At 41.8% G+C, this 105,841-nt stretch overlaps 8 protein-coding genes across 16 annotated transcripts; 4 read left to right on the forward strand and 4 right to left on the reverse strand.

Annotated features, from left to right (window-relative positions):
* Positions 1-17,003: 17,003 nt before the first annotated feature.
* SNX21 (sorting nexin family member 21) lies at positions 17,004-23,803 on the forward strand. 2 transcript variants are annotated; one of them, XM_051979938.1, is made up of 4 exons: positions 17,005-18,407; positions 19,181-19,478; positions 19,922-20,079; positions 22,654-23,803. In XM_051979938.1, the coding sequence occupies exons 2-4, from the start codon at positions 19,187-19,189 to the stop codon at positions 23,326-23,328; spliced, it is 1,125 nt and encodes a 374-aa protein (XP_051835898.1). In that variant the 5' UTR covers positions 17,005-18,407; positions 19,181-19,186; the 3' UTR covers positions 23,329-23,803. The 2 variants fall into 2 exon arrangements, with proteins under 2 accessions (XP_051835899.1, XP_051835898.1); XM_051979939.1 differs by having other exon boundaries at positions 17,004-19,478.
* ACOT8 (acyl-CoA thioesterase 8) lies at positions 23,798-29,245 on the reverse strand. The gene is made up of 6 exons (XM_051979937.1): positions 28,878-29,245; positions 27,543-27,679; positions 26,587-26,812; positions 25,400-25,548; positions 24,878-25,072; positions 23,798-24,034 (listed from the first exon to the last, which is right to left on the reverse strand). Exons 1-6 carry the CDS (start codon positions 29,228-29,230, stop codon positions 23,916-23,918), a joined length of 1,179 nt encoding a protein of 392 aa, XP_051835897.1. The 5' UTR covers positions 29,231-29,245; the 3' UTR covers positions 23,798-23,915.
* An 8-nt stretch (positions 29,246-29,253) lies between these two features.
* ZSWIM3 (zinc finger SWIM-type containing 3) lies at positions 29,254-51,928 on the forward strand. Of its 2 annotated transcripts, XM_051979926.1 has the most exons (3): positions 29,687-29,777; positions 40,185-40,305; positions 49,427-51,928. In XM_051979926.1, exon 3 carries the CDS (start codon positions 49,431-49,433, stop codon positions 51,417-51,419), a length of 1,989 nt encoding a protein of 662 aa, XP_051835886.1. In that variant the 5' UTR covers positions 29,687-29,777; positions 40,185-40,305; positions 49,427-49,430; the 3' UTR covers positions 51,420-51,928. The 2 variants fall into 2 exon arrangements, with proteins under 2 accessions (XP_051835885.1, XP_051835886.1); XM_051979925.1 differs by lacking the exon at positions 40,185-40,305 and having other exon boundaries at positions 29,254-29,777.
* ZSWIM1 (zinc finger SWIM-type containing 1) lies at positions 29,687-63,441 on the forward strand. Of its 2 annotated transcripts, none has more exons than XM_051979936.1 (2): positions 29,687-29,777; positions 61,331-63,441. In XM_051979936.1, exon 2 carries the CDS (start codon positions 61,415-61,417, stop codon positions 62,795-62,797), a length of 1,383 nt encoding a protein of 460 aa, XP_051835896.1. In that variant the 5' UTR covers positions 29,687-29,777; positions 61,331-61,414; the 3' UTR covers positions 62,798-63,441. The 2 variants fall into 2 exon arrangements, with proteins under 2 accessions (XP_051835896.1, XP_051835895.1); XM_051979935.1 differs by lacking the exon at positions 29,687-29,777 and adding an exon at positions 59,357-61,004.
* A 264-nt stretch (positions 63,442-63,705) lies between these two features.
* Positions 63,706-65,766, reverse strand: SPATA25 (spermatogenesis associated 25). Its single transcript, XM_051979942.1, has 2 exons — positions 64,820-65,766; positions 63,706-64,378 (listed from the first exon to the last, which is right to left on the reverse strand). Exons 1-2 carry the CDS (start codon positions 64,872-64,874, stop codon positions 63,735-63,737), a joined length of 699 nt encoding a protein of 232 aa, XP_051835902.1. The 5' UTR covers positions 64,875-65,766; the 3' UTR covers positions 63,706-63,734.
* Positions 65,767-65,854: 88 nt separating this feature from the next.
* NEURL2 (neuralized E3 ubiquitin protein ligase 2) lies at positions 65,855-68,506 on the reverse strand. Of its 2 annotated transcripts, none has more exons than XM_051979941.1 (2): positions 67,457-68,506; positions 65,855-66,133 (listed from the first exon to the last, which is right to left on the reverse strand). In XM_051979941.1, the coding sequence occupies exons 1-2, from the start codon at positions 68,188-68,190 to the stop codon at positions 66,079-66,081; spliced, it is 789 nt and encodes a 262-aa protein (XP_051835901.1). In that variant the 5' UTR covers positions 68,191-68,506; the 3' UTR covers positions 65,855-66,078. The 2 variants fall into 2 exon arrangements, with proteins under 2 accessions (XP_051835901.1, XP_051835900.1); XM_051979940.1 differs by having other exon boundaries at positions 67,461-68,493.
* Positions 68,507-68,553: 47 nt separating this feature from the next.
* On the forward strand, positions 68,554-73,779 carry CTSA (cathepsin A). Its single transcript, XM_051979934.1, has 15 exons — positions 68,554-68,651; positions 68,822-68,997; positions 69,196-69,307; positions 69,506-69,556; positions 69,654-69,740; positions 69,851-70,006; positions 70,281-70,372; positions 71,126-71,210; positions 71,489-71,580; positions 71,680-71,758; positions 71,995-72,134; positions 72,405-72,480; positions 72,611-72,700; positions 72,885-72,986; positions 73,285-73,779. Exons 2-15 carry the CDS (start codon positions 68,822-68,824, stop codon positions 73,366-73,368), a joined length of 1,422 nt encoding a protein of 473 aa, XP_051835894.1. The 5' UTR covers positions 68,554-68,651; the 3' UTR covers positions 73,369-73,779.
* Positions 73,780-73,781: 2 nt separating this feature from the next.
* PLTP (phospholipid transfer protein) lies at positions 73,782-93,814 on the reverse strand. Of its 5 annotated transcripts, none has more exons than XM_051979928.1 (18): positions 93,796-93,814; positions 87,938-87,998; positions 86,940-87,049; positions 86,743-86,854; positions 86,419-86,518; positions 83,723-83,851; positions 83,299-83,454; positions 82,404-82,467; positions 82,176-82,239; positions 78,922-79,013; positions 78,617-78,793; positions 78,014-78,073; positions 75,171-75,335; positions 75,019-75,086; positions 74,894-74,936; positions 74,733-74,796; positions 74,141-74,217; positions 73,782-74,054 (listed from the first exon to the last, which is right to left on the reverse strand). In XM_051979928.1, exons 4-18 carry the CDS (start codon positions 86,840-86,842, stop codon positions 73,926-73,928), a joined length of 1,488 nt encoding a protein of 495 aa, XP_051835888.1. In that variant the 5' UTR covers positions 86,843-86,854; positions 86,940-87,049; positions 87,938-87,998; positions 93,796-93,814; the 3' UTR covers positions 73,782-73,925. The 5 variants fall into 5 exon arrangements, with proteins under 5 accessions (XP_051835888.1, XP_051835892.1, XP_051835889.1 ...); XM_051979932.1 differs by having other exon boundaries at positions 86,940-87,029; positions 93,796-93,813; XM_051979929.1 differs by lacking the exon at positions 93,796-93,814 and adding an exon at positions 88,378-88,396.
* Positions 93,815-105,841: the final 12,027 nt, after the last annotated feature.

Here is a 105,841-nt window from a genome sequence, read left to right on the forward strand (position 1 = left end):
TGACCAAACCGTTATTTTGCTGTACAAAAAGAATTGGACTCTGAAATATTGTACAATTAGTCTGTTAAGGAAATCCAAAATGCAAAACCTGCAAATTCTTTTAAGAAACCTCACAATACCAATCTGTGACCCCCAACTTTTCAGGATCCCCTCTCAATCTCAACATTGGGAACTAAGGAGGCTGATGGAAATGGAAGGCAGGGTCATTTGATGGTATGTCAACAAATATAAAATTAATAAATACAAATATACAAAATAACCAAATAAGAAAATTTGGGAGCTAAGGCACTAAATCTTAGGGGGATCAGGAAATGCTTCATGAAAACACTGATGCTTGAGGTCAGGAGGGAAAAGAACATCTCTATTTATGAGGTAAATTAGAGGAAAGATAATCAAGTAGTAGACTAAAGCAATGAGAATAAAATGGTAGCCGTGTAAATAGAGAAGGAATTGCATGAGAAATATTATGAAGGGGGAAATGGCAAGGTTTGACGATTGATGAATATATGACGTAGATATGAAGCTGAGTAATTGAAAGATAGTGGCTACTTCAACAAAAATAGGGAAATTTGGAAAAGGGGAGAGTTTAGGGGAAAAGATAATGAGTTCACTTTAAACATATTGAATTTAAGATATCTACCAAGTATCCAATTTGAAATGATCAACAGGCAACTGGTGATATGAGACGAAAGCTCAGGGGAGAGAATGGGATTGAACATATAGATTTGGGTATTATTTGCATAAAGTTGATTATTAAGCCTATGGAATATAGAGAGATTGCCCAGATCAAGAGTCCAGAGTGAGAGAGTAAAGTAGCACCTTGGGGAACAGCCATAGGTAGGAGGTAGTGTGAGAACATTCAGGGTTCTTACTAGCCACTGCACAACCAGTGGGTAAAGGATATATGCATCTCACAACTTTAGAGATGATTTATAGTCTTTACTCTTGAGCAACAAAACTAAGAATAACTGATGAGATGAGAAAATGATGAGAAAATGTTACAAAACAGTTTTGGCAGGAAAAAGATACTTATTAGTATACTCCAATCGTTACAAAAGAAAGAATGTGTTCTTATGACAAAGCCATTTACTCTAGATCAAAAAAAAAAACTTTGGATGGTAGGGTAGATGGAGCAGTGAGAGCACTGAGTCTGGACTTGGGAAGATAGGAGTTCAAATCTGGCCTCTGATATGTGTTACCTGTGTGACCCTGAGCAAGTCACTTAGTCCCTATAATATACATCAGTTGCTCATCTATAAAATGAGGACACCTTAGAGATAGAAATAGCAAACAAGTCCAGTATTTTTGTCAAAAAGCAAAACAAAAAAATCCATATAATTCCAACAGACTTGTGAAGGAAAGTGTCATTCACATCCAGCGAGAACTATGGAGACTAAATGTGGATCAAAGGATAGTATTTTCAACATTTCTTTTTATTGTTTATTTGTTTGCTTTTTTTCCCCCTTTTGATCTGATTTTTTTCTTGGTACAGCATGACAAATATGGAAATATGTTTAGAATATGTTTAGAAGAATTGTACATGTTTAACCCTATAAGATTGCTTGCTATCTTGGGGGTAGGGGAATGGAGAGGAGACGAAGAAAAATTTGGAGCACAAAGGTTTTGCAAAGAATGTTAAAAAAAAAAACAAAAAAAGTATCTTTGCAAGTATTTGGAAAAATAAAATACTATTGAAATAAATTAAAAAAAAAAAAAAACTTCATGGACTTTGTCCATAGGGTCATACAGAGTCTGATACCACTGAACAGCAACAGAGAAAACTTTATTTTCTTTATTAGTCATTTAGTAAGTTCATATTTATTAAGTTCCTACTAGGTAGGAGCTGAGTCTCCTCTGGCTTTCATTGATTGATCAATAAAAAATTCCAGGCCAAGCCCACTTTGTTTTGTCTTTGTTTTGTCCCAATAGCCTCACTGTTTCTGTTTTGGTCAGAAAATCTGAAAATCTTCCTTTGCCAGAATGAATTTTTTTGACTAGATAAAAAAAAGCCATTCTTTGCCTCATTTCTTTCTTATCTAGCTTTAGTTACTGATTGAGTGTTGCTTCAGTCAAACTAAGAGCTGTTAAAGACCTTAAGTTTAAAAAGGCCAAAGTCTCCTACTGCATCTATGGCTGTCTCTGTAATCCTAATCTATATCTGGCCATTGGACCCAGCTGTCTCTGGAGGGAAAAGTAAGGCTGGTGACCTTGGTCAGCCCTCCTTCACTTAAATCCAACCCACTTCAAGTCATGACATCATCTCCCTGATTATCATGGTCCTCCTAAAGAACAAAGGACAAACAACTACTACTATACTTTATTAGACTTGGGGTGAGTTCCTGGAATTATTCAAAATCCTATCAATTTTCTTTTGAAATCATAAAATTAATGAGAGAATGGAGCAGCTAGATAGAGCAGAAGATAGGGCAGGGGCCCTAAGGTCAGAAGAATCTGTGTTCAAAATCAGCCTCAGACACTGAACCTAGAGAGCCACTTAATCCTGATTGCCTCTCCAAAAAATAAAGGAATGGGGGAAGAAATGTAAGGAAGGAGATATTCAGTATCTGCCAAAGAAGCATCCTGCAGAAAGGAAGAAAAATGAATAGCAGCAAATAAAGGATAAAATTGAGTTAGCTAATCCCCAAAATCTACTTTCAATAGAGGTGTGATGTCAACAATGGCCCAGAAAAGGAGACTTATAGAAACGAACCAAAATGAGTTCTGTCACAAAAAGCCAAAATAGCCCTAAGGAATCAAGTACACATGAGTTCAGGTCCTGCTTCAGAGACTGTGAAGCTGAGGCAGTTAATGATTCTTACTAACCACCTTAATTTGCTCAAGTTCCCCTACCATCCAGAAGAGGTCACACTGACCTGGGAATCAGAAGCAGGAGACAAACTGAGCATTCCATAAACTGGAGCACTTTAGGAATTCCTTGCACTATTTGCATGTTGACCCTTGAACTCCCCCTACTATGCCACAGAACTCAGAATGACTCATGTGGACTCCCAGCCCAAGAGCCAAACCTGACACTGTCAAAATATGCCTTCTGAAAAAATAGCCCAGCCCAAAGATAACCTGATAAGATTATTATGCGCAGCCTCAGATCTGTATTTTTGTCTTGATAATCTTATCACACCACCATGATTATACCTGTCCTTTGTTATTTTTGTTTTATAACCCCTGCTCTGAGCTCAACACTATGTTCCCATGCATATATGTCCACCTTCTTGGGAGGAATAAAGCCATGATATAACCCAAATCTGTCTTTCTTGGACTGTTTTAATATTTGTATTTTCCTCAGCTACATGTAAAACAATTTTTAAATATTTGTTTTTAAATTTTTTAAATTCCATATTCTCCTCTCTTCCTTCCTATATCCTTTCCCATTGAGAAGACCCATGTGAAATTGTGCAAAATATTTTCATAAAAGTCATGTTATAAAAGAAAACATAGATTTCCAATCTCTCCGCCCCCCCCCAAAAAAAAAAAAAAAAAAAAAAGTATGCTTCAGTCTGTATTCAGATACAATCAATTCTTTCTCTGGGTATGGAATTTTATCATAATTCCTTTAGTTGTCTTAGATCATTTGCTAAGAATAGCAAAATTAGGCTAAAATCTGAAAAAAAAGGTTGACAATATTTACTTGCTTTACAAGTTTCTCTGAACCCTCATTTCCTCACCTGTAAAATGAGAGGTTTTGATTCCGTTGGCTTCTAAGATTTCTTCCTGCTAAAGCTAAGATCTTATCATGGTGTCTTCAAGAGCAATAGGGAAATCTGGAGGTCACTTTATGACCCATAGATAAATCTTGACCTCTCTGAATCTCAGTTTCCTCATCTGTAAAATAAACATATTTCTCTACCTCTTCTCTGTGACCCTCGGCAAAGTCAACAAAAGCCTACTTTTCCAGCCTTGTCTCATGTTATCTTCCACATATTCCAACTTTTATAGAACTTTCTTCCCCACCCCAACTTCCATTCCTTTTCTCCAAAAGCACACATTTTCCCCTTGAGCCTTTGATTTTTATTTGACACAGAATCCTTAATCTTTAAAAGCCAACTTAAATACCACCTCTTTTATGAATCCTTTTCTTATCCCCCCCAAATAATAAAGATTTTCTCTGGACCTTTCATAATACTGTTTTCCATTTTTGTATTAAAACTTTACTTAACAGATAATATATCTTAATTGTCTCTGTTGTTTCTATCCTATTACTTGTGTGAAATAATTCTTAAAAAACTTTAGTTTCTGTAGAAATGCAAAGAAATAACATTTCTCAGCTCTAAAAAGCTCTTTATGGATTCTTTGGAAAAGACCCTAGGAAAGTTGAGTAGTAGGTCTAGAATAAGTCAGATTTTCTCAGACAACTTAGCTTCCCACCCAAGAAAGAACCCATCTTTCCTCATAGGAAAAGGATTTAGATAGACAGCTGGGAAACGGTCCCTTTTATTCCAAATAAAGGAAGTGACCAACTCTAGAATATGAGTCTGAACTATATTTTTACATATTGTGAATTTTTCCTTGTTGCCAAAAATGAATCTGGGATTGAGAGCATGTCTCAAGACATGTGTCAATTTAGTCATCTTTCTGTCTCCAAACTAGAAATGTTTTGTAATGCCAAAGAAACTAAGCAAGACAGAGATTAGACCCCAATTCAATAGTTTATTAAATGGAGAGAGAAACTGGACCAGATGGATCTTGGTCCCAGGGCTGGACAAGACTATCATCTCAAAGAATCCAGCCCCGAGTATTGGGACAGCAAGCTTTTTTATAGAATAACAAGAACAATGACATAATGGGGGAGGTACCTAGGTGGGGATAACCTAATGGTGGGGGAGGCCCCTAGGATAACACAATGAAGGGAGGTTACTGATATTCTAATGACATCTAAAATAGATAAACCTTTATCCTGTCAAACCTTAAGAAGGAATGTCTATAACCTAAAGATATAAAACCTTTATCTCATCAAACATTAAGAGGGAAAGGTTATAACCTGAGGCAGAATAACTAAATAGGACAATTGGGGAATAGACCAAATAAAAATCAAAATAAAGATCTGATCTGTTTCTCCACTCCTGTTACCCCAGGTCCTTAATTAGTATTTCAGCATACTTAAAAGGACCTTGCAAGGACTTATGGCAAGGTCAAGTCTCTCCCTGATAACCCCAGAGTTAATCAGCAATACACAAAGTTCCTTATCTGACTTTCAATTGTCATATCCTCTGCAGTTAGGGAGCATATGGACAGCTGTGGTCATTTGTACATGACTTGGCTTCTGCTTAACCCTAAATTCGCCCCACATTGGGCGCCAAATGTGATGACCGCGTATTTTAAAATCAGCCGGAGTCAGGAATTCAGGTTAAGGGAAAATCTTCAATCTTTATTCTTTTTGAGGTGAAGGGGGGATTGCGATAGCAATGTGAGCAGTTGCTACAAGAAGCCAGTCAGCAATCCCTCCCTGCTTCTTCCTGCCCCTCAGCCTCCACCCACTAAAATCATCATTTTCTATACAATACGTCAGGACTTGCATAAAGAGTGGGCGGGGTCCATTAATATTAATATATTAATAGAGTATGGTCCAATTATTATTTAGCCTCATGTGCTTGGGACCTCAGTGCATCAACTCAAGCTTCAGCCCATTACATCTCCTGCTTTCTTTTGTTGTAGAACACAGGTGGTCACACCATCCCTGACTCCTCAGAGAGGTCAGAGCCCCCAAGGGGAGGTGATCACATCCTCCCTGACATCTCAGGAAGGGAGTTGAAAAGCACCAAAGGGAAGTGGGGGTTGCTAGCGGGTTTCTGGGCTGAGAGTCTAATTATGCACAAACCCATCAGCATGGGAGGTATTACACAAGCACATAGCAATAACACAGAGGCTATTAGTGATGACCCTCCCCTCGGTCAGTGCAGGCTCGATGTGGTGTAACAAACATGAATTGTACATGCAAGTAGTGGTATAACAAACAATATAAATCAACATGGTGCTGTAAAAGATTGCCAAAAGTCCTAGAAGGAGGGTATGTAAAAACAGCAGTCACACATACGCCTTCTTTAGCAGCCAAGAGATAGTCCCAAACCAATCTATTGTCCATTGCTTCACATGTCAGGGAATCCAATGATTCCAGAAGATTTTGAAATCGTGTAACAGTCTTATCATTTCTCAGAAAATCCAATGATTCCTGAGGGTTTTCAAGTCCTACATCAATCTTATCATGTCTCAGAGAATCCAATGATTCCTGAGGGTTTTCAAGTCCTACAACAATCTTATCATGTCTCAGAGAATCCAATGATTCCTGAGGGTTTTCAAGTCCAACAATTTTCGACAGTTGTGCTGCCCATTCAGAGGGGCAACCCGCTCCAGGGGAGAAGGGTGAGGCTAGGAGTAGCTCCACTTGTCCCTGCCCAGAGGAACAGACAGGGCTGAAGAAAGGATCAGATTTCTGAGCAGATGATGAACAGTTAGACCACGGTAGGCAAACCCCAAGTTTTTAGAGGCCCGAAATCAACTACAAGGTCCTTTTAAGTAGGCTGAAATACTAATTAAGGATCTGGGGTAACAGGAGTGGAGAAACAGATCAGAGAGACTGCCAGTTCCAAGACAGGTATCAATTTCTCATTGTTTCTAAAAAATAATCCCCAAAACTGAGTCTGCCAGGGCAATTCCAACAGAATAAGGGATTTCAAAGTTAAAGCACAACTAGCAAATCATAGTCTAGTAAATTTAAGCAAGGAGTAAAGGACTTCCAACTAAATCTGAACTAGTAAGATAGGGGATAGGGCAGAAGTGCCTAAGAAAATATACCAGTTTCCCCAATTTCCTATTTCTTCCTCCCTTTTTTTTTCTTTTGGAAAGAAATTATCAAATAACCACCCCAAATATAAATCATATACATATGCATATACATAACAGACTAAAAGTCCCTCAAACATAACAGCAATAGTTACACAAGTTTAACAATTTCCATCCCAAGTGTTAAACACACAGTAATACAGTTACAATTCTAACAAGTCAACCACTTTCCCACTCCCCCATATCAGTCGGAATTACATCAGGAAAGGGGGCGATGGTTCTCAAAAACTGCTTCCTGCTGAAAATGGGCAGAAGATGCTCAGTCCAGGGAGGGGGATGGGTGTATGTAATGTGGCGTGCTGACAATCAAAGCTTGATGTAGGTCCCAGAAATAAGTCACTATATCTGTAATTTGAACAAATCTAGAAATAAAAACAAATCTACCAAAATGTGGTGTTTTTCTTATTTAAAATAATAATGGTTCTCACTGGGAGCAGGGCTCTCGGGGAGGTTTTCTGGAAGCAGCCTTAGTTTCAGTTAAAAGTAATAATCACCCAAATGCAGCCAGGTGCTAAAAGTTCAGATCTTTTATTGCTTCCTCCAAAATAGCCCGGTTAGCTTAGAGGCCTATCTTTCCGCTTGGTTCCAAGAGCTCTTGAAGAAGCTTTGTCCTTTGCCTCTCCTTTCTTCAGCCTCCCGCCAGCACCAAGGTAAAAGTTGTAATGAATCTTTCTTTCCTCTGAGAGAGGGCTTCTGACTGAACTCACTTGACGTCTGAGATAGAAAGACTGGTCCATAAGAACTGATACAAGATGTGGTCTCTCATTAGTTATAAACCTTAAAATATCCAGTCACCATATTTAGGTTATCCAGATAACCTTGAATATCCAGACACAATATCTAGTAACTAATAGATGACTAGACTAAATATTTATTTGCTCAAGTATTTAGGATATAATGATTACAGATAATCAGATTGGAAACAAGGTATGACATAATTGAATTAACAATTTCTTATTGACCATTGCTCAGGAGGAAAAAATGCAGTGACATATTAACTACAAACCCAAGAAATTTTACCTCCAGTAACAAATCCTAAACAGATATTTACCATAATCTTATCAGTTTGCTGCTTTTAGCCAAGAACCAGGTAGCTATGACTTGATTAAGAAATGTCTGGAACAGTTTAGAGGGAGGGGAGAGAAGAGGATTCCATGGAACTGCCCTTCTCCCCACTCTACCTCCAAAGAGACAGGGTTGGGAGGCAGGGAGGAAAGTCGAACTAAACTTCACTCCAGGCTAACTAGATACTCCAATAGCTGAAGAAACAGCAGTGGGGGGAGAGGGAGGAGGGTGTTAAATCTTTACAAAAGATCCCTACCTCACCCAACATTTAAAGTAGCAGAAATCAGTGCTGGGGTGAATTCCATGGAGCCCACATGTCCAGCAGAGCTGAATTTAAAGCATATTTTACAATGTTATAATATAGGTAACAAACAGCTTTAAATTCCCAGTAATATAAAACTGCTTTTCCTATCTCATTTCAAATAATGAAACAACATAGTTTCTTTCCCTCCTTCTGGCCCCATGATGCCATTATTCCCAATGGACTCTTCCTAAGCTCCAACTTGACCAAAGTTGAAGCTTTCAGAAAAGTCAGATCCTTTTTGCTACATACTTTACCTAATTAGAGGCACATGACCCCTTTCAGGCAAGTTAACAGAGCTTCTGTAACAAGTTATTGTTCTTTTAAGACCTTATACTTGAAGATAACTAATTCTAGCCTGCATAGACAACAGTAAAATTTATTTCCCAAATTTAGAATCATCTTTAAATTCCTAATCAAATGTTTTCTCCAGCTGGAGTTCAATATTGAAATAACCAATTCCCAAATTTGATCATTGTTCTTAAATTAGCAGAACAGACAAACAAATTACAGTTTTTTCTCCCATAATCCAAATGGAGCCTTTTTTTTTTAACCTTAAGTCACAAAACAGGCAATAACATACAAGACATACAGAACACTGATCACACTTAGACTGCACAATTACAACATTCAGTAGGATACTAACATTAAAACATTAAAACCATTAAAACATAAAAAACAAAACAAAACAAAAAAACCATTAAAACATAAAACATTAAATGGCATCTTAAAATTCCCAGTCTTTGTAGACAGCCTCCTGAGCATGCAAAAGCGTAATTCTGAGCCTTCTACAGTTAAAAGGTTGTGACGGGAGGGGTATTGCTCTAACACAGGACGACCAAATCAAGGAAACCAAGTCCCATTTTCAAATGTATACACTCCCCACTCGATGGAAGAAGGGAGAGGAAAGGCCAGAGCGAGGGTGGGGGAGGAAGAGATGCCATCTTACCTGGGACGATGCATGCTGAATGGTGAGGGCTCCTCAGGCAGTTCCACGTTGGAACTTGAGGGTGGTATAGTTCACCTAAGCCCCCAAATCTTGCTGGGAGAGCAAGACCTGAAGGAGAGACCACTTACCCCTGTCCAGGGAGTAGCAGCCATGGGCAGACATATCTTTAAACTCACCCCAATTCAGTGACCTTTCTTCTTGTGCTAGAGCCTGACCATTAGAAACTCCATTGCATTTAACAGTGGAGTGGGAGAAGGGCTCAAACACAGCTCCTCTTTTCTCCAGTTATCTCCCCAGAACAGATCAAAGAGAGCGCTAGCTTGGGACCCTCGAGAAGGGTGGGGTCACCAGAACAGCCATGTGTCTCCTTGGTCTGTGTGTGTGGGGGGGGAGAGGGAGCATTAAAGGAAGTTTCCTCAAGCAAAGCATCTGCTCAAGGAAAGATTTTATAAAGAAACAAGCAAAATGATGTCAGGGACACCCCAATAGTGACAGCTATGTCCAGTTAGACACTAATAAACCAAGCCAAATGGTACCCCAAAAAAGGATACCCCAATAGTGACAACCATATCTGGTTAGACACTAATCAACCACGCCAAATGGCACCCCAAAAAGGACACCCCAATAGTGACAGCCACATCCAGTTAGACACTAATAAACCAAGCCAGATGGTACCCCCAAAAATGATACCCCAATAGTGACGACCACATCTGGTTAGACACTAATCAACCAAGCCACATGGTACCCCAAAAAGGACACCCCAATAGTGACAACTACATCCAATTAGATACTAATCAAGAATCAAGCAACGGCATCTCAAGGACACCCCAACAGTGACAACCACTTCTGGTTATTCACAGACAAGGCTAAGCCAATGGTGTCTTTAAAAGACACCCAGATTTATACTCTGGAATGCCCAGTGTTGTGCCAATTGGCACACAGAACCAGTTGTGTCTTAGGAGACACTCAGGTAGTGCCAACCGCTTGCAGTTCAACACTGCTTCTTAGAATTTATTCTGAGAACCCAGGTGTTAGCACAAGCAAGTATATTCTAATATCCTGAGAATCCAGGTGCTAACACTTACTCTCTCCTGGCCAAATCGAAAGTATCCACTGTCAGGTGTGGCCCCAGCTGGTGAAGTGTTCTCTTCCTGGAGCTTCTGGAGGAATCCAGAGGACTGGCCTTTTCCAAGAAAGAGAAAACCCAGATCCCCAACTGTTTCCAGGCCCAAAGTGGAGATTTGAAATGTCTCTAACCCTTCTCAGTTCCCAATATCTCGCTGGGGAAGCTCCAAAATGTAATGTCAAAGAAACTGAGCAAGACAGAGATTAGAGACCAATTCAATAGTTTATTAAATGGAGAGAGATATTGGGACCAGATGGATTTTTTTTTTTTGCTGAGACAATTGGGGTTAAGTGACTTGTCCAAGGTCACACAGCTAGGCAGTGTTAAGTGTCTAAGGTCAGATTTGAACTCAGATGCTCCTGATTTCAGGGTTGGTGCTCTATCCACTGAGCCACCTAGCTGCCCCTGGACCAGATGGATCTTAATCCCAAGGCTGGACGAGACTATCTATCATCTCAAAGAATCCAGCCCCAAATAGAGGGATAGCAAGATTTTTTATAGGATAACAAGAACAGTGATATAATGGGGGAGGTACCTAGGGGGGATAACCTAATGGTGGGGGAGGCCCCTAGGATGACACAATGGAGGGAGGTCACTGATATTCTAATGACACCTAAAATAGACAAACCTTTATCCTGTCAAACCTTAAGAAGGAATGTCTATAACCTAAAGATATAAAACCTTTATCTCATCAAACATTAAGAGGGAAAGGTTATAACCTGAGGCAGAATATCAAACTAGGAGAATTGGGGAAACTAGGTCAGGACATCAAAATGGAACTTTGGACAACAGTTTGACTATTAATATTAAATAAAATTGTTTCTGACTGAAGAGCTTTTTTTTTTAATTTTAATTTTTATTATTATTATTTTTTTAATTTTATTTTATTTAATAATAACTTTGTATTGACAGAATCCATGCCAGGATAATTTTTACACGACATTATCCCTTGCAATCACTTATGTTTCGTTTTTTCCCCTCCCTCCCTCCTCCCCCCCCAAAATGGCAAGCATTCCTATATATGTTAAATATGTTGCAGCATATCCTAGATACAATACATATTTGCTTGACTGAAGAGCTTAAAATCATAATAGAGTGTGTGTATTAATAGTTTTTTTTCCTATTAAATATAGTAAACTCCAAGAGGGTAGGAATGGCCTTATTTAAATTTGACACTCTCTGATAATCCAGCCTTACATGGAGGACACTGTATGAAATTGTTGAATAAATGAATGAATAAAGTGAAAAACGATTGTTCAACTGAAGGAAATAAGGGTTTCGAGAGGCAAAGTCATACAATTTTCTAACTTCTGTTTAGGGAGCTTTCCACTACATGCTAGACAATGCAACATCTATTTGCTGATACTGTCTAAAGCAACAGGGAGTCTACTAAGTATTTATGGAAAAAAAGAAAAAAAGGTTAAAACTTACGAAGAACTAACTTCCTAGGGGCTAATTAAAACCTTATAGCTAATGTACTGAATAGTCGGGAAAGCATTTATTAAATAGCTACTATGTGCCAGGCACTGTGCTAAGTCCAGACTGACCCTCTAATTTCTGTGCCACATAGTTAGCTGCCCTAGGAGACTGGGAGGACAGTGTAGGAGGGGGAACGTTTAGGGGAAAGGTGGAGGGTTGGGATGAAAAATTAGTTCAATTTTGATAATGCTGAAATTAAGATGTCTAGAGGTTATCCAGCTTGAAATGTCTGCTAGGCACTTGTAGATGAAAGACTGGAATTCAGTGGAGAGGTTAAAACTGTATAAATAGACTTGTATTAAGATCAAGTTAAATAATATAGAAGGAAGAGAGAAAGCCCAGTAGAGAGCACTGTGGGACATCTGTCGTTAGTAGACCAGATTCAAGACCTGGAGGAAGATCCAGCAAAGAGGATTTAACCAGGAAACTTCAGAAATGCTGGAGAATATTTAAGAGTACTGTTTTGAAAAGAGGAAAAAAGAAATGATGGGGAAGAAAGAGTATTAAAACCTTCAGAGTCAAGGATAAGGAAAGGCCATTGGATAAAGCAACTTTAGAGATAGCAGTTTGACTTGAATGGTGAGATTGGAAGCCAGACTGAAGAGAAGGAAAGGAAAGAAAGTTACAAGTACTTATTGCACATGACTTTCTCAAGGAGTTTAGCTATAAAAGGCAGGAGAAATATGGAACTGTAATTAGCAGGGGATAAAAAGATCAGTGAAGGTTTTGAGGAAAGGGAAGAAATGCACATGTTTCTAGATAGTAGGAATGTAGCTAGGGCATGGAGAAAAATTAAGATAAGTGAGAGTGGAAATGTCAGAGGGAACAATCTGTTGCTGGAGATAGAGTGAATGCATTAAACACATGGAGGGGGTTAACCTTGACAAAAAGAAGGGCTACCTCATCATGTGAGACAGGAAAAGGAGAGACAGAAAGAATCTGAAAAATATGAAATCGGTACTGTATGAGAATGTATTCTGATGGAAGTGGATTTCTTCGACAAAGAGATCTAACTCAGTTTCTGTTGGAATCTTTACAAACTGTTAGAGTTGATAGAGACAATAATTATCTACTTTAGCATGGTTCAGTATCACTGATCTGATCTTACAAAGAGATGTTTTGGGCCAGAACCTGAAACAAGGTACTAAATAGAACTAATTAATACAATGCTTGTGTTTACACCTTTACTCATTGGAATTCACAAGTATGGGAGATTCACAAAGTTAACTGTGTAACTTTGTGAATTCATACCTCCCTTGAAGCTCTTAGGGCCAGAGAGCACTCTGGGAAGAAACCCATAATCCCTCTCTCTTGTATCCCACAATTCCTCTCTCTCACAAATAAGAAACAGACAGAGGCTCTCTCGGACAGAATGGAGCTGAATTTAGATTGAGAAGGGAGCGTCAAGTGAGTTCAGCCAGAAGCCCTCTCTGAATGAGGAGTTTTACTTTGTAACATTGACTGGGGTCAGAGAGGAGCACTCTGGGAGACTGAGAGCCAGAAGTCCTCTCTCAGAGGCAAGACAGATTCATTACAACTTTTACCTTGTTGCTGGCTGTAGGCAGAGGCAGAAGCAAAGGACAAAGCTGCAAGAGCTCCTCGGAGGCAAGACAGATTCACCTTGATGTTGGCTGGGCTGAAGGACAAACCTTTGGATTTGGAGACATTCGGAGGGAGCTCTTAGAACCAAGCAGAGAGATAGGCCTCTAAGCTAACTGGGCTATATTGGAGACAATAAAAGATCTGAACTTTTATCACCTGGCTGCGTTTGGAGTAATTATTGATCTGAACTGATACTAAGGCTGCCTCCAGAAAATCTCCTCGAGAAACCTGCTCTCTCCCAGACAGAACTATTATATTTTAAAGGACAAGAATACCACAAGTTTCAATTGATCAAGGATGGACAGAAACAGCTACACCCAAAGAAAGAACACTGGGAAATGAATATAAACTGCTTGCATTTTTGTTTTTCTTCACGGGTTATTTATACCTTCTGAATCCAATTCTTCCTGTGCAACAAGAGAACTGTTCGGTTCTGCACATATATATTGTATCTAGGATATACTGTAACCTATTCAACATGTAAAGGACTGCTTGCCATCTGAGGGAGGGGAAAAATCGGAACAGAAGTGAGTGTAAGGGATAATATTGTAAAAAATTACCCTGGCATGGGTTCTGTCAATAAAAAGTTATTTTAAAAAAATAATATTATGAAATTGGAAGGGGAGAAAGCTCTCTGTAAAGGCCTCAATTTTTTTTCTTTTCTGAACAATATGGGTCAAGGTTCTTATCAGGAAGAACATTAGGAGAAGGAATCAATTGAGGCCTAAAAAGGGGTGAAAAGATTTGGAAGGGATACTGTAATAAATGGGATTGTGAGGCAATTAATAATAGCTGAAGTGGTTTAAAAAAAAAAGAGGAGTGGTAATATGAAATAGATTTGGGAGAACATAATTTAAAGAATTTTATAAAAATAGTACAATAGAAATTAGGTTCGTGACATGGAACAATCATGACAAGACATCCATCAAAGATAACAGAAATTTTGCTATCTTCATGAATGGGCTCAAGCAAATAGAACACAGTCATAAATGAATGAGCAATTTATTTATGGCAAGGATATAACCTTTAGTAACTTTGGGGAACAGGCATGGGTGGGGCAGGATATAAGGAGTAACAAAGATTATGGAATTGAGACTATTTTAAAGATGGTCAGGGAAACCTTTTTGTCAAAGCTATCACAAAGGTTGCAGTGACTATCTAGAAAAATACTAACTAGACAGTCTCTGAGAGGATGATCAGATTATCAGCCTCACTTCTTTGAGAATGGAAGCTGAATTGTTGGTGGAGTTGTGAACGAATCCAGCCATTCTGGAGAGCAATCTGGAATTATGCCCAAAAAGTTATCAAACTGTGCATACCCTTTGATCCAGCAGTGTTTCTATTGGGCTTATACCCCAAAGAGATACTAAAAAAGGGAAAGGGACCTGTATGTGCCAAAATGTTTGTAGCAGCCCTGTTTGTAGTGGCTAGAAACTGGAAAATGAATGGATGCCCATCAATTGGAGAATGGCTGGGTAAATTGTGGTATATGAATGTTATGGAATATTATTGCTCTGTAAGGAATGACCAGCAGGATGAATACAGAGAGGCTTGGAGAGACCTACATGGACTGATGCTAAGTGAGATGAGCAGAACCAGGAGATCATTATACACTTCGACAACGATATTGTATGAGGATGTATTCTGATGGAAGTGGATTTCTATGACAAAGAGACCTAACTGAGTTTCATTGGATAAATGATGGACAGAAACAGCTACACCCAAAGAAGGAATACTGGGAAATGAATGTGAACTATTTGATTTTTGGTTTTCTTCCCGAGTTATTTTTACCTTCTGAATCCAATTCTCCCTGTGCAGCAGGAGAACTGTTCGGTTCTGCAAATATGTATTGTATCTAGGATATACTGCAACATATTTAACATATATAGGACTGCTTGCCATCTTGGGGGGGGGGGAGGAGGAGGGAGGGAGGGGAAAAAACGAAACATAAGTGATTGCAAGGGATAATGCTGTGTAAAAATTATCCTGGCATGGATTCTGTCAATACAAAGTTATTATTAAATAAAATTAAAAAAAAAAAAAGAGAATGGAAGCTGAATGAGAGCTTGATTAATCGTTTCTGCCTCTCATCATTTTATCTAAACTGGACAGCCTGGGAAACTGACTTGATCATAGTTGACAAAGGAGCAGAATCGTATTTGCATGACAGCTAATTAGCATTTACATAGTACCTAAAATGTTTCAGGCACTGTGCTAAGAATTTTACAATCACTATCTCATTTAATCCTCACAACAATCCTAGGAGATAAGTGCTATTATTATCATCTCCATTTTACAATTGAGGAAACTGAGGCAAACAGAGGTTAAATAGCTTCCCTAAAGTCACATAGTTGGAAAGTGAGGCTAGATTTGAATTTAATTAGGGCCTGCAACATAGAAAATACTTAATAAATGTTTTCTGATTGTTTGATTGTCAAAACTCATTCAGCTCATTCTGCCTCAGTGTGATTCTGGGGGGAAAGCTCTGGTTTAGAAGTTAGGTCTGCTGGATTCTAGCCTGAGCTTTGTTACTAACTTGCTGTGACTTCAGTTTGGGTCTGTGGAAAATGAATGGGATGAAATGATCTGATTTCTCAATTCTCTTTCAGTTCTGATTCTAAGATTGCAACTATGTGCTTTTGTCCCCATTAGACAGGGAAACAGATTCAGAGATAAAGCAAACGAATTAGAAACTGAGCAGAGTCTTACGAAAAGATCTCCTGGCTCTCAGCCTATTGTTTTTTCCACTAGACCACAATTCACTGACACAGCATAACTGGTTTCCGGGGTATTCTTATCCAAATTGTGTATTTGATTGCCCCCTTCTAGTCCCAGCAGTATAATGTGCTCTGGAGAATAGACTTGAAAGCCCGAAAGGGTGGAACAAAGAGGGTCAAAGACTTGTCTTTAACTCCTTATCAAATGCTATTTCCTTTAGTTTAAAGCTGCCCAGAGAAAAAATAGGTTTTCTGAGGTCACAGGTCTCCAGAGATTTCTCCAATACTGTCCTATCTGATGGATGTTCCATAAAATTGGGAGATAATGGAAATGGAACTATAACTAGAGGGGGAAGTCCCCTTTCTGATGATGCTTCCAACTAACATCCTTCCTCCAGATCAGATAGGACCCTCCCTAGGCTGAGATTGCCAGGGAGAAAGTCAGAAATTTAGAGGGAAGCTTGTGTTCTGGCTGTCAAGGACTAGAAACATTATTCAGTCAAGTCATTTCATAATTCACTCTCTACTCCCACAGGGACCAGAAATCATGCCCTGAAGAGTTTTTTTTAACCCTTTCAGCTCTAGAACTTCTGCCCAGAAGCTTCAGCGGTCCCCTTTGGTGAAGTTTCACCTGGCCCACTATTAAAGGAAGGCTTTATACCCCAATTGCTTCTTGTTGGTGGTGTGCCTCTTCCATCAATTCTGAATTCAATTGTTCTTGGAAGAAGTAAATCATTTAATTCTTCTATGGCCCCCACTCATGACTCAAACTGACCCTTCCTAATCACCACTTTTCCCAGGATAGAATTAAAACTCTTTGAGGACTTGGATTGTCTTTGCTTTTGTATTTTGCATTAGTGCTTAGTAAAGGTTTGGCATATATTAAATGCTTAACAAATGCCTTAACAAATGTTCTTTTTTTCAGAAATTCATAGAATGTCAAAACTGAAAAGGGACTTGGGGGAAAAAAAAAAGCATCACAGCTGGAAGAAAAAGACTCCAGAAGCCACCCAATATAAACTTAAATTTTATAAGGAAAGAAAATAAAGATCAGACATTTAGACAATGACTTCACCAAAATAAAAAAACAAAACAAAATAAAAAACTAAGTGACAGAACAAGGCTGGAACCTGAGGCTTCTGTCTTTTAAAGTCTTGTAGACACTCATCATGTCTTTTGAAGTTTCTACCCTTGTGGGGGATTAGGTTTACTCATAAGAGGTTTTGAAATAATAGCCAAGAAAATGCTATAAAAGAATTAAAACAAAGCAAAACAAGCAAACTACTTAACATCCATGTGAGGGATTATTGGATTTTTACTTTGTTAGAAACAGCTTCAGAGAGACTGTTCTTCAGTCTCTGGAAACTGGAAACCTCTTCAAATATTTCCAATGAAACTGATTTTCTTGTTCTTCACACGATACAGTCCATGTCCTCTCAGTGTCTTTTTTATATAAGTTATACCTCTTGTCTGGGATGTTTTTCTCATCTCTACCTCATCGACTCCCTAGTTTTCTTCAAAACCAAGCGCGAAATGATGCTTTTCTCGATTCTCGTCCCTCCGTCCCCAATTACTTTTGTTCACACTTTGTATTTATTCTAACACGAATGTTCATGTCTGCCCCCCAAAATGTAAGCTCCATGAGGCCAGACAAATTCATTTTGTCTTTGGATCACCAGCACTTAGTGTAAAGTCCGTGCTTAATAAAAGTTAATGATTGGGACTCCCAGGAGAGAGGGACAGGTACTTGAGTGTTGTCTCCGAGGTGGATTCCCCGATGAGTGCCCATCCCGAAGAGACAGATGCAGGTCAGTCTAAGTAGATGGATCCCAAATTCCAAGAGACCGAGATTTTGGACTTGGCTTTTCACACCTATCATAGGTTCAGGATTCCAGGATTTACACTGCAAGACCCCACATTCGCAAACTCCTCATTATAACCGTTTCCCCGTCTACACTAGAGAGGCCCAGGCCCAGGGAGTCCGGTGTCTGACGGGGCCAGTGGTTTTCGCTCCCGGGCTTCCAAGGCCAGTAAGCCCGGAGCAGGCGGAGTCGGGGGCGGGGCCGTGGCAGGAAGAGACCGGAGGGAGCCGCGGAGCCCAGCCGGGAGGCCATCCAGTCGCTCGGGCTTCGGTGAGCAGCTGTGGGCCGGGCCGGGCCGGGCCGACCCGAGTCGAGCCGAGCCGGACCGGGCCACCGGGCTGGGAAGGAGGCCGCCTGCCTTCGGATCCCTGACCTCAACCACCCTCGACTGCCGGACAGACTGTCGGGTTGAGAGCACTGCAGCCTGCAGCCCTATTCCCAGACTCTCGGGGTGAGAGACGCTCCCAGGTCGGACGCCTGGGACCCATCATTACCTCGGGCTCCCGGGGAGGGGCGGGGCGGGTGGCCGCATCGGCTGCCCCTATAGCTCCACCGCCTTACCCGGGCTGGGACGCCTGCTCGCCTCTCCCTCGCTCTGCAAGCGTCTCCTTCCAGTTTGGGGGAGCACTTCACCCTTTCTTCTAACTAGGCTGCATCCTGCCTCCCACCCCCACCCAGATGAGCTGGGCGAGACTCCGGACTATTTCCTTTCTCCCCATCCTTTTCTCCCCCCGCATGGGGATATCCTCAGCTTCCAAATCGAACAGACCACGGTCCCTTCCTTTCAGCTGGCTGTATCTGCCCCGCCTACCCTTTCACACCCTCAGCCCTCTGTCACCTCTACCCACCTACCCACCCAAAGTAGAGATCGCCTCCGGCCAGACTGAGGTTTCCCCCTATTTTTCCTCCAGAGCCAGGCTGGGCCCTTGGACCATCCTCCCCACCCTATTCCCGCCCTCAGCTTGAGTCACTTTCTCCGCCTCCCCTTTAAAACATTCCTTACTCCCCCTCCCCAGTTCTGACAGACCCCGACTCCCTTCACTCTGGTAGAGCTTCCCTCCCCGCCTTCTCAATCGATTGCCCTTCATTCGTTTCCTTCAGAGAAGCCCTTGCCCTCTCCAATTCTCTGTCTTCAGTTTAAGGCCTCTCCTGGGCGGCCAGTCTCCTCCCCCAACCCCATATTTCCCCAGCCCCAACCTTGCGCCCCCGATTGCTTTCTCTCAGGGTACCATGGCCTCTCGTCTTCTGCATCGCTTGCGGCACGCCCTGGCCCTAACCGGAGAGGGCCCGGGAGAGCCGGCCCCTGGCGCGGAGGCCGAGGAATTCCCGGAGAGTTCCGAGCTCGAGGAGGATGATACGGAGGGCTTATCCACTCGCCTCAGTGGCACCTTGAGCTTCACCAGTACCGAAGATGATGAGGACGAAGAGGAAGACGAAGAAAATGCAGATCCTCTAGGATCAGGGGCCGCCCTGGGACGAAGACTTAAGAATCCTGGAGAGGAAGGCGCTGGGGAGGACGGAGGCAAGCCCTGGGAAATGAGGTGGGAGGGCAGTCTTTAGCCCCTTAAACCTGACTTTTATTCCCAGATTAGATGAGCATATAAAATCATTCAGTTAAATGTCCTAGGGTTTCAAATAATAATTTTAAAGCTTTCGGAAAAGAATCAGTTCTGTATTTGGTCCTGGGCCCACACTCAACACAATCTTTTTTCACATCATAGGTTTTAGGAATGAATCTTCTAGATTGAGTAATCTGCATCTTTTCTGTTTTCAGAACTCTACCTCGGGGTTCTAACCTAATCAGTTGGTTGCAAGATTTAGAGCGGGTAGGGGCCTCAGAAACCATTTAGCCTAACTACCTCATTATACTGAAAAGGAATCACAGGCTTAGAAGGGGCAAGTGATTTGACTAACTGCACAAAGCTAGCCAGATAAAAGCTGTGATCGGACCCTATCCCTAAACAGATCGGAATCCCTCATCAGATGGTCCCCGGAGCAGTAACCTTTTGACAAGGCAACTACAGGACTTCTGGAAAAAGTCAAAAAGTAACCTGGTGCCCCAGCGGCTGCTCTTTGAAGTGACCAGTGCCAATGTCATCAATGAGCCACCCTCCAAGTACGTGGTGAGTGAGGCCCACCCTCCACTGGCTGGGTCCTGCTCTCTCCGGCCTAGGTCCTCAAAGTTCTGGGGAGTGAAGTGGTGGCTGTGCCCCAATAAGTCTCTGCCCCCCACTCCCTCCAATTGAGTATGACATTTAGGAGACTGGAAGGCCAGAATCTCCCCACAGCCATTCCAAGGGACCTTGCTCAAGCTTGTGAAAAGTGGTCTAGATGGGAGTAATACTGTAGAAGAAAGGAAAAGGATTCAGGCTGTGAAGCTGAAGAGAAATGGAATGTATCAAGGACATGCCATAAACAGTTTAACAAATGCTTTTAGTTTAACTGAAGCAACTAAGGAAGAAGGGTGATAGCTGCCACTGGTAGAGGGACTAAGCCTGAGGAGCCACTAGAAACTGCTCTGTAGGAAGGAGGAGGGGCTGAAGAGAAGAGATGTAAGTGAGTGAAACTTGACATGGAACTGAGAAACTGCTCATGAAGGGAGCTAATCCTATCTTAGTAGTCCTGGAACTTGCCAGCTCTACTTACACACAAACACACACCCACCCCTCTGGCAGCAATGATGCCATGGGGACCTCCTCCCACCTCTCCAGGTTCCCTCCCTTCCCTTCTGTTGTTGTAAACTACAGAACTCCCACCTGGAGACCTTCCAGAGCACCAGGCTTTTTCGATTTTGGATCAGTAAGAATAAGCAAGTCCAATGTAGATAAAGAACTGGCCTCAGATCTGTAGTATAGAAAGGCTCTGGGATGTAGCTGAATCAAGGAAGAGCTGAGGGACTGGAAGAATAAAAAAAGTTTCCTTTGCAGCAGGGAGAAGTCTTTTGATAGTTCCAGTGCTGGACCTGAGAATCTGAATGCTAGGACTAGTCATATAACCCTGGCCAAGTCCTAACTTCTAGGTTCCCTCATCTATAAAATGGGTTATAGATATTTCTTAGGGCTATTGTGAAGCAAATAAGCCTTCAAATTCTATTTAGATTTTTATTAAGAGTTGCTTCCTCTATCAAATGGCAATAGCATGTAAGTATAGGCATTATGTTGGCTCATTTGACTCTTGAGTCAGGTATTATCTCCATAAGTGAGGTTAAGTGACTTGTCAGAAGTCATGCAGCTAATGAATGACAGAATTTGAACTCAAATCTTGTGACTCAATCCCCCTGTTCTATCTACTACTGTGCCACTTAGCTGCCTCACTAGAATGAAAGACTCAGGCCATCTAAATCCAAACTACTTGAACAGGAAAACTCTTTTAATGTCTTCCCAAAATGGTCATTCACTTGTGATCTCAACTGTCCCATGATTTACTGGCCTCCAAGAGACAATTTAATATCTCCTGAAGCAGCCTATTCCCATTTTTTTGATAGCTCTATTGTTAGGGAACTTTGCTTTCTATGATGAGCGCCTTGCCTATGGTCATCCAGCTAGTAAATATCAGACCTTAGATTTAAGCCATTGTACAATATATGTGAAATTTATATTATATAAAGCATAAAAGTGGATCCCAGGTGCCATGTTGACTATGACCGGAATCATGCTGTTGGCTGTCTGTTTATCAGAGTGAGGAAGGGAAGAAGGCTGTAATAAGCAGTTAAGCACCTGCTATGTCACAGGCACTAGGTCTAAACCTTTATAAATATTATCTCATTGAATCCTCTCAATATTCCTGGAAGATAGATAATTATCATCCCCTTTTTGCAGCAAGGGGATGTTAAAATGACTTTTCCAAGATCACTTAGGTACCGAGTGAGACTGAATCTGAACCTAAGTTTTCCTGACTACAAGCCCAGGGCTCTGTCTACTGTGCTACCAGTTGCCTAGGTGCAACTTCCATTGGTAGAAGGCAAATTTTATGGTATAAGGAAATCTGAATTTGTTTTCTATCCATTATTAAACTATTATTATACTATTAAAAATGAAAAGGCCAGGAGGTCTAGAGAGGAGTGACTTAAGAGTTAAGAGTGGAGCCAGAGCCCCGATTCTGACACTTATTAGCAATAGGACCCAGGGCAAAGTGATTTCCTCTGCCTGTGTTCCAGCTTCCCCATCTTAAAGTGAAGAGCCTGGACAAGATCAAGTATTCTAATGCTTTTGGGTCACAGACATACTCCCCCTTTGGCAGTCTGATAATCTGTGATCATCTTAAGAAATGTTTTTAAATCCATAAAATTACAACTATCAGGATTCCTTTAAAACAAATTGATTGCTTCCTTGACATTCTGGACTCTAGGGTTAGGAACTCTGGATTAGATGGAGTTCCTTCTAGCTTCAAAGACCTATTCTGCAGTGCTAAGAAATTGGGCTTGAGAGGGGGTGAGCACCATGAGCTGCCAGCTCTGAATCCCATCTCTGTCTCTTTCTCTCTGTGCTGCTATGTGACCCTGGGCAATTCAGAGGAGCCTCAGGTAAGGTGGGTCTGCAGGTCTCCTTGGTTGGGCCCCTCTCTGGGGTCCAACTCTCTGGGGTGGTAAAGGAGATGTAATGATAAAGTTGAAAGTAAGGGAGGTGGGCAAAGGGAATCTGGTTGGATAGAGACACTTTCCAGACAAACTGCCTTTGGTTCCCCCTTTACGTCTACAGCTCTACACCATCGCCCTGATAGGCCCTGGACCCCAGGAACACACGCCAGCTCAGATTTCTCGGCGCTACTCTGACTTTGAACGACTACACCGGCAACTTCGGCAGCAGTTTCGTGGTCCTATGGCTGCAGTTTCTTTTCCCCGAAAACGCCTACGGAGGAATTTTACTGCTGAGACTATTGCTCGGCGTAGCCGGGCCTTTGAACAATTTCTGGGGCACCTACAGGCTGTGCCTGAGCTTCGTCAGGCACCTGATCTCCAGGACTTCTTCATTCTACCTGAGCTTCGACAGGCACAGAGACTCACCTGCACTGGTCTCTACCAGGAGGCCTTGAGGCTTTGGACCAATGCCTGGCGCCTCCAGACTCAACTGGGCACTACAGGAGGGACCCATCGGACACTACTGACTCTGGTAGGCTTGGCTGTGTGCCACCAAGAGCTGGAACAACCCAGCGAAGCAAGGCTGAACTGTGAGCAGGCTCTGCAGATGCTGGGGACTAGTGATTCTCATCCCCTGCTGGGACCTTTTCTTGAGGCTCATGTTCGCCTCTCCTGGAGGCTTGGCATTGACAAGCGCCAGTCAGAGGCCCAGCTCCAGGCCCTACAAGAAGCTGGTCTCACCCCTACTCCACCCCCCAGCCTCAAGGAACTGCTTATCAGGGAGGCCCTGGACTAAAAGAGCTTTCCATCCTGACAGGGATGTTAGTGGGAGAAGGTAGGAGAACAAAGGCTGACAGGAATCCAATAAAGGGTGGTAGGAACTAGAAAGATCATCGAATTCAAAAGAGATTTTAGAGATTCCCTAGAATAACCTCTCTGGATCTGCTTGCTTCTCTCTAAAATGGTCATATAACTTGCCCACGCTCACAGCAGTAGCAGATCTTGAGACCCTCATTTCTTTTCTGCCCTTTTCCCCATTTTGCTGTGCCCTTGACTAGCCTGTGCTATGGTCAGGCTTACCTGCAGGTGGCAGTAATGGAAAAGGAGCAAGTCTAGCCTGTTTCTCTAGCTGCAATGGACTCCTCCCCAGGTAAAGTTCATATCTCTGTTCTACCCTTTCCCATATGACTGAGGGACAGTCTCCTCAAAAGGCCAAGAGTAGTGGAGCAATTGCTCTAGCCCGGGGGAATAAAAAGGCTGAAACCTCCAAATGGTACCTATCTTTATTATGTGCAAAGAATGGAAGGGGCACAGCCCCTGCCCACAGTTCTTGGTAGAACAGAATACAGGGATAGATCCGAGAAGTCTAGGGGCAGCTTCTTTCTACAGCTTACTCTCCAGCTCCTGCTGCTTCAGCCGGATCACACCCTCCTGGGCACATGTTACAGCCAGGACCCCATCTCGTCGCCACAGACGCCCATGAACCAGTCCTCGAGAGCCACCTGTGGGTTGGCAAGGAAAGTGAGCACCTGGCTTGTATAGCCTTTAAAAACCTCACTACTCTCCCTATCAATAATGCCAATTCGCCACTCTTGGAAAGACTGGGGAAAGAGTACATTATCCCACGGGTGGGTTTGGAGGCTAGAGATGGCAACAAATGGGCCCAAGGTTCCCCGAATAGTAAAAGTAGCTGCCATTTATGTAGTGCTTTTATATAATCTTTTTTATCCTCAACAGTCCTGTATGATATTAAAGGCCTATCAATATACAGGTATTGTTGTCCAGGTTTTCAAATGAGGAAACTTTTTACTCAGAGATGGGGCCAGCGCCTAGTTCTTCCAGGTCAGAGCTCTTTCTACCACATGACATTCTTTCTCAATAATCCACTATAGACCTGAAATCCAGCAATATCTCTCAAAGTATTTCCAGCTTGCACCACCTCTCTTGTGTAAGCAGTTTTATGAGGCCTACATTTGATGCAGTGGAAAAAGCCTGTGTTTGTTATTAACTACTGGCATAATCTTGGATAAGTCACTTCTTTATGATCCTTGGTTTCCTCAAGTTTAAAATGAGAAGATTGAAAACTAGATGAATCCCAAAGGCTGTTTCCAGCTCTGGATCTTGTGATTTCCTGTTTCTTCATCTGGAGATATCCATGCCACTTCCAAATGAGACAATAGCATTAGATAAAGATGAGGTAACACTGCTGGAATTCTAAAAGTGCTTTTCCCCTACTTGATCAGAGCCACCCTGCTACCCTGTCATTTTTCCAAATGATCTTAATAGTCATGGTAGTTGTTTGTGAACCAGCCCTCCCACCATCTTTCCCTTTCTTCTGAACTCACCAGCCCAGGGGCTTTCACACTCATACAGCATCCAGTGGTCAGCTCGGAAGGGGGCGTGGAACCACATGGAGTGATCAAGGGAGACCATGAACCGGACCTGATGGCGATGCTGGTGGGGAAGCATGGCAGTGCCCAGAAAGGCATAGTCGGAGATGTAGGCAGCCACACAGCAATGCATCTTCATGTCTCCTTCCCCTGAAATGGTACCTACTGTTAGCTAGTGAGTCCACAGAAGCCTCAGGTTCACAGAGGAATGTAGGAGAGGAAAGAGCAGCTGCTAAGCCATGGCATAGTGCAATAGAGAGGCAGAAGACCTGGATCTGAAATAGGTTCTTCTATTTACTCATGTTAACCTCCTTTTTTGTACTTTCTGGGTCTCGTTTTCCTCTCATGTACAATGAGGAGTTCTCCTATTTCTAAAATGGATGATCTTATAATTGCCTAGGAAGATCTACTCTGAAATTTCTGACTTTAGCTGCTCCTAACTATCGCCCCTTGGGAGGGGGAAATGGCAACTCATACCGATGTAGCCTCGAGCTCGAACCCAGAACATCTGCTTGGCCTTCTGTTGACCCAGGATGGGAAGGTCCACCAGTTTGATTTCAATGGGCACTTCTTGGGCAGCAATTCGGTTCAATCCTATTTGATACTTCTTCCGTAGCTCAGGGTCCCTAGAAAGAGTGAAAATGAGGCGGTATTTTAATACATGTGCAATCTAGACAGCTAGAATGAGCCTTAGAGTCCCAGAGAGATGTGATTTGCCCAAAGTTATACAGCCCAAGTAGCAGAATTGGTGTTTCATAGCTCCATGCCCCGGGCTCAAAAGAGCTCTTGAAGTTCCCTATCCTTTCACATCTATTCAAAATCAAAGTCATGCAGAAGGAAAGAGATTTCTTCTGCTTGGTCACAAGGATCATGAGTAGCAAACGTGGTAAAAGCTTCAGAGGAGACAAAATTTGGGCAAACTTGAGGGCAAAAAAGTTTTTTAACTGCCAGAACTGTCCAACAATAGACTGGAACCCAAAGGAAGTACTAAATTAATTACTCATCAAGGGAGGTCAATCAAGAAACGTGAACTTCCTTTTCAGATGTAAATTTGAAAGGATGACCTCCCAAAATGCCTTTCAACTGAGATTATGTATGTAATTTCCTCCCTACTTGGCCTTTCATCCCCAACCAATGAATTACCAGTGTCCTATGTGAATGGAAGCAGCCAGACACCTCTGGCATTTTATACTGCATTTGACAATCTTCTAGATAAGGGAGAAAATCCTCTGATAACTAGCCTTTCCTCCTTCCCTCAGCCTCATTTCTGTTCTCCCAAGGCTGTCCAACTCTGCATGAGAGGATAAAAGAGCATGAGGTCCCTGTCATTAGAAGGTTTTAAGCATACTTAATGAAACAATAAAACTTGTTCAGACAAGAGGTGGATTAGATAACCTGAGTTCCTAACTCTGAGATTCTGGGGTGAAGCTTGCTTTCAACCACAAAGTCCAATATCCCTGAGCCTCAGACTTTAGGATGCCCCAATTCCTAAAGTTTCTATCATTAATCTTTCCAAAACAAATGTCCACATATCCAACCTTGCCTTGGTCCTAGAAGGTAGGTACGACAGAGACTATTTCTATCTCAAAAGAAAAACGGGACATAGTCTAAGGTCCCAGAGAAGAGCCCCGCAGTTAGATGTGCTTCCTAAGCCAAAGCCTCACCTTATGCATTTGTCTATGAGCTCCTCATGGCTAAGAAGCTCCTCTGGTGGGGGGATGGGCGGCATAGAGAACTGGTGCTGGACAGGGCTGGGCTGGGCCTGCTGGAATGAAGCCTGGCAGATGAAGATGGCCTTGCCATGCTGCACGGCTTTCACTGAGCGTACAGAGAAACTGGCTCCTGTGCGTGTCCGTTCCACCTGGTACAACACCGGCACCTTTGGGTCCCCTGCAGGGGACAAGGGAGCACTAGATGAGCCTGGGTGCGGCCTTTCCAGGTGAGCCCAGAGTCACACAGAATAGTTCTGCTGCCAAGGACCTCAGCACACTGAATGTTGGCACTACCAGGGACCTCAAAAACCATCTTGGTATAATGAAAAGAGCACCAGATTTGGAGTCAGGGCACCTAATACTGGCCCTAATACTTAGTACTATGGGGCCTGGCCAAGTGATTTTCCTTCTACACAGTAATGCTCACAATACTTGCCTTATAGGGTGGTTGAAAAGCTCAAATTAGATAATATGAAGTACTCTGTAAATCATACAGAGGTAAATGTGAATCCAGTTATGATTGACCCTGCTCTTCTCCCCCACAATCATCATCTTGTGGATGAGAAAGAGGCTTAGAAAGGAGAACTGACTTTTCCAACAAGTAGTAGCAGTGTGCAGACTAAAACTCAAGTCCCTGTATTTTATACCTCAATACCTCATAAAAATGGGTAGCAGAAGGTCTACCAGTCTCAGGGTCACCCATGCATGAATGAAATCGTAAGTAATAATGTCAAAGTCTGTCTTAGCATCTCTAGTTCTGCAGTTAACACAAAGGAAGCTCCCTCCTAAATAGTTAACCATGTCCCCAGCATTTAGTATGGTATCCTCAGAATAGAGAGCACAGATGCATGGGTGTATGCTGTTAATGGTTGGGGGGGTGGTAGTAGGAAGAGGAAGAGGAAAGATACCTGCTCTCACGAAGTAGCAATGCAAGGAATGAACATGAACATCTTCGCTCACAGATTTGGCAGCAGCCACCAAGGCCTGGCCAACAATCTGACCTCCAAAGAGCCTTTTGGTTGTGGGTACCCAGTAATGCCTCCCCCTGTGAATAGAGAGAAACAGAGGAAAAGGTCTACAAATACAATTGCCTTAAGGATGCTTTCATCCCCTGCTTCTTATACTGTAATTATATGAGAACTCCTAACTGAATGTAGAGATTGCAAAATATAAATTATTTTGATATGTTTGATGTGTATGCCTACTTTATATAATATCTACCTGGAGTCTTGTAAAAATATTTTGGGCAAAAAAAGGTTGTAAATAGAAAGTTTAAGAAACCCTAATCTCATTTTGCAGAGGGAGAAACTAAAGCACAAAGAATGCAACTAGTAGTATTAGCTCATACAGTCAGTCAGAAGCTTGTGCTAGAACCTATACTATCTGTCTAGTTTCTTTTCACTGTATAAACTAACTAAAATTTGAGAAAAGTTACTAAGTTCCATACTATCTAAAACGAATAAACCTTGTCCTTAGATGGAAAAAAGCATCTAGATTTGGTAACCTGGTAACCCAGAGAGGGGTAAGGAAAGGAGGTCGGTAAAGAACTCAATAAATAGTAAGTGATTACTTCAATGCCTAGAATTGTGTTTGGAATTGGAAACTTGCTCTGGATCCAAGCCTAAGTCCTCTGGCCTCTGAGAGCATTTAAAGACTGGGCCTCTGGGTTGCTATGTAACTACAAGCTTAGCACCGGGGCAGGAGCGTTAGTGAGAAGTAGGTTCAGGATTCAGTTCTGGGCGAGGGCTTCCAGGCTACACGCTCTGAGGTTAGGCTCAATCACATTTTGTCCCAAAGAACTTCAGCATCTAGCCCAGGATCTTGCCCACAATCAGTGCTTAATACTTGGAGACTGACTGGCACGGATGCACATCCACCCCAATACAGCAGCACTCTAGGAAAAATCTCAGAGATCGTGGGGAAGGTCCCGGCCACTGGGACTCCCAGGTCACCGAGTCCGGGGCTCCCCACCGCCACCAAGCAGGTCCTTTTTAGATGCGCACACAGTCGTGACTGCCCCAGCTCAAAGGAGTGGGAGGAGGATGAGGCAAGAGGAACAAGGGAAAGGAAGAGGGAGGACATCCACTTTGGAGGGAGGACTCAGAGGAACGCGGGCAGCTCAAGGGCAGGGCTTTCCTGCCCCGCCACTCCCCCTGGCCCTAGCAACTAGGAAGCGCTCTGGTAGTGATACAGAGGGGGAACAAGTCGAGATCTTGGGAGGAGTCACCCGCGGGCGCCACTACCTGTAGAGATCTTCATCCAGCGGCTCCAGGTTGAGCACGCTGGTGACCAAGACGCTGCGGAGGTCCCCGGAGGGTTCCTCGGCGCTCCCCGAATCCAGCGGGGGCGACATCGCGCTAGCTCCGGAGCCGCAAGAGGGAGACAGAGCAGCCGCAGACGCTCCTAGCCCGCGCCACAGCAGCACCAAACTCGACTCTCGGGCGGGGTTGGGGTGAAGAGTCTTCACCCGCCCACAGACTTGCTCATCACCTCTTGTTTCCGGGATAAAAGGGGGAGGGCCTACGAATCCGGAAGTTGCCGGCAGGCCCGCTTGGAGGCGGGAGCCAGATTTACATTGGTCAACTCTTCCGTCCATCTTCAGTCATATTGCTCATGTTTCTTTTTGTAACTGGCTCAGGGAGAAGCCCATCTGAGGATCTAGTTTATGATTCGGTCTCCCAACGAGGGGGCGGTGCCTATAGTATGGATAATAAGCCCTGAGGGTCGTCTTCTCCCTCTCCTATTCCTCTCCAACAGCTAGGTTACAACGGTCCCAGTAAGACTCATTTTAACCCAGGGTTGGGGGAGCTTTGAGAGACACCAGCTTAATGTCAAGTTCTTGGCCGCAAGTACCCACAGAGTGCCATATATAGGTTTCTCTACCCCTTCACAGCATCTGTATGACCTTTGACCCTCTGGTGACCTCTGACCTCTTTGGTTGGGCCCCGCCTCAGGGACCCATTTGCTCATCTGGTGTGGAGGGTAGCAATGGAGCTGGGCAGCCACTTCCAGACCTTTGAGGACTTCAGAGAGTGCTTCAATGCCTACAAGAGGAAGAACAAATGCACCTTCGGTCTGAGGAACTGCATCTCCGTCCGCTTCCATAACCTCAACCATGGCACCTCCATCCGTGAGGACATCACGTAAGAGTGCCTCCCCTGCCTCCCCTGGGCCCGGGTGCAGAGGGGGGAGATGCCAGGGAAGGGAAGCAACCCCAGCATCCCTTTCCCACTGACCATGGCGCTTGCCCAATACCCACCACCTGCTGGGTTCCATGGAATTGAGGGCAGGAAATGGGAACTTTGGACTTCCTTAAGTGGCTGTTGAGCTGTAGAGCTTGGATTTGAGGCCCCCAAAGCCTTCTGATTGTAGAACCAGTGTTCTCTCCCTTACACCACGTTGCTCATTGATTTGCTGACCACAGCACTCTCCTGTTCTATAACCTGCCATAGTTCCCATGGTCTACAAAATGAAATCCATAACCTCCCTCCAATATACCGTTTACTTTATTAATTCATTCTACTCCATTTCAGGCATCCTAGACTAGACAGAGGCAGCATGATGTGGGTAGAGTGCTAGATTTGTAATCAGCAGGACCTAAGCTCCTCTCTTGCTTCAGATACTAATTAGGCACCCTGGACCAGGCAGTTAGCCTTCCTGAGCTTCAGTTTCTCCATCTGTAAAATTAGGATAAGCCTGTCATCTATCTCAAAGTTTTGAGAAGATCACATGAAATGGAATGAATTTAAAGGGCTTCAGAAATCTAATATAGATCTGTGTGGATTATTTTTATGGCCAAATTAGATCACTTCCTTTTCAGATATCATCTAGGTGGTACTGTGGAATCAGGAAGCTCTAAGGTCAATTATGACCTCAGATTCTAGCCCTTCATCCTTGGGCAATCAATTACTCAATTACATAGTACCTGCTTTGTGAGGATTGTGAGGATCCAACGAGAATATCTGAAAAAACCTTAGAGCAGTGTCTGACACATGATAGATATTATATCAGTACTAGCTGTACCAATTCCCAATTCATGCTCTCTTGCTGGCCATTTTCCTGTGCTTAGAGTGTACTCTTTCTATGTCTTTTATTGTTGAAATTAGATTTATCCAAGATGCACTTCATGTTCCACTCATCATGAAAAACTTCCTTCATTCACTTACATAATATACCCCTACAGCTGGGATTACTATAAATTAGTAATAGATTGACTTGAAATTGAACAGATTACTATCCTAATGCAATTCCCTTATAATGAAATCAACCTAACATTTGCTCTCCATTTTAGAGATGAGAAAACTGAAGGAAAAAATTTCCTCAAACCTAAGTTTGTAACCCAATTGAGACTTGAATTGAAGCTTCTTGACTTCATATCTCATTCTCTTAGCATAATAAAGTACATCTCCCTTATGTATGCTTTTGGGATCCTCATTTTGTAGCCATATTACAGTAAAAGTTATTACTTTTCTTCTCTGTAAAATGAGGTTCCTGGGCCTCAGCTGGACCAGGTGATCTCTTGAGATTCTGTCTAGTTCTGAAACCTATGATCCAATGAATTCTTAACTAGGGTGCTCTGTACTGTGCTTCAGCACGATGTGAAAGAAATTATCTATTCTCTGCTCTCTAGACTTACAGTTTGTCCCAAGGATCAAATGAATTACATAGTCAAGTTGTTTTCTTATCTGTAAGATAGAGATCATAATACTTCTACCCATGTCATCAGGCTATTGTGCAGAAATTATCTTCTAAAGTAGCATGGAAATATGACATTATAGTTTCTTACATCTAGATGAGTATGTTACTGTTTATTTATCATTTCTTCATACATAGTTTCATTCAATCCCTGCAATAACATCATGATATGTAGGGCAGAGAAAAGCCTGGTAACTTGCCCAAATGAATGATAGGCCAGAAAAAAAAAAAATCAGCATCTTCTGTGTTCCAGTTCAGTGTTCTTTAAGCCATTCTAGTCACATATTAAGGAAAATGGTCAGGAAGCAGTATACAAGGTGAATCCGAAAAATGAAAATCTATTGGTTAATGCAAGGCAGTAAATCATACTAATAGTTGTGGCAAGTATACTTGAACTTCTAGTCCAAGATTTCCTACCTTTTCTTCTTTTTTTTTTTCCCCCTGAGGCAATTGGGGTTAAGTGATTTGCCCAGGGCCACACAGCTAGGAAGTATTGTGTCTGAAGTCAAATTTGAACTCAGGTCCTTCTGATTTCAAGTGCTCTATCCATTGCACCAACTAGGCATTATGGTCCTATCTTTTCTAAGGAGGTAGATGCCCCCTTTTTTTTAATGTACCCCAATTTTTGCTATCTTTTATCATCCAGTGATGTAAAGAAAAGTGAACACCTTAGCACTTTAAAAATAATTTGGATTTAATTCTTCACAAGCCTCCATACATTTGAAAGCTAGAAATATATACATATATATGTGTGTATATATATATATACACATACACACACACACTCACACACACAAAGTAATCTTATTCCTGAAGGTGGTGTTTGCTTATTGATCACATTCATTTAATTGAGCTTGCTATTGAGACTATTGCTTTGCCAATTTCTGAGATCAGTAACTTGTTTGGAGTGATGAAAATTCCACTTATACAAACTTATGTTGACTTCAAAATCATCAGATACTTCACAGTTTGATTAGGCATGTCTGTCTACTTGGAAAGAATAGCTAGAAGTTACTTGGGTTAATTTTAGGTTAATTTTAAAGAAGTTTTTTTTTCCCTTCCTTTTGGCCAAAAATGAAGATTAGTTACATAAATCTGTGAAAAGAAAGCAAACAGTTGCCCTGCATGTTTTGGTGGAACTACATACATATCTAACAATGCTTCTATATGTTTGGGTTCATGGATCTTGCAACCCGTCACTCTGTGATCCCCCACAAAGTAGGAAGCTCTTTTAATCAGCTGTGCACCTCCGTTTAAAAAAAAAATTCCCTACCTGATAATATTTTATTGTTTCCAATTACATGTAAAAATAGTTTTCAATATTCACTTTAATGAGATTTTGAGTTATTTTTTCTCCCTCCTCAAGCCCCTCCCCAAGATGGCAAGCAATCTCATTTGGGTTATGTGTGAGTGTGTGTGTGTGTGTGTGTGTGTGTGTGTGTGTGTGTGTACACACACACAATCAAATTTAACATATTTACACGTCAGGTTGTAAAAGAAAAATCAGAACATAAAAAAAGAAAAAACAAAATCTTCCAGCTCATCATTTGTAATAGCACAATAGGATTCCATTACTTTCATATACCATAATTTGTTTAGCCATTACCAGTTGGATGGGCATCCCCTCAATTTCCAAATCTTGGCATCACAGAAAGAGCTATTAGAAATATTTTTGTTTATATGAGTCCTTTTCCCTTTTTTATCTCTTTGGGATACAGACCTAGTAGTGGCATTGCTGGATCAAAAAATAGGCATAAATTTATAGCACTTTGGGCATAGTTCCAAGTTGTTCTCAAGAATGATTGGATCAGTTCACAACTGCACCAACAGTACATCAGTGTCCCATTTTTCCCATATTCCATCCAACATTTATCATTTTCTTTTCCTGTTATCTTAGCCAATGTGATACGTTGAGAGGGTACGTCAGAGTTGTTTTAATTTTCATTTTTCTGATTAATTGTAATTAGAGCATTTTTCATATCACTATAGTTAATTTCTTCATTTGAGAACTGCCTGATCATATTTTTTAACTTATTTATCAATTAGGGAATGACTTCTATTATAAATTTATCTCAGTTCTCAGTATGTTTTAGAAATGCCATTAACAAAAACACTGGCTAAAAGAAGTTTCCCATCATTCTGCTTTCTTTCTAATCTTAGCTGTGCTGGTTTTACTTATGCAAAACCTTTTTAATTTGAAGTAATCCGAATTGTCCATTTTGCATTTCATAATGTTCATTCTCTTATATTTAGTCTCATATATAGATCTGACAGGTAAACTATTCCTTGCTCTCCTAATTTCCTTGTATCACCTTTTATGTCTAAATCCCAGCTTCTTAAACTTTGATTCATGACCCCATCTCAGTCTTGTAACTAAATGTGGGGGAGGTCACAAAATTATTATTATTATCAGTAAATGTTTGATTTGTATACCCACTTTGACCCTATCTTAGTATATGGTGTGAGATGATATCAATGTCTACTTTCTGGCATATTATTTTCCAGTTCTCCTAGCAGTTCTTGTCAAATAGTAACTTCTTATCCCAGAAGCTGGAGTCTTTGGATTTATCAAATTACTTTGTCTTGTACTGGTACTCTACTTGTGTACCTAGCCTATTCCACTGAACCACCACTCTATTTCTTAGCCAATATCAAATAGTTTTGATAATTGATACTTTATAATATAGTTTTAGATCTGGTATGGCTAGGTAGGCTGGTATGGCCTAGCCACCTTCCTTAGTATTATTTTTCCCTTAATTCCCTATTCTTTTTTTTTTTTCATCAGTTACAGTAAAAACATTTTGGGGAGTTATACATATATTCCTTTTTTTTTTACATATATATTTATGAATCATGATGGGAGAGAAAAATCATGAGAGGAAAAAAACAAGGAAAAAAAAAGGAAACATAGCATGTACTGATTTACATTCAATCTCCATAGTTCTTTCTCTAGATGCAGATCATGTTTTTCATCCAAAGTTTATTGGATTTATCTTGGATCACTGAACCACTGAGAAGAAGGAAATCTGTCACTGTTGATCATTGCATAATCTTGTTGCCCATTGTTTTCCTGGTTCTGCTTACTTCACTCAATATCAGTTCACACAGTTCTTTTCAGGATTTTCTGAAGTCAGCCTTCTCATTTCAGAACAAAAATATTCATATCTCATAACTTCAGCCATTCCCCAACTAATGGGTATATATATTCAGTTTCCAGTACAAAAAAGCCACCACAAAAGGCTGCTACATACATTTTTGTACATATGGATCCTTTTTCCTTTTTTATGATCTTTTAGAGATACAGACCCAGAAGTAAGACTTCTGGGTCAAAGGATATGCAGAGTTTTATAGCTCTTTGGACATAGTTCCAAATTATTCTGCAGAACGGTTGGATCATTTCATAATTCGACCAACAATGTATGTACTTTAAATGATGTAGTATTTGATTTAGTATTCTAGTTTTTTTAGTTATTCCAGTTTTCCCACATCCTCTTCAAATTTATCATTATCTTTTCTTCTCATCTGATAGGTTCCTTAGAGTTGTTTTAATTTGCATCTCTAATCAATAGTGATTTACAGCATTTTTTCATTTGACTAAAAATGTCATTAATCAATGACATTTATCTGAAAATTGTCTATTGATATCCTTATAACTTTATCAATTGGGGAATGACTTGTATTATAAATTTGACTTGTTTTCTTTTTTTTTTTTTTTTTAATTTTTATTTTAAAATTACTTTATATTGACAGAATCCATGCCAGGGTAATTTAATTTGACTTGTTTTCTTGAATTCTTTATGTATTTTAGAAATGAGGCCTTTATTAGAAATACGGGTATATTGTTTCCTAGCATTCTGTTTCCCCTTTAACCTTGGCTGTGGTGATTTTTATTTATGCAAAACCTTTTTAATTTAACAGAATAAAAGTTGTCCATTTTGGATTTTATAATGTTCTCTAGTTCTTTGGTCATAAATTCGTCCCTTTCCCAAAGATGTGATAGGTAAACTATATCTAGCTCTTCTAATTTGCTTATAGTTTCAACCTTTATTCTTAAATCATGTACTTATTTTGACCTTATTTGGTTGTGGAGTGTGAAATGTGATCTATATCTTGTTTCTGACATACTATTTCCTAGTTTTCCCAGCAATCTTTTTTAAATGGTGAGTTCTTATCCCATAAGCTGGAGTTCAGAGTTATCAAATACTAGATTACTATAGTCATTTATTATTGTGTCTAACCTATTCCACTGATCCACCACTCTATTTCTTAGCCAGTATCATGTAGTTTTGATGATTTACTTTATAAGCATTTTAGATCTGATACTGTGAGTATCATCCTTGATAAATTTTTTTTCATTAATTCCCTTGATATTTTTGACTTTTTGTTCTTCCAAATGAATTTTGTTATTATTTTTTTCTAACACTATAAAATAATTTTTCTTTAGCAATTTGACTAAACAAATACATTAATTTAGGTGGAATTGTCATTTTTATTATATTAGTTTGGCCTACTCGTGAGTTATTGATATTTTTCCAATTATTTAAATCTGACTTTATATGAATAGTGTTTTGTAATTGTATTCATATAGTTCCTGGGTTGATTTTGGCAAGAAGATTCCCAAATATTTTATGTTGTCTACAGTTATATGTTTTTTAAATTGTATTATAGCTTTTTATTTACAAAACATATGCATGGGTAATTTTTCAATATTGACTCTTGCAAAACCTTGTGTTCCAAATTTTCCCCTCCTTTCCCACCCCTCCTCTAGATGGAAGGTAGTCCAATACATGTTAAATATGTTAAAATATTTCAACAGTTATTTTTAATGGAATTTTTCTTTCCATCTCTTGCTGTTAGGTTTTGTTAGTAATATATCGAAATGCTGGTGATTTATGTGAGTTTATTTTGTGTTCTGCAACTTTGCTAAAGATGTTAATTATTCCAAGTAGTTTTTTAGTATATTAACATCAGTATATTAATTATTAACATCTAAGTATATTAACATCATCTACAAAGAGTAATCGTTTTGTTTCCTCATTGCCTATTCTAATTCCTTCAATTTCTTTTTCTTCTTCTCTTATTGCTAAAATTAACATTTTCAGTATTACATTGAATAATAATAGTGACCCAAAGAAAGAACACTGGGAAATGAATATGAACTATTTGCATTTTTGATTTTCTTCCCGGGTTATTTTTACCTTCTGAATCCAATTCTCCCTGCGCAACGAGAGAACTGTTCTGTTCTGCAAACATATATTGATTGTATCTAGGATATACTGCAACATATCTAACATACATAAGACTGCTTGCCATCTAGGGGAGGGAGTGGAGGGAGGGAAGGGAAAAATCGGAACAGAAGCAAGTGCAAGGGATAATGTTGTAAAAAAATTACCCTGGCATGGATTCTGTCAATATAAAGTTATTAAATAAAATAAAATTAAAAAAAAAAAGAAGAAGAATAGTGATAATGAGTATATTTTCTTCACTTCTGATCTTATTGGGAAGGCTTCTAGCTTATCCCCATTAAATATAATGCTTAGATAGTGCTACCATTTTAAGTTCCATTTATTCCTATTATCTTTAGTATTTTTTTAAGCTTTTTATTTTCAAAATATATGTATGAATAGTTTTTAGATTGGAATTAGTCTAAATCATCTTTTCCTGTCATTTTAGCCAATCTAAGAGGTGTGTAGTGATACCTCAGAATTACCTTAATTTGCATTTCTCTAATCAATAGTGATTTAGAGCATTTTTCATATGACTAGAAATGATTTTAATTTCTTCATCTGAAAATTGTCTGTTCATATCCTTTGACCATTTATCAACTGGAGAATGGCTTGTATTATAAATTTGAGTCATTTATTTATATTTTAGAAATGAGGCTTTTATCAGAACCCTTGGATGTAAAATGTTTTCTCCAGTTTTCTGCTTCCCTTCTAATCTTGTCTGCATTTGATGGTTTTGATTATATAAAACCTTTTTAACTTAATATAATCAAAATGACAATTTTGCATTTCACAATGTACTCTAGTTCTTTTGCCATGATTTTTAATATTTTTAATAGGAATAGGTGCTATATCAGATTGGCTAAGATGACAGGAATAGATAATGATCAATTTTGGAGGGGAAAACTGGGATATTAATGCATTGTTGGTGGAGTTATGAAATGATCCAACCTTTCTGGAGAGCAGTTTGGAACTATGCCCAAAGAGTTATGAAACTGTCCATCCATCCGTCTCTGCTGAGTCTATATCATAAAACAAGGAAAACATGTGCAAAAATGTTGGTAGCTGTCCTTTGTATAGTGAGTGACAAAGAACTGGAAATTTAAATGGATGCCCATCAATTAGAGAATGGCTGAATAAGTTAAGATATATGAATATAATGGAATATTATTGTTCTATAAGAAATGATAAGCAACTTATTTTGTATTTACTTTATACTTTAACATATTTAACATGTATTGGTCATCCTGCCATTTAGGGGAGGGGATGGGGGAAGGAGGGGAAAAATTGGAACAAAAGGTTTGGCAGTTGTCAATGCTATAAAATTACCCATACATATAACTTGTAAATAAAAAGCTATTTAAAAAAACAAACAAACAAGGAAATGAAAAAGAAATGATAAGCAGGCTGATTTTAGAAAAGCTTGTAGAGACATGAAATGATATTAAGTGAAGTGAACAGAAACAAAAGAACATGGTACATAGTAACAAGATTATATAATGATCAACTGTGATAGAAAATGCCATTCTCATCCAGAGAGAACTATGTAAACTGAATGTGGATCAAAGTATAGTATTTTTATCTTTTTATAATTGTAGTTATTGTTTCTTTCTCATGTTTTTTCCCCTTTTGAGCAAATTTTTCTTATACAATGTATAGAATATGGAAATGTGTTTAGAAGAATTGTACCTGTTTAACTTATATAGGATTGTTTGCTGTCAGGGGTGGGGTGGTGGTGGTGGTGAGGTAAGGAGTTGGGGGGAGATTTGGAACAAAGTTTTTTTTTTCAAAGGTAAATGTTGAAAACTATCTTTGCCTGTATTTGGAAAAATACAATGAAGTATAGGTGCTGTATTTTGTCAAAGTTTTTTCTTCATCTATTGAGATAATCATATGATTTCTGTTAGTTTTGTTATTGATACGGTCAATTATGCTGATAATTTTCTTAATATTGAACCAGTCCTGCATTGTTGGGGAGTTTTTTAGTTTATTTTTAATAGTATATTATTTTTCCAAATACAGAAAGATAGTTTTAAATATTCACCTTTGCAAAATCTTGTGTTCTAACCTTTTTTCCCTCTCTGCTCCCTTTCCCCCTCCTCAAGATAACAAGCAATCGGATATGGGTTAAATATGTATAATTTTTCTAAACATGTTTTCATGTTTGTCATGCTGAGCAAGAAAAATCAGATCAAAAGTTTAAAAAAAAAACACCATAAGCAAACAAACAACAACAACAAAAAAAGATGAAAATACTATGCTTTGATACACATTCAATCTCAATAATTCTCTCTCTAGATACAAATGGTACTTTCCATCTCAATATTGGAATTACCTTGAATCACCTCATTGTTAAAAAAAACCAAGTCCATCACAGTTGATCACCACAAAATCTTGTTACTGTGTACAATGTTCTCTTGGTTCTTTATTTTTTCTTCTGTTAATCGTGGCAATTTACATTTTTGTAAATATTCATCCATTTCACTTAGATTGTCAGATTGTCAGTTGAGCAAGAGTTTCTAATTATTGTTTTAATTTCCTTTTCATTGGAGTTGAATTCACTCTTTTCTTTTTCTATATATTAATTTGTGTTTTTTTTTTGTTTAATTAACCAAAGATTTATCTATTTTATTGTTTTTTCCTAAAACAAGCTTAGTTTTATATATTAGTTCCAGAGTTTTCGTACTTTCAGTTTTATTACTCTTTCCTTTGATTTACGGAATTTCTTATTTGATATTGAGGATTTTTTTTCTAGCCTTTTTAATTGCATGCCCACTTCATTAATCTTTTTTTCTATTTCATTCATGTAAGCATTTAGAGATACAAAATTTTCCCTAAGAACTGCTTTGGCTGCATCCCATAAATTTTGGTATATTTTCTTGTTATCATTGTTCTCTTTGATGAAATTATTATTTCTATGATTTGTTATTTGATTCCCTCATTATTTAATATTAGATCACCTATTTTCTAATTAGTTTTCAATGTCTTTCCATGGCCCTTTACTACATGTAATATTTATTGTATCATGTCCTCAGTTTTCTAGATGAGGAATCTGAGGCTTAAAGAAATAGAGTGATATGTTCAAGGTTACAAAACTAGTAAGTTGAAGAGCAAGACTTGAACCTAGCTTTCCTGAGTCCAGTATTCTTTGCATTGTATCTTAAAACATTGTCTGTAACCTTAAGGAAACTCATGACAATAATATTAATATAGAGATGTTGAAAGGAGATAACATTAATTAGTAGTGTTACCAATGGATCCAGTGAGAAAATTAGTTATGAGGAATTTATTGTAAAACCATGAGATAAAAAGGTTGTGGGTTAAAACTAGTATTTAGGATTGCAGGAAACCTCTACTACCATCACCACCACCACCTTCTCCATTTCCCCAAGGTAGTAACGGAGTTGGAATTCAAGAGCAGTGCCTGACCATATAGTATTTTCCCATCATATCACCCTATGCATTAGAAATAGAAAAGGGACAAATCTGGGCAGAGGGTGAGGGAGGGAGTTATAAGAAGAATATTTAGAATGTGATTATGGGGAAGATTTGTGGGAATATGGCAGAACAGGTCAGAAAATTTCAAATTCTCCAGATTTCTCCCATAAACAGAATAAATTTGTGCCTCAGGGTGAACCTAGACTGATGAAAAACAAAGAAGACTTGGGACAGATCGAGGGTCCAACCTGAGAAGACCAGAAGAAAGACCTCAAGACGGAGATTAACCAGTATGAAGTGCAAACACCTCCAGGTTAGCTCCATAGAAATAGGAAGTGGGGAACTCTGCGGCTAGCTGGGTTCTACTGGAGCCTCAGCTAGAATCACAGGAATTTTCACCTCCCAGGGTGGGGAATCAGGGTTTGAGTCTGGGAAGATGGAGGGAACTTCTGCAAAGATGTGGCCCTGAGTAGGCAGGAACCAGTACACCCAGTGAATGCAGAAGCAGTGGGGCAGAGATGCTTGTTGCTATGGGCACTTGCAGGAGGGTGGAGCTTTTGCTTTGGGACTCTAGGTCAGAGGGAAGAATTGAAGTGAAGCTAGAGGCATCAACTCCCCAAACCCAGGATTGGAGATGCTTACACTAGTAGTTCAAGCAAAGAAGAAAGAACCCAACCATAGAAACTTAAAATGGGAATAGGAAAGAAAGGGATTCATCTTTAGAGGATAGTTAAGTTAAGAGTAAGGTTAAATGGCTACCTTTCCAAAAAGAATTTATAGAACTCCTCAAAAAAGACTTTAAAAATCAAGTGACAGAGATTGAAGAAAAACTTAAAAACAAAACAAAACAAAACCAAAAAAGAAAAACAAGAAAATTATTGAAAAAAAAAAACTAGAAAAGGAGATAGAGTCTTAAAGAGGAAAAGCATTCTTTAAAAATTAGAACTGGGCAAGGGAAAGCCAGTGAAGTGTAAGAGACCACCAATTATTTAAAGAATGAAAAAATAGTACAGAATGTGAAACATAAGAAAAACAACAGGTCTGGAAAACAGATCAAGAAAAGAAAATATAAGAATAATTAGACTACCTGAAACCTGTAATCAAAAAAAGAACCTTGACACAATAATGCAAGAAATCATCAAAGAAAATTGCCCTGGAGTGATAAAAGACAAGGGGAAAATGGAAATAGAAAAAAAATTCTGCTCAAAGAGATCCTTTATGGAAAACACATAAGAACAATGTTGCCAAATTTCAAAACCCTAAGATCAAAAAGAAAATTTTGCAAGAAACAAAAAATTCAAATATGCTGAAGCTACAATTAAAATTGTACAGAATTTATCAACAGCCACAATAAAAGACTGCATGTGCCAGAATGATATATATTGACAATCAAAAGAACTTGGCCTAAATTTTAAAAAAAAAGAAAGAAAGAAAGAACTTGACCTGTGGCCTAAATTATCATATTCAGCAAGTTATACATAACATTGAATGAAAAAAAAAAATGGATATTCAATGAACTTGTAGATTTTTAGAACTTAGTTTCTGCTAAACCCAAACTTAATACAAAATTTAACACCTAAGAGCCAATATCAAAGACTAATTTAGAGGAACTCAACATGGTTTAAATTTGACATGAGTAATTGGGTTACTCAAAAGAAAGATTGGGACAGAGTTGGTATGATGATTCTAAAAGACAAAACTGTCTAGGAAAAGGTAAAAGTAATAATTATGTTATACAAATGAGGTTCAAAGGAAAAACCAATAGGAAGGCATTGTGAGGGAAAGGGGAAAGAGGGCTTATAGTTCTGAAAACCTATTTATACCAGGAATGGATTAAATAAGGAACACTACATATATATACTACAAAAGGAATATATAGCACCTTCCAAAATCTATAAAGAAATAAGGGAAGAAGGAATAGGATAAATGGGATATAGAAAAATATGTAGATTTATGCCAGTGGGACAAGATATGTAGATAAATGGGCAAGGAAGAAAAGGGGGAGAAAGAAAAGCATTGGATAAGGTGGGTAACAGGAGAGTGTTTAGATTAACAGGAGTGGGATAAACTATGTAGCTTAATGGGAATCAGAATGGGAAGGAAAGGGTGGGGAGAGGTTAAGTAGTAACAAGGCAAGTTAAGGAGAAGAATTAAAATAGAAGAGTTAGTAGTTATAAGAAATAAGAGATATACTAACATTACAACAAAAATTAAGAATAGAATTTATTAGAAAAAAATAGGGCTAGTGATCATTGATCTTAGACAGTCATACTTAAAGATTCAATCAAGAGAAATCTACATACTATAACAGCCATATTAATATTGTTTTAGATGCATATATCTATGCTTAACTGTAGCCTGCTTGGGGAGGTAAGAGGGCATGAAAAGGGTGGGGGAAGTAAAAAATGCACAATATAGAACAAAAGAATAATGTACAAGAAAATATGGACACTCATAAATATAATTTCTTCTATTATTACATATGCTTTCTTGAAGTGGGAATTTATTAAATATTTTTAATCTTCCCTGATATTCTGCTGGGCACATGACAATGTTTTGTTTATTTTCCTTTTCTGTCATTTTCTATTCTGTTTTTTCTTATTTTGTATTTAGTTCAATTAAAAAAAAATGTGATGACAGGTTAGCTGAAAAGGAGATGAAAGAAAAAGGAATTGAATGCTGTAGAATATTAAAACTGGATGGACTCATCATATATAGGGTGCTAGAGTTAGAAGGGATTTTAATGATCATCTATTCCAACTCCCATCATTTTAAGAAGAAAAGAACTGAGACCCAAAGAGAGGAAGAGACTTAGTTCTTCTCATACCTTTAAAAAAAAAATTACTAGGCAATATCTATCTTGTCTAACAAGGTCACATGATTTGTTAGCAAATAATTCCAAGGCTTTTAATTAGGGAGAACAGCGGTTTCCTTCACAAACAGGGATCTTCTTGGAAAGAGCCGTTAAGCTTATTTGGCCAGTAATTTTGAGCCTTTCTTCTTGGCTTTATCAATAGGCTTTTTAATAGCCTCATCAACTATGTGATGTCCATAAATGGTATTTATAGAAGATGCAGGCATCTTTCAACTCTTGCTCCATCCACCCTAGTGATGCCAATCTAGGCACATCCTGTTTTTCTTAGTTTTGTTTACAGCTAGGCTCAAAACCTGCCTTGCTGAGTGTCTGCAACTGGGAGGGTAAAATGCTTTGGCCTTCATTGCAAGTAGTTGCAAGTATGTGTGGTAATAATACTCTCAAAAAGGGGGTGTATGGCCAGCTCCACCCACCAATTGTCTTTGATTCATAAGAGTTGCAAGGGACCTCAGTTCTTGTTTAACCTGTACCCAAACAAGAATCCTCTTTACCTCATCCCTGACAGGTGATCATCTGCCCTTCACTTGAAAGCTTCAAGTGAGGAAAGAATTAGCTACTTGCTAATGCATCCCATCCTACTATTTAACAGCTCAAGTGGTTTGGACAGTTTTCCTTATAATAAACTGAAGTGCATTTATGACCCCATTGATGTGGGTATTCTCTCCCATGATGTCAATTGCATTTCATCAATGTTTATTTTATATAACTTATTTTTAATCTCTCAGGAATTCACCATTGAGGTCTTACATGGTGGAGACCTTCCCCACTTTCTCTTGACATCAAAAGGATATCGGTGGACAATGATTATTCTATGTGACAGTCTACTTTTTAAATCTTATGTTGCTTTTATAATGTTCTTAATCTTTCTTCTCCTTTTAATTCCATGTCCATGATGTATTTTTCTTTTTCCTTCTGGGTGATCCTCATTTTCATTCTTCAGAAATGGTGGAGTTCATTAACTGGAAACCCATACAGCAGTACTCTAAGAATATTGAGTTTTTTTTTTATTTTTTTATTTTTTTTTTATTTTTTTAATTTTTATTTAATAATTACTTTATATTGACAGAATCCATGCCAGGGTAATTTTTTTTACAACATTATCCCTTGCACTCATTTCTGTTCCGATTTTTCCCCTCCTTCCCTCCACCCCCTCCCCTAGATGGCAAGCAGTCCTATATATGTTGGATATGTTGCAGTATATCCTAGATACAATATATGTTTGCAGAACCGAACAGTTCTCTTGTTGCTCAGGGAGAATTGGATTCAGAAGGTATAAATAACCCGGGAAGAAAAACAAAAATGTAGATCACATTCGTTTCCCAGTGTTCTTTCTTTGGGTGTAGCTGCTTCTGTCCGTCATTTATCAATTGAAACTCAGGTCTCTTTGTCAAAGAAATCCACTTTCATCAAAATATATCCTCATACAATATCGTTGTTGAAGTATATAATGATCTTCTAGTTCTGCTCATTTCACTTAGCATCAGTTCATGTAAGTCTCGCCAGTCCTCTCTGTATTCATCCTGCTGGTCATTTCTTACAGAACAATAATATTCCATAACATTCATATACCACAATTTACCCAGCCATTCTCCAATTGATGGGCATCCATTCATTTTCCAGTTTCTAGCCACTACAAATAGGGCTGCTACAAACATTTTGGCACATACAGGTCCCTTTCCCTTCTTGAGTATTTCTTTGGGATATAAGCCCAATAGAAACACTGCTGGGTCAAAGGGTATGCACAATTTGATAACTTTTTGGGCATAATTCCAGATTGCTCTCCAGAATGGTTGGATTCGTTCACAACTCCACCAACAATGCATCAGTGTCCCAGTTTTCCCGCATCCCCTCCAACATTCATATTATTTTTTCCTGTCATCTTAGCCAATCTGACAGGTGTGTAGTGGTATCTCAGAGTTGTCTTAATTTGCATTTCTCTGATCAATAATGATTTGGAACACTCTTTCATATGAGTGGTAATAGTTTCAATTTCTTCCTCTGAAAATTGTCTGTTCATATCCTTTGACCATTTATCAATTGGAGAATGGCTTGATTTCTTATAAATTTGAGTCAGTTCTCTATATATTTTGGAAATGAGGCCTTTATCAGAACCTTTAACTGTGAAGATGTTTTCCCAGTTTGTTGCTTCCCTTCTAATCTTGTTTGCATTAGTTTTGTTTGTACAAAGGCCTTTTAATTTGAAGTAATCAAAATTTTCTATTTTGTGATCAGTAATGGTCTCTAGTTCATCTTTGGTCACAAATTTCTTTCTCCTCCACAAGTCTGAGAGATAAACTATCCTGTGTTCCTCTAATTTATTTATAATCTCGTTCTTTATGCCTAGGTCATGGACCCATTTTGATCTTATCTTGGTATATGGTGTTAAAAATATTGAGTTTTTAAAAAGAGGTCTTTGTTCCAGGGGTCATTCCAAGTACTTTATAGTTTATCAAAAATAATCTAGCCTATTTGTGGCAGCCCTCTTTGTAGTGGCCAGAAACTGGATAATGGCTGATTAAATTGTGGTATAATGAATATTATGGAATATCATTATTCGGTAAAAAACGACCAATAGGATGATTTCAGAAAGGCCTGGAGAGACTTACATGAACTGATGCTGAGTGAAATGAGCAGGACCAGGAGATCATCATATACTTCAACAACAATACTATATGATGATCAATTCTGATAGACATGGCTATCTTCAGCAATGAGATGAACCAAATCAGTTCTAGTGGAGCAGTAATGAATTGAACCAGCTACACCCAGGGAAAGAACTCTGGGAGATGACTAAGAACCATTACATAGAATTCCCAATCCCTATATTTTTGCCCGCCTATATTTTTGATTTCCTTCACAGGCTAATTGTACACTATTGCAGAGTCCGATTCTTTTGTATAGCAAAATAACTGTTTGGACATGTATACTTATTTTGCATTTAATTTATACTTTAACATATTTAACATGTATTGGTCAACCTGCCATCCAGGGGAGGGGGTGGGGGGGAAGGAGGGGAAAAATTGGAACAAAAGGTTTGGCAATTGTCAATGCTGTAAAATTACCCATACATATAACTTGTAAATAAAAAGCTATTTAAAAAAATAATAATCTAGCCTACTCTTAGGTTTTCAGTTCTGGGTTCAACTTAAGATCCTTTTATGATAGAAAAGAGAGTGCTTGGAAAGATAGAGGATCATAGATGTAAAGCTGTCAGGAATGTTAGAGGCCTTTCTTCAAGCCCAAGCCCTTAAATTGAAATGTGAATAAACTGAGGGATGCCTTACCCAGGGCACAAACCTGATAAATGTCTTAGGATTTGCCTAGATCTTTTTGACTCCAAGTTAAATGATATATTCAGTATGTCATACTGTTTCTCTGTGTGCATGTACATATGTGTCTGCATGTATGTATTCATAAATACACTGAGGAATGAACTATATTCGCCCAACTAAATTGTTGAACTCTACCTCTCTGCAATTGATCCTTATTATTTCTCATTCCAATCCTGTGCATTTCCCCTGGCTGTCCTCCATTCTTGGAATGTCCTTCCTTGTCTCCACTTCCTGACTTCCTTGGCTTCTTTCAAGCTTAACTCAAATCTTCCCTTCTGCTAGATGCCTTATCTTCCTCCATGTTAATATCTTCTCTTTGAGATTACTGAATCTTTTGTGTACATAATTTGTATATTATCTCCCTAATTAGATCATGAGCTCTTTGAGAGCAGAGAATAGGTTGGGATTTGTTTGTTTGGAGGAGGAAGGATTGTCTTTCTAAAGGAAAGTATGCAAGAAATACATTTTAGTTTCTAAAGCCTGAATATATGATTGCACTGTGTTTAGTACACAGTAATCATCAATGCCTATGAAAATTGCTTCTTGAGACCTTTGAAAATAAATAGAATGTTAATTTAGCAAGCATTTGCTATGAATGCCTGTAAGTATACCTTTGTTACAGAAAATACAAAGATGATTAAGACATTATCTATGTCCTCGTGATGTTTAGTCTAAGGTTAATACACAGTACAATAAATTAAATGTGTAGTAATAATTATAGTATAGCGTGTCTAGCATAGGAGAGTGCTGTGTAAATTTAAAAGAAAAAAGTTTTTTTGCTGGAGTCATCAAGAAAAGCTTCCTAGGAGAGTAAGCATTGGAACCAGGACTTGAAAGAAGAGTAATATTTCAACAGACTTGGGAAGATAGTGCTTTAGTCACAGAAAACAGTAAAAGCAAAGACACAAAGGTGGGAAAGTCCTAGATATTGTGAAGGGCAACAAGTACAGTCAGTCCTCAATATTCAAAGGCTTAACTTTTTCATCTTCAAGCACTTGCAAAATTTTATTCATAACTTCATTTTCACTTTTGTATTAGCAACCCTAAACATTCCAATCTACATATAGTAAAGGAAAATGAGAGGCAAAATGGATGAAAGTTTGTGGAGCAGCCTGGTAAAATTTTACTAGGCACTTCACTGGTCTTTTTTGCCCTTTTGTTCTAAAGACAGCTCCTCACATTCATTGTATATTTTCATTGTTTACCATTAAAACTCAAGTTTTGTGTTTTAATTATGCCCTCAAAGAGTAGTGCATGTCCTTTGGGCACTAAGTTCAAATGTGCAAAGTCACTGATATCACTTAGGGAGGGAAAAAAAAGCGTTAGATAAACTTGCCAGAATGTTTGTGGCTACCATTAGCCCTGAGTTTGGTATTTGTTGTGATACTAGAGCCACTTGCCAAGTGGCTGTTGGAGGTCTAAATCTCTTTATGTGAGAGGATGATGATTGACAGCTATGGAGGTTCTCAGACTTGTCCTGCCCCTTCACTTAGATATGGTCCTTAACAGATGTTAATGAATCAAAAATTCATTTATCTCCACAAAATGAGAAAATATTTGTGGTATTATAGATTTCATGTGTTATATAAAGTGATTATTGTCAAAAGTCAATTAGGTTTTTTTTGTTGTTGTTGTTATTTTTTTAAAGAATTATACGCAGAAAAGTGGTCACCACAATCTTAATCTCCTGTTTCCCAAAGATTAAATGTATCAACATTCAAGTTTTTGACTTTCATACCATTTTCTAGCAATTCTACCCTTGCAAAAGTTAAGGATTGGCTATATTGCTGGTTAGCTAAAGTGTAACAAAAGTGAAGGCAATAGAGTAAGAGAAGGTAGAAAATGTAGAGTTTACCATATAGCAGAAGATCTTGAATATCATGCTAAGGAGTTTGAACAAGGTAATGTATGATTAAATTATTAAAAGTATCCTTAATTCACAAAAAAGAAGAGTCTCCTTATAGCAGGGGTTTACTAGGAGCCTGGTATTTGAAATAATTAGATAAGATCTGGATGTGTGGAAGAGGGAGTTTCTGTGACCAGGATTGGGATTCCCCGTAATCCTTATAAAATAGTTTTCCATATTTAGAGAGGAAAGATGGTGACTCCAGAGGGAAATAAAGAGTGAGAAAATAGGCAGATAATCAATAGCATTGATCATAATACTTTTACTTGTGCATATTCCTTGATTGTATGATCCCCTGCTTTGAGCCTTGTGACCAAATCTTCAGTAGCCACAGATCAACAGAAATTAAATGAAGGATCCCATAGAAAGTAAAAGATTGAGAATTACTATATTCTATACTATATCAAGAGAATTAGAGATAGGTCCACACTGGGCTCAGTGGATTTTTTGTGTGAAATCATATATAGCATTAGAAGGCTTGGATGGGATGGGGTCTATACTATCAAAGGGAAGAACTAAAATTTACAGCTAAAGAAGCTTAAGATCTAAATGGTAAAGTGACCTATCCACAGTGACAGAGCCAATATGTGAGATATCAGAGCTGAGACTCAAAACTGGTTTAGCATCTTTGAAAGGGATATGAGGAAATGAGTCAGAAATTTCATGTCCTTGGCCTGGTTTTAGACGATAGAACTAGAATCAATGGGTGGAAGATACAAGGAAAAAGATTTTAGCTTCATAAAAAAGAAAGCCTTCCTTTCTATTTGGGTTGTCCCAAAGTAGAATCATCTGCCCCAGAAAGAATTAAGTTCCTTGTTCTAGAAGTCTATGAGCTATATATCTCTCTGGCAGTGATGATAAAGAAAATTGAGTCTTGAGGTGGGAAATAACCTGGATGATCTATGAAGTCCTTCCTGCTCTTAAGTTTCTAGAATTGTTTCTATCATAGCACATTATATCGTACTAATAAGAACTAATGGGTTTTACTTCTCTGTACCTCAGGGTTTGTTTGGGTTTGTTTGTTTGTTATTTTGTTTTGATTTGTTTGGGCAAGCTTAGACTAACATCTCTAAAATTTCTTCTAGTTCCTAGCCTTCTGTATCATAACTGCATCAGCACTATTTGTTTATACTTTCAATGCCACTGACTCTATACATTAGCTGGGCCATCTCTCTTTACTTTCATATTGCTTGATGTTGCTTCTTCAGTTCTTTGACTGCCCTCCTAGGATTTCCTAGGGTGTTGCATCCTTGATTTTTAGATGTAAGGAAATCTAATCTGGCATTGTAGAATTATTGTTTCTCTCTTCTCTCTTCCTCAGATATATGCAGGTGAAATTTGTTTGTACCCGGGCCCAATCATACAGAAAGCAGAAGCTCGAGGCCAACATGTGCCCAGCATACTTAGTCCTGCAATATGATGAGGAATTGGATAGACTATTTATCAGTGAACTGAACACTCAGCACATCCATGTTGAAACCAAAACTGCTACTGTCCCACAGGCTGGCTCTTCTCCTGGACAAAGAAACTTAGAACTGTGTAAGAAGTCCCAGGCAGATCCCTCCGGCAAATTTCAGTCAAAACTGTGGTGTATGGACTCCGAGCAGGGGAAAAGCACCTCTGAGGATGCTGGGATGGACAAGAAATCCTTAGCTGAGCCCTCCTCTTTCCCCCATGAAGACCCTGTTCTTCCTGAATTGAAGCAAGAAGGCATCACCTCTTTAGACTTGGCTCATGTGGCAGAAGTCATGAAGAATTTCCTCAAGGCAGACATGGGATCCATGGCCTCTCTCAGTGTGGGCAGCAACCAAGACCTTGATCGATTCAGTTTCCAGAGCAGCAAGATGCAGGATCTTTTTGTTCGCTTCCCAGAAAACCTCCTGCTGCACAGGGTAGAAAATGCGCATGGTCATGTGCTTTATGCCTTTCTGGTGGAAAGCAAGGAGCGGGAGGGACGGGTGGTACATTTTGCAGTGCTCAGGGAAGAGACCGCTTCCTCTGTCGCCAAGATGCTGAGTGTCTTCACTGAGTTCAATTCTGACTGGTCCAAAGTCAGGGTCATTTTTGTGGAACCATCCTTCCAGCACCGGGATGTGGTGCAGGAGTTGTTCCCATTAGCTCGTGTGCTGCTCTCCATTTACCACACAACCCGACTCCTAGAGAAGAAGCTGCAAAGGAGCCGGGCCAGTCAATCCTTCAAGCACCTGATGAAGGAAGCTTTGCGGGAAGCGGTTTTTGTTGCCTCAAGCCCTGGCCTACAGAAACTGTCTAAAATGGCAGAAACCCTCTTAGACAAGGATCTCTATAGCTACCTACAAGTTCACTGGTTCTCTTGTGAGCTACTTTGGTATATGCATGCCAGGAAGGGTCTTCATGCCTGTAGTACTTACATGGATAGCCTTGACTTAGTTACAAGCAAAGTATCTAGTCTCTTCAGGGAACAGCAGTCCCTGGTGGGCTGCATTTTGCGCTTTGTGGATTATGTTGACTTTTTCAACACCAAACGACCGAAGAACTTGTCCCAACCTCTCCCTAGTGGGGAGAGGGCTAAGCCAAAGGGTTATGTTCCCTTGAGACCCAAGGGAGCCACAGAGAGTTATGTATCTAACCTATCCAAGACCTCCAAGCTCCCTAATGAAGCCACCTCCCTGCATCCTCAGCAGCAGACACAGCAAAAGCCACAGGCCTTTGGAGATAACATGCTAGAGGCCTTGCACAAAAATGGCTCTGATCTTGCCTACCAGCTCTGCCATAATGAGTGGGAAGTTGTGCAGAATTCTACCCAGCTGGTAGAAGTGGCTAGCTGTGCAACAGAGGTCCAGTTACTAGAGGATTCCCACCAGGTTAGCAAGGACGGGTGCACTTGCAGTTGCTCCTTCCAACAGCGCTATCACTTACCATGTCGCCACATCCTTGCGATGCTCCACACCAACAAGGAGGCCGTGAGGGAGGCCATGGTGTGTAGACGGTGGCAGAAACGGTACCAGCACCTCCTCGGACCCCATGGGGAGCTTCGGGATCCTGTCAAAGATTTGAACATCAACCAGGCCTGGGAAGAGGGTAGAGAAGATGTGATCCAGAGCCTCAGCAGCGAGCTGGCCAATCTGCTGATGCAGAGTGAAGGGGCGGAGCTGGAAGAACGCTGTTCCACTTTGGGGAAGATTGTAGACATATGGGCTGAGCCTTGTGAGCTGACAGAGATTGATCAGCAATTGGGAGAGTACAATGATGTGGGGCATCTTCCTTTTCTCTGGGTGAAACAGGAGGAAGCTGAGAAACTCCTTCTTTCTGGGACCACAATACTTCTAGACTGAGGCCCCTAATAAAGCCAAAGACCTCTTTAGAAAGGAGAACAGGAGTGGGACTAGCACACACCAAAGCCCCTCCTTTCTTGTTTTGTCTTGTTTCATCTCTTATCTAATTCCAGGCAGGGCAATTGATGAATTGAGGGATGAGACCCTACTTGTCCTTAGTTGGTCAGTACCACTAGTGTGTCTGTGCCCTTATAGCTGGGACTAGAAGTTGGGCTGGCCCTCAGGATTCGGAAAGGGCCTAAATGCCCTATTCCTTTTCTTGTCATCCTTCTTGTCCCCAAGGTTGAATGTGTTCATAGTTGTGTTCCTGTTGAGGGATTTCTTACACAGGTCTGTTCCTACCCACTCTGAGGCTGAAACTCCTATTTCTCCAGATAGATCTACTTTGGGACCTAGCAAGGGAGTTGTTCAGAAAAGGAAAAAAGGTAGTTTCTGGATATTGCTGCTATACAGAGATTCTGTCACTATACCTGTCCTTTTTTGCAACATTAATAAAAGTTTTTTTTAAATAACCCGTTTATTTGCTTTATCTAGAAACAAGGAGGAGCCTTAGTGTTAATTAATTAGGATATCATTGGATCTTACAGCAGAAAGAATTTTAGAGATCCAGTCCAATCTCATTTGAAGAATCACTTCTAGGAAAGTCCTGGTTTCTTAACTCTTGACACTTAATAGTTGAGGGATTATGGGAAAATTATTTAACTTTTCTAAATCTCAGGTTCCTTAACTATTAGACTAATAATTCTTAGGGAGTTAGTAGGATTGAATAATGCTGCATTTGTATCCAGAAAGATCTGAAGCCTCTGACAATAATTCTCTGAGCACCAACAATTCACTTCACTTCTCAGATAACTGAGAACTTAAGCTTCCAATAACTATTTAATATTCTGATGGGAGAGAGTCACACCAAGAAATCACAGCTTTTTGACAGACCTCACAGGCTTGTTGGGAGAAGTTCTTGAAAAATCTTCAAGTGCTATAGAAATGTGAATAATTCACATGACTAAGATCTAGGGATGGAAGTGGCTCATAAATACTAATTCCTATCACAAGATAAGTAGATGTGATGGATCTAGGCCATTTTTGGAGGTCTTAATCACTTGGGAGCTGTTGATTTATAAGACAGGATATATGTATAGTAGTCTCTTTGAAGTTCTCAATTCTCAGTCTTTAAATGGTGTAGAACAGCCTTTGACTCCAAGTTCAACTTAATCCTCATAGTTCAGATCACTACTTTATTGTTTAGCTATTATCTCAGAATTATGAGATGCTGGCATCCTGGGAATCGGTGAGGTCTAGAGCCTATTTCATGCTTTGTCATAAATGACTCTAAAGGTAGGTATCTACATAGCATCACCAGTCTAACTAGTTCAGCTCCTGTTCCAATGCAGAGTTAACACCTATTCAAGCAAATATACTCTTCTTCTCCCATCTTTCCCCACAATTTATCCTTGTCCTGTCCCTCTATGGCACCTTCTGCTTTCATTTGTTCCTCTGAAAGTCTTTGCAGTTGTTTTTGTTTTTCAAGGCAGTAGGGGTTAAGTGACTTGCCTAAGGTCACGTAGCTAGTAACTTAAGTGTCTGAGGCTGGATTTGAACTTGGATCCCACTAACTTCAGAGTCTGTGATCTATCCAATTTGCCACCTACCTGGCCCCAGTCTTGCAATTGTTAACTTGCTTCCCTTAATTCTGGTACTCTTCACTTTGGGCTTTCAGGAACTCCTTAGCTACCCTTTGTAGCAGGTACTCCTTTCATTCACTGAACTAGATTAGTAGTAAGAGACTGCATGAACTTTACTCTTCACTGCCACTTCCAGACCATCCCTTTGTCACCATCATTCAGCATCCTATTCAGAATGTTCATTTCATCCATGATTATCACCAACTTGTTGCAGCTATCTGCTGACTTTCTGATTATTCTCCCTTCTTTCTCTCATTCAGTAACTGGTTTTTATGTCTTCCTTTTCACTATAACCTCTACTTTCATATTTTTCTAATTAAGACATTTACAGTACTATCTTCTCTAGTACTGAGTTTATAGCCCTCCTAAAAATCTTTTCTCTAATTCATCCCATTGTCTCACCTCCATGATGCAGATTTCTGAAGTTCCTCTGCCTAATCATAATTTATTCTTCCATTTCTCCTTGTGCCCTCTTTCCTAAACTTAATCTTCATCCTCATCACAACCTCATGTTAATTGCTCCCTTAAAAGTTTTGATTTTTGACATTTTCCACCTCAAAAAGAACTATAAATATTTTTGTAGAACTTAGTTTATTTTTGCTTTTTTGTTTTCTTTTCCCTTTTAATTCTCCCCCTTTTTCTGCTTATTTTCCTGTTGAGTAAAATGCATTTATACCCAATTTTGTGTACATATGTATTTTCCCCTCCTTTGACCAGTTCAGATAAGAAATCTAACTTTCCATTTTCCTATTCTTCCTTCAGCAAAGAATATTATATTGCCTCCTTTACTGGAAAAATAAAGAGTTTGTTGCCCCCATCTCCCGCCTTCCAGGCTTCAAAAAAACCCTGTTTATTCCACATTTTCATCTTTGTTCCAGTCTTCTGTAGAGGCTGTGATGCTCAGAGGGGACTTCCACTCTTCCTTCACAATTCCCACAGTGGAGCCAGTTATTAGTCAGAGTACAAAATCACATACTGAGCATGCTTCTAGCCTTCAAATAAGGTCCATGTGTCATCAGTTTTGTGTATACTTGACCCCTCCATCACAATCAGACCTGGCTTTAGAATTTGAAGTTAAATCAGTACTATGATCTCTTCTGGAAAGAACCTATCAATTTGCTGTCTAATTGGTCAAATCAATATACCTGTGACTCCTTTGATTGAACTTCCCTATGTGTTATCTTCCCCATCAGAAGATAAGGCAGGGATTATCACAGTTTTGCATTTGTGCTTAATATAAAAGTTCACAAGTGCTTAATTGTCCTCCTGGGTCTGAAGAGGTGGGCTTCTACTATTTGTAATCTTGATTCTTCCCCATTGTCTTTTTAAGAATTTTTCTTTTTTAATTCTCCTTTTGCTTGTCTTTAGTCTCTCACCTACTTCTTTACTCCCTATAACTATGGCTAGATTCTTTACCTGTCCCCTTCTTTAAAGCTCTACATAATCCTACTGTCCTAATTCTTTTAACTATCTTAAATATGGAGGTTCTGATTAGTGCAAATAATCCTCTGAAGTGGTTATATATATTTGAAATTATGAGTATGTAAAATATCTTACCCAGTTCCAGCCTAGTAAAAATAGGCAAATTCCTATAAAGGGTTGCCTTTATCTTTTCACTGTGTAGTCACTACACAGTACCGTGAAATTTGGCTTTTCTGGAAAACACATCATTTAAAATTCCTCTCTCCATTATTAATAATGATACATTTTTTCTTTTGATCTTGCTCCTTTTTTTATGATCTCTTAGGGATACAATTCCAGAAATGGGATTGCTAGGTCAAAAAGTATGCACAGTTTGATAGTACTTTGGGCATAGTTCCAAATAGTTTTCCAGAATGGTGGGTCATTTCACAATTCCACCAACAATGTATTAATGTTCTAGTTTTCCTACATCCTCTCCAACATTTATCATTATCTTTTCCTGTCATTTAGCCAACCTGAGAGGTGTGAGGTAGTACTTTAGAATTGTTTTAATTCATATTTTTCTAATGGTGATTTAGGGCTTTTTTTTTTCATATAATTATAGATGACTGATTTCTTCATTTGCAAATTGTCTGTTCATAACTTTTGACCATTTATTAATTAAGAAATGACTTGTATTATAAATTTGACTCAGTTCTTTATGTATTAGAATGAGGCCTTTATCAGAAAACACTGGCTGTATAAATTATTTCTCAGCTTTCTGCTTCCCTTCTAATCTTGGCTAACTTGGCTTTGTACAAAGTTTTTTGAATGTAATTTAGGCAAAATTATCCATTTTGCATTTCATAATGTTTTCTATTTCTTTGGCCATAAATTCCTCCCTTCTCAACAGATCAGATTTTTTACTCTCCTAATTTGCTTATAGTAATATTCTTTGTATAAATCATGAACCCATTTTGACCTCATCTTGGTTTAGGGTGTTAGATGTTGGTCAGCACCTAGTTTCTGTCATAGTAATTTTCCAATTTTCCCAGCAAGTTTTTTCAAATCGTATCCCAGAAGCTGGAGTCTTTTGGTTTGTCAAACACTAGATTATTATAGTCACTGACTATTGCAAATAATCTAATTCCTAACCTAAAGATTCTACCCCCAAATAACATTTCCACCATAATGCCTCTTCCTATCCCCTGAAGGGTTCTTCCCTGATCTCCAAAGCCCTCACCCCCATCCAAGGTTTCAGACCAAGTAAGAAACAGTTCATGCTCTTATCTTCACTTATTCAACCTCTTTGGGGTTCAGCTCCTGGGCCTTCTTCATTTTTAAATCTATTCACATGTAGTCAGAGGAGTCACTGCACCATTATGTTGATCCAAGGAAGTTTTTCATCTCAAAGATGAATAGATCTATTCATATTTTTTCAGATATTCAGATAATAGCCATGATTATCTGGGTACAGGGTTTGGAAACCCTTGATATGTATTGTAATTAGAAGTCAAGGTCCATCACGTAGTCAATGGAAGAGCCAAAGAGGCCACCCAAGATATCCTGCTTAAGAAATGGATACTCCTAGCTTGGTGAAGGCCGCAAGGATCTATAACTCTCTAAGCAGCCGCAGGGCACGGGCCAAAAGAGATGGGTGTTGACATTAACATAGAACATCGGGCATAAGATGCTGCGCTCCACTGCCAGCAGCACATTCTTCTTGTACATGTCATTTAGGGAGATGCTGAAGTTGAACAGCATGCTGAGACAAGGTAGGTTTTGTGTAGAAGCAATGATACCCCAGGCAAATTTAGCATAAGAGGAATGGTCAGTTTGAACCACAGGTAGGGAAACAAGATATTGAAAGCAATGGTAGCTAATGGCCCACCTTGCAGAAAACTACCCCAGCATACTTTAGACAAAGGTTGTTGGAGGTGATCATGACAATGAAGATCATGGAGCAAGATGTCCCAGAAAAACTTCATGTGCATCTGCACAGAGGGGCAGTGCACAGTGCTGGTCATAGCTGGGAATTTTGCAAAGGAGGATGGTCACCATACAATAGTAGAAAATGACAAAGATCAAGTAGTCCAGCTGAAACTAGAGACTGTTCAGTTTTTTTCAAGAAGACCATAAACACAGAGGTGAACCAGTAAAGGGAAAGCACCAGGTCAATCTGCATTGTCTTCAGTAAAAATGATTTCTACCCTGACACTCCCTTTACTAATGGCTCTAAAGATTTTCTAAGGTCCAGAAATCTCTTTAGGGAAGATTCTGTTCATGGCAAAGATGAGAAAAATTAAGGTCATTTATGCAGCCTAGAAAATCGGGTCCAGGCACTGATCCTTAGGAGAGGTGAGTAAAGGGAGAAGCTGGTGAGAAAGGGCAGAAAGTCTTTGCAATATGGGAGAGATGATGAGAGACACCAATGTTAGAGATGAGGAATTTCATAAAATCATAGAATGTTAAAAGTGGAAGGAAATCTTAGAACAGAGAACACAAAATTGGATCTGGAGGAGATCCTAGAATGGAGATCACAAAATAGCAGAGTGGACACAGGGGATGTTAAAATCTTGGGGGATCCTTAGCTCAAAGAATGTTAAATAACAAAGGATGTTAGGGACTAATAGATACCTTATAACACAGAATATTAGAAAAATCAAGAATCTTGGAACGTAGATTATTATAATTTAACTATAGAATGGTTAGAAATAGAAATAGTCTTTTAAAAAATAGAATGTTTAGAGGTATAATAAAGGAAATGGAATATTAATTTTCTTTTTAAAATATTTAATGGTATTTTATTTTTTCCAATTTCATGTGAATTCAATTTTCAAAATTCATTTTTTGAAAGATGAGTTTAAAAAAAATTTTTTTCCCTCCCTTCCTTCCCTCATCCTCAAAATGGCAAGTAATCTGATGGATTTCCATAGTAGTCATGTTGTGAAAGAAGAAATAAAAGAAAAAAAAAAACATGAAAAAAATAAGTGAAATAATATGCTCCAATCTGCATTGCTGCAGTTGTTCTTTTTCTGGATATGGTTAGCATTTTCCATCATGAGTCTTTTAGGATTGTCTTTGATCAGTGTATTGCTGAGAAGAGCTATTGAATCAGAGTTGATCACTGTACAATATTACTATTATATACAATGTTCTGGTTCTGCTCACTTCATTCAGCATCAGTTCAAGTCTTTCCAGATTTTTCTGAAATCTGCCCACTCATCATTTCTTATAGCACAATAGTATTCCAACTATATTCATATATCTTAATGAGCATCTCTTCAATTTCTAGTTCTTTGCCACCACAAAAAAGAGCTATAAATATTTTTGTACATATAGATCCTTTTCCCTTTTTTATGATCTCTTAGAGATAGAGACCTAGAAGTGATATTGCTGAATTGAAAGGTATGCACAGTTTTATAGTCCTTTGGGCATAGTTCCAAATTGTTCTCCAGAATGGTTGGAGACTCCAGCATCTCCAGCAACAGTGCATTAGTGTTCAAATTAGGAAATGGAGTATTAATTAGTGCAAGAAGGAATCTTACCAAAAAAAACATTAAACAGAAAGAACTTTAGCACACATTGTTAAAGATAAAAGAACTTTCATCATAGAATGCTAAGAACTCAAAGAAACCTATCTCCAATGAAATGGAGTGTTAGAGCATGAAGGAATCTTTAGAGATGGTTTTATCAAGACCCTTTATTTCACAGGTGGGAAGGCCTAATTATCGCCTAATACTTCTACTGGCTTATCTCCTTATTTTTCTTTTCCTCCTTGCAGCTTTTGACACATTAGACCACTACTTTTCCCTTGGCTTCTGTGGCTCTGCCTCTCTTGGTTCTGACTGTGTTCAGGAATTCTTGAAATTCTCTTATCTGATTACAATCCATTGTCATTTCACCTCCACCTTTGTCTTGCAAACCCAAATCCCATTCTTTGTCCTCCCTGAAACCTCTCCTCTTAATCCTTCCACTCCTCAAGTCTTTTCCAGACCATCAGCCTCTACTGACTACACTCATCAACCTTCCTTATCTTTATCCCTTAATGAACCTGTTCAATACCAAACTTTCCTCTTCTTTTGAATATTCCTTCCTTATATTGCCAGTCTTGTCTTACCTGGCCACAGCCTTGGATTTATGACAAATTAAAAGCTCAAGACACATAGTTTCTGTATAACTAATACTTTAATTATGGTTAGCAAATAATCAATAAATTGAGTCCAGTGGCTCTGTAAAAACACTCAATTACACTGACCTTGTTCCTCACACTTCTTGATTCTGACCATTTTCAAGAACTGTCCGACATTCTTGGAACACTCTTCTCTCTTCATTCTGGCTTTCCTGGTTTCCTTCAAACCTCACTTAAAATCTTTTCTTCAAAGCAACTTCTTTGAGAAGCCTTCTTTAATTTTAGTGCCTTTCTTCCGAGATTATCTTGTATATAACTTGGATTTGGCTTCCCTATTAGATTGTAAGCTACTTGTAGTTTCTGTGTTTTTGTTTTTGCCCCTTTTGCCCCTTCTTTGAATCTCCTGCACTAGTGCCTGGCACATAGTAGGCTCTTAAATGCTTATTTGCTTTTGAGGTGTGTGTGTATGATTATGAGCTAGGTGGTCCAGGCCTGGAGTCAAGAAGATCCAGGCTCAGACTAATGTCTGATCCTGTGGATCTCACTTAGCACTATTTGCTTCAGTTTACCCACCTGTAAAATGAACTAGAGGAGATGGCAAACACTCCAGTATCTTTATCAAGAAAAACCTAAATGAGGTCATGAAATCAAACAGGATTGAAACTGAACAGCAATTATACATATATATATTTATATGTATATTTGTATATTATACATATATATACTTTCTTGCTAGGTAATCTCATCAGTTCTCAAGGATTCAGCTATCTTTATGCAAATGAATCCCTAGATATTCAATTTATCTGATACCCTATTGAACATTTCCATCTGACCATCCAGAAAACATATCAAAATAAACATATCTAAAAAGAGAGCTTAGGTTTCCCCCCAAAATCCATCCTCTCTACTAAAAGTTCTTATTTTTGTTTTTCCAAGATCCTTCCCCTTCTCTCATACAGCCTCTGCCCTACTAGTCAGGCTTTTTTCACCTCTTATCTGAACTTGGTGACTTTCTAGTTGACGGCTCTGCCTTCAGTAATAAATACTTGACAGTAATCTCTTTTCAATCAGTTCTCTGAGTAACTTTCAAACTGATACTCCTAAAGCAGATCTAAAACCATGTCATTCCCTTACTAAAAAAAAAAAAAAATGGTTCCCAGTTGCCACAAAGATAAAATATGAAATCCCCAGCCTGGAATTTAGGCCCATAGAGTTAGAGCTGGCCATATAGTCTGATAGCCTCCTCTAAGAGATAATTAAGACTTTCAGTGATTAGGTAACTTAAGGTCATATGGCTCTTTGAGAGGTTTCAGACTCAGGTCTTCTGAAGGCCAGCTCCAGCATTCTATGCATTAAACCTAGAGGAGCCTCCACAGTCTGGCTCCAGCGTACCTTTCCAGTTTTATTCCCTCTAATCCCTCCCCTACGCTCACTTTCCACTGTACTCTTCCCAAGACACAACATTCCCTCCTCCCCTGCAACCCCGGGATTTGTACCAGATACTTTTTTTGCATTTCATTTCCTCTGATTTACACCTAGTTGAATTTTTCTTCAGAGTTCAGGTACTACCTCTTCCACTCTTTCCTTTAAAGTGCTTTTATTTTGTATTTTTAATGTATTTTGTATTATTTTTATCAGTTTTTATTTTTGATTGATATTTTATTTTAAAAATAATTTACTCCTTATATTGTTTTCCTGAATGCACCTACTTTGTAGCTGTTGTGATCCCCACTAGCACAAGCAGGTCATAGTGGTTTATTTTTACTTTTTGCATCCTCAGAGCTTAGCATAAGGCCTTGCACATAGTAGGGGCTTCATTTTTGGCTTGAAGCCTTTTCAACCTGTTCATTCCTGAGGCCGCCAGGCCCAGAGGGTGAGGTAGGGAGTTAGAATGAAAACGTTTCTTTGCGACCCTACGCTGCGGAGACGAGAGGCCTTCCCAGGTCCGAGGTGGTGCAGCTCATCGGTGTCCCCAACATCTCCGCCCCCACACCAAAGACTCACTACCAGAGACTCAGAGAGGGAGGAAGGATTTCCTTGGTTGAGAACTTTTACTTTTCTACAGATTTCCACCGCCTAGCCGCCATCCGGCTGTTTCCATAGTAACGCACCCTTCCTTCCGGTGCGCCAGCTCTTAGACGCCCCGCCCCCTACAGGTTTTGTTCCCTCCGGGAGCTCGAACCGCCGATGGCGCTGCTTATAAGCCCGCCCTGATGTGCGTCGGCGTAGCGTAGCGAGGGGCTGTAGTTCCTCTGGAGCTAGCTCTGCGGAGGGCGACCTGCGTGCTGATAGGTGGGCGTGGAAGCCCGTCCGTGCTAGGGCGGTGTTCGGCTGTGAGCCCGGAAAGACGATGGCCAAACGCAACAGTCGGTAAGAAAAGCGTGAGGCCTCACAGGCTCTGCCGTTCCCTCGCCCCTTGGAGTTAAAGAGTTGTAGCTCTCTATCCTCTCTGGGGGGCCTTCGGAAGTCAGATCCTGGGACCTTAAAAAAGGGGCCTGGATTCCTCTAATTCAGAGTAGGGTGTTCCTCATTTCCCGCCCCGCCCCCCACGGGGTCAGTGATCGGCCCCGCCCCCTCCCGAGTGCCCTTATGGCTTGGGGAGAAGGAGGTGGAACTAGCCGTGGACCTCGCAAATCGTGTCCTTAAACCGCCCTCTTAAGTGCTTCGCTTCAACTCCTGTAACTCCCCCTCCACAGGCACCTTGGCGAAAACGCGGATTGAGCCCCTCCAGGCCGAAGCTGCCCTTATCCTTTCAGTCCTTCCAGACCCACTGTTTCCACATGGCCCTAAGCGCCCTGAAGGAGCTCCAGGCTGGAGACCAGGCCCCTTTACTAGTCTTTGAAGTGGGCAGGAACTCTCAGTTGGCCTCCCTGAGCTACCAGTCTCCCATCATGCGACGAGTCTTCATGAGATTCCCTGAAGTGTTGTTCATACACCGGACCCCCAATCCCAGGGGCAAAATACTGTACACCTTCTTGGTGGATGGCCCTGGGGTGCAGCCTGAGTGCAGTCTGACCAGGATCGTGTATTTCTCTGTCCCAGTCAAGGAGAACATCGAGGGTTTGGTTCAGCTGTTCCAAACTTTCAAAAAGTTTAACCCTGAGTGGGAGAGAATTTGCACCATCCTTGTGGATCCGTATTTCTCTTTGTTGCCTGTTCTAGCTATGGAATTTCCATCCGCAGAGATCCTTCTGTCTGCCTTTCATGTATGTAAGTTTCTTCAGGGAAAATTTTACCGCCTTGCCATAGAGCAGTCAGTGAAGAAGCTGCTGCTCACCAACCTGCAGTACACTATGTGTTCAGCCACAGCCAGTAACTTGAAGAAAATGCATACCCTCCTTAGTGACTCTGTCCCCCAAGACCTGCAGCCTGACCTTCACCTGACCTGGCTACTAGATGACAGGATCTGGCTGGCACACAGGTGGAGGAGCAAGGCTGAGAGTATCTGCTACTTTCGGGACCTAGAGATCACAACTCGGGTCATAAGCCAATTCTTTGGGATCGAATTGTCTTTGGAAAGGAGTATCCTTTCCTTGCTAGATTACTTGAAGCAGAATATAGATAAGGAAGGAGCCTCCAACCCAGACCTGAGCACCCCAGCCAACTCTACCCCACCAGAGCCTTCTGCAGAAGTTACCAAGCTCCAAGAAGTAGAAGCCTGCATCCAGCATTCCTTGCAAACCATTTGTGCTGAACCTGCTGCCCAGCTCTGCTTGGTAGAATTTGCTGTGGTTCAGAGGTCTATACAGTTGATTGGTTCAAGCACAGACAAGGTGAATGTTCAGATCCTAGAGGACATGCATGAAGTACACCCTCAAGGTCCTGGCAGCTGTACCTGCCACTTCAGCCAGACATTTGGACTGCCCTGCCGTCATATTCTGGCTGTCCTTAGCTCCCGACAGCAAGTGCTGCAGCCTGAAATGCTACCTGAACAGTGGAAACCTGGCTGCAGAACACCCCCCAATAGTGTGGCCAGCCTAGCCAATATCCTGGGCAGCAGGTGGAATGTGGCCCTAGACAAGGAGCTATTGGTCGCATTCCTCACTGGGGAGGTGAGGCGGCTTTTACTTCAGTGCAGCCGGGAAGAGTTTGAGCGACGCTACAACACCCTCCGTGAACTGGCAGACAGCTGGATTGGACCTTACTTTCAAGTGCAAGTGTAGGCTGTCTTCCTTTGTCCCTGCTGGATGTACTCTGTGCCATGACCCACCTAGCTGTCCTTCCTCAACCCAGCTAAAGGGGGTGATGAGTATTGCCTAGGACAGTGACATAATCTCCAAGCTTCAGTTTTCTCAATTATTACATGGAGATACCCGTCTTACTACCTGCCTCACAAGATTGTTTTGAAGAAAGCATTTTCTAAACTATAAAGTGACACAGAAACGAGATTTGTTTTTAACCCAATGGGGAAAAAGGGAAGGAGTAAAGTACCCCACTACATTCCAACTTTCTTTGCAAACATTTTGTACTCTTAAGGATCAGCTGACCCAATAGATGAGGAGAAAGGCTGAGACCAAATAACAGGTCAGCCCAGCTGCCTAGTCAGCTGATTCCGTCCCCCTGTGACCAAAATAAGCATTTTTATAGCCTAGGTGAGGAACTTTGTTTAGTGTCTATACTCTATGTCTCATTGTCCTGCTTGGTCCTTGTGATTGAATCTAAATGCTGCTTATGTCAATACTGCTCATTTAGAATTTTAGCTCACCACCATTCCTGGAAAAAGAGTAATGTTTGCCATCCTTATTCTATTCCCTGCCCACTGCTAGCAAGGGAAGTTTGTACTGAATAAAGGCTTATAGCAAAGCTACTAAGTCAAATGATTGCTGCTACCATAGAAATAGGAAAAGAGTATCTCCCTTCCTCCTCCTCCTTCCCAATCAGTTTTTGTAATCTTAGGTTATTGCACTATTTTCTGGCCAAACTCATTTTCCTGTTAAAGTGAATAAACTTCCCAGCCCTTGGTAGTATTGAAATGCTGGTGTGTAGACATCATATACTTCCCAGATATTGTACCATCCCCTGCAGAAATGGGTCCCCCATCTAGCTGCCCAATAACCATACAGAGAAGCCACCCAGTGAGTCTAGTGCAATTTCATCTGGCTACAAGCAGGAACCAGGACCCTGACTCCTTCTGGGCCCCACCAGTGGGGCCTGGCCAAGCATCATGTGAGACTGGGCCTGACCCCACCTCCCCTCAGTAGCCCCCTCAGGCTCTGGATGGGCCATCATGAAGGCCTGGGCAGCCCGGATCATGTCCTCTTCCCTCAGGCCTGGGACAGGCACAGTGGGGATGCCAGCAATCATCATAGCCAATGTGAGAATGCAGATGTCAGGCTGGGAACCAGGCTCTTTGCCCCCTGCCTCTTTGGGCATCAGCAGGGCCCCTGGAGATAGCCCACAGAGCAGCAGTGGCCCATGCCCCCCAAGGCTACCCATCTGCCCTCCAGCCAACTGAGGGACCCTGCCCCGTGGGCAACCATCTTCCCAGCCCAGGTTCTCAAGCTGCCTCACATGAGGAAATTTTCTGCAGTATCTGCCATGATACTCTTTCCGCCGAAGCGGCTCCCAGCCAGCCCCCCCTGGGCAGATCCCAGGCTCTGGTGTAGGTAGAGAGTGACCCCAGGACTGGGGAGCTGCCTGACGCTCAGCTTTCTGGCTTAGCGGACCTGGCCCTCCAGGGGCTACCACCACTGGCTCCATGGGACCATAGAGGCTGAGAGAGGAGTTTGGAGGGCCTGCCCCACCTGCAGAGACAGGAATGAGATAGAAAGTGATTTACAACCCCTATGATACCTTGAGGGTGATGCATAACTATAAAAACTGGCTGGGATCCAGCAAAGGGGAAGTTCAGGTCATCAAACATTTTTAACATTATATGGTCTAAAATTAGAAAGGGCCCTTAGAGATCATCTAGGCCAGTGCCCTCATTTTTCAGATAAGGCAATCCAGAGACATCAAATAAATTGCATTAGGGTACATAAATAAATGATAGAGCTGGGATTTGATTAGGTATTCTGACTGTTAAGTTCCAGTATCAATCTAGGTGCCACCTTGCCTTTACCTTTGGGATAGCAGCTTTAAGGCTATACTTTCCCAGGAGGGATAACAACAACCTGGGACACTGCATATAGGTGACATGTCAGGGGTAGTCTTGTTCCTCTAATCCAAAGAAACCATCATCTTACCTTGGCCAGAAGTAAGGAGACCCGAATGAGCTCTCTGTGTCATGAAGTAGGACATGGCTCCCACAGGGGCCCCAGGTTGTGAGGGAACAGTAGGACAATTCCTTCATGTCCTACCCCGCTCACCCTTCTAGAACCCACCTCACAACCCTAGGCTGTGTTAGCTGGAATCTACCTCATAGAACTGGCTTGTCCATTCTAGAACCAGTGTACCTCTCTGTGCTCAACCGAGGCAAAGGAGCCTGTGGAACATTAACAGTGCTGTGTTGTGGAAAAAGTAGCATCTGGGGAGTCACACAACATGGGTTGTTCAAACCTATGCTCTTTATTTGTGTGACCCTGGCCAAGTCATTTAACCATAGCCTAAGTATCCTTATTTTTAAGAGTACAGTTTTGGACTAGATCCCCGATGTGCTTTCCAGTTCTAAATCTTTTGATTAGGAATCTAGAGATTTGAAGGGAAAGGGGGAAGGGGTTTGGTCCTACTACTAACCTGCATCTGAGTTTGGGCATAGCACTAAGTCTGGCTCATTTAAAATGGGCTGTCAAGCTACTGCTAAAGGACCAAATCAGGCAATTTCTTGGCCTCAGTCCACATGAGCTAAGAATGTTTTTTACATTTTTTCAAAGGTAAAAACCATTCTAGATGGGGGTATACCAAAAAAAAAAAAAAAGAAGAAGTTGACTCAGTTTGTCAATGATCTTTGCTCCTAGAACAAGAGCTATGCTTTAAATTGTTCCCAGTCCTAAGATGTCTAGTAGAATAGAAACAATGAACCAAACCCTACTTCACCCTCCCTCCCCCCAACTAGGAGATTTGGATTCTTGTCCTAGTCTTACAAAATAAATAGGTATTCTTGCCCAAATCATTTCAACTCCCCATCTCTTGATTTCACCATCTATATATTCACCCTTGCCTAGCCTACTTGACAGATCTTTTGAGAATTAAATAATATAAAAATCTGAAAAATATAAGACACTGAGTATACATTAGAAGACAAAAGGGCAAGAAGCCCTGATCTAAGAATCACCCAAATGTGAACTCATCATTTCTTTTATTATGACTTCTAGCAGGGTGGCCCTAAAGGGCTCATTTTACAGTAGGGCAAGTTCTTTCAAAGATCTGGCTTTAAGTAAAGGCATTAGGGACAGGCGTTCCTGAGGCTGAGACACCTGGCACTAGGGAATTTTATTGGGGACCTCACTCATACTTGCAGAAATCCTTGAGGCCTGTGGGCAGGTGCAGCCCATCGATGGCAAGTCTATGTATCACACTTCTCTGAATGACAATGCGGCACAAGGTCTGAAGGGAAGGCACTGCAGAGAAAGAGAAAGATGAATTGGTGATAAAGATCTCAGGCTGGCCACCTCCATTTGCTTTGGAGATTATCAGGTGTAGCCTGGAAAAAATGGATCTAAACTAGGAGTCTAGAGACCTGGATTCGTGTCTCAGTGTTTCCTTGGATGAATCATTTTACGGTTTTGGCCCCTATTTTTCCAGGTATAAAACTGGAACACCTTCCAATCTACCTCACTAGCTATGAGAAGATTATGTGAAAGCACTTTGAAAAGCAGGGCACCACACAGCCATTCAAGGCTTTTCTCAACCAGGCATCTATCAGCTTTTTAATTTCATCTTACACAAAGGTATACTGGATTCACAGATTAGAACTGTGATAAATTTATCACTTTCATTATATATATCATTACATATACATATATAATGATAATATGTATATATAAATTATCAATAAAATGATAAATTTATCATTGTTTCTCAACTTACCCTCTCATCTCTGGGCCTTTCCTTACTTGATATCTCACACCTGAAGTAGCTTCTCTTTGAAATCTTCCCCATTTAAAGATCACATAAAGCCTTCTTTGATTTCCCTAGCTGGAAATAATCTCTGCTTTTTGGGATCTCTCATGGTATTTTCGGCCTTTTGTGTACATTTATTATACATTATAATTTTCTGGGAATATATCATCTTCCTTCCCTATTCCCCCACCGCTATTGGCTCCCTGGAAGCCCGTGAATCTTGATCATTTTTCATTTTTTAATCATATTTAGTCCTATTCACTCAAGTTCTCTCTGATGTCTGATTATAGCATGAAGGTAACAGCTAAACCAAGCAGAGCAACAGCTGCTAACCTGCAAAAGATTCCATGGGTACTATATCTAGTAATTGTAATTCAAACTGCTCAGACCTATAGTATTGTTTTCCTAGTGGCCATAATATAAATTAAAGAATAAAAAGTATCTTAACTGTACTTATTTTTCTAGCCCTTTAATGTTTAGAAAGTGCCCAAATTACCTTGTATCACAGTGGATTGGGTTATAGCCATTTTACAGATGAGGAAACTGGGGCTTGGATAAATTTCGTGATCATGATATTGCTGGTCCTGGTCTTTCTCTACAATATGCTGATTAGTGTGGTATTGTGACTTTGGTTAAGTCTCAGTTTCCTTAGCTATAAAAAGAGGAGCTTGGACTAGTGATCTCTAGGGTTCCCTTTTCAGTTCTATCTCCTATAATGCCTTTTTTACAAATGAGGAAAGGGAGAACTGGGGGGAAGATAGACTGATCTGATTATTAGTGATTCCAACTCAGGCCTTCTGCAGCATTGGGCAATCCTATACCTACACCCATATTCCAGCTGGACCAGGCGAACACTCTTGGTGGACGCGAAGACATCAACCACAGCATAGAGGGGCTGGGTGGTGGGTAGCCCTCGGGCGCTGGGACCCATATCCTCCCCGTTAATGAGGATATGCATGTCGGCCGTGCCATCTGGACGCGGGCAGAAGAGCACCCCGAGGCGGCTGCGCCGCGCAGTGGGTGGCAGTACGTTGAGCTCATACAGCTGGTCCAGCAGGTGGCTGTAGCGGCCCGGCCGACTTCGGCCCACCAGGCGGTCGCGGGGAATCCGCAGCTGTTCGATGTGCAAATAGGGCTCGTCCAGCAAGCCGGATGGACGGCCCGGCGGCTCTTCCTCCTGGCCCTCGGTGACCACGCGGTTGTGGTGGCGAGTGATGGCAAAGACCCAACTCCGGCCCAGACTGACCAGATCAGGGAGAGAGTATTCGGGCACCGGAGCCAGACTGCCGGGGTCCAAGGCAGTCAGGCCCAGGCGCAGGTGGCCGCACCAGCCCAGCTCCTTTTCCTCAATCTCCACTAGGAATACCTGGCCCGGTGCCAGCGGCTCGCGGCTGAAACACAAGCCGTTCGCGAAGCTCTCCACGCGGGTGGCCCGTGTCCCCGACGGGTCCACGCGGATGTTAACTCCGTGGACCTCATGGAAACGGGTCGGGGGCGGCTCTCTGTACGGAGCACCTCCGGGAAGGACCGGGACACTTTCTGGGGCCGCCGCCATCTGCCCGTTGCAGTGGGATAGGCGAGCGCCAGGGGCTATTTTGGGCTCCGGGGCCGGGCCCGGATTTGGAGAGGGCCATATAGGCTCCCGAGGGTCTCCAGACTGAGGCGGGACTGGCCTGGGGTCCTAGCGCCGTCCGCTACTAGCCGACTCCGACCGTGGGCGGGCGCAGACGGGACGCGACCCTTCCCCACCCCACTACCCGGGGCCTGGGGAGGACAGACTCAGTAAGCTCGCCAGTGCCTGCAGGCGCGGAAGGGGTGCGAATTCCCGGGGGCGACCCAAACTCTTGCCGGGAAGTGGACTCCCCCTACTCGTGACTGCCGATATGATTAGTGATCAGGTGATCGGGATAGATCACGTGATCTGAGCACATCACGTAAATATGTTCATGTGACAGCCGTCCTCACCTGTATCCCCGAGAGAGCTGCGGGACCAACCAGACGGACTCTGAGAGCAAGGTGAGCGGGGTTCGCTACCGCTGTCAAGTCGGAACCTCTCTCCTCGCAGCCCCGGCGCGGGGAAGTCGGGATGGGGTGGAGTGAAGTGGGGAGCCCGATCTCATTTCCTCAGTGTTGCCGGCATCTCCCGAGAGGAAGTGCCGTCCTGTAAACACCTCGTCTCCCCGCAGATGGGTCCGGCCGCGCTCCTGCTGCTGCTGCTGCCGCCTCTATTCGGGCCACCCCCAACCGAGGCAGCGCCCCAAATGGACGAGATCTTGCGGCTTCCAGGGCTGATGAAACAGCCATCCTTTCACCAGTACTCCGGCTACTTGAACGTCGGAGGCGGCAAGCACTTGCATTACTGGTCTGGCTCGGGGCTGGGCTGAGGAGGTTTCCCCGGGAGAGGGAGGCACGTTCTCCAGGGAAGTAGGCTAGGGGAAGGGGAAGGAGTAGGGGTACCGACTGACCTAGATCCTAAGGGGGGGGGGGGGGAGAGGGGTGTCTGGGAGATGGGGTTGGAGGTGTGGATAGACATTCTCACTCAGGCTGTCCTCCCTTGAAGGTTTGTGGAATCCCAGAAGGATCCTCAGCATAGTCCTGTGGTTCTGTGGCTCAATGGGGGCCCAGGATGCAGCTCCCTAGATGGACTCCTCACTGAGCATGGCCCCTTCTTGGTTAGTTGGCCCGACATTTTCATCTTCCTTGTCTTTCATCTCTCTGTCCTTTCACTTCCCCTTTCTCTCTAGCATCAGAAGTTAACTGGAGAGAACTGAATCTAAAAGAAAAGGACTCAGGAAAAAGGCCTTCTAACAAGACCTTTCCTGCCATTCTTTTGGCCAGGGAGATATCTAAGGCTGTCCTTTCTTCCTCAGATCCAGCCAGATGGAAGTACCTTGGAATATAACCCTTATTCCTGGAATTTGGTAGGATTGGGGGTGATGAGGAGGGAAAGCAAAATATAAACCTTGGGAATTTGAAGCCAAGAACTTCCTACATCTGTCTTCCCTATACAATCCCCAGAATGCCAATGTTCTGTACCTCGAATCCCCTGCTGGTGTGGGCTTCTCCTATTCTGATGATAAGAACTATGTGACCAACGACACTGAGGTGAGCCTTGTTAGCTGTTCTTTGACCCTTCTCAGCCTTTCTCCACAAACTCAAACCCCCGTGTATTCTACACAGAATTACTTATCAGCTGTTTTACTTTCCTTGCTCAGGTTGCCGAAAACAACTATAAAGCGCTCCAAGAATTCTTCCGCCTCTTTCCTGAGTACCGTAGCAATCAGCTGTTTCTCACTGGGGAAAGTTATGCTGGCATCTACATCCCTACACTGGCTGTGTTAGTCATGCAAGATTCCAGCATGAATCTGCAGGTATGAGGAAGGAAGAAAGCCTGGAAGTGGAGGAATTTGGGAAGGGGGAAGGTCAGGGAACCATGGGGTAAGTGACAGACCAGGAGGCTCCACTTTTAGTTGGGCCATAGTCCCTCTGAAACATAGGGAGCCAAAGCTTGGTACTGTTTCCCTGTTCTTGGATTTGGGTCTTGGCAGGAGTGGTCTTAAGAAGAGGATGAAGAGAATACTTATTCTAGCCCCTTGGAAAAGCCTAATCATAACTGAGTTCTGTTTGTATGTATGTGTGTCACAGGGTCTGGCTGTGGGCAACGGACTTTCCTGCTATGAACAGAATGATAATTCTTTGGTCTACTTTGCCTATTACCATGGGCTCTTAGGCAACAGGTGAGGGGGAAGGGTAGGGTTGCTGAGAATATGATAAAGAAATGAGGGCTGTGGAGTAATAGATAAGTCATATGGGTGGGGAAGGATCTTACTTGGCTAAGATCCTGAAAGTATAGTATAGATAATTGATCTGGGTCTGGCCCTTGGCTCCAACCTCAATATGAGGCTGCAGAAGGTGGGGAGAGCAAGGTGTCATCACTTCAATACAATGTAAACTCTTTGAGGTCAGGGACAGGGTTTGTTTCCTTCTTGCATCCCTGGCTCTGAACACAGGGCGGCCCTTCACATCAGATCCTAAGATTTAGAGCTGACAGGGAACTTAAAAGATCCTGTATCTAGCACCTTGACTTTACAGAGGAGGAAATCAAATCTTTAAAAGGGAAGTGATTTTTGTAAAGTCACACATATTATGTAGCACACCCTATGATAGATGTCTACTGAATTGAATTGGGATGCTGTCAGTTGGAGTTTTAAAGCTGATAAAGGAAATGGTTGGAGAGTGGCAAAAGCTGTTGGGTTAAAATATTAAATGATTAATGAATACTCAACATCTTGCCAGGAAATAGAAAAGATTAAAAATGTAGACGACAGAATTTTTTTGTAGCTACTTTTTCTCTGCCAAACTGCCATTGGTGTTCATCAGAACAGGACTTCCCTGGAATATGAATGTTGAGGGGGAATGATAGATATCCAGTGTCCAGATTCTGCTAAATGATGTCTGCCTTTTGGGTCACCCACTTTAATCTTGTTCAGGTTATGGTCTGCCCTTCAGATTCACTGCTGCAACCACGGGAAGTGCAATTTCCATGACAACAAAGACCCAGATTGTACAACTAACGTGAGCTTCCCTCTTTTCTTGTCTTCTCATTTGTCCAGTCCCTACAGTCCTCTTGGACTAAATCTTTTGGGCTACCATTGTATGGGTGGCACCATTGTTCTGTCTACCAAACCTCCTTAGAAATTCTGTTGCTTCTTTCTGGTCTGTTGAGACCAGAAGTGTCCACATAAATATTTACCAACCCTTGCTTTGGTATTAGAATGCCCATTCCCTCCCCACCATCAGTCCTTAACCCCCCCCCCCAAAAAAAAAAAAAACATACATATACTTTCTTGTAGCTGTTGGAGGTGTCACGTATCATAAGCAATTCAGGGCTCAACATCTATAATCTCTATGCTCCTTGTGCTGGTGGAGTTCCTGGCCAAATCGGGTATGTGCTACCATGGGGAGGACCTGGGATCTCTACCTTCAGAGATTTGGTCCTACGCCACCCCCACCCCAGGACTCATGGTCACTCTCTTGCCCACAGGTATGACAAGGACACATTTGTAATAAAGAATATGGGAAATCTCTTCACTCGATTGCCAGTCAAGCAGATATGGAACCAGGTAAGTTTGGCAGAACTCTAGCTTAAGACCCTTCCCCAAACTGTCTCAGACTCATCAGAATCATACAGGTGGTAGAGCCAGAATTGGAATGTATGTTTCTTTCTACTAAAGCAGAGATATCTGTTTATAGCCCATCTCTTCTCTGTCTCGCCTTGTGCCATCACTCCACTTATGTCCTTGCTGGCCATCTGGGGCGGGAAGGCCGAAGCAGTGTCAGGAGTGTTTTCTCTCACCAGGCACAGCTGAGAACTGGATTTAAAGTGCGGCTGGACCCCCCCTGTACCAACACCACAGCACCCTCCACCTACCTAAACAACCTCTATGTGCGAAAGGCTCTACATATACCTGAGTCTGTACCAAGCTGGGACATGTGCAAGTGAGCACCCAGGACTGAGGGATAATTCATGTCACTAAAGTGGGGGGAGGCGGGGAGAGCAGAGTTGGTAAAAACAGGGAAGCCCTTGTTGAGTGTAAAAACTAAGGGACCCTAGAGGGTGTAGAGCAAAAGAAACTTTAGTGATAGCATCTAATCCATCTCTCTTATTGTACTGATCGGGAAGCTACAGTATTAGTAATGGAGCTGAGACTAGACTAACATGGGCCTTAACTCTGCCTTTCTTGCTCTGGCCCCCTTTCTCTTTGCCAGCTTTGTGGTGAACATTAATTATCAGCGCCTCTATCAGACCATGAATGATCACTACCTCAAACTTCTCAGTGCCCAGGTGAGTGGGGAGTGGAGATCTTGAGATCTTTTATCCTGTTCCACTTTGTGTTAAGGGTGCCTTTTAAAGGGGGAAGCGGGGAAGGTAGCATTGGACCTGAGTTATAATTTGGTATTCTGTTTCCCTACAGAAATACCGGATCCTGGTCTACAACGGAGATGTAGACATGGCTTGTAACTTTATGGGAGATGAGTGGTTTGTGGATTCCTTGAACCAGAAGGTGGGGAAGCTGGGCAAGGAGGTAGAGTGGGGTGAGCAGTGTGGCCAGTGGGAGGCAAGCCATGGGACAGCCAAGCAGAAAACTGGATGACAGTTGCCTTGAGTTTGGTTCTTGGGTAGAGGACTTGCAGGGTGGACCCTTGTGCTTACTGACCACATCCTTCCTGGGCTGGGGCTGGAGGCAGGTGGAGGTACAGCGTCGGCCATGGCTAGTGAATGACGGTAATGGGGAGCAAGTTGCTGGCTTTGTGAAGGAGTTCGCCAATATCGCCTTCCTCACTATCAAGGTATGTACCTGAGGCTTTAGGGTGAAAAACACTGGGAGTGGGGTCAAGCTGGGTCGCGGTATGAGGGGGAGCATCAGTCTCTGGACAGGGCAAAGCCTGTCTGTGAGAATGGAGAGCCAGAGTGAGGGCAGGGTAGAGAGTTGGGTGGAGGTGGCAGTGTCTTCAGTTTGGTACCTGCTGTTTTGTTAGCTGTCTCTTTAAGCTGGGATACTAGCTCAGTCTTGTGATCAGTTTCCAGATCAAGTCTGGAAGGTTTGTAGAGTGAACTTTTACTATACCTCTATCCATTGTCCTCTAGGGAGCTGGTCACATGGTGCCCACCGACAAGCCCCTGGCAGCTTTAACCATGTTCACAAGATTTTTGAACAAGGAGCCCTACTAAGTCCCTCTTGCCCTGCAGTGGAAGATGGAGAGCCAGCCAGCCAGCAGCCCCTAACTTCTGCCTAGGGATGAGGCCTGGTCCTACTTGGCCAGAATCGGGCCCAGGCCTGCAGGGGTAGGGATTCATATTGTACCCAAATTTCTCATGTGGATTAATCAGGATTTTGAGTAGGGGGATTAATTTGAGCTATTTGAAGGGGTGAGTTGACACTGGTTTATTCTTTAGGGAAGACCTTTCTGGGGTATAGAATACTAGGGTGTCCCCTGAATGTCACCACTCATGCACTGTTCCCTACCCTATGTTGAGCTCAGGACTATGCACATGTCACCTATATGGGAACTGAAGTTGGGGGCGGGAGGGAGAGAAGGGCAGGGCTTCACTGTGATTGTGGGAATAAAAGTCCATAGCCCAGCTTCTGTCTCTGAGTCCTGACTGGGAAAAGGGGGTGGAGAGGGCTTTATTGAAAGAGCAGGGATTGATTCCAGTACATTTTGAGAGAGAAAAAGGGGAGGTTGAACTTCCATGAACGAAAGAGTGGACACCTCCTGGAAACCTGTTCAGGAGGTAGGGGCAACAGATTGAGGTGGAGAGGAAGTGGGCCCATGGTCACCAGCTGGCCGGTTCTTTTCAATCACCTCACGAAGCCCCTTGCTAAAGTGGAGATCGGCCCCAATGGTCAGGAATCCCTATTGTTCACAAGAGGAGAGAGGACTTAAAAAGAAGCCACCAAAGTCCCCTCCTTCCCCAGCACATACGTATACCCTTCACTCACTGCCTGGTTGGTCACCACCTCTTTGACAAAGTCGATGCCCTCAGGGAGCGGTATCTGCACTCCTCGCTTGGTTCGCTCTGTAGCAAAGAAAAGCAAGAGAACAGATTCTTGCTTGGACCCAAAGGACTACCAGGCTCGTTATTAGAGGGAGGCCCAGACCTGCACCACACTCTTTGGGAGTAGGGTGCTGGCGATGCTCAGGGAAGCGAGCCCTGCTTTTTTTTGGGGGGGTGCTGGGGATCCTTTCCAGCTCCTAAGAGTTTAAGGATGATGTAGAGGCTAGAGGGCAGGCTCTGCTCTTAGCTGGTCTCAGGAGTGAATAAGCCATTTCGGGGCTCTATGAATGTGAGGCACTTACCTTTTGGGGACTCCTGTGAAATGAGGAAGGTTTTCACTTAGTTCCTCCCTTACCAGTCTTCAGGAGAAGTGGAGACAATCACTGGATGCAGTAAAGGACACTCCTATTCCGGGTGGGATGACTTGCGCGCCCTTCTAACTCTTCAGGCTCTGGCTCTGGGACTTGCCCAGCCCGGGAGTTTCCCCAGGGTGCCAGGCCCCCCATCCCAGCCTCCGCCCTGGGAGATTGGCTTACCATTGAGCAGGGGCATGACTGCGATCTGGAGCAGCGTCTTCAGTGGGGCCTGCAAGGGAATCAGCTGGGAGGGGAAGCAGAGGGGCACGTTAGGCAGGGGTTGTTGGGAAGCTTCTCGCCCCAGCCGCTTTCTCTGTCCCATCCAACTTCCCATTACTCACTGCCAAGGACTCCAAGGCAGACTGGTTTGAATAGATGCGAAACCTTTGGAAAAATGGAAGAAAGTCTTGGGGCCTGTGGGTGGGCCTGTGTTTCCTCCCAACCCCCAACCCCTCACCTCTGCTACCTGCGTAAATCCATCTGCGCCTGAAGTACCTTCCCCCGAAGAGCCATTTTCGCACTGAGACGGGCATCCTAAAGGAAAGGAGGGGTGGTGACATTGGTGATCGGCCCTTCCCCCCTTAGCAGTTCTGCCCTCGCCCTCTCCCGGCACCGAACCATGGTCATGCTGGAGAGTTGCACTTGGGGCAGGTCGGGGGGCGCCAGGGCAATGACGAGGCTGGCGGTGACGGAGATGGTGGTGCCCGAAGGCTTGATGGTGCATCGCGGGGGGGCCAGGACCTGCAGCTCCAGCTTCAGAGGCGCATCGATCACTGCTGGGCTCTTCGGAGAAAGAAGGGACAGAGTTAGGGCCCGCGCAAGGACGGTCCGTGAGGAAAAGAGGCACAGAGGTGGGGAGCCGGGTATCCCAAGTTCAAATTCTGCTTGTTACTGCTGCCTCTGAGATGAGACACAGGATATTCTGTCTGCATCTACAGGGACTTGGAGTAAGTGACCGCTACAGTCCCTCACAGCTGGAGTCCGTAGACTCTGATGGTCTCTGAATGGATTCTGGTTGTTGCCCCCGCCCAAGCCCCACAGAAATCACCACGGGCACCTCCGGAACCACGAGCAGGCCAGCACATGCTGCCCCCACATCACCGGGGTCCCAGATGATGCTGACTACAAAACATGATAGAAACCAGCCAGTAAGAAAGTCGCATCGACAAGATGCAGAACAGGACACTGGATCGTAAAGCTCCCCAAATCTCCCCCGGCTGGTGCCTGCGCAGTACCTTCTTTGCTGTCCTTGGATGAACCTATGCTAGTTATAATATCATTACCATACACTACTACCCCCAAGTGGGGCTTTCTCTATGCATTCTGGGGAACCCTGTGAGAGTATAGGACTTCCCCATGTTAGCAAACTCACTCCCTAACCGCAAATTTTACATCTCTTGGGGTGCAATCAGCACTATTTCCTCCATAAAATCCTCCTTTTGCTTAGCTGGGCTGCTGACTGATTTGGGGAGCTTGATCCACTCACTGAGTGTATAAATCTTATTAAAATGCCTTTCCTTGGATTGAAAACTGAGCCTGAATTCTTTCAGAGGTTACACCACATCACATAGCTGATAACCAACACGCTGAAAGAATGAAAAAGAACTCTGAATGGCAGCCATGGCAAGGGGGGGCAGCAATGGGAGGACCACCGATCAATAAAGGCTAGTTCAGTGTCTTATTTGCTATCCAACTGGGGCATGTCATCGCTATCAAAGCCTGTCTGTCACTCAACAAGCATTTGCAAAGTACTTTCTAAGGGCCAGGCACCCTACTAAGTGCTGGGGATACAAAGAAACACGGTCCTTGCCCACCAGGAACTCACATTCTAATACAAGTACATACGTGTGAGATGTTTAGAAGAAAAGGCACCGATGGGGGAGGGGAAGCAAGGTCTCCTGCAGAAGGTGGGGTTTGACCTGAATCCTGAAAGGAGCCGGGGGAGACGGGACATAGAAGTAAGGAGGGAACGTTGCAGGGGGGCGGGACAGGCAGGGCACAGAAGGTGGCGACTCAGGGTGATTGTGCAAGGAACAGCAAGTGATGCGGGATCACGGAGGAGGAGTGTGCGGCGGGACCAGAAAGGCAGGAAGAGGCCAGATGGTGTAGAACCTCGAAGGCAAACAGAACTGATCTCTCTGCTGGGATAGCAGCCCCGCAGCAAGGCCGCTGAGAAGCGCCTTGTGAATTCCGCTCTGTGGGAAGATCACTTGGGCCCCTGAGCGCAGGACGGACGGGGTGACGTGTGCCGGGCCGTGGCTCTGGGCGGTGGGACGAAGGCTCGTACACGAAAGGCGAGGGCGAGGGGGTCTGTGGGTGCGTGCCAGAGCGAAGCTGGGAGCCCGGGAGGATGGCACTGCTCTCAACAGAAAGAGGAAAGTTGCGAAGGAGGCAGGTCTGGGGGAAACGACCGGGAGGGCTGTTTGGGATAGGCCCAACGGGACAATCAGTTTGAGATGCCCAGAAGGCAGCCGATCGTTCAGCCTGAACTTGGGAAGCGGTTAGGGCTGGAGAATGAGGAAATCTTCTGCATGACAAGTGACCATGGGAATGGAGGTCACAAGGGAGGCGGTAGGGAAGGAGGAGAGGTGATGGCCCGGTGCAAGCCACTGTGAAAGGAGACTGGGAAGAGGTGGGAGAAAGAGGAGGGAGCAATGTCCCAGAAACTTCGGAGGGAGAAGAGGGCGAGCAGTGGGATCCCAAATTTCAGAAAGATCAAGTTGGGCAACGAGGAGAGATTGGGTGAGAACCCCGGCAACTCCAGCGAGCAGTTTCAGCCCAATGACGAGGTCAGAAGCCAGACAGAAGAGTTAAGAAGAGAGTGAAAGGAAAGGAAGTGGAGGTGCCTCGGGTAGACACTTGTGACATTCTGGAAGTGACCTTTGGTTCTCCAGGTCAGGGCCTCTCAAGAGAGAAAGGATTCTTCTCTACTGCAGGGACAGGCTGTGTAACCACGCTGACTAACTTCAGGGAGACTTCTCGCCAGGGTTTTTGATTTTTGCCCTCAAAAATTCTTGAAGAGCATTTTCCAAGTTATAGAGGGTTATAGATCTGCATGGACAGAGGAAGCACCCACATTAAAATCACAGATCTTTGAAATATCTGTTCTGTGGCAAGGACCAAGAAGACTGATCCTCCCCTGTTATTGTATAAATTGTATTGTATTGTATAGATAAAGAAATTTGAGCCAGAGAAATAAAATGACTTCCCTAAAGTCACACATTAAGTAATAGAGTCAGAACTCAAACTCAAGTTTTCTTATTCCAGATGCTGAACTCTTACTTCATCCATCTAGAGATAGGGCTCTGGGTTTCCTCTTGAGCCCCGCAACTGGAGCACACACTCCCCAGGGTAAGAGTATATACCTAACCTATGGAAACATACTGTTATATCCATTCCCTTCTCAGAGTGAATTTTCCCTCCCTCACATACAGCCAATTCCATTCTCCCATGCCTCTCACCAACAAGATGATGCTTCCGAAGAAAGTGGCCCTCAGTACCATGTCCAGGTCTTTGGGCACCTGAGTCAAGAAAAGAAAAAGAGAGGAGGAGAAAAACTTGAAAGTTAGACTTGAGAGGTCAAATAGGCCAGTTTTCTGTGAATTTTCTCAAGATCATCCTTATTTTTTTTAATAATAGCTTTTTATCCTCAAAATATATGCAAATAATGTCTTCAACATTGACCCTTGCAAAACTTTGTGTTCCAAATTTTTCTCCTTCCCTCCCCCCAAGACAGCATGTAATCCAATATATGTTAAACATGTACAATTCTTTTATACGTATTTCCACATTTATCATGCTGCATCTCTCCATCACAAGTCTACTGGAATTGGCCTGAATCACCTTATTATTGAAAAGAACCCTATCTATCAGAGTTAATCATCACATAATCTTCTTGTTGCTGTGTACAATATCATCCTTATTTTTGAACATTCTAGTGACAGGGAGCTTGCCACTTCACGAGGTAGAAAGAGTCTTCCATCTGATTCACTCCTTCACTCTGCGTCCTCTCACTCCCATGCTGACCCCAGACTCTCTGTGGAACAAGTACCACATCATCTCACCTTGTCCCCAACAAGCTCCAGCCGAAGCACTCCAGCCCGAAAATAACTATCCATGGCAGAGTCAAAGAAGAACTCAGAAAAGGCCACGTAGACCATTCTTTCCTCTTCCTGAAGCTGAGGCTCCACAGCCTGGTTAGGGAAGCTGGTGTTGGCCTCCGAGAGAGGGAAGAAGGCTCCCTAGAGACAGGAGAGAAAAGTCTGAAGGTCTCAGCATGAGCAGTCTCGAAGAGGGATGTTTAGACAGGAAAACACTTAGATGGGGTCAAGAGTCAGGCTCAGCTCCGGGTCCCAAGCTGGAAACTCACCCGGAAATCCATGTCCAGGTTGCTGGCTGAGGTCACTGGATCACTCAGGAGGGAATAGTCTATACCAACATGCTGGTCCACTGCACTGCGTACTGTAGGGAGGGAAGGTTTGTTTCACACTTACTTCAATCACCACCCAACTCGATGACTTTTAATGAGGCAGCCTATATAGAATTATGCTTCCTCGGAGTCTGAGGAGAAATGGTTTCTTTATCTAAGATCTGAGCTCTAGTCTTACCTCTTAAAAGTAAGTGGGTCATAACACTTGCACTAACTTGTTCAGTTGTTTTCAATCCTGTCCTGCTCTCTGTGACCCCGTTTGGAGTTTTCTCGGCAGAGATACCGCAGTGTTTTGCTCTTTCCTTCTCCAGCTTATTTTACAGATGAGGAAACTGAGGTAAACAGTTAAGTGACTTGTCCAGGATCATATGGCTAGTAAGTGTCTGTAGCCCCATTTGAACTCAGGTCTCCTGACTCCAGGGCTGGTGCTCTGTCATCACCTTGCTACCCCTGGACCTCAGTTTCCTAATCTGTAAAATGACTGGATGACTGGAGTAGAAAGGTGGGAGTCCCCTCCAGCTCTAAATGCCAAGATCCTGTAACTGTGGAATGTACTCTGTTCCACAAAGGAAGCCAGCCCATCATTACTTTATTTAAAGCTCTTATTTCTACAGTACTTCACAATTTACAAAGTACTTTCCTTATGACAACATTCCATAAGAAGCAGTGCAAATACAAGGTGCTGCTCATCTTGGAGAAAGTAAATCAAGCAACAGAAGCATTAAACTAGCTGTCCAGCATCACCCAGATAAGGGATGAGCAGAGGCCAGTCCTCGTCTCCTGGCTGTTCCTCAAGCTTCTTTCTCCTCACACCCTGACTCAAACTCCTGGTCAGCAGGTACTATGTCTTCTCCTTCCCACGTATTAAGGGGCAGCAAGACCCAGTAAAGAAACTCATATCAGGAAGTGCAAGGTTCAAATCTCTCCTCAGATGCTCACCAGGGTATGTGAACACAGAGAAGTCATGAAAACTTTGTCTGAGTCTAGTTATTCCAACTTTAAAATGGGAACTAAAAGAATAGCACCTACTTTACAGGATTGTTGTGAGGGTCAGATGAGTTAATGGACAGAGGCAGTGTGGTGTAATGTACAAAATGTTGTTCTTAGAATCCAAGGGCTGTGGATCGAATCCTGGATTGGTTATTATCTGAATGAACTTAGAACCTTAAACAAGTTGCTTAATCTCTCTGGATCTCAGTTCTTCTTCTGTCAATTTAACCTCTCTGGGTCTCAGTTCCTCTTCTGCCAATTTTACCTCCCTGGGTCTCAGTTCTTCCTCTGTTGAATGAGTAGATCAGACTAAATCTTAGTTTCCTTCTAGCCTGAAATCTATGAAAAAAATTAATGTACATGTATACCCTCTCCCCTGCCAAAAATGTTTTGCATGTAATTAGGGAAAATAAAAATAGAAAAATAAAATAAAATTAAAACATCATTTCCACTGAGGGAATCATAAGTTTCTGATGTGGAAATTTACCACCAAAAAAAAAAAAACTTATGAAAAAGAGTAAAGCATTTTGAAAACCTTGAAGGGTTATGTAAATGTCAGCTATGACCGTCACTCTCTATAATATTTTCTATACACAAGTTTGTTGTGAGGCTCACATAAGATAGTTCATGTTGAGCATTGCCTGAAAACTCCAGAAAGACAAATAGCTGTGCTGAATGCCTACTGAAAGGCAGGTAAGACAGGCCAGAGGAAAGGACACCAGGACCTCAATGCCAAGGCCTTCACCTGGCCAGAGACCATTTCTGTCCAATGGGTGACACAGTTTTTATTCAGGGAAAAGACAAACTAGATTTGAGCCCCCCACCTTAAAATTTTGAGCCCTCTTTCCCAAAGCTATCAACAATGGGTAAGTATTTATGGGGAGGCAAGGCAGGCCCTGCTCACCAACTAGCTGAGATAAGACAGTAATAATAATTATAACTAGGGCAGCTAGGTTGTGCAGTGGTTAGAGCACTGGGCATGCAATCAGGAACACTCATCTTCCTGAGTTCAAATTCAGACTCAGATACTTTTCTGTCATCCTGAGCAAATCCCTTAACTCTGTTTGCCTGTTTCTTCATCTGTAAAATCAGCTGGAGAAGGAAATGTCACACAATTCCAGTGTCTTTGCCAAAAAAAAAACCCAAATGGGATCACAAAATGACTGAATAACAACAAAAAATAACCATTACACATTTCTAGAGTTTACAAAAGACTGGTTCCACATTTATCTTGTGGGTTAAGGAAAGTATCATCGTTTCCATTTTATTTATGAGAAAAAAACTAAGGTTCAGAGGAGTGACTTGCCCAAAGTAATAAAGCTGGTAAGTGCTGGCTGTAGTCAGGGCCCGAGTCCTCCAGATTGCCTCATGCTTATTTGGTATGTATTCTGTATGTATTTGTGTGCCTGCCTATTGTCTCTACCAATAAAATACAATTTTATTGAAAGTAGGGACAGTTTCATTTCTGGTTTTGTATTCTTACCGCCTGGCACAACACCTGCCCAGTTATTGTTTGGTCATGTCTGACTTCACGGACCCATTTGGGGTTTTCTTGACAGGCACTGGTGAGGTTTGCCATTTTGCTTTCCAGATCATCTTACATGTGAGAAAACTGCAGCAAACAGAGCTAAGCCACTTGCTCAGGATCACAGTTAGTCAGAAGAGTCTTCCTGAGCCCAAGCCCAATGCTCTATCCACTGCATCACCTGGCTGCCCCGTAGAAAGTGACTTGCCCAGGGTCAATGAGTAAAAGGGTAGAGTCAAGTCTCTTGATTCCAAGGCTAGTGTGTTCACTCTTTCTCTCCCTACTCCTTCCCCTCTTTCCTGTTTATCTGTCTGTCTCTCACAAACAGGTCTTTTCCTTACATATAAGCAGTCACCCACTTATATATAAATGGATCACAAATATACACATATATTCAACCCCACCTCATAACAAAAAAGCTGTTAAGCAAAGACACAGAACCACTGTATGTGCTGCATGTAACCTTCTGCACCCATGAGCCTTCATGTCCCTCAGATGTCCACCTCACCCTCCCAGGCTTCCTCAGTGTGAACAACGTACTTGCTAAAGTTCTGGAGAGACACTCCCAACCTTGGGACTTCTCATCCCCCACAGACCTGCTGCGAGTGGGTGGAAGAGGGCACCAGGGGAGAAGGCAAAAGTACATGCACTCCAACCTTTTCTGGCTTCCATGACTTACCCGGCACTGTGTCCAGGAGGGAATTGAGCAGGACCAGCCCCGCATGGTGTAGCACGGGGCAGATCTGGGGATCATAATATGAGCATCAGCACCAGATCCCCCTCTGCGCATTCTCCCCACCCCACCCGCTCCTTCTCCCTATTCCTGCCTGGTCCGGCCATCTCTCATGCTCCCACCCCCCTGCTATGCCCGGGCCCTCCGAGCCCCCGCCCCTGACTCCCGCATCACCTGTTGGTTGAGAAGGAAGCGCATGCCTGAGATGATGAAAGTAGAGAGGAACTCATAGATCTTCCTGCAAGAAGGGAGGGAGCAGAGAACAGCCCATTAAACATCGTCCCAGCCCGGCCTTGCCCCTGACAGGCGTGGAGGGGACTGACTAGGGGAGGCTGGGGCATGGGAAGGGGTAAAGTTTGGTACCACAAGCAGGGCCAAACCGGATGGGGGTGGGTAGAAGGCAGGGCTCAAGACACATTTCATCATTTCCCTCTCACCCTCAACATCTGTGTCCCAGTGGATACAGTGAAGAGGGAGAAAGAGAACAGCCCTGCAGACCTCATCCTCGTCTCCCAGCAGAGTCACTTCCCAACCAGGCCTCCTTACCTCATCCCCAACAGGCTGAAACCTATCCCTCTGCTACACCGCTCCCTCTCCCAAGTCCTCCTGTCAGTCCTGGCTTCCTGGCCCAGTGTCGGCTCATCCAGGAAGCCTTCCTTGATCCCCACCCCCCAGCTAAAAGTGACAGCTCCCTTTTCTGTACTTTTGCATCCTTAATGGATTCACCTTGAATATGTGTTTTGTCCTTTACCCGATTCCATTAGACAGTAAAAACTCTATGGGGACAGGGAACATGTCTCATTTATTTCCTATCAATGCCTAAGATGGGCCAAGAACACAGCAGACACTCAATGGCTCTTACTCTAGCCTAGTACCTTCTTCCCCACCCACAATTGGGCGTAAGCTGAATGAAGCCCCTTTACATCCAAGACTGGAACAACTAACTATGCTGTGGGCTGAGGAACGGCCGGAGCCCCCCAGGAGCCTTCTCCCACCCAGCATGAGGAAGGGAAGTCCGTAGGGAGAACGTCAGCAGGAATGGGGCTCTGGAGGCAAGGAGAAGCCTCACTTGAAGGTCCCCCCAAAGGCAGCGTGCATCTTGGAGACAGAAGCTCCACAGGAGACGTTGGAAACTTTCATTCGACCGCCAGGGTCTCTGGCCAACTGCAGGGCCGTATGGATGGACACACCTTCGGCCGAAGCATCCACGTAGCCCCCGTCGTAACTGCCAAAAGGAACACCCAGAAGGAAATCAGGATAGAGCACCTACTGTGCGCAGGGCACTTTACATTGTTTCCATCGATCCTAACAGCCACCCTGGTTGGTAGGTGCTACTGTGACTCCTCTCATTACACAGTTGAAGAAACACACTGCCAGCAAATGTCTGACTCTCTGCACCACCTGGCTGCCTTCGAGAGAAGGGGCTCAGACAAACCCACCCCCACCGACCCCCTCCCCAGCCCTCCCTGTCCCAGCCCCCGCCCTGCACTCACAGGAACCAGTAGAGCAGCTGCCGGCGGAAGCGGAGGCTGATGGAGGCATTGCTGATGTACAGGATCAGGTCGTGGTTTGGCTGGAAGTACAGTTCTGACTGGACCAGCTGCAGTTTGGTCACCTTCACCCTAGAGGGACAGGGCATGGGAGGCTCAGAGCCAGGCTGTCCCAGCCTTAGACCCCCTCCAGGCAAAAACAGGATAGCTGGAATAATCCCTAGTAACTCTGGAGAGGGTCAGCGTGCTCAGTGGAGAGCGCGGGCCCTGGAGGCAGGAGGACTGCAGGCCTATCCAGCTCAGACATTTACTAGCTGTATGACCCTGGACGAGTCACTTAACCCGATTTGCCTCAGTTTCCTTATCTGAAAAGAGAGCTGGCACATAAAGAGAGTTGGCAAAGTGTCTTTGCCAAAAAAATCCCAAAATGGAGCCGGAAGAATCAGACAAAACAATTTTAGATTCCTTTCTTCTTCCTGTAAGCATTATGAGAGGAGGGCCACCTCACTGCTCATTCAACTCGACCTGAGAAGACAGACAACACATGGCCTTGCTCTCCCAGGGAGGTTCCTCGTTCTGACTTCGGGGCCGCGCTCTGTCCACCCAGCCATCCAGCTGCCCACCATGTACGATGTCAAAGTTGGATGGACCTTAGCTTGTTTTACAGGGGAAAAAACTGAGGCATAGAATCTCAAAATTGGAAAGGAGCCCAGACATCCTCTAGTTCAACCCACCCCTGAAAGGGAATCCCTTCTACCACTTCCATGATAATTATTATTCAGTCTCCACCTGAATAAATAATAACAGCGAATATTTATATGGTGCTTTAAAATATGTTAAGCACTTCACAAATATCATCTCATTTGATGAATTCCATTTTAGGGAAAATACTATCTTCCAAAGCAACTCATTCCTCTTTTGGACAAATGGAAGGTTTTTCTTTCATCCAACCAAAACTAGTCGTTCTGAATCTACCCCCTCTTTGTTTCCCATTCTGTTTTCTGAGTCAAGCAGAAAAAAATCTTTCCCATGAAAGCATACCCCAAAGACTTGAAGACAATAATCGCTACCTTCTTTTAATCTTCTCCTCTCAAAAAAAAAAAAAAAGAAAGCATTCCCAGCTTCTTCAACCATTTGCCTTGGGTGACAACTTATCCAAGTTTGTCCATTGAGTTAATGGCAGAAATGTGACTCATACTTATACTCCCAGACTCTTTCTATTCCTTCTATGGCTTAACCTCAGTACCTTTTCCTGACCCAGCTTTAGGAGGATGTAGGAAGTGAGTTCAAAGGTGATTACTTCCTTACCCGAAACCAGTATTATGAGAAAGTATGCCCAGGATCCCTTGTAGGTGGGATTCCGTTACAGGCACTGCTGGAAGGTGAAAACTGTACTGGCCTAGCAGTCAAGAGGCTTGGATTAGAGTGCTAGCTCTGCTACTAATCAGCTGTGTGACTTTGAATAAATCCCATCCCCTCCCCTGGTTGGAGGGGATGGGGGAAAGTGGGGGAGAGTGTGGATTCAATCTCTCTGCTCTGGACATTTTTTCTGTCTCCCATGCTTGGAATAATCTCCCTCTTAAATTCTTCCTACTGCCTTCCTTGGTTTCTTTTAAATCCAACTGAAACCCTTTTACAGGAAGTTTTCCCCAATCCCTCTTGATTCCAGTACCTTCCCTCTGTTAATAATTTCCTCTTTATCCTGTATATATCTTGCCTATATATATTTGATTGCTTGTTGTCTCCCTCATTAGATCATAAGTTCCTGGATGCCAGGGAATGGTTTTTGCTGCTTTTTGTTTCTTAAGCACTTAGTGCTTAGTGCATAGTAGGTGCTTAATAAATGTTATTGATTGGACTCGATCAGTTCTTAGCCTTTTTTAGGTCATAGATCTTTTTAGCAGTCTGGTGAAGCCTCTGGATCCTTTCTCAGAATGATGTTTTTTAAATAGGTAAGCAAGCATATACATAAATTGGCACAAACAAGATAAATACGGAATGGAGGAAAGATAACCTCGGAAGGGATGCAATTCCTTAGCTGGGAGGTTGTAAAATGCCTACTGCAGTTGGGGGTCTCAAATGGAGCCAGAGAGTATAAAAGGGGGAGATTTGAGAACATTCCAGGGAGGAGGGACGGATGCAAAGGCAATGAACTGGGAGACAGAGAAACCTTCCTGTGTGATCTCTCAGCCCCAAATGCGAATATCTCCTACCCAAATTACTTTGCATATTTTTTTTGCATCTACTTATATGGGCAGGCAGTGTACCCTTCCCAAGAGAGTCCAGGGTCGTTCCCGGATTAGCACTCTGCCTGTCACACAGTAGGCACTTGTTTGGGGAATGCTGTGGATTGCTAAGTGATCTCCAAAAGTTCCTTCCAGCTCTAAATCTCACAAGCTTATAAAGCTACAAACACTGGCTCACTAGACCTCTGGCAAAGATGGGCTGCCAAAGTTGGGAAACACTGTGGCACAAAAACCTCTCTGGGCCTTAAGTTTCTCATCTATAAAATGAGACAGTTAAACTAAAGGGCTTTGAAGGTCTTTCCCAGCTCTATACTTGTATGTTAATGGACTATGTCCAAGTAAAGAAATTCTGACTTGAATTCAGACGTAGCTCAGCCGTAGCACAGCCCATTCCCCACTGCACCCCCTCCCAGACTTTTAGCCTGAGCTCCCCCAATCCCAGGCCCCACTCACTCAGAGATGTTGTAAGAGAATGGGCCCTCACTGCCCCGAAGGTCTGGGATGGTAATGGTTTCTAGCTCCTGCTCCAAGAACTTCAGTCCTTCTTGCTTTACTGAGACAGTAAGACCCTTCCTTAGAACTGGTAACAGTTTCCACCCAGTATTCTCCCTCCGCTTTCCCCCCTCCCCCCATTCATCCTCCCACCTCCACAAAGCACAGGCTTTTTTTGTGGGAAGGAAAGGAGAGGTGACCCCAGGGCCTTCTCCTAACAGAATCTCTCATTTCCCAACTCCCCCACACCCCAGGAGCCAAAGAAAAGCTGCCTCATCTTCTTACCCAGCTCCAGGGCTTTGGAAGTGACCCGGATCTTGCACCCTGGAGTCTCAGCATAAGTGACTGCTATAAGTGCTAGGAAGAGGGCCCAGAGGAGAGCCATGGCTGGGCCGACCTGAGGAAAAGACAGGCCCAGGATTCATTCTCCCAGAGGTAGGCCTTGGGTGCAATCCCTCCCCTGGGCCTCGGGTTTCCTGTACCTGTTTGGAGTGGAGGTCAGGATATGGCTCGGGCAGAGAAGGCAACTCAAGCCTCAGGATTCAGGTGCAGCTCCCGGGGTAGCCAGGTCCCTGAGAGAATCCAACTAGTACTGTTGGACAGAACAAGAGGAAGGGACCTCCAACTTCCTTCCCATCCTTGATAGCCCCTGGAGATGTCAGTCTGTCTTACAGGACAGAGATCTGTCCTGGGAGCCCATCTTCTAACTCCACATTCCACCACCCATAGGATTTGGGGGAGGAGAATAATGGGGAGGGGGGTCAAAGCTTCTTTTGCAGCAACCACATGACAGGCTAAAACTAGTGGGGTGACTGACCCCATCCCCCCACCCCTTTAGCTGCCTGGCAACCGGAGGCCTGCAACTCAGCCTCGCTCCATGGTAACAGGAGCAAACACATTCCTGGGGACAGTCTGTGGTATCCTGGGCACTACTTAGGGAAGGGGACAGCCCACTACAGAGTGAGATTTTAAAAGCTGAGCTCCTTGGAATCCCGCTGTACCTTTTCCCATCTCTTACGTCTAGAGAATCTGAGAATGACAGCTGTCATTCTTAGAACGCAGAATGTTAGAAAAAGTAGGGACCTTTATAAGAGAATGTCATAGATGGATAGAATATTAGAGTACAGAAAAACAGAAAATTAGAAATGGATGAAAGCTGAAGAGACAAAAAAAAGCAACTGGAAGGTCAGCTTGAGACATTATCTGAGCTTGTGCGACAGCCTGAGCTCCCCCAACCCCAATGCTAGCCCTAGTCCAGACCTTCTGATCGTCTGCCCATCGCCCTCCCCACAGTGTATTCAGACCTTTTCTGCGCATCGCCAGAGTCTCCTTAATTCCTCCCCCAGCCCTGATTCTGAGCAAGGTCTAGGCTTCCGGCCAGGGGTAGCGGATGCTGAGGATGGGGGTGGGGGGAGAAGGCGGCGAGGGAGGAGGGGAGCGAAGATGAGGGGGGCAGGGTGGGATATGTGCTGAGACTCACGAGGCTGGGCCAAGGGGACCGGGGGTCAGCTGCAGTCACGTCTTGCCTGCAGTGCCTGGATCTGAGGAGAGAAGCGGGGCCAGGGTCTGTGAGGGCTACTTCGGATACTGCTGCCTTTATAGGGCGCTAGCCGCAACTCGTTTCCCCCGCCACACACATACACACACGCCCCTCTCCTCCCCTCCGGAGTGGGGAGGGATTGGGGCGGGCTGACTAATGTGGAGGAATGGTGGGGGGAGGGCTAGGCAGCCCGTGACTGATCAAGCCCAGGCAGACTAGTTGCTCCCAGAGACCAAGGAATGGGGCAAGAAGCTCCTTCGTCCACGGGGATTCATATTCGTTTCATCCTCAGGACATCCTGTCTGGCGAAGTATGTCTCAGGAGGTCATCATCCCCATTTTACAGATGAGAAAATTGTGCCTGAGAAACTAGTGACTTACCCAGTGACAGAATTAGTAGATGGTAGAGCTGGGACTCCCAGGAGTTCATCTGAGTTCCAGCACAGTACTATTTCCATGACTTTAGGCTTTGTCCAGTTCCCTTAGCTCCCGATTCTTACATCGTTCTCTTCTCATCTGCCATCCTCAGGTCCTGCCCTACTCCCCCACTAAGTTTTTCCAAGCCAGGCTTCCAGCTTATTCAAAACTTAGCTTTGGAAACCCAGGCTAGTTATATTCAGGATCACTGTAGCATGAAAGGACCTTGGAAAGCATCACACACATACACACACATTCAATTTTACAGAAGAGGAAACTGAGAGGGTCAGAGTGGGACCCCCAACACACACAACGGTAATTATCAAATCCAGGCCCTCTGATTTCAAATCCAGCACACTTTCCACTGCTCATTCTCCTCTGTCCATTCACTACTCTTAACCCAATAGATGCCTATTAGCTCAGCTTCCCCTCCACTTCCAACCCAGATACCAGAAGTCTCTGTTTTCCCATCCTTAGGAAAGTTTGTTCTCCTAGAAACATTCCCAGAGGTTTTATCAGATGCTGGAAAATGTCCAGGCTCATGCAGCAACCTGTCCACCTGCCTCATGTCTTCCACAGTCCTTACCAATTTGCTCTATGGGAGCAGGGAGACTCAGAATCACTGGTTCCTTCTGATGACCTGACCTAATAGATAGTGCAGGTTATTCATCTGGAGTCCTCAGCTCAAGGGCCAGTCAGGCACCTTTCTATCCCATCTCTTTCCCCTCAGCCTCCTCCTCCTCCTCCTCAGTCTCCACAGGAAATGTTGGCTGGCTTATAGATGCTTGGAGCTGGTCCCCTTCCCCCACTCCCTTGGGTATTCCCCATCTGTCCACTATTTCAGGATTCAGGCTTGGCTTGGGGAAGCTGCATCGTCAGTATCTTTCCCAATGACTCTCGCTTCTTCCCTTTATATTTGCATTCATGCACACACTTATCAGCTTCCCTTCCTGAAATTGAAACCCGTGAGCTTGTTGCATGTGACTTTGTTAGGGTTTGGGTGTGTGAGGGTGAACAAGAGAGACCCAAGTAAAGGGGGAGAAGCTCCCAGAAGTATAGACCTTGATTCATTCTGTGTACCAATAGGCCAAATATTTCCACAAGCCTGCTCCAAGAATTCAGAGAACCACAGTGGGAAAATAATGAGGCTGCTGACTCTCCAGAGTAAAGTTTGTAGAGTTAGGAGAGGAGAAAGGACAATTGTTTAATGCTTTGGGTCGTGTGCAAAGATCTGAATTAAATTTCATTTTGATCTGTCTTCGTGCTTTGGTCTGGTAAAAAAAAATAACTTGTATCTTTTTAAAATTGAGAATCCATGAAACTCTTCCTGACATCTATTTCCTCATCTTTAAAATGAGAGAATTGGACTAGAAAATCTCTGAGGTTCCTCCCAGCCTTGATACTTTGCATTCTACTCAGGTCTCATTGATCTCCGTATAGCTAATTCAACTTTTAACATGGACTGCTTTGTATTAGTATCAGACTGTTTCATAAAAGGAGGTTGAACCAGATTATTGTTACTGTGACTTTCTAGGACTAACATTCTAAGATTCCAAGTGTGTTAATGTTCCCTGGGACACAACATAGGCTCTTTGAAGAGTTGAATTCATGTCTTATTTTTATCTCCCATAGTGTCAAATACAGAAATAGTACATAGTAGGTATTTTTTTAAAAAATAACTATTACTGAAGAAAGTATTAGTCTTATTAGGGTGGAGAGTTCATCAGTCAGTCTGTTACTAACTGTATATGTGAAGATGCATGCACACATTTCATGATTGTAAAAGGACATTGAGCTTACAGGATGGCTTTCATGGATGGCCACTACAAAATAAGGATGCTAGTAACCTGGAGGCCTGGGACTCCTCAAAGTTATGAAAGCCTTAAAGTTTATTTTGCTCTGTCCTGACAGCAACCAGCCCTGTCCATATTTTTCCAGAAGATCTGGAGCTGGCTATCAGCCATGCATTCTTTCTATTCCTAATCTCTTAAGATTGAGTAATTCCCCATAAACAAAGAAAGTAAACTCTTTTAACCTCTTGACCTCTTTTAATGCTTTAGTCCTTCTTGTACCCCTTTCTTTACAGGGGGGTCTTCATTGCTTTCCAACAGCCCAATTCTTTCTTGATGTTTAATAAATTCTAGTTTCCGTTGCAGCTTTCCTTTCCTGCAACCTTCCCTGTCCCTATCCACCCTCCCACCTCCAATCCCTCCCTGATCTGTAAGATTTTTTTTTTTTTTTACTTTAGGAAAAGCTAATGAACATCTTAGAATTGGGAATGACCTCAGAAGTCATTTAGTTCAATCCTACTTCAAGCAGGAATCCTGTGTACATTGTATCATGCAGGCTCTGCTTGGAGACCTTCAGCTAACTGGGGACAGTTTGTTTTTCAGTCTCATCTGACTCTTTAAGATCCCACTGGGGTTTTCTTGGCAAAAATATTGAACTGGTTTGTTCTTTCCTTTTCCAGTTTATTTTACAGATGAGGAATCAGAGGCAAACAGGGTTAAATGATTTTGCCCAGAGTTACCCAGTTAGGAAGCTTCTGAGGCTGCATCTGAACTCAGGTCCTCTTGACTCTAGGGCCAGTACTATATCCACTGAGCAACCTAGCTGCCTCTTAGAAGACAGTCAAACTGGTAGGCAGTTTGTGAAGAAATAGATTTCTTGGGAGTAGCTGGATAGGTCAGGATATAGAAAGCTGGAAAGTATAGTCAGGAAGCCCCTGAGTTCAAATCTAGACTCAGACATTAGCAATGTGATTCTTGAGCAAGTCATTTCACCCCATTTGCCTTAGTTTCCTCATCTATAAAGTGAGCTAGAGAAGGAAATGAAAAATCACTCCAGTGTCTTTGCCAAGAAAACTTTATATGGGGTCAAACAGAGTTAGATATGACTGAAATAATTGAACAACAATAAGATTTCTTGTTTTTCAACATCATAGAATAGCAGATTTGGAAGAACATCAAATGTCAGAGCCAGAAAAGACATTAGAACATTAAAATATCAGACTTAAGTGGGACGTTTTAGAAATGGAAGGGATTTTAGAAATGATCTAATCCAACCCTCTTATTTTACAGCTGAAAAAACTAAGGTCCTAAAACCATAGTTCCGAGTCTTCCTATGCTTGTATTTATCTTGTCTCATAATCATAATTAGCTCAATTGTAAAGGACTATACTGAAATGGCACAATAAGAAAAGCAGCAGAAAAATACATGTCCCCCACAAATTTGAGGTACAATTTATCAGAAATACATATCATTGGGAAGAATGGCCATACACAGAGCTCAGAAGTGGAAAGATACACTTTGGTATGTGACAAAGGTTATTTATAGCCCCAGTGCCAAGAATCCCTCTCCATCCAATGTCTTTTCCTGATACCTTTGCTATACATGGCAAGACCCCCTCAGACCATGGTGTCTCTGTTTGATCACTTACTCTTTTGGGCCCCCTAAAGCCTGCTGCTTAGACTGGGTGTGGTAAGCCATGGTCTCTACTGCCTCTCTTGTGGGTTCGATTCTTATCCTGCCTGTGCACTTTTGGAAGGAATAGGTGCTCCCAACCTAGGACCAACAAATGTCTTGGCTCTGGAGCCTTCTATCTCCTGAGCCAAATGCCAGCCCTACTCCCTTTGTGCCTCTTTACACAGAATTTCTTTCCCAGACCAGGACTAAATAACCGAACTATATGTCATTTCTCCATTTTTGAGAACCAAGTCATTGCCTTTGTTGACTTCCAGATGTAATTCTCCAGAATAGCCTTGGTATTATTCATAATTGCTCCTCAGGGAAATTGTAGGCAACTTTCAACCACAACTTGGAGGGAGGAACTAGAAAAGACTTAGTGGACTGTTTCTTCTCGAGCTCTGAGGCTCTCTGGTGGGTGGCACATACTTCCGCCTTTCCACTACCTCATTGGGACAGTGGGCAGAAAGGAGCAGGATAAGGGGTTAGGGAATAAATCATATGCTGGCTATTCTATATCAAGATTTAAAAGGTCACATATAATCAATGGAGTGTGTGTTTTGGATTTTCAGAGCAGATTGTGAATGAGACCTGAATCTTAAGATACCAGATATCAAACGTACAACTGTCTTGTCCTTTACAGGGTGCCTCAGAGATATTCAAACTAGTCATTGTTTTTTTTAAATTGTAATCTCATCTCACAGTCAAGATACTGAAGCTTGGCAGTTTTTCATTTTGAGATGGCAGCTAGGGGATTTCAAAGGCTCAGACTTTGTCCTGATTCACTCACCTCTAACCCCTTCTTATGCCTACAGGACTCTGAATAATTGGTACAATTCTCAAATTTCTTCAGCAGCCCCAAAAGAGAAAGATTTGAGGGGAGTGTGGATAGGAATCACTGGGAGGACCCTCTAGGAAGATTCTGGGTAGAAGGCACATTAGAGATCATCTTATTTTAGAGAGAAGTGAACTGAATCTTGGAAAGGGGACTTGCCCAAGATCAAAGAGCAATTTTATAGCAGAGAAAAGCCTCACACCCAGTCTCCTGGTTATAAGATTAGGAGGAGTTGGAAGAATCTTGGAATATAGGATATATAGCAGCCCTGAAGTCGAAGACTTGAATTCAAATACAACCTCAGACCCCTGCGTGACAGGACAAAGTCACTTAACCTCAATTACTTTGGAAGGAAGGAAGGATGCAGAGCTAAAATAGATCTTAGAAATCATGTAATCTTGGGGGTCCAAGGAAGTGGAGAGATTTCTCTTCCTGGATTTTCCTATAAGGATAATGGAGGGCAGGTACCCTTTCCCCCACTACAGTAGAAAGAGCAAACTACTTGCATACAAGAGCCAGCACATGTATTTATGTGAGTTTGAGACTATATCTCAAAACCTTCCCTACTTCTGCTGTGCTTCTGTCATGAGCATCAGTGATCAAACTTTGATCCTGCTGTAGACATTTTTAGCCTTGACATTTTTGTGGTTCTGAAAGGTTCTGAATTTTTGTGGGTACTCTTGGGTCCTAAGTTGGTACAATCTGTACATCAGCCCCTGGCAAAGCTATTCTAGTACTAGTTGAAGAAGATGATTCCTGACAGGGGAATGAGAGCTTTAGGTTAAGATGAAATGAGAATTCAAAAGTTGTTTAAAATATTTGATGGGTTTCTTTTTTTTTTTTTTTAACCAGTTGCATACTTGTGCATATTTTGTATTTAGCATTTCTTTTGTGAAGAGGGAATAAATAGTGGTTTGGTATATTATTATATGTCATACATTGTATATTATACATTGAATACTTCTTTTGCTGAGACTTTAGACATGAATCAAATCTAAACTTTAAGTGCTTTTCTCTTGACTACTTTGGGTGGAATGTAAAGAGTCAATGAATATAATAAAAAAAGAGAATCTGATCCTTACCTTCCAGGGCCAGGCTCCCCCAGGATTGAACCCAGTCCTCAGGCATAAATCCAGCAATTCTTAGTGGAATATAAAAATAGTTAAGTTCTTCAGACCAATAGACAACAATATCTAAAATTTATACATCATTTTAGTGTTTGTCAAATGCTTTACAAATACTATCTTATCTGATCCCCATAACAGCTGTAGGAGATAGATGCTATTTTAGGTAGATCCCCATTTTATAGATGAAAAACAGATAGACAGAAATTAAGGGAGTTGCCCAGGATCACACAACTAGTAAGTCTGAAGCTAGATTTGAAATCAAACCTCTCTAACTCCAGGCCCAGTGTTCTATCTACTTTGCCTTCAGCAGTATTACATATAATGTATATATGTATACAGAATAAATATAAAGAGAATAAATAAAAATAAATTCAAAGCATTTAGAAGGTTAAATATAGAATGGTCAAGGTAGGAAGACACTATCACTTGGGAGAGCCAGAAAGATTTCATGTGGAAGATGATATTTAAATTATGTCATCAAGGAAGAGAGGGATGTTATGAGGCAGAATGAGGAGGGAGTGAATTCCAGTCCCAGGGGAAAACCAATGCAGAGGTATGGAGATGGCAAATGGCGTATTATGAATGAGGACAGAGAGAAGGACAGTTTGACTGAAATCAAAAGTGAGAGTAAAATAAAGCTGAAAAGATTAGTTGCACTGGTTTATGAAAAGTTTTAAAAGATAAGAGTGATACCATCAAATATGAGCTTAAGGAAAGTCACCTTAACAGGAATATGGAAGATGACTTGTTATAGATAAGTACTTAAGACAGAGAGATTGATTAGAAAGAAGTCTGTTGCAATAATTTAGGTGAGGTGATAAAGGTCTGAAATAAGAGGATGGCTATGGGCAGAGAGAGTAGGATATAGGATGAAGTGATGTTAAAAATGGCAAGATATGGAAACTGATTATTTATGTGAAGTGAGAGAGGGTGAAGAATTGAGAATTAGCCCAAGGTTTTGAACCTGGGAAACTAGAATGGTAGTACCTTTGTCAGAAATAGGGATGTTTGTAACACTTCCCAGCTGTGTAACCCTGGGCAAGTCATTTAATCCCAATTTCCTCAGCAAAAAAGAAAGAAAGAAAGAAATAGGGATGTTTGGAAGAGGGAAAGTTTTGGAGAGAGTGATAAGTTCTCTTTAGCTATGGAAGTGCCAATTTTATTTGGTGTTAAGTTCAGAATAAAAAAAATACAACTAAATAACAACAAAAAAAGTTAATGAGTTATATTTTGGACATGTTGAGTTCAAGATAGCTCTGTGGCAGCCAATTTGAAACATCCAAATAATCTAAAACCTTCAGTCTATGATGGGGGTAAGCTAGAAGCCTTCTCAATAAAATCAGAAGTAAAGCAAGAATGTCCATTATCACCACTATCATTCGAGATTGTACTAGAAATGCAGTTATAGCAATAAGAGAAAAAACAAATTGAAAGAGTTATAATGAGGCAATGGAGAAATAAAACTATCCCTTTTTGCAGATGGTAGATTGATAGACTTGCAGAATCCTAGATAACCAATTAAAAAATTAGTTGAAATAATTGATAATTTAGAAAGGTTGTAAGATACAAAATAAACCCACATAAATCATCAGAATTTATACTACTATCAAAGTTCAGGAGCAAGAGATAATGAAATTCCATTTAAAAATCACTGTAGACAATATAAAATACTTAGGAGTCTACCTGCCAAGATAAATCCAGAAACTATATAAACACAATTACAAAATACTTTTCACAAAAATAGTTAGATCCAAACAACTGGGAAAAGATTACTTGCTGAGTCAAAATAATAAAAATGATAATTCTATCTAAATTAATTTGTTTATTCAGTGCACTATCAGTCAAACTTGCAAAAAGTTATTTATAGAGCTAGAAAAAAATAACAAAATTCATCTGGAAGAACAAAAGTTCAGAAATATCAAGGGAATCAGTGGAAAAAAAAAAGAAAGTAGTTTAGTTATATCAGATTTCAAACAGTATTACAAAGCAATAATCATCGAAACAATTTGATATTGCCTAAGAAATAGAGTGATGCATAAGTAAAATAGATTAGGTATACATTATATAATAGTAAATAATCATCTAGTGTTTGATAAATCCCATACCCCAAGCTTTAGGGATAAAAATTCCCTACTTTACAAAAACTGCTGGGAAAAATGGAAAACAGTTTGGCAGAAACTAGGTATAGATCATTATCTTACACTGTATACAAAGATAAGGTCAAAATGGATACATGGTTTAGAAATAAAGGATGATATCATAAGCAAATTAGGAGAGCCTGGAATAGTTTATCTGTCAGATCTATGTATAAGGGAAAAAATTACAATCAAACAAGAGAGAGAGAATTATAGGATGTGAAATGAATAATTCTGATTACATTAAATTATATACTACATTGCATTAAAAATACAAAACCAATGCAGACAGATTAGAAGGAAAGCAGAAAACTGTGGAAAAATTTTTACAAGCTTCTCTGATTAAAGTCTCTTTTCTCAAACATATAGAGAATTGAGTCAACTTTATAAGATATAAGATATATTTCAAAGTTAAATATTAAATGGATGTCACTCCCTAATTGATAAGTGATCAAAGGATATGATCAGGCAGCTTTCAGATAAAGAAATCAAAGCTATTTAGAGTCATGAAAAAATGCTCTAAATCACTATTGATTAGAGAAATATAAATTAAAACAAGTCTGAGGTATCATCTCATACCTATCAGATTGGCTAAGACGATAGGAAAACATAACAATAAATGTTGGAGGGGATGTAGGAAAACTGGAACACTAATGCATTGTTGGAGTTATAACCTGATCCAACAATTCTGGAGAATTTAGAACTATATCTCAAAAGCTATAAAACTATATATTCCCTTTGACCCACCAATAGCACTATGAGGTATGAATCCCAAACAGATTTAAAATTAAAAGGGTAATGAACTTAAAAGGATCTGTATGTATAAAAATATTCATAGCAACTTTTTTTTTTGGTAGCAAAGAATTTGGAAGTGAGGATTTGCTTCCCTACTGGGAAATGGCTGAACAAGTTGATAATCATAGAATACTATTGTGCTGTAAGGAATGATGAGCAGGATGGCTTTAGAAAAACCTGGAAAGACTTACATGAACTGCAAAGTAAAATAAGCAGAATTAGTAGAACATTGGTACACAGTAATAGCAATGTTGTACAATTATCAACTGTGATTGAACTAACTAACTATTCTGATCTAAGACAGTTCTGAAAGACATGATGAAAAATGCTATCCACTTCCACAGAAAGAATTGATAAAGTCTGAATGCAGATTGAATCATACTTTTTTGAAACTTTATTTCTTCTTTCTTTTTTGTTTTCTTTTACAACATGATTAACATGACAATATTTTGTATGACTACAAATGTATAACTTATTTTAATTTTTAGTAAAGCTTTTTATTTTTAAACTAAATGTACAGATAAATTTTCAATATTGCCCCTTGCAAAACCTTGTGTTTCAATTCCACCCCCCTTCTCCCTACCTTATCCCTTAGATGGCAAGTAATCTAATATATGTATAATCTATTTTAAATGACTTGTTATCTCATGAAGGAGTTAGGGGAAGGAATGAAAAAGGAAGTGAGAGAATTTAGAACTCAAAATTAAAAAAAAAAAAGATGTAAAATTTTTTTTACAGGTAATTGAAAAATATTTTTTAAAAGGAAAAGCTAATAGCTGATGCAGGACTTAAGCTCAGGGGAGATACTGAGACTAGATGCCCAGATACATATAAACACATGCATATACATGTATGTATATGTGTGTATATCTATCTGTGAGTCATACTCAGAGATGATAATTAAATTCATGGAGCCTGATGGTATCATTAAGAGAGAGAATATGAATCAAGACAAAGGTATCAGGAATATTCAGTTAGAGGGCATGATATTGATGATGATGAGTAATTAGACAGGTAAAGGATAAGCAGGAGATAGTGATGTCAAAAAAAAAAGAGAGAAAAGAGTATTTTGAAGATTAAGATGACCAACAGTTTTACTTGAAGCAAACAGGTTGAGAAAGAAGTGAATTTATAAATGACCATTGGATTCAGGATTAAGAGAGCATTGATAACTCTAGTGAGAAGTGTTCAGTTGATGAAGTCAGTAGCCAGAATGCAAAGGGATGAGGCTTGAATGAAAAGAGAGGAAAAGCAAGCAGCAAGTATAGAGCATCATCCAGACAGGGTGAACCCTGACAGGGACCCACCCTCGGGGCAGTTAAGTGGTTTCATTAAGATTGGCCCAGGACCACTCCTACTTAGCTCGAACTTAAGAGATTTCATTTAGCTGGAGATCTGGACCTGATATTTCTATTGAGGCTGCACCCTCTATCGAACTGAAAATTAGTCCAGGACCACTCCTACTTAGCTGGAATTTAAAAGATTTTATTCTACTGGAAATCTAGCCCTGGGAGCAGTGACAACATTGAAGTAATTTCATTCAATTGAAACTTCAATCTCAGATTTCCTATTAAAGAGCAATTTTGGGTTCATTTCTTTGCAGAGAGAGGCCTGAAGTAGGAATCGTGTCATGCCAAGGGACCTCTCTCCCCTTGGCACAGCTGCCTACCAGAACCCCTGCCCGCTGTGAAGAGACATTCTCTTCTCAGTGATAAACCTTTTGTTATCTCTCTGCTAGGACCTTTCTCTCTCTGCCAGGACACTCAGAAGTCAGTCTTCCTAGAAAAACTGGCTTCTGTAGTGCCAACAATAAACTTCCTTTTTGCCAATCTAATATTTCGGGTTGGTGAATTCTTTCACATTGAACCTGTGCCAACCAAAGAGGGGGTCCCACAACTCTCTGCACTGCCACTAACCTCATCATTTGGTGCCCTGTTCCTGTTTTTTCTCCCTGTTCTTCTTCTTGTCCTTCTTGTTCTTCTTTTTTTTTGTTGTTCTTGTTATACTTGCTCTTGTTCTGTCCTGATAAATGGAGAAGTGATATAAGACAACATTTTGAAGAGATGATAGGGCCAAGATAAGGTGTTTAAAATGTAGGAGATGAGCATATTTGAAGGCAGGGAGGAACCAGTATATTGGGAGATTACATCAAGAAGGGATTTTTGAGATTGCAGCATGAGAGGGGATGGTATTTATCAACCTGAATTCAAGAGAAAACAGCCAATATAGCAAAACTGAGATCTTTAATTGGGGCAAGTGAGTTGCTGATTTAGTGTAGCAAGCTCAGGGATACTCAAGGAGTGATTGGAAACAGGGTTTATATCACTTAGGAAGGTAGAGGGGAAATTAACAGAGGCTGGAGTGAAAATGTCTGGTCAGCCCCAGGCAATTCATTGACCTTGAGAATGGAGACTTGGCCAGCTTTAGTCAGTAGTCAACTGTATTTATTGATATCAAGGGTATGTGTAGAGCAAAGAGAAGGGTCTTCTTTATCAAGGAGGCTAAGGGAAAGAGTGGGAAATGATGTCAAAAAGTTTTGAGATGACAGAGAAGGGTGAATTCATGTTAATGGCCTGTTTTTTCAGCTGAGAGAGAAGAAAGGAAGAATAAAGTACAGGATAACTGAAGAGAGAAGAGAAGCTTTGGAATAGTTTCTATGGAGAGGGAAATATGAAGTCAATTAGAGTAGAATGAAAGGTTGGCCTTGCTGTAGTGAGGATCCAGCTCAAGTTAGTGTGAATTTGTAAAGTACTCAGTCTGTGTCGTTGTATGACTTCCTTCAGCTCTTTTCAGCACCATGTGACTATGAGAAGAACAGGCAAATAAATACTAGGAGTAATGCAGGACTGAGGTTTGCCAAGAAATGAGTGGCAATAAAACAGTGAGTGAGGAATTCAAGAATAAAATTGAATTGGCTAATTGTAGGATAGAGATTAGAAAGGGAGTTGGAAAGTAAAATCAGAACAAAAAGAAATGGCCTGAGAAAGAACTGAGGAGGGATTATATGTAAGGTAAAAAAGAAGGGTAAAGAGTTAAAGTCTGAATGAGGCAGAGGAAGAGATAAGAGCTTGAGGTTAAGAGAATAAGAGATTATGGTCACATAGAGGAACAACAACGTTTCTGATTAAGAAACAATACTGTGAGAAATACAATTCATAATGTGACTGTCCTTATGTGGGGTTGAAGTGTAGTGAAGGAATAAATCAGGGGATTCAAGGAGAATGAATAATTGGGAGATCAGGGTGATTGAGGATGACAAAATTTAGTATAATTGTTACTAGAATGACAGAAACATAGTATGGACTGCCATTCCCTTAATGATCCTAGTAAGGACAGAATTTCAGTAATGTCTGTGTACTCCTACTCCTAAGATATTTACTCTTGATTAGTTTAAGATAAACCCCACCTTAAGTGAGGACTCGGGGAGTTTAACCTTGTAAAGGAACCCAGTTCAGGCTGGATCTAAGTTTCTGATGTCTGTCTCCTTCTCATTGGGATTCATGGCATAAAGGACAAAACATCCAGATTGAAGTAGTTTTCCTTGCTCAGACTGCCATAGGCCCCTGGGGTCTCCTGTCCAGGCCTTGCTACCTCATTCTTTCCCCTCCCCTCCCCTCCCCCAATGCCTTTGTTTCGGAAGGTATGAGAAGCTTTTGCGCGGGTCTTGGAGCTAGAAAAATGCATTGTGCTCTGTACTCACGGGACAGCCCCCAGAATGGCAGGTTTGTTCCCCTGCTATCTCCATTTAAAGGTATTTTATTCCTCAACTGAAAAAGGGCTGATTTAAATTAGGGGATGTCACTCTAGATGCTAAGACCTCTTAGCGGAAGGAGAAAAGGAAGATGGGGCAGCCGGGTCCAGAACTCCTTGGGAAGAGGAGTCACCGGGGGCTGGGATACAACGGCCCCTGGGGTCTGAGGGGGGCGGCAAGTTCTGAGAAGTAGCTGAGGGACGGCGGCACATAGAGGCCGAAGGACAAAGCGAGGCCGGCGTCCTGAGGAGGGGCTGCGGGGAGCGTGCCCCTCACAGAGGGCCGGCGTTGCTCAGGCTCCCGCAGCCAACCGCCGCTTATCCCTCAAAGCAGCCCTGACAGGGTCACCTTCAAGCCTGGGCATGCCTGTGCCAAGGCTGGTGTTTGGTCACCTACTCAGAAAAGGAAACAACAAGAAAAGGCAACCGGGGCCTAGCGGCAAGTGGGCCGAGGACAGTGCCCTTGTTCCCCCGGATGGGGGGAAGGGGGGGGGGGAGGGACAACTTTCCACCCTTCAGTGGGAGTAAGTGGGTTACCATCTGGCGCCATCTGGTGGCTCAAAGGCAGCCCGTGTCCGAGCTAAGTCCGTGCCGGACTGAGCTACCACATGATGACCAGAGGCAGGCAGGAAGTGTGTTGGCCCCAGGACCCAAGTGCTGAATCACGCGGGCAAGGACTGTATCTGCTCCTGAGGAACAACCCGCGTTCCCGAGCTTTCTTTGATACTTGGTTTTAAGAGTGGGCACGGGGTTAGCAGAGAAGAGACAGGGTTCGCAGGGCGGCGAAGGCTCTGCCCTCCGCCTTCCGATGCTTTGGGGAGAAGAGCCGGGGAGCGCGGCGCTTGAGGACTACAAACGGCCCAAACTGGTGCTTCAGCAGAAAAGGAGGGCCTGCGGGACCGCTGGGCACGGAAGGCTAGCCAGCACATTTAGTGCGCTGTCTTCCAGGCGCCTGCTGGGCTCCCACGCAGCGTTCTACCAAAGAAACTGATTTGCCATCAAACTGGAATAAGAATAAAGCGAGACATAGAATCCCCAATCCCTCTATTTTTGTCCGCCTGCATTTTGGATTTCCTTCACAGGTTAATTGTACACTATTTCAAAGTCCGATTCTTTTTGTACAGCAAAATAACTGTTTGGACATGGATACATATATTGTATTTAACTTATATTTCAACATATATAGCGTGTATTGATCAACCTGCCATCTGGGGGAGGGGGTGGGAGGAAGGAGGGGAAAAGTTGGAACAAAAGGTTTGGCAATTATCAATGCTGAAAAATTACCCGTGCATATAACTTGTAAATAAAAAGCTATAATAAAAAAAGAAAAAAAAGAATAAAGTGAGATGTGGCACACATCTGAGAGCAACCTGTCCTACTTAAAACAAGTTGAGAAAAATGAACAGAAAAGGGGATGGCAGTGTATACAATACAGATTATAACATTTCTTAAAGTAAATGGATGTAAAATTAAAAAGCCTTTGTACAAACAAAACCAATGGAAACAAAATTAGAAGGGAAGCAATAAACTGGGAAAACATCTTCACAGTTAAAGGTTCTGATAAAGGCCTCATTTCCAAAATATATAGAGAATTGACTCTAACTTATAAGAAACCAAGCCATTCTCCAATTGATAAATGGTCAAAGGATATGAACAGACAATTTTCAGATGATGAAATTGAAACTTATTTCCACTCATATGAAAGACTATTCCAAATCACTATTGATCAGAGAAATGCAAATTAAGACAACACTGAGATACCACTACACACCTGTCAGACTGGCTAGAATGACAGGAAAAGATAATGCAGAATGTTGGAGGGGATGCAGGAAAACTGGGACACTAACGCATTGTTAGTGGAATTGTGAACACATCCAGCCATTCTGGAGAGCAATCTGGAATTATGCCCAAAAAGTTATCAAACTGTGCATATCCTTTGATTCAGCAGTGTTACTACTGGGCTTATACCCCAAAGAGATACTAAAGAAGGGAAAGGGACCTGTATGTGCCAAAATGTTTGTGGCAGCCCTGTTTGTAGTGGCCAGAAACTGGAAAATGAAAGGATGCTCATCAATTGGAGAGTGGTTGGGTAAATTGTGGTATATGAATGTTATGGAATATTATTGTTCTGTAAGGAATGATCAGCAGGATGAATACAGAGAGGACTGGTGAGACTTACATGAACTGATGCTAAGTGAAATGAGCAGAACCAGGAGATCATTATACACTTTAACAACAATACTGTATGAGGATGTATTCTGATGGAAGTGGATTTCTTTGACAAAGAGATCTAACTCAGTTTCAATTGATCAAGGATGGACAGAAGCAGCTACACCCAAAGAAAGAACACTGGGAAATGAATGTAAACTGCTTGTATTTTTGTTTTTCTTCCCGGGTTATTTTTACCTTCTGAATCCAATTCTCCCTGTGCGACAAGAGAACTGTTCGGTTCTGCAAACATATATTGTATCTAGAATATACTGTAACCTATTTAACATGTAAAGGACTGCTTGCCATCTGGGGGAGAGGGTGGAGGGAGGGAGGGAAAAAATTGGAACAAAAGTGAGTGCAAGGGATAATGCTGTAAAAAATTACCCTGGCATGGCTTCTGTCAATAAAAAGTTATTATAAAATAAATAAATAAATCAACAAACAAATGAATGAATGAATGAATGAATGAATAAATGAAAAGCTAAATGGATGGCCATCTTTCATCATGGCAAATTAGCCAAAGGAACCCAGAAAATGCCTTGATTAGGAAACAGTAGAATGCTTTGATACTTCAGTCAAAAATTTCACTGGTTTAGAATACAGAACCATTTGGGGCAGATTCAATGGACAGAGTATTAGACTTGGAGTCAGATCCTAACTTAAATAGTTATACATGAACCTGGATAAATCACTTCTGTTTCCCTCAGTTTAGAAAATGGGGATACATACTTCATGAGATTTAGGAAGATCAAATCAATTAGTATATGCAAAGCATTTGGTGAATCTTAAAATACTATATAAATGATAGCTATTATTACTAAAGTTTTACAGAGAAACATGGTGGAAGATTTGTATTAAGTATCATTTGATAAAAATTTTGAGAGGTCATGAAAGATTAAATAAGTTCTTAAATAAGAAAACTTGTCAGAAAATCTTAGACAAATGGTTGGCCATATGTTGATCTGATGATATTTTTAATATTGCTTTTCTTCTAAAGTTCATTTGTAATATGTATGTTATAAGCGTACTCATGATTTATCCAGATAATCATGCGCAATTGGATAGATAACACAGAAAGCTTATTCTTCAGTACACTTATCTTTGACAGACAAAACAAATTGACAATGATCTGGGTCCAAAACTAAAGCAAGGGTAAAAAGGGGGTTAGATTACCTTTTCAATATTATATAGTTTTTTGAATGATCCCCAAGGTTCTCCCTGAAATAACACTCCATTTTTCTTTTTTTTAATTAAATCTTTTTATTTTTCAAAACATATATGTGAACAATTCTTCAACATTAGCCCTTGCAAAATCCTGTATTCCAATGTCCCCTCCCTTTCCCTACACTCTCTCTTAAATGGCAAGTAGTCCAATATATGCTAAACATGGTAGAAATATGTTAAATCTAATATATCATACACATTTATACAATTATCATGCCACACAAGAAAAAAAGAGAAGCAAAATAAAATGCAACCATCTTCTCAATATCAATATTTTTCTAGTGAAGTTATATCGTATGAGTCATGGAATAGTACAGTCTCTGAAGAATTGAAGTTGAAGTTCATCCAAACTTAAAAAACACAAACATTTCAATACACAAAGGACAAAAAAAGATTTTATGTGAAACTCAGAACTTGTTATTCAGTTTGTTCCTAAAAATGTATTAAATTTAATAAGATAGTAACTAAATCACCTGTTTCTTCATTTCTCTTCTGAATTTTTTGTTTTCTTCTGTGTATTTTTTTGCATGTCTATTACTACCCAAGAACCCTCTTCTAATAATAAGTCCCTTATAATAGTAAGTATAATCTAATGAAACAAAATCAATGCATTGGGCATACATGAAAATTCATATCTTATTCTATACTTTTAGTTCATCACCTGTCTTCCAAATAGTCTGCATGTTTCATCGACAATCTCCTGAAGTTATGGCTGAGACTGGTCCCTGCTTTGATCAGAGTTCTCAGACTTTCAAAGTTGTTTTCTTTCATGTAATTGTGGATTGTGCATTTTTTTTTTTTGGCTGTTCATTTTATTCACCATCAGTTCATTTTTTCTCTCTCAAATTTCTCTGAATTTGTAATATTTCTTTTGACACAAAAACATTTAATTACATGAGTATATCATAATTTGCTCAGCTACTTCCAAATTTATGGGTACCTATTTTGTTTCTGTTTCTTTGCTATCACAAAAAGAATAGCTATAAATATTTGGGTCTTTTCCTTCTGTTCCATGTTTTTAACGTCAATAGTCTTCCACAGGACAATAGCAAATTCAATTTAACATTCATCAAGTACCTACTGTTTGTAAGACATATATATATGGGCAGTTAGGTGGCACAGTAGATAGATTGTGGGACCTGGAATTAACAAGACTCAACTTCCTGATGATGGGGTGCAGCTTCTAGGAGTGATATAGCAATAACCCTAAGTCCACCTGGCCTTGGGAGTAATATAATTTTCTTGCTCTAGCTTATAGGGTAGATGTAGCAGTAACCCTGAGGTCTCCTGGCATTGGGAGTGCTATAGTTTTACAAACATTTCTGGCTGTCAGATAATAATCTGTTGGTCAATAATCCTAAAATCCCCTGGCCTTGGGAATGTTATAGTTCCACAAACACAGCTGCTTTCAGATAACAATCTGTTGGTCAGTGATAAAGTTTCTGAGACAATAATGAAGTATATAGTAGACCCCTCCTTAAATCCACCAGTAAGCCATAAAATTAGTGTATTAGTGACATAAAGCCTCCGTTCTCTCTTTTTCCTATAAATTTATCTTTTTGCTCACAGTTCTTTGCTAAATTCTTTTGGAACTTAGCCTGCTATAATTGGTATTACAATTATAATAAACTTTGCCCCTTTACTTGGAGATGGATTGGAGCCTGCAAATTCTTTTGAGACATCTCACAACACTGGTCTGCAACCCCAACCTTTTGGGATCTCCTTTGAACCTCAACTCTGACTTCAAATCTGGCCTCAGACATTTACCAGCTGTGTGACCCTGGGCAAGTCACTTCTCTTTGCCTCAGTTTCCTCATCTGCAAAATGAGCCAGACAAGGAAATGCAAACCACTGCCAGGAAAAACCCAGATGAAGTCACAAAAAGT

The sequence above is a fragment of the Antechinus flavipes genome, chromosome 2 (assembly GCF_016432865.1).
Source record: "Antechinus flavipes isolate AdamAnt ecotype Samford, QLD, Australia chromosome 2, AdamAnt_v2, whole genome shotgun sequence".
NCBI lineage: Eukaryota > Metazoa > Chordata > Mammalia > Dasyuromorphia > Dasyuridae > Antechinus > Antechinus flavipes.

Bases quoted from the DNA above. Each gene is read 5' to 3' on its own strand.
- ACOT8 (XM_051979937.1), bottom strand. From the start codon at position 29,230: ATGGACGGAAGAGTTGACCAATGTAAATCTGGCTCCCGCCTCCAAGCG. The intron at 26,813-27,542 runs GTATCTTTCCTC...TGTCCCCTGCAG, and splicing joins TTGCTACTTCGTGAGAGCAG to GGGACCCAAAGGTGCCGGTG. The intron at 24,035-24,877 runs GTGAGTTCAGAA...GCCAACCCACAG, and splicing joins GTGTGAAAGCCCCTGGGCTG to GTGGCTCTCGAGGACTGGTT.
- SNX21 (XM_051979939.1), top strand. From the start codon at position 19,187: ATGGCCTCTCGTCTTCTGCATCGCTTGCGGCACGCCCTGGCCCTAACC. The intron at 19,479-19,921 runs GCAAGCCCTGGG...ATCCCTAAACAG, and splicing joins AGGCGCTGGGGAGGACGGAG to ATCGGAATCCCTCATCAGAT. The intron at 20,080-22,653 runs GTGAGTGAGGCC...TTACGTCTACAG, and splicing joins AGCCACCCTCCAAGTACGTG to CTCTACACCATCGCCCTGAT.
- ZSWIM1 (XM_051979936.1), top strand. From the start codon at position 61,415: ATGGCCCTAAGCGCCCTGAAGGAGCTCCAGGCTGGAGACCAGGCCCCT.
- ZSWIM3 (XM_051979925.1), top strand. From the start codon at position 29,623: ATGGAGCTGGGCAGCCACTTCCAGACCTTTGAGGACTTCAGAGAGTGC. The intron at 29,778-49,426 runs GTAAGAGTGCCT...TCTCTTCCTCAG, and splicing joins TCCATCCGTGAGGACATCAC to ATATATGCAGGTGAAATTTG.
- CTSA (XM_051979934.1), top strand. From the start codon at position 68,822: ATGGGTCCGGCCGCGCTCCTGCTGCTGCTGCTGCCGCCTCTATTCGGG. The intron at 70,373-71,125 runs GTGAGGGGGAAG...AATCTTGTTCAG, and splicing joins CATGGGCTCTTAGGCAACAG to GTTATGGTCTGCCCTTCAGA. The intron at 71,759-71,994 runs GTAAGTTTGGCA...TTCTCTCACCAG, and splicing joins TCAAGCAGATATGGAACCAG to GCACAGCTGAGAACTGGATT.
- SPATA25 (XM_051979942.1), bottom strand. From the start codon at position 64,874: ATGTCCTACTTCATGACACAGAGAGCTCATTCGGGTCTCCTTACTTCT. The intron at 64,379-64,819 runs GTAAGATGATGG...CTGTCTCTGCAG, and splicing joins TCTCCTTACTTCTGGCCAAG to GTGGGGCAGGCCCTCCAAAC.
- NEURL2 (XM_051979940.1), bottom strand. From the start codon at position 68,190: ATGGCGGCGGCCCCAGAAAGTGTCCCGGTCCTTCCCGGAGGTGCTCCG. The intron at 66,134-67,460 runs GTAGGTATAGGA...CTTTCTCTGCAG, and splicing joins GGTCCAGCTGGAATATGGGT to TGCCTTCCCTTCAGACCTTG.
- PLTP (XM_051979928.1), bottom strand. From the start codon at position 86,842: ATGGCTCTCCTCTGGGCCCTCTTCCTAGCACTTATAGCAGTCACTTAT. The intron at 82,468-83,298 runs GTGAGGCTTCTC...CCCTTCTTGCAG, and splicing joins GCCTTTGGGGGGACCTTCAA to GAAGATCTATGAGTTCCTCT. The intron at 74,797-74,893 runs GTGAGTAATGGG...TTCCCCTCCCAG, and splicing joins CTGCCTTGGAGTCCTTGGCA to CTGATTCCCTTGCAGGCCCC.